This window comes from Sceloporus occidentalis, unplaced genomic scaffold, assembly GCF_023333645.1.
Source record: "Sceloporus occidentalis isolate IW3139 unplaced genomic scaffold, rSceOcc1.0.p SCAF_78, whole genome shotgun sequence".
Lineage (NCBI taxonomy): Eukaryota > Metazoa > Chordata > Lepidosauria > Squamata > Phrynosomatidae > Sceloporus > Sceloporus occidentalis.
In genome coordinates, this window is record NW_028317058.1 from 433,819 (window position 1) to 577,997 (window position 144,179).

At 40.7% G+C, this 144,179-nt stretch overlaps 3 protein-coding genes across 3 annotated transcripts; 1 reads left to right on the forward strand and 2 right to left on the reverse strand.

The window, feature by feature from the left end:
- Nucleotides 1–24,794: 24,794 nt before the first annotated feature.
- LOC149285485 (arylsulfatase B-like) lies at nucleotides 24,795–89,647 on the reverse strand. Its single transcript, XM_089495261.1, has 9 exons — nucleotides 89,360–89,647; nucleotides 86,358–86,544; nucleotides 84,799–84,989; nucleotides 84,072–84,279; nucleotides 52,515–52,758; nucleotides 47,749–47,823; nucleotides 32,320–32,343; nucleotides 26,787–26,881; nucleotides 24,795–25,054 (listed from the first exon to the last, which is right to left on the reverse strand). The coding sequence occupies exons 1-9, from the start codon at nucleotides 89,645–89,647 to the stop codon at nucleotides 24,795–24,797; spliced, it is 1,572 nt and encodes a 523-aa protein (XP_089351387.1).
- A 10,237-nt stretch (nucleotides 89,648–99,884) lies between these two features.
- On the reverse strand, nucleotides 99,885–127,831 carry LOC149285486 (dimethylglycine dehydrogenase, mitochondrial-like). The gene is made up of 17 exons (XM_089495262.1): nucleotides 127,686–127,831; nucleotides 127,307–127,313; nucleotides 125,566–125,784; nucleotides 125,052–125,150; nucleotides 123,135–123,299; nucleotides 122,263–122,467; nucleotides 112,463–112,711; nucleotides 111,390–111,588; nucleotides 110,323–110,492; nucleotides 109,384–109,537; nucleotides 108,936–109,101; nucleotides 108,401–108,531; nucleotides 107,796–108,013; nucleotides 106,382–106,539; nucleotides 105,711–105,770; nucleotides 103,718–103,852; nucleotides 99,885–100,100 (listed from the first exon to the last, which is right to left on the reverse strand). The coding sequence occupies exons 1-17, from the start codon at nucleotides 127,829–127,831 to the stop codon at nucleotides 99,885–99,887; spliced, it is 2,697 nt and encodes an 898-aa protein (XP_089351388.1).
- A 718-nt stretch (nucleotides 127,832–128,549) lies between these two features.
- On the forward strand, nucleotides 128,550–138,437 carry LOC149285487 (betaine--homocysteine S-methyltransferase 1). Its single transcript, XM_089495263.1, has 8 exons — nucleotides 128,550–128,573; nucleotides 130,610–130,742; nucleotides 133,332–133,450; nucleotides 134,824–135,015; nucleotides 135,688–135,835; nucleotides 136,936–137,118; nucleotides 137,823–138,051; nucleotides 138,254–138,437. The coding sequence occupies exons 1-8, from the start codon at nucleotides 128,550–128,552 to the stop codon at nucleotides 138,435–138,437; spliced, it is 1,212 nt and encodes a 403-aa protein (XP_089351389.1).
- The last annotated feature ends 5,742 nt before the right edge of the window (nucleotides 138,438–144,179 follow it).

The following is a 144,179-nucleotide window of genomic DNA, read 5'->3' on the forward strand; positions in this document are numbered from 1 at the left end:
TGCAACGTATTCCTTCTGCTCTGGTTTTTGGTATATGATATACAGTATCATATCCATACAGGAACCTATCTCTCTCTCCCCTGTATGTTCTTCTTCTTTGCATGGCCTTTCTGTATAATGCTTAGTATATTATTAATGCCATACAGAAAGAATATAATTCTACTATTAGGTTAAAAAAAAGCTGGACAATGCCCGTAAAGTCTACAGCATTCCTTAATACCGAGCACTCCCTTCCCAGCATTTAAAGGTTCCGTGTCAGAACCACATCAAAGGGATTGATTTACATAGTTTGACAAGAAATATTGCTGCTTAATCCCATCATGTTTTATTGATTGTTTGAGCAGATATATGATAGCTCTGCCCTTTTAGGACTGTCCTCGTAGCATTTCTGACACATAGCAGATACGTTCTCTTTAGAAGTGTTCTTTGGTTGCCCCAGATTTCTTTTTCATCAAAAAATGCAATTGGTTATAAAATGTTCCAGTGTTTCTCTGAAAAATCAAATTGACATGAAACATTGTTTTAACTATACCAGTTCACAAAATATATCCTCAAATTGCTTTGCAATGCGCATATGATTACTGGAAATTCAGAACAATTACCATGTGTCTTCTTAGAACAAAAAGAACCGTTCTTCTTAGAACTGCCACTGGTTACTAACACACACACTAGCACACATACATGTACACACTCACTCTAACACACACCTCTATCACAAGGGGGAACTAACACTTTAAGTCCAGGGGCCGGCTGTTAAAATCGGTTCTGAATATATGCGGCTATTACATTTTTAGTTATTAAAATAATAATAAAACAAACATTTGTCCTGTTCTGGTGTCCCATACAGGATACTGTGGTGTATCTAGAAAAATCAAAATGCGTGTTAAAAATATCTGGATAACATCTTTAATACACCATGACTGTGAGTTCAAAATAGTCTAGAGCGCTCCCATCATTTGTTTTATTGCGGTTTAAATCTTGTGTGCAGGAACCACAAGGGTGTTTGTTTAGTAGCTTTTATTTAAGGGCTTTGTCATTTACTTTTACTAAATATTTTGCATCAAAATAACTCTTGTTGTGTTGGTGGACAGAGAATTCCAGAACAGGATATTGGGACGAACAAACGTCATAAAACAAAACATTGAAACATGCGTTAACAAGATAAGGAATGGAAACTCTTTGTATTTAGCCATAACACACTACTAAAGCAATACAGTTCTCTATATCAACAGAATGTGTGAAATGTTAATAAATCCATTCCTGTTTAGTAAACCTCAGGAATTATAGAAAAGATATGGCCAACAGAAAAGATCCTATTGTACAGCTCTGTGGAATATAATGGTGCTATATTAACCAATACAAAATATGAACTAGCATCCTAGTTTTAGAGTAGGAAGAACTGCTTATATTCTTAGTCTTTTTGAAATACCGTTGTCACGGGCAGGGCTATCGGCCGAGCCGCGACGTGGGAGTATGGGTGTACCAAGGGTTAAACGCCAACCAGACTTCCGGCGCGTTTGGTCACTTTCCCCGCAGGGCACCAAGCAACCACCACCAACCCCAACCAGTCACCCCAAAACTCCCAGTGTAAACCACGCTGCCACCACCAAGAACTTTAAAACCGGGCGTCTTAGGTTACCCAAAAACAATCAGACCGTGATAACTACGCAATCCCCAAACTGATATCTATATAGTTAACCGCTTAGTAACGTGACGTATTTATATGTATACAAAAGGCTATCTCCAGGCTGAATTCGATTAGAGGACAAAGACAGAACTGATTAAAAATGTTTAATCTGAGTATAAAATGGGTCACAGTGCTGTTACATAAAAATGCATATAAAAAGAGACATAGACTTAGATAGTACAAAACAGTGTAAAATAAAAGGGATAAAACAGTATCATACCACACTTCCTTGGAGCCTTGATGTTGTCTCTGTGATGGTAAAAACAGGCTCTCCCCCATTACCAATTGCCCACCTTTTTATCCCCCCCCAAGACCGCCCTTTTCCTGTTACCTGAGCAAGGGGATGGGAGTAGGGGGTTCAGAACTATGACCTTCTGAAGGCGGGGTTATATCTTCTCATCTTTGGTCTGGGATCACAAAATATGTAATACGACGCTGGCTGAGTTTGGCATAATTATGACACCAGGATCATCATAATTCTCTGGTCCTAGCGATCATTTTCATACCAAACTCCACACCTGTATCAGTTGGCACAAGGACACGTTTGCATAACACTTGTTATGGTCATGCCTGCATGGCGTGTTTGGTCTCCCTGAAACCAGCACGTCGCAGGCATAAGGATGCAATGTACGATGGGGCCCAAAAGTTATGTACCCATCATATTTTGGACATTATACATTTAATAATTTATCCCTGTGTCTATTGATACCCTGTCTCCACACCCCAGGGAGATGTTGCCAGGATGTCTGGCCTTCCACTCTTCCACAGGAATCCTTTCCTGTCCAAGGTGACAATACCCAGCATGGGGTAATCAAGTTTTATTTTGGGTTCTGGCTCCAAAAGGAAAGGTGTGAACAAATGTCACTGGACTTAGCATCAGTCAAATGCCTTAACCCATTCAGTGCCAAGCTCCAGTTACTCATGCCGTGGCATGACAACCGTATTGGCTCGGATATAGACCGCCCCCGTATATAGGCCGCACCCTAAAAGTTTGGTGCTTTTTTAAAGAAAAAGTTTTTTCTTTAAAAAAGCACCAAAAAAACATGCTGCCACTCTGTCTCCCCCCCCCCCCCCGAGATATGCTGCCACTGTCCTCCCCCCCGAGATATGCTGCCACTGTCCTCCTCCCCCCCCGAGATATGCTGCCACTGTCCTCCTCCCCCCCGAGATATGCTGCCACTGTCCTCCTCCTCCTCCCCCCCCGAGATATGCTGCCACTGTCCTCCTCCTCCTCCCCCCCCGAGATATGCTGCCACTGGCACTCAGCGGATGTGCCGGCACCGGAAGTTGTCTACACGTATTGTGTAGATGTCCCAGCCGGCCCCGCAAGACACCCGGGAGTCTGCTCTGGTAAGTCTTGGGGGCCGGACTGGGACTGAAAAGCAGCCCTGGAAACATTTGGAGAGCAGCCCCATATAGTTTATCTCGCGATTGAGCTCTTATACCCACACGCACCCCTTATACATACCCGAGTCACACTATTTGCCGTACAAATAACTATAAAACATTCTTTTTATCATATTATTTGTATTAAAATACCAGAAAGCAAAACTGTTAAAAGGCCCTAATAAATGAAATATATTACACATAATGGAATCAAAACATTTACTACTGCAAACATTTTTAGATTGAGACATTTTTTGTTTTTGTTTTTATTTCCTTTTATTTGCCAACCTGCCAACAGCCCCTTCTACCCCCTTTGTATTTTCTTTTGCACAGAGCCCCATGCCAAGGAGCTTTCAATCACTTAAGTTAATAGAACCTGATTAAGTTAGTAGAATCTGATGTCTTTTCGTATAGCAGGGTACATCCAGAAAACAAACACAGATCAATTCTGGTGGAGTGCCAGACATCTGCCCCAGGCTTGCCACTCTGCCCCCTTTTAACTCCCTATATGCCCCTCTGCTTCCAGAAATGCCTTATACCCCCTATATGCCACTCTGCCATATAGGGGGTTAAAAGGCATTTATAGAGGCAGATTGGCATATAGGGGGTTAAAAGGCATACCATGGGGCACTCCAGAAGAGCCTTATACCCTCCTATATGCCACTCTGCCCCATGATATGCATTTTAACCTCCTATATGCCACTTTGACTCCAGAAATGCCTTGTAGCCCCTATATGCCACTCTGGCATTTAGGGGGTTAAAAGGCATATCATGGAACAGAGTGGCATATAGGGGTATAAGGCATATCAGGGAGGCAGAGTGGCATATGGGGGGCATAAGGCTTTTATATAAAAAAATATTATACAGTTTGTTAAAAAAAAAAAAAAATTTACCTTCTACTTCTTCCACTTTTTCATCCTGGCCTCCGTCCTCTGGTAGCTGCAGGCCGCCGTTTTCTATGTTGACAGGATGTCAGTGACAGGACATCCGGTGCTCCAGCAGTCTGAGTGTGAGGGGGCGGAGCTTTCACCCCTCACGCTCCTCCCATCACTATGCGGCCATCAGATTAATGGAAATTTAATCGAAACGGCCGATGCGTGCTGACACTGCAGGCCGGCACACGGCCGCTGAGTGCTGATGCCGCCGGCCGGTGCTGCTTTAATACTTTAATAAAAAAAGATTGAAGTAGCGCCGGCCGTTTAGATTATATTTCGGGCAGCCGCCCGGCCTACGAATCTGCCGGCCCACCGGGAAATTTCCCGGTATCCCGGTGGGCCAGTCCGGCCCTGGGCAGAGGTAAAACGCATCGTGCGGACAGTCACCGGCTGCGGCGATGCGGGTAAACAACCTCCGCAGCTGGTGACCGTCCGCACGATGCGCTTAGACAACCTCCCATGCCGGCACCCCCCCCCTCCGTGGAAAGTGCTGGCAGGGGAGGCTGTCTGAGCGTATCAGAGAGTAGGATGCAGGTCCCCTGCACCACTGCGGGGGATCTGTATCCTAACCCCGCTGCCTGCTAGACCCCGAATATAAGCCGCACCCGCACTTTAAAGATTAAAAGTGGGGGAAAAAAGTGCGGCCTATATTCGAGGCAATACGGTATATTGTTTTACACGATAGGTGCGTATTTGTTACCAGTAATCCTTTTCATTATCAAATCAACATTCTATTATGCTACTATTTCAATTTATTTTTATAAATATGTTACTGCAGCTTGTCTCTGGGGACTTGATGCTGTACACATTGTGGTGTCTACTAATTTCGGTTCAAAATGCTAAATAATGTTATTGATTGGCCACGAGCAGCTGTGCTAACACATTGCAGTAGTAAAAACAACATGATTTCTCACAAAGAGCACAAAGAGTCGAACATCCAGTGAAATCATTAAACATGGGTGTGAATTTGCACATTTGGAATGTAGAACAAATTACTTTGTCTAAACGCCTTTCTTAATTCTCATATTCCATATACATGTCACACAGTCTAAAGCGGACTCCTTTCTGCACTACTCTGATTGTATATAAGACTCCCAGCTGGTGCTTTAGCTACCATAATCTTATGGTTCATATCCTTGCTTGAACTCAGGTGGCTCAATTAATTGTAACTTTAAATAATGGCAATTCATGGTTTCCACAGGACCACCACTGGAGCCATTTGGTTAACACATTTGGCGAATCATTACATAGAATTTTCACAATAGGCTATTAACCCCTTGACGTCAATTGATGTGCCAGACACGTCATGGAAAAACATCCTATTGGCGACAATTAAAGTGACCGGCATGTCATGAATTTAAACGTGTGTATGATGGCTTTCTTCTCCCAAACGGCGTTGCTGAAATGTCTCGATGTCGAGGCATTCGGCAATACCAACATCCGAAGCATGGCCCGGCTGCCTATTTAAAAGAAGTTCAACATATACCTATTAGGGTGTTGTTTGGCAATGACACATACCAGGAGCTGTAAATTTATGCCTAAAGTAGAATGTGTATTGAAAAAATACACATAAAATAATACTGCAAATTTCATAAAGGCTGATGGTAAAATATGTGCATGGAAAGAGTTAAACTACCAGCACTTGAAATACCCTGGGGTGTCTAGTTATCAAAAATATATGATTTGATTGAATTGGCTGACTTCAAAGATCTCCCAAATAAGACATGGGGGCTGAATTTTCAACATGTCAAAATTCCAATTGAAAAAATGCGCACTTCCCAAATGTGGCCCTTTAGCCCCCCCCCAAAAACTGATAAACTCATGTATGAGTGCTGTCACTGTTGCTCAACACATATTTGGTTGTTGTTTGACAGTAACATATACCAGGAGCTGTAAATTCATACCTGAAGTACAATGTGTGTTAAAAATGATTACAACAAACTTTGACAAGGCTGGTGGTAGAATTAGTCAGTGGAAGGGGTTAAAATACCAACATTTGAAATTCTGTGGGGTGTCTAGTTTCAAAACAAATAGGGTTTAATGGGATAGATTGAACTGATCGGCTTCAAAGGTGTCCCAAGTATGACCAGATTTGAAAAAAACAATGTTTTAAAAGAGCTATATGCTATATTGACCTTTAACTTACAAAAAAGCAAAAACAATGGGTATTTCTAAACTCAGGATAAATATTATCAACTATTTAACATGATTTTTGATTAGTTTTTGTAGACGAGCAATGGATACAAGTCAGAAAAGTAATTTGTCTCTAAATGAAAATGGTATTTAAAGAAAGCCCTTCTTGTCCTGAAGAAAAAAAACAAAAAACCAATATATAACTCGTGCGGGTACAGTAAAAAGAAGAAAATTACAGCTAAACATAAGCACAGCAGAAATGTTAAAACAGCCATTGTTAGAAGGGTACAAAAAATAAAAAAAACCCAGCTCTGTGCTTAAAGGGTTAAAAGGTTGATATTTTAAGAGTCTCAGGGCCAAGTATTGACTCCAGAAGGGATATTGCTGCCTCTACTAAAGCAATAAAGATTTTGAAGCTGTTAAAGACTTTCCTCTTCATTAATCTGATATGTTGTATATTAGAGCTTGTTTTGTTAGTTCTTAATGTACTGTATATCCTAAGTTGAAGACTTTTAAATAACTAAGATGTTGATGCTCTTGTTAGTTTTGTATTAGCCTAGCATGGAGCTTGCCTTTATAACGACAATCGAAGAGCTGTCAACAAATGGATTAGCTATACTCTTTGTTACAGACTGTCTTTATCATATTAATGAAAGAGTACATTGACAAGCAGGAATATCCCTACAGGCTATTAAGCAATTTAGAGGATAGCAGGTGCAGACAGAATGAATGGGTACCAGTGACAATTAATTATAACTCTTTGTAATTATTTTATCAGCATCTTTTGTCTGCTATACTAAACCGTACTAGTGCCACATCAATTATATCTGACATCTATTATATGCTGTATTTTTTGTGCATGTTTGGTAAAATGTTAGCCAATCCCTCCCCCATCATTTAGGTTTGACATAAATAGAACAAAGTTACAAAAGCAAGGGCAGCACCAGTAATTCAGACTACAGACTTCTGTAGCCCAACTGGGTAGGTTTTAAGGGAGATCTTGCGGAGAGTTGTGGTACAATAATTAAGTAGCCCAGGACTGGCTTCCCCTTGGATCTACCACCTTGACCTAGCTCAGAATAGGGCACTGACCATACCACTAACACATAGTTAATACTAACATATAGTGAGGTTATTAAAAGTTTTTTGCTTCTATTGTTTTTTGGTCATCTTTTCCATTTATGTAAAAATTACAAATTAAAAGTACAGCTATCGTATATGATAGCTGTGAAGGAGACCCGTACTCTGACCGAGTAGCTCCCCCTTAGAGATCTTCCTTGCCGTTTACACCCCGTTTCTTAAGGGGTTAACCCTTTGTGTTCACCCAAGCACTAGTCGAGACTTAGTGTAGGGTGCAAACAGAACTAGGTTTATTGGGACCATTGTGCTACTAGTGTGATTCTGTACCATTGGAGTTCTGTTATTATTACAGATTTTAAGGAAGATATTAAATATTTTTTTCTCCATACTTCTTGATGAGCTTTCGTCAAACCTCGTTTGTGAGTGATATTAATCTATATTTTTTTTTATATTTGTCTATACAACATTTCACTATTATTTTTTCTATTTCCCATGTATATGTGCCCCATGCTGTGTCTATATAACAGCACAGATATTTATACACATAACATAATTTATATGAGAAGTATAATCCACCTCTGATTGTGGCCCACCACGCACAGTATAAGTCCAAAAGAGTGACGCGGTGGGACAACGGATGTCTGTAGTGACTCAGATCCAAATGTCGGCAGGCATCGCCATGATTCCTAGCCACCGTACAGTTCCATGGATTCGTGGCTTGGTCCCGGGCAGGTGCCAGGCAGGGTAGAAGGGGAGTCTGACCAGCACCAGGGGAAAAAAAACAGGGTCCATGAGCCCTTAGTCCCTGGGAAAGTCAATGAATATACTCATAAGGAGGGTTAGACATAGGGATAGGGTTCAATGAAAACAGTAATGACTATTGGTCCCAATTCTTGTCAGATCCTTCCAGTCAAACGCTATTGGTCTAATTGGTATTGTTGTGCTGATTATTGGCGCTATGCCTCTTCCTTGGCGGGGCTGTTTCCATGCTTGCTAATGCTATAATGTGGACTACCCTGCTGCGTCAGGGGTTTGCAACGTACTTTTATATCCATTGGCTGTCCTCTTTTTGTTTTTCCCTTCCCTGTTTTCCCACTGTTTTATGTGTTTATTATTATTATTATTATTATTATCCTTTATTTATATAGCGCCAACAGTTTACGCAGCGCTTAATACAATACATAAATTCAAGGGATATGACAAGACAAGAATTGACAGACTAAGACAAACCGATACATTTGGTGGAGAGAGCCCTGCTCGCAAGCTTACAATCTAGAGGGAAATGGGGTGACAAACATAAGGCATAGAGAAAGGGTGAGAGGTATTGTGGGGGTTGTATCGATGACAAGGAAGTTCTAGCAGCTAAGATGGTATGCTTCTCTGAAGAAGTGGGTTTTTAGATGTTTCTTGAAAGTTGGGAGGGAGGGAGAATGCTGAAGGTTCCTTGGGAGTAGATTCCAGAGATATGGGGCAGCTCGAGTGAAATCTTGTAGACTGGAAAAGGAAGAGGTGATGAGTGAGGAGGAGAGCCTTAGCCCATGGGAGGAACGTGTTTACAAAAAAAAAAGAAAACAGGAATGAGCTGTCACAATTGCTTTTTAATAAGCAATTTTAATACATACCCCATCCCCATTATCCATGTGCAGTTCTTTAACATGGGACTACATTTACTCACAGTAACCAGAAACACACACCTGCACTCACTTATCCGTCCACTATCATCTCGACTGCCGTAAGCACGAGATAACTATGCCCTTCCTAATTTCCTCCATTCCCCATCTTCATATTAACTTTTTAGTAACTCTGAGATGCATTTTGCCTGAAAATCATGTCCAGCGGTGAGGATCAGGTTAAGTCCAGGGCAGTGTTCTCCGTACTGATAGTAATGAATGTCTGTTCTATAGTGTTTGTACAGATGATTTGGATAACAGGAAAAATAAAACAGATGGAATTCATTTTGACTACCGGGGAAAATAAAGAAAAGTTACCGTATAATCTCTGCAAAGGATATGAAAGCACAAATATCATTAGAATACCTGACCTGATTAATAGCTAAAAAGAATAGAAAAAAACGAGGATGAAAAGGCCAGGGCTGAGAAAACAAAAGCAGAAACACATGCTAATGGTGAATATACTAAAAAGGGCTTTATGGTACATAAATTAGCCATAGTCCACTGGCAAGCTGCAGCTATATTAAAACCGTAAACAGGATACAACAATGTATTAAAGAGATAAAACACAAAATTGGAGGAAGTTTGCATATTTCCCAATATGACTTTACTTACAGGGTAATATCCGTTTCCAATACATTTTTCTTTTGTGAAAACAAAGCATTTTACGAGCAGTAATGAATATCATATCTCCATAGTGATATCTTGCATAATTTATATATATTTTTGACAACGTTACATAGAAACATAGAATTTGACGGCAAATAAGAACCATTTGGCCCATCCACTCTGCCTGTTTTTCCTATCGTAAAGATACAAACCTTAATCAGTCCTCGGTCTCATCTTCAGAATAGCTAAATGCCTCTACTGGGGATGTTACCATCAAAGTATTAACATCTACCACTTCTGCTAGGAGGATGTTCCACTTCTACCAACCTCTAGGTAAAGTAACTTCCTATATTACATCTAAGCCTATATGGATTAAAGTATTGAGAAACCGACCATGACACCAATATCGGATTCTAAATACATAGGCAGTAATATGTAGTTGGTCCCCCCTTCCCAGCTATAACAGCTTCCACTTTTTCTAGGAATACTTTCCAAAAGATTTTGGAGAGTTTCTGTGGGAATTTCTGCCCATTCATCCAGTAGAGCATTTGTGAGGTCAGGCACTGATGTCGGATGAGAAGGTCTGGCTGGCAATCTCTGTTCCAGTTCATCCCAAAGGTGTTCGATGGGGTTGAGGTCAGGGCTCTGCGTGAGTCAGCCAAGTTCTTCCACACCAAACTCATCGAATCATGGACTTTGCCTTGTGCACTGGGACACAGTCATGCTGTAATAGAAAATGACCTTCCCCAAACTGTCGCCACAAAGTTGGAAGCATAGCATTGTCAAAAATGTGTTGTTATATGGAAGGGGTGTTTTTAGATATGCATTATTCAGGGTCAGCCGAGACCTCCTGCCAGTAAAACTAGGATAGCCCCTTTTAAATAGTCTGTATGTTGAAATGTGTCAAGTAAAGTTAGTGAATAATCCATTTATTTTCCAAGTCTTGATGTATAGTTGCATCTCGGAGAAACATTGGCATAAAAAACTATACCTTTAAAAGGTATCTCTGTATTTTATGGGGCTTATTATTATTCCATATCTGCTCAATTCACAGCATAATCTATGAAACGTCCTCATCATTTTACTTAGTCACTGCGGTAGACAAAGTGTGTAGACAAGGAGTCTGGGAAGTAACAGAGCACAGGGCGATGGCGAAACCAATTGCAGCTGCCATATTAGAGCAGGGTCTGACCATGATATAAAGACAAGCCAAGACAGACTCCACCTAACACCTACTCATATAACATACGGGAAGTTTATTTAAAGCATTGTGGAGGTTTCACCTCCTATTCATCAAGTAATACCAAGAAAAGGTGTGCGGAGTAAAGAAATAATTGTATGGCATTATGAGCTTGTTTTGTCAATATATCCCCCGGACTCCTTGGAGTAACTATTACCCAACATGTTCAACACAGCTAAAAGCAGTCAGTTAACGTACAAAATTATATTTTTTTTATAATATGTTTCAAACTGCTTTAGTAAGTGATAGTTTTGCTTCATGGACAAAATTGCCAAATGCCACTAAGAGTTTTTCAAGATATGTTCAAAAGCAGCATTTCCAAAAAAACCAAAACAAAACATTTTAAAAAAAAACAAAATACTGTCTGCGCTTCTCACCCTAATAAAGTTGGCAACAAATATATAAACATAATATAAATGAGAGGTTTTGGTTATATGAATTGGCCAAAGCATAATTAAGCTCACCCACCACGTCAAGCACAGACAGTATTTTGTTTTTTGTATACATTGTACAGCCAATACACTGTATTTGCAGCATCCTCACACTGTTTGGTAGGCCTCATATTATACATTTGTATTATTTGAGCCTGAGACTAGCTTAGCGCACCAACATTTTTTCTTTTCCCTGTTTGCACATATTTGAGGTTGTTGGCTCCTCATCAGTCTGGTTGCAGCTTGCTGTCCAGGGGTTAAATGGGAGGAGGTTTAATTGCACCTCCCCCAACACATTAATAAGGTTTTGGTAGCAGTATAAACTGCTTTGTGTGCCCACTATGTAGGAGGTGAGAGTAGGTTCTCACCCTTTTGAGAGTGTGCCTTGACGTGGCGGGTGAGCTTAATTATGCTTTGGCCAATTCATATAACCAAAACCTCTCATTTATATTATGTTTATATATTTGTTGCCAACTTTATTAGGGTAAGAAGCGCAGACAGTATTTTGTTTTTTGTATACATTGTACAGCCAACACACTGTATTTGCAGCATGCTCACACTGTTTGGTAGGCCTCATATTATACATTTGTATTATTTGAGCCTGAGACTAGCTTAGCGCACCGACATTTTTTCTTTTCCCTGTTTAAAAAAACCCATTTACGTGCAGATATATTAGACACATCTGTCTTATCGTGCACCTTGATGTTAAAATGTTCTAATTTCACAATATACTAATCAATTAACCTTTATTAAGTAAATGTATGTAGATGCGACTAAATATATTAGAGACTTGTATGCAACTAAAAAAAAAATTCCAAATATTTATTCTATCACTTTTTCTTTGCTCTTGCTTTAACCCTTTGTGTACAGGCAGTCGGGGCACATTTTCCCCTACCAAGAGCTGTACTAATTTTGAGAGTTTTGTTATAACTTTATTTAATTGATAATAAGTTCAGCTATTTATATCCAAACGGTGAATCTTGTCAAGTGATACTTGGGTATATTATGAGAAAAACCCCAATTATCCCCCATAAATTCCAAACCAAACAGTGAAAGTTAAGGTATTATTTTCTTACCTCCAACCCCCTTAGTAAATATATCCATTAGATGTAGATTGCCCACACAGACCATGAAGGTGACATTTATGCCTGTGAGTATTCCAACTTCTTGACACTTTTGGCACGGCTGCCTTTGAGGAATCCAACTCCAATCACTTTTTCATTTTTATTTTGATAAAGTGGCTTGTGATTTTCCTTCTTTTTCTATTACTGTGAATGTTTTTATTGTGAGAGAGAGGGGATTGTGACCTCACTATCCCTGATCCTAGCATGTTATCTAGGATCAGGCTTTTTTATGAGCATACCAGCCAGCTTATCTCACAATAATTCAATTGTCAGCATTCTGGAACATTAAACCCCCCCACAGTGACTGTTACCAAGATAGCAACCAGCCATATAGGGCTGCCTGCTCCATGGGCCAATCGATGCCAGTGATGGGACTTCTATTTCGTTTTTTTTTATTGTTTGAGAAGCTACTTATTGGTCCTTTTCCTCGTTAACGGAAAAGTTGGTTCTCAATCAGTTCTGCAGCCTCCCCTTTCATATGCATAGATAGTTTAAGGGGTTGCCCAGGACACTGGATTATCCCTTTAAGTGAAGATCTGAGCATACTTTTTTGACACAGGTGATTCCTGCAGTCAGTGAATACCAAGACAGCAGGTGGACATTGTCATCGTTCTGGGATTTTTTTCTTCTCAACTCTTAAGGAAATAATTCTGTAAAATGTACTCTAAATGCATCATTGCTCAATTGTTTCACGTTAGGAGTAAGATATAACATTTTGTGCCACTTCAATATTTGAAAAACTATAGAATGAAAATACAAAAATGTCTCTATTTTATTTAGTATTTTTGTAAAAAAAACACTAAATCAAAGTCCCCTTGCTATGCAAAAACAGAACTTAATTAAATGCTACATTTAGTATCTGGCATCAGAGGAGTTAATATATGAACACACAATAAGTTAATTCATAGAAACTTTCCAGTTTAAATAAATACTTTCTGACAATGGGTATTTGTCTTTGGAACTTTACACCTGAGCCCTAAAGTACATAACAGCTATTGTTACTGGCCACATTTTGAGATCTAGGTTTTAGTTTATAATTTACAGAATTACACAAAGCCAGCATATTCAATGATTATGAAAGGGGTAAATTAATCAAGTATGAAAATGTCACGACCTTCAACAGTGCAAGAATAAGACATATAATTTAGCATTTCCCAATGCCCCAGGTAATCCTGGAAACCTGGCACCGACAACTATTCTAGAACATGAAATATGTTTGTTTTAAAAACTGTGTTAAATATACTGAAAACCAAGTACATAATACACAAACTATTGCGATTAAAGAATTAATTTAGACAGACCATTTAAGGGAATGCATACAGCCCCAAGTGGCAAGACAACCATCACAAGTTTTGTGACCCACATCAATTTAGGGCCCAGGCCCCCTCCCTATCACAACTCATCACGCTAATCTCCAAAGGTGATATAAGATGAGCCCATCCCCCCCATGTTAAAGATGTACTGCTTTTGTTGTAGGGTCCCATGCCGTCATACTGTTGGTACCCTCCTGATGGCAGCCCTGCCAAGGGGTCAACCAATCTGTAGACTTGTTGCACTGCTCTCTGATAAAGAGCAATGTAGAAAAATTGGATAGATAAATAAAGAATTAAGAGTACCCCCCTTAGTACACATAAACTATATAAAAAAGTGTTAAAGTGGTATAATGCAAAGGAGCATTTTGACCCTGTAGTCTTCTAATCATTTGATATTTTTGCAGAACTCAGGTGTGTTTCTTAACTGGGTTGTTGGGTGGTTTAGCAGCTGCAATTATCATGTGATTGAAAAGATTGCAAAAACGAGATTTATTTTTGCTACATGCTCTATAAGACATTGGTGGTAAAGTGGCTGTGTGAAAAGTAGAACGACCCTAGTGAAATAGTCTAAGTTGACTGTTTTTTTAAATCATGTATTTTGTGGGATAGTTTTAACTTGTGAATGTAAATGCCACGGATAGATAAAAATTTGAGGAATACAACAAATGTTTTTTTTCAGTCTTGTTTTCAGGTGCATTACCAGTGTGCAATTTATAATAGATGAAACCATCAAAATATTTCATTAAGGGATTTTACAGTTAAACAAACCCATAGCAAAAGTGGAAAAAATGACTCAAAATGTTAAAAAAGTCTTTTTTAAAGGTAGTCTGTACTCTACATCCAATTCTGTAGTGTAGTAGGGCTACCCTTCAGGACTTAGAAGATGTCAACCTTCCCCCCCAAACTTAAATGCACAGACATTATCTATACTGAGAAAAAATATAAAATGAAAATCACTCTCTTTAGGTACGTATCAATAGCTCTCTCTCTTTTATAAGCAATTCCTACAATTAGCGCTGTATCTTCCAAAAAAAATCCCACAATCCTGGCATAGAACATGTTAATACATTGGTTTGATGGGGTAAATTGAATTGGCCAGGTTCAAAGGTGTCCCAGATAGGACATGGGGGCAGGATGACCGGATGTCAATGTCCCAAAATGTGGCCTTTTAGCCCCCAAACAACCCTACAAACTTAATCATGGGTAGTATCACTGTTCTCATGAAATGTTGCTGAAAACATATCGGCGTGTTTTGTATGCCAGTAACACATACCAGAAGTTTTAAATTGATACCTAAATTACAATGTTTAAAAGCAAAAAAGAAACTATAAAAACATTGGCAGATAAGTAAAAAAATGTTCAAATAAAAGTGAGAACCGTGTAAAAAAATGTTTTGTTAAACACTATAATTCATAAGGATATTATTATGAAAGGGGATCCAATCTCAAATACAATCATGTTAGTGCATATCTCAGATGAAAAAAAGGAATATTCATAATGGCCATTAGGTATAAAAGAACAATAAAGGATAGAATTTCCATAGCTCATAGCATAGAATATTGTTAACAAAAACCAACAGAATTAGGATAAAGACTGGGTACTATTTGTAATGATAATAATAAAGATTGGCCTTAAGGTGTATATTGGGTTTCAGAGCAGTATGATTAGTCTCCTCATGAAAAGTCAGACTACGCACTCGCTGATCACAGATATGATTTGTAAATGAAAGACACTTATGCCGCATAGTCTCTTAACCCTTTGACTTGCAGAAAGGGTATCAATGCCTACCATTGTCATTTGGTACCTGCCTGTCTACGGAACTAAAAAGATTAAGGCAGAGTTTGAGAGTATATGTGCCCTACTGTTTCACTTCACCTGAAGATTAAATGCTTCCCTAGAGGCATAGTAATCAGCTGTGATAGATGGAGAATTCCCAGGTATCGTCATGTTATCCTTATAGTAACTTCCTGCACAATGGCAGCCATTACTCCTACAGCCAGACTCAGACAAAGCCTTAAAATGTGTCAGTCCTTTAATATGCTACCAGACCACAGTTGATTTATGCAATTACATGCCTAGTGAATGTAAAAGAGGCATAGGCCTAGTAATCTTCCAGGCTTTTGCTTAACTGAAAAAAAAAGTTCATGATGCACACAACTAGTGGCAATCCGTGACAAAAGCAGCACAATCTACCCGCTAGTGTATCACTACTAGCCGATATAAATCAACAAAAGAAGCAATAAGCTGAAAGTGCGCTAATGTATACACACCAACATACAGTATAATCGGAGTGGAAAATACTTAGATTACTACAGTATATGATCCATAGAAACATAGAAATCAAAAAACAAAAAAAAAATATAGAGTAGCATATCCAATCAAAATGAATGTATATCCACAATAGACCAATAGTGTTCACACTATTTTCTTACATACGGCTCTCTAGATTCACATGCTTTAAACACCTGTGGTAAAGCAGGACCCATGTCACATGGATGTGCCAATGATATACTCATGGAACAAGCAAGTAGGAGAGTAGGCAGAGCACCAATAAAATGTAAAACATTTAATAAAAACTAGCAAAAATGTCTTACATTAAAATAAGGAATAATCAGCCTCCAAAGTCCTCAGTATGATACAGAAGTATCCTGTCTTTGTAGAAGAGCTGCCAAGTATAATATGTGTTTATTAAGCCTTATCAACCATCCGGGAAGTATTACAGTGGGTTTCATTCTTAACTTTAGTGATTCACCAAGTCTTTCCAAACCCTACTACTGCTCTTACTTTATGCCTGCATCCTCTTCCTTATAATAGCAGATAGGTCGGACTGGGTAGTTAAATTGATGAGTGAAACAATCAGCCTAAGAGTGTTTTATATATTATTTTAGATGTAAATTGCCCTTTAACTGCAAGAGTGAAACATGGTCCTGCTCAGATGCTGATTATTTCTACAGAATAGCCCTAAAATGTCATTGCATATGGGGAAACTTCTCAGGAACCCTTTCTCTACCATATCAATCTGAAAATTGTATATAATAATTGTATATATATTTATAATCCCCTTGGAACTGCCAAACTTCACCTGCTCACATTCATGCCATACCTTTTGGCTGTTCAATGTTGTTCAATGAACTGTAAACATAGAAAATATGCAATATGAGAAAACATTTTAGCATAGTAGTTGGTCTTTAAACAAAATTAATTCTAGTGGGCCCCCAAAAATAGCAGTAGATCATATTTGGAGACATATATCTACGAGGGACGTTCAAAAAGTTTCTGCTCTTTTATATATATATATTTTATATAAAAAAATTGTGAATGTCCCTCATGTATGTATATATAGATATATATATATATATATATATATACACAGCATGATGGGAGATATTGCTTTGTATTTCCACAGCATACAGGAAGCATTATACCCTTACATCTGGTGATGAGAAGTATAAACATTAGGTCATTGACCAACGTTTCAAAAGGTAACGTAAAACCGATTGAATGTTAAGAACAGGGGACCTGCTTTGCATTAGCAACGAAAAATGATTAGACGTCATAACAAAGACTTTGCAGAGAAGCACTTGGCTAGCTTCCAGACCTTACATCATGTTCACCTCCTGATTCTAAAATGTTTTTTGTGCCTTGATTGGACAAATCTGCCTTCAAGATTCACAATGCTGTCTATTCTGTGTATGTCAAAACATTTGTACTCATTGTAGGTGTTAGAGACAATTATTGGTTTAACTTGAAATGAAGCTGTGTGGCAATTCTTCATTTTTATATAACATATTAGGATATGATACAGTGTAACTGAGTTTGGCTGAGTAAGAGACAAGACAAGTCTTTTCCTCTTAATCCACGATGGTCAACTTTATATACTGAATGGTGTCCACATTTTGCACAGAATCCCAGAGCTTTCCCCCTAGTGACAAGATCTAGGGTTGAACCTTGGCTACCAACAAGGCTAGTATGCCATAAAGGGCAAAGCCAATGAAGAACATTCCGCAGAGAATAGGGAGCCTAATTGTGCCCTGAAGTTCACCTAAAGCAGTGTTCTTCAAACTTGGAATCAGGACCCAGTACTGGGTCTCGATATGCCCATCACTGGGTCATGCCCTGTCTTACTCTTGCCCTCACTGTACTAAGCACTGGACTGTCCAAAAGCAGTTAACTGTAGTTGCTGTCACAAAGAATTTTAAGAGGTAACAAAAGACAGACAAGAATCAGATTCCTCGAATTGACAACTTTTTTCCAAATGTGTTTTAGGTACCTCTATTGGGTGGACCAAAAGTTACCCACTTCCCCCTATAACACATGAATAGGATTGTGAGTGTATGTGATATTACTACGCTGGTTTACAGAAACAAAATGTTTGAAGAACACTAACCTAAAGGAACACGATATGAGTATTCCTTATATTGACAAATCCGTTTAAAGTATAGTACGATATTGATGATTCTGCCTTGGAGCAGACATCTAATGGGTTCACTGTATGCATCTATAGTGGAGCCATACCTCAAAGAGTCCCACTCAAATCCTGTTTCCATCTCCTGATGGAATCAGGATTTTTTTCTAGGAGCCCAGAATATGTGGTGGATATTAACAATGCAAATAAAACACAAAAGTGTTGTTCTAAAAATACTCTGCTCTTGTGGATAGGAAACAATTGCAAACAAATAAAAATGTTAAATATATGTGTGACACAATTATTGGCACCCCTATGAATTTATATGAGAAAAATATATTTAAAGTATATTCCCATTGATATTTTAATTTTTTTGTACACTTGGGTGACTATGAACAGGAAATTGTATAGATATCAGGTAACACATAGGCCAAATTCCCTTAGCCATTCATCACAATGGGTAAGAACAAGGAAAATAGCTATAATGTGTGCCAAACGGTTGTTGAGCTTCACAAAATGGGAATAGAAAAAGCATTGAAAAAGCCAATTTCCAATATCAGAGTAATAATTAAGAAGTTCCAGTCAACTGCAACTTTTATAAATTAACCTGGAAGAGGACATGTGTGTGTCTATATTGTCTCCACGCACTGTGAAGAGGATGGCTTCAGTGGCCAAAAAAATCTCCAGGGATCACAGCTGGAGAATTGCAGAAGTTAGTTGTGTCTTAAGGACAGAAAGTCTCCAAAACTCGAATCTGATGTTGCTTATATCACCACAAGTTGCTTGGAACGGTTTCAATAAAAAAGCCTTTACTCTCATACTGTCAGGATATAAATATCAGGAACAATACGGAAAGGATCAGTCTTTAGGGAAACGGAGCTCAATATGCAGGCAGAGGCACTTAGTAGACAAGGCCCAGGCGGAGTCAGGATAAGCCACGGTACGGTACACGAGCGGGCAGCAAGGTACAGAAGTTCAGGCAGAATCAAAATCAGGACACGAGCCGAGGTATGGTACACGAGCAGGCAACGAGGTACAAAAGGGTCAGGCAGAATCGAAGTCAAAGGAGAGCCAGGTAATATGCACAGAAAAATCACGAGCCGTTTAGTAGATAAGGGTCAGGCAGGAGCGTGGTCAGAGGAAAGCCAGGTAGGTACACGATAAATCACAGGGAAGACGCACTCAGGATGTAGCAGGAAAGCACAATAACTGAGCAAAGCTCAGTGCTTGGTTTTAAACTTGCCGCTCGGGGGAAGCTCCGCCCCGAGTGGGAAGCTACAGCAGCGAGTTCCCGCAAACAGTGTTCGGGGAACAATAAAGTTAGAACAGGGTAGCGGGCATCCAGGTAAGTTGCCGCGTCGGGTCGCCAGACCCTGACACATACAAAAACAAACTCAACCGTCTTCAGTTTGCCAGACACTACTGGAGCTTCAAATACGGTCAGGTTCTATGGTCAGATGAAACCAAAATAGAGTTCTTTGGCAATAAACACCAGAAAGGCCGATGATTCTAGCTGCTAAATTGTGTATTGGTCACGGCTGAGAGTTCCAGAAAAAGTACGCAAAATATGGATTTCATTAATCAAATGGACCAATTGGCAGTTCAAGTGGTATACTCAGGAAGCTTTACTCAATGTGAACTCTTTGGTGACAAAGTGTTAGGCCAGGGCCATTGAGGTCGGACAGAGGTGAGGCTCCCTTTCTCTCTGAGGATTGTGGGTTTCTCTCCCTCCCTTATTTTTCTTTTCTGCTCTTCCCTCTGGAAGCTGGGGTCACAAAGAAGTAGCAGAGTTCATGGAGGGCATCCAAGTTGGTGACAATTTACCACTGATTAGCTGGGCCTTTCTTATTTACCAACAGGTAAGAGGACAAAAAAGGAAAACTTATTTTTATTAGCTTTTATGGAGAGAAGTTGGTTTATTTTATTTTTTTTACAATGGATGGTCTGTTGATCAGGGTTTTCTACAGGTTCCTGAGAGAAGTTCTAGGGAGTTTTATTTCCCGCCCTTTTGTTGTATTTTTCTTCTTCATTTTGATATGGTGACCAGGGAGACAATGTTTAATTCTAGCATAACTACCACTGTATATGGGTGCTTTGCCTCCAGGTAAAGGCGTTGATATTATTGGCTAGCCATTCGGCCATCAATGTATAGAACAGAAACTATATGCCAACTAAAAAAAACAATCTTCCAGATTCTATATATATTAGTGAGATTTTGTTTTAGGAGCAGATGGGCAGAATTATATTGTAACATATGGTTTCATATAATAAAGTAATAAAAATGGTTCAAATCCTCATAATCCACCGTTTTCAAGGGTTTGAATAGTTGAAATCCTCATGAGAGCCCAACACTTAACTTTGATGTTAAAATCCTAGTTAAAATATTACCCATCGAGCTTGGTATTTTTATGCCAAAAAGAAAGTTAGCTGGATCATGTAGGATTGAATTCTTACTGATAAGCCACATATAATGTCAAAAGAATGACTAATCTAACACGTATGTGAAACACTTCATATATCCCAATCATGTTATTTTTAGTAATGGTAAATGGAGTGGAACATCTCTGATATTCACAGAATTTTTGCTTACGGTCTAATGTAATATGGACTAAAGTAATATAAGTATAAATTCATGTACAAAATATATTTTTTTCATCTTAAGAAGGGAAACTTGCACTTTCTAAATACATGTATTAAAGTAATTATGAAAAACACACTCAAGCAGTCCAGAACTGGTGCTATAATCCAAATTTCAATGAATGTAAAGAGAAAGCACCACTAAACACTAAAGCCTGAAGTGCAGTGCTTCCATTGGAAACATTGTGTATGACCCTGTGCCAAAATCTTGAGCCACAGCAAATCACTGTCTTCATATTCTGCCCCCACTGAGAGGAGGTAAGACTCCTTTCCTTCTTGCCCCAGTGAAAAGACCAGCTAGCAGGAGGGCCAGATATTTTGGTCCTCTCCAAAGAGTGGAGCCACTGACATCTTCAATGTGGTCAAAAGACCAGTGCATCTTCCTCACTAAAAAAGTAGAGTCTTTGAGAACTTACCTCCATTGTGGCATTTTCAGGGAGTCCATACAATGGAGACCTTTTTTTTTTTGTAATGAAACACTCATCACACTCACTACGCTGAGTGGATTAGTGTCAAAATAAATAGGCATACTCCCTGCTTCCAGAACACTGGAATGTTATCAACAAGACAATGGGGAAGTGTACGCGCCACCGGAAAGGCACATGTACTCATCTCCTGGGCAACTGGATCACGTGTAGCTTAAATTTGACAAGGTTTACTCCTCTTGTATACCTAGATGCTTCATATAGCTTAACTTAAAGCACACACCTGTATGTAGGAAATGGATTATACTGTAAAGTTTCAGTGGCTAATGAAAGCATCATTGTATATCTAATAAATCATTATAAATCAAACCAAAAGGCTAACATGAACTCTAGAGACCTAGGCTATATGCTACTTGTGATAAAGGAAGGTACGGTGCTGTAAAGTTTTAGGCAGATGTGAAAAAAGTGCTGTAAAGTTAGAATGCTGTGAAAAAAGACATGTTAATAGTTTATTTTTATAATTTAAAAAAATGCAAAGTGAACGAACAGAAGAAAAATCTAAATCAAATAATTATTTGCCGTGACCACCCTTACACAAAGTTATGTATTTTTTAGGCAAACAGGTGTATGATTAAACAATTATCCCAAACAGGTTCTCATGATCTTCAAGAAAGTTAGCTGGATCATGTAGGATTGAATTCTTACTGATAAGCCGCATATAATGTCAATAGAATGACTAATATAACACGTATGTCAAACACTTCATATATCCCAATCATGTTATTTTTAGTAATGGTAAATGGAGTCGAACATCTCTGATATTCACAGAATTTTTGCTTATGGTCTAATATAATAAGGACTAAATTAATATAAGTATAAATTCATGTACACAAAGTTATGTATTTTTTTAGGCAAACAGGTGTATGATTAAACAATTATCCCAAACAGGTTCTCATGATCTTCAATTTTATATGTTGGTGGAAACACAGTGATAAACTGAAACAAAACAGCTGTGTAGTAGAAACAAAACTCTGTGGGCCAAACGCACTAACAAGGTGAGGTTGCTGAAAGAGTTTAATGTCAAAAGTCATTGCAAGACAGAGCACAGTAACAAGAAATTTCAATGCAGACAGGGGCTTCCAGATGTTCTGTCCAAGCTCTGTTGAAGCAGCACAAAAACGGGCAATGTTAAGGACCATAGACGCAGTGAGGAAACTTAGTCTTTGATCTGCTGCACATGATGTTTACCACCCTTCACAATCGGAAGATGTCCAGCAGTGCCATCAGCTCAGCATTGGCAGCAAACAGTAGTACCCTGGTACACTCATCTACTGTCCGGAGAAGTCTGGTCAGAAGGGGTCTTCATGGAAGAATTGCGGCCAGAAAGCTATTATGTTGGATGTGGAAAAAGGCCAAGTGACTCAACTGTTCATGAAAACATAGGAACTGGGGTGCAAAAAAATGGCAGTAGGTGCTCTAGACTGATGAGTCAAAATCAGACATATTTGGCTGTAGCAGCAGGCAGTTTTCTGGCCAAAGGACTGGAAAGCAGTACAAGAATGAGTGAAGCATGATGGGTGTTCCATGCAAGTTTGAGGCTGCATTTCTGCAAATGTTGTGGATTTGGTCAGAATTAATGGTCCCCTATATGCTGAAAAGTACAGGCAGATACTTTTCCATCATACAATACCATCAGGGAGGCATCTGATTGTCAAATTTATTCTGCATCATGCCAACCACCTCAAACATACTGCCAAAGTCATTAAAAATGATCCTCAGTGTAAAGAATAACAAGGGGTCCTGGAAGTGATGGTATGGCCCCCACAGAGCCCTGTCTGGGATTACATGGAGAGCGAAGCAACTGAGGCTGCCTAAACCCACAGAACTGTGGTTAGTTCTGCAAGATATTTGGAACAACATGCCTGCCCTGTTCCTTAAACTGTGTGGAGGATGGAGGATGCTATGTGTGTGTGTGTGGAAGGGGGTGGGCATTGGTCTACATTTAGTAGAAAATAAAGTTAAAGTTTCTAGCCTCCTAACCTTTTGTTTCGGTAAGGGAAAATTGTTCAATGTACTATTATGTCCTGTTTGCCCACTGTAGAGCACTGCAGAATATGATGGCACTTTATAAATCAATAATAATAACCTGGAATGGTTATAGGATACCGTATTTGCTCGATTAGAAGACCCTCGTCTTATAATCAGGGTCGTCTTATAATCAGACCTCAAATAGGTCTGACTATGAGACTAAGATCCAGATCCCCCGCAGCATATCATGGGGCACAGTGGCATATAGGGGGTATAAGGCATTTCTGGGGCAGATGTGCATAACTGGGGGGCAGGTTGGAAAATAGAAGGAAATAAAACCAAAATATTTTTCTCAGTCATAGCTTTTATTAAAAAATTACATTGAATTACATGAATTAACATTTACTGGTAAAACTTTTTTCCTATAGGGTCGTCTTATATTCAGGCTTTCTTTTTTCCTAAATTAATATTCAGATTTGGGGGGTCGTCTTATTATCAGGGTCGTCTTATAATCGAGCAGATACGGTACTCAGGGAGAAGCCTGATGAGCCATTTGTTCTGGGGCTATGCTCTATGCATAATTGCAATAAAAAATAAAAAAAACCTTCATGTAAGAGCAATTCAGAAAAAAAATTACCCACTTCCAGTCTTCCTTTGGTGTAAATAGCCCAAAAACCCTCAGGATCAAATCACAAGAGTTCCTGAGAAAATCACAAAGCCGCCCATGCAGATAAGAGCCCTACTTTGAAGGCCATAAACACATTATAATAACAAAAAGCAGACTTTGAGAGAGTGTTTTATTGCGCTGTTTCACCAATAATTTACTTGTTGGTATATAGCAAAAAAGTAACAAAGTATAGATTATACTTAATAATTACCCATAAATAAATATTGTTATGATTTGGCTGAGTAATAATGTAGAGATAAATCCCTCACCAAATGATCCTGACATATAACCCAGATTTTCTAGGAATGAAGGGTACCTGTTCAGTCCCATCAAACCTCTGTCAGATGCATCAGAGTGTCAAAGGAATATATCTGAATACATGAGGGACAAAACTTGGCTGGAACGTGCTTCCTCACATTTGTACAGCTTTAGCCGAGTTATATTGGAGAACTCCAGTAACAAAAAACCCTGCATGACAATTGAGTTGTGGATTTTTTCTCATTCCTATCAATATTCACTGAAAAGCCCCACACACTAATGTTCCATATAATATTCTGGTGTAATTACCTCTAATATCCCATGTTACCACCCCCTTGATACTTTGAGTACTTTGATACGATAACTCTGAAAGTTGCTTTTTTTATGTCTGGGATGCCAATCTTATTTGGTTCAAATTGCAACGTTGTAAAAAAAAAATAAATAAGCCTAAGGCACCTAGCCACAAAAACAAATTGCCACGTGTGTCATATGCATTAACGGGGACTTTTCTCACTTCATTGCTAAATTAAAGCAAAATGAGATAGTGTGTTGGCTGGTGAAACCCCGTAATATCTGTGACAGATGAATAGTTGTCCCCCAAACCTCTAGGTACCATTGGAGCTGCCTAGCCCTAAGAATACTGCATAACCCCTTCTTTTAGAAATCACCCATAGCCCTAATGAATGGAAATTATATCTAATCAAATGTAATAAAAAAAATTAAAAATATCAAATCTTAACCTTAAACATCAACTTGTAATGTAATTTTACTCCCAGGGACCCCATACTCCGGATGGCCCTGGATCACATCTTGGGTCATCAGCTGGGTAATAGATTGGCACAGAACCATTGTTATAGTATTCAAGACGGCAGAGGAGCTTCTTCACTATGTGAGGGTACTTTTCTGACAAATCGTTCCTCTCTTCAGGATCATGGGCAATATTAAACAGCCAAAAGGTTTTGTTTGCAGAGTCAGGAGCTGCGATATCAGAGCCGATCGTGGGTGGAGGAAACCAATGACTACAACCTGCGTACAGAAAGATTAAATGTAAAATGGTAATCCTTAGAACAGAGGGTAGCAAATTTGAAGCTTTCATTAGGTTGTTAAGCTACAATGCCCATGATTTCCAGCTGTGTTGACTATGGGTCATATGAGCTGTAGCCCAACAGCAGCTACAGTGTCAAATGGTATCTAAGCTCCTAGAAACATCATGGAAGGAAAGCAGGACTAAGGGACTTGGGACTGTCCTATAGGAAAACACTTGGAGCTATGCAAAAGGTCTTCAAGGATAAATAGGTGTTTTATGATTCACCCTTTTTCTTCCATATTCCAAGACTAATGGAAATTAGTAGCAAAAAGTTGAGAATGGGGAAATATTAAGAGAATGCGGGTGACACAAGGCTGAAAATGTTTTAGACTATAGTCTAATTTAAAAAAATCTTGTAATATTGGATAGGATTATACCTGTCGCACAGCAAACATATGCACTTGTTAAACAAGCTTTTCATAGGGCTCTATAATACGAGGTTCTAAGGACCCCTGGTGATGCTCCATGCTGTGATGTTCACAATGGCCCGAGTTTCTTAACAAATTGGTAGTTATGTACCACCACAGAGTAATACCACAGAACAATTTGTGATTTTCTATTTCTGCTAGGCAGCCTCGTCTGTTACATGAACGCAGACTTCACATTTTCCTTTGGAACAGATGACTTCAGTGGCATGGAATGCAAATCCACCCAAATCATGAAGGACAAAATAGAACGTCTGCAAAAATATGAATCTGCCTGCCCAGGTTTCCCTGGTGTGTATTCTATGTTTTCAAAAATGCCTTAGCATATCGTAAAATATGTATTTTTGGCACAATAAAGCTGATTCAGCTGAATCATTGATACCACAATGTTTTTTGAATACTGCTTTATGGTGAGCAAAAAGAAACAAAGTTAAAGGCGGCAAAAAAGTGTAAAGGTAGTGCATACCTGGGAGCTTCCCAGCACAGGCCACCTGGAGCTCTCCACCTGGGGGAGGGGTTTTGCGAGGGGCAGGGCTAACCAGAGACTCGCAGGCAAATCATGAGAGTTTCCAGGTTTGGAGGAAATTACAGGCAACCTAAACAGAACTACAATTCCCATGATGCCTATTGACTACAGCTAACCCTAGCTTTCAGAAAGGATAATAATGACCCTTTAGGTTTTCTATAAAACAAGGGTATTTAAAAATAAATTTTCATCTGCTTTTATAACCTTTGCAACTAATATTTATTTGCATTACTAATGAGACAATCTATATCATGAAAGATATTCTATACACTTTTTCACAGTATGCTGTAACTGGATCTGCAATCATTATAGTCACAGCAGGACACAGCAGTGACTTTTTTTATTTTGTTATTTTTTCAGAAATGTCAAACATTCCTGGATTTGCTAAATTGTTTAACTTTAATAAAGAGAAGCTAGGCTCTATTTTTTATGAATGGAGAATAATGGGGGCAAACTGTAATACATTGTGAAAATAAGCTTCTAGAATACAATTTCATGAGATAAAAATCTCAGCAGAACTGTTACCCAGTGGTTTCTATAGAGCAGGGCAGCTACCTAGTGTTCTTTCCTATATTAGCAAGCAAGTACATGCAGAAGGGCACACCAGAGACATAGTTTGTCAAGGAACAAGAAAATTCAATATAGATTTGCTAAAATTAGCAATTAATGGGTTAATGCTCCAGAGGTATACTGTCTATATATAATACAAATAAATGGTACCAGGAAAGCCAGTCAGTAGTTTCCACTCGCCGTGTCGTATTGCAGCATGGACAGACACATTAAATACTCTATCTCCCCATCGAAGAGGCGCTCCACTGGATAATGAATTTCTTGTTTCATTACTTGTACTGCCTGTAAAAGAATATGTTTTTGTTACACAAAGTATAATATTGCATTGTGACATTTGAGAATATATGTCCCAAATATATTCTTTTACATGTTTCTCCATATATTGCCTGCAACAGGGCCGGCCCAAGACTTAATGCTTCCTGGGGCGAAGTTTAAAATAACGCTCCCCCCCCTGCCAACGCCGGGGGGGGGGGGCGGCATTTTAAACTTCGCCAACGCCATTATCTACCCTCCCCCCTTTGTACTTACCGTTAAACAGTCCTGCGGTGAGTCTCCCTGCTCTGCAACGGTGCCGGTTTGTAATGCTGAGCGCCGGAAATTGACGTCACTTCCGGCTCTCAGCATTACAAGCCGGCACCGAGACCGAGCTAGAGGGCTCGCAGAGGAGAGAGAGGGGCCCCTCTCTCTCCTCCGCTTAAAAAAAATTAAAAAAAAAAAAAATTGCCCCACTCGGCTCCATTGTAGGGCCGGCCCTGGCCTGCAAAGGTGTAAACCATCCTAGGAAGTTTTAATCTGTCTCTGTTTTATACACATAAAAGGGTTATTCAAAAAGGTGGGTCAAATTACATAAAGCTTTTCTTAGAGGTGCTAATGTTATTAATACTAATAATATAACAGGAGATAGGTATCTTTGTTTTTAGATAATTTTCAATCAGCCTTTAGCTAATCATATTGTAACCAGGTGTGTCTCCCTTCCCAGCTTCATAAGCATATCTCAGCTTCTCAGTCTCTTATTCAGCATGTCCTCAACTTACAGAAACGTTTTCCTTTTCTAGCTCACGCGTCTTCAGTCAATGTCTCCACCTCAAATATAAAACTCACCCCACCTTTAAATTCCTCCTTCTATGTCCCCAATTACTGAACCCACTCCTCTTCTTAACTTCCACGTCTTCTTTCTATGTTGCCAACTCAAATGTGTTTTCCTTCTACTTCTCCAGCTCAAGACTACCTTCTACTTCCCAGCTTCCATGTCTTCTGTCCCCAACTGAATACTCACTTCTCCCTCTATGTGAATGAAATAGAATACTACCCTCCACTCCAACATCACTATTAAAAATCCTCATAGCATAAAATCCTAATATCATATTGAGACCGAAATTCATGAAAACTATTAGTTAAGGTACTGCTAGCTCATAATATTCATGAGATCACAAAATTTGTGAAATTAGTGGTATAAATCCAAGTGATGGCTCCACATGCTCAAACATATAAATAAAGAAGTTCATTTCAAGTAAGAGCCACTTGGCTGATTTAATATCCTATTTTTGTAGGAACTTAAACTTTAATTGGTTCTTGGCATTGTGTTGTGTTCAGCATGGCTGAGGAGAGTGAACACCAAAGGCTGGAATTCTCAACAGCGATAGAGTTATCAGCAGGGATAGAGGAGACGGGAAATAGCTCAGTCTTTGACATGTTGAGCATCCATCTAGCTTATAAACACAGAGCATCAGGCCTTTTTGATCCCAGATCTCTATCACATACAAGAAATGGGGGATATATCAAAATGAAGGCATAGGATGGGACATAAAATTCCCTTGAACCCTCCCCATTCTTGCAGGCCTGCATTACCCTCCTCTGTCCTAGAATTTTGCACCTCTTGTTTCCCCCCTGTGTCTTCCTTTCATCTCTTGAAAGACAAAAGCTTTCTTCTAGTTTAAACATGGGCATTTTGTAAAAACAAAAACAAAAAAAACCAACATTATAAAGAATGCTTGTTTTTAGAGAGAACGTCTGGCAGACAGGTATACAAATTGTGAATATTGGAATTTCCCCTTTCACATGCTCCAGCTCCGTGTCTCCCTTAGCCTATACCCATGCCAGTGTCTTAGCTCACACAGTCTGCTGCTGAATGTTCAAGAGCCCCAACAGATGCCTTTAATCGAACTGGAATAAAAAAAATAGAAAAAAACCCACATTTTAAATTGATTGTTGTTCTAAATGCCATAAAACATATGGCTTATCTTCCACCAACTCAAGCCTTAAACATAAATACAGTAAACAAAGAGATAGGAACGCACACGTAAAAATGACAACTAGATATACAAAAGAGAAAGAAACAGGGCTGCATAAAGAGAACAGACACAAAACCGACATTAGCACAAAAATAACAGGAATGAAAACTCCAACAGACATCACAGGAATTTAGTGTGATGTATGAGCCTCTGTAACACTTCAACATGTTGCTGAATAGAGTAAAGAAGCCTGATGGTAATTTCTAGACTTGTGCATTCAGAATTGCACAAATTGCAAATTCTCAGAATTTTGGCAAGTTCAGCCACGAAAACGAGGCCAGACCCCCGACGAAGCAGACAAAATGAAGCAAAAAAGCTCCAAATTTTTGTCTGAAATTCATGGGCCCGTTCACTCACACTCATTCACTCACTCTCTTAAACCATTTCCCTACCTTCTCTGCCTACCACTTTTACATCTTCTATTATCTCTCTTTCATCTTTTCTCTTCTACCTTCATCCGCATCTCCGTGGACATAACATGGCACAAATTTCCTCCAAAATAGCTGTGCTTCTGTTGACGTCCTCTACTAAGAACTCTACCAAAAGGGCTGCAATTTTGCCCTAAGGTGAACTTCCACCAAAATGGTGATGCTTTTGCTGACAGCCTCTTCCTCTATACTCCAATCAGAGGAGAGGATATCAGTGAAAGCGTGATTTGGGAGGTATTTGGGTATGACTATATAAAAGTCTTCTAAATCACTTGAAAAGTGATTTTATCATCATATAAAATACCTAAAAGCCCAGTAATACTACACCCTACCCATGCCCCAAACCACAAAGTCCTTCTTTTGCCATATAAAAATGTTGAGAGGTGGGCAATCACTCCAATCAAAATGGTTAAAAAAATGAATCAATCACCAGTGATCATCCAAGATTATAAAAGGATGCTTGGTCTTTTTTTGCCCCTTGTGTTCTAGAGTTTGACATTCTTGTCCTACAGGGTGCGCCTGGAAGCTCCTCCTGTAAATGTCTGCAAAAATGTCAGAGCTTCTTGTGAAATCCTCTCCCTGATTGGAGAATGTCACTGGAAGTGCCGACAGTTTCAAAAGTTCATCGGGAGGTCATGTCCGCCGAGATGCAGACAAAGAAAGAAGACAGAAGATGAGGAACAAGAAGATGAAAAGGATGCTAGAGAGGAAATGGAGCTGTGACACACTGAAGGGGAAGCAGACGGCAGAGAAAGTAGGAAGATACTCAGATAGCGTGAGAAAGAGAGAGTGAATGAGGGTTTGAGAGACTAAGTGAGTGAATGTGGGCCGTATAGCGTGACAGAATCCAAAATACTTTAGATAGCTGCTTTTAAATAGTATTTGCTGGGTACGCACTGATTTCATGCTTTGTTGGGCTCTCACAGCAAGCGAAAAGCTGTATGTTGCCTGTCACCTGACAGACAAAATAATTTTCATTTTTAATATATCTAAAATGACCGCAGCAGTTGTTACCTCTGTTTTAACAAATACCAAGGATATTCATCCACCAGCCACTTATTACCAACATGAAAACGGCTCAGGAGATGAAACAGCCTAGTTTTCCCTGAATGAACATGCTATTTAAAGACCACAAAGATCAGATATGAGGAAGTGAAGTGTTTCGGGCATGCTCCATGTCTTTTCTTTGTGGTTGAAACTGATTGCTAGTTTTAAAAAGTATACTGGGGTTTGGGTTAAAATGTATAGTTCATTTTAAATAAAAGCCACATGGGTGCTGACTTCAATGGAACAGCTTCTTACTAATATTAGCAACATATGGTTATTTACATTAAAATCTGAATATGCAATTCTCCATAATTAGAGTATCCGACCACTATGTAAATATATACAGCGTATGGAAGATTTATAAGGGCATATGATCAGCGATGGAACTATGCAATAATACATTATAGGCCTCCATACTTGAAGAGAGGTGTCTGGTGCCAGCTGGAAAAAGTGGTTCAATAAGTGATGTATTTATGGTTGCTACCTTATACCTCTCCCATGCCCGATGGTCCTTTGTCATGTGTCTACTGATGTATATGGGTCATGTTCAAGGGAGATCTCGGATCTTCCCAACCAGCCCACTGAGACTTGGGCTGCCACCTCCTGATCCTGCTGCCTCAGAATACGTCAATCGGGAATACATAAGAGCTTCCATTGAATCAATGGAAGTTTAAGTCTCAGTTTACAGTGAAGCTCATATCATACCTGGTTGATTAGTATGTTACTAATTAAATGTAACTATTGTTTTAAATTGGTGAACAAGGGCACCAAATGGAAGATGCACTGGTACCTAAATAGTTAAATGTAGAATAATGTAGAACTTAAATTCTGTGATTGTCGTTGGACTTTTCAGATATGTATGTGAAATAATGGATCGCATCGAACAACGCCATTTATTTTTTCCAGATTTTTGCTTATTTGCCATTTTTTAGGACAATTTGTAGTCAAGAGATTATCTACCGCTAACCATCAACATCTCACAGAGGTAATGAATTATTGAACAAGTGAGAGATTTCTTTCGCCATCTAACTGGAGAGACATTTTGTGACCTTTTGAAACTTTATGGATATAATGAATTTTATGCACAGCTCTGTGACTGTCTGTAACTTTATTGAAATAAATAAAAAATGAGCGATTACGATGACCTTCAATTTTTAAGAGGCAATTGGATATAGTATTTGAGGGATTGATGAGGCTTTAGCCATTAATCTGGACTGACCAGATTAAAAAAAGATTTCCATTATAAATATATATGAAAACAGACTATTTTACCTTAAGTAATTATGCAGTAAATTCTTGTGGATTTATACCTTTGCCGTGATCATCGCCGGAGGTATTCAAGACAAGCTTACATGCATGAATTCCCGTAATAATGCTATATAAGAGACTATGCATTTGTGGCTTTAATCCTGGGTGGGACCACTGTGTGGTCACTTTGAAAAGTCATCTGAAGGAGCAACCTCGTGGTCAGGCAAAGATGGTAGGTTTGTGGTTCATGCACTTGCTTTTGAAGTTAAAAATTTTGAAATTGTTACAGATATTAAGGAATATAACACGTGTGCACTACCTGCACACAACACAGATGCTGTGAACTGTGTTAGTTTAAGATGTTTTGGGATGAGGAGCACCTTGGCTTCACATAGGGGCAAGGGTAGCTATGTAGGTGTGGGGCTAGCCCTAGTCTTTAGTAGGAGGGATAGTCAGTGGGTTAGGAGGAACAAGGATGTGGACTTGTCCAAATACTGCTCCTCTGTCCAGAGAATAAAGAAACTGACCAAGAGACCAGGGAAGCCCCTAAATAATATATAGCCAGATCTTCACTTCACAGATTCATTCTCCGCTCAGGAGAAACTATTATAGAAATATAGGAATCTATCAAATTAATATGTACCTTGGGCTCAGTACTAGTCCTGGCACAGGGCAGCACCCCCAGCTGCCCCTCTTCTGTCTTCATGGCAGAGTACATCATATGCTGGCGCTTCCTGTCTTTAAGGTCTTCCACAGAATAAATGAGCCAGTTGGGAGGAGCAGAAATCTCCCTTGTAACCAAATCACTGAGCAGCAGCACACCAGGAGTCCTGACTGTCCAAGGGGGTGATTTGCTACCTCCAGTTTTGTGGCAAGAGGACTACTGCCCCCCTAGTCGCTCTAGGTTTACGTCAGAATACGTCGCTAGTCATGCTAGAGACATTGGGGTTACCTAAATGTATGCACTGTTCAGAACTCAACCCTTAGAAGTTGATATACATAATCAAGTAAAAGATAAACTGTTTTGATAGTGAAACACCATAGAGAATGAATCTGCACTTGGTTAAAAAATGGAAATATTTAATTATTTTAAAACAGTAAACAAATAACCCTGATAAATGCTAAAAATATCAAAGTCAAAACTGCTTCACAACTGAAGCATAATCACACAGAAACTTTATAGAAGAATATATAAGATGGGCACTTTTTGAGTAACGAAGAGTCTTGCATGAAGAAGCAATGGTAATATCTACAAAACGTAAAAAGATATTCATCATGACATTTAAAAGCTAAAAAAGAAACTTAAAATAAGGATTATTGCTATGATGGCAACACGTCTTTAATAGATGAAATCATTTCTCTCAGTCACATAAAATGTGACTTTCAGAATAGCAGAGCTCAAAAACACACATGAGAATGCATTAATGAAGTAGCCTTGGACAGCAGATTAATGTAGCGTACTTCTTGCCCTTTCTAACTTTTACCTAAATGTTAAGTTTGCTCAGCTTAACAACATAAAGCTTTTCTACGGGTCTCTTGTGGCGTTTCCAAAACTCATGTATCACTACGTTACAACCATTCACATTTCAGCGGCTCATACTGCTTTCCATTACATATGCAAATATAGCTACATCAGACTCCGAATGGGAATCACATTCTCTACTGGATAACCTGTGTGTGTGTGTGTGTGTGTGTGTATGTATATTATATATATATATATATATACATACACACACACATATATATATATATATATATACCGTATTTGCTCGATTATAAGACGAGGTTTTTTCCAGAGCAAATGCTCTGAAAAATACCCCTCGTCTTATAATCAGGGTCGTCTTATAATCAGACCTCAAATAGGTCTGATTATGAGACTAAGATCCAGATCCCCCGCAGCGATGCAGAGGACCTGGATCCTCCTGTGTTAATCCCCCCCCCCCCCCAACTTACCGGTGCTTCTGAGTCCCCGGTGCTTAGTCCGGGCTGCGTGTAGAGCTCTACGCGATACAATCGCGTAGAGCTCTACACGCTTCCCGGACTAAGCACTGGGGACCCAGATGCAGGGGACCTGGATCCTCCTGTGTTAACCCCCGACCCAACTTACCGGTGCATCTGAGTCCCCGGTGCTTAGTCCGGGCTGCGTGTAGAGCTCTACGCGATTGTATCGTGTAGAGCTCTACGCTCTACACGATACAATCGCGTAGAGCTCTAAACGCTGCCCGGACTAAGCACCGGGGACTCAGAAGCACCGGTAAGTTGGAGGGGGGGGGCATAACACAGGAGGATGCAGGGGACCTGCATCCTCCTGTGTTATGCCCCCTCCAACGTACCGGTGCTTCTGAGTCCCCGGTGCTTAGAGCTCTACGCGATTCGCGTGGAGCTCTACATGCTGCCCGGACTAAGCACCTGGGGCTCAGATGCAGGGGACCTGGACCCTCCTGTGTTATGCGCCCCCCCCAACTCAGAAGCACCGGTAAGTTTGGAGGAGGGAGGGGGAGTGTTAAATGTGGGTTTGAGGCATTTCTGGAGGCAGAGTGCTCTGTGAAATGCCTTTTAACCCCTTTAATGCCACTCTGCCTCCTGAAATGCCTTAAACCTCCCTATATGCCACTCTTCCCCATAATATGCCTTTTAACCCTCTAAGTGCCAGAGTGGCATATAGGGTTAAAAGGCATATCATGGGGCACAGTGGCATATAGGGTTAAAAGGCATATTATGGGGCACTGTGGCATTTAGAGGGCTAAAAGGCATATCATGGGGCACAGTGGCATATAGGGGGTATAAGGCACTTCTGGGGCAGATGTGCATAACTGGGGGACAGGTTGGAAAATAGAAGGAAATAAAACCAAAATATTTTTCTCAAGCATAGCTTTTATTAAAAAAAGTGTTTAAATGAATTAACATTTACTGGTAAAACTTTTTTCCTATAGGGTCGTCTTATATTCAGGCTTTTTCTTTTTTTCCTAAATTAATATTAAGATTTGGGGGGTCGTCTTATAATCAGGGTCGTCTTATAATCGAGCAAATACGGTATATATATATATATATATATATATATACACAGCACATAGATTGGACTATGTTGCGGTGGTGCCTTTGGTCACACAATTTATATGAACACATATAAAAAGAACTTGTGGGTCCTAAATGCATATAAGTTTTATTTATTTAGCACTTCTTACAATACATAGATTCAAGGAGTCTGACAAAACTAGAATTAAGAAAGATAACCGATACATTAGATAAAAAGGGCCCTGCTTGCAAGTTTACAATCTTGAGGGAATGGGATGAGGAGAACCATATGCAATGTTTGGGGGCAAAGATGCCACATGCAGGATGTTTGGGGGGGGGGGATTGACAAGTTTTGGGGAAACAAAAGAGGGACAATTTGAATACTAAATATGGACTCCTACACAGGCATACTTGGGAAGCATAAAAGTGTATCAATTCCGTTTATTGCAAAGAGAACCACAACGGTACACAGTCACAAAGTGAGTGAACATACGAGGAACACAGGTACAGACATACCCAGATATACAAAACATGATTTGAAACCACAGCAGAAGGCCATAGGCAAATAGGCATGCAATACAAAGTACCCGTAACCTTAGCGATAGAATGACACCAGGTAAGTAGTACAATATGCGGTTCAATTGAGAAAGCAAGAGAAGTGTATGCAAAGGCCTATGAGAATCGAGTAGGTACTGGCAATATTCGAGCGCACACCGCCTCAGTGCGTAAAACCACAGAATGTGAGGCATTGACCAGAACAAACAAACAATAAACGACAAAACGTGAAAACGTGAGCGGCATCGACAATAATGACAAAAATGAAAGGAAAAAAACGAAAACAATAAGGGGTAAGTAATCAAAGGTGCAGGAGAGAGGGCATATGCAGAGTAGGGAGAGCAGAACACTCAGAGAGACGGCGGGGCATCCACACCCACTATGGCAGGGAACCTCGGAGACAGGAGGAAGGTCTTCCAATGAAACCAGCGCAGTTCATGCTTATGCGACAAGCCCTTAGAAGCCATAACCAGGGACTCCATCTGGCAAAGAAAGTTAACCTTCTGCACCCACAGCCTAATCGGAGGTGTGGAATGTGATCTCCAGAGCTGAGGAATCAGGGCCCTGGCTGCGTTCAAAAAGTGTAGGGTCAAGGAACGCTTATAGCGACCAATCGGGATGGGAGGGGCCTGTAAGAGAACCAGCTGAGGCGTCAACTGGTAGTCCGGGTCACAAACCTCTTTAATAATCGCAAACACCACAGACCAGAACGGGCGTACCAGGGGACAGTCCCACCAAATGTGAACATAGGAACCCGCAGACGACTCGCAGCGCCAGCACAGCGCAGAAACCAGAGGCAAGAACTTATGGAGTTCCACAGGGACCCAGTACCACCTGGTGAGTATCTTAAACGCCAGTTCTTGCGTCTTACTAGAAATGGACCCCTTGTGTGTAAGGTAAGCAATGTTGCCCCACTCCTGATCCGAAAACCGAAGCCCCAACTCACTCTCCCAGAAGCTATAGTAATACGGTTTGGTCCTACAAGTGGTGTCCAGCAGGGCAGTATACAAAAGAGACAAAAGATGAGGGGTCTCCGTGCCAACATCACACAGAGATTCAAAGGTCGTGAGAGGACGCAGCACCCGGGGACCGCGGAGCAAGCCTGAAACAAAATGCCTAAGTTGGACATAAAAAAAATTAAAGTGCTTAGGAACAGGACGGAGTTTGCAAAGGTCAAGGAGCGGGCGCAAAGAGGAACCCGCGAGGACATGATGCAGCCGGAGTACAGACGACCCGGCAGGCAACAATGCCCCCAAGTGTGCCAGAGACAAACCCGGGACAAAAGCCGGGTTATGCGAGACAGGCGTGAGGGGACCAGGATGAGTAAGGAGATGACCTCTGGATAGGACTCTCTTAAGAACCCTCAAGGTAGGTGAGACGGTAGGGTGACGCGGGATACGCAGGTGGCGAGACGGCTCAGGAACCCAAGGGACAACTGAGATATGTTGGGCAAAAATCGAATGCTCCATAACAACCCAGAGTTTAGGCGCAAAGATGGACCACTCTACAAGCCGCCGGAGATGGGAGGCCATCCAATAAAGCTCAATGTTAGGGAGCCCCACACCACCTGACAACTTCGGTCTAGTCAAATGAGAATACGAGAGCCTAGGGGCCTTTCCCCTCCAAACATAACCAGTAAAAAGCCTCTGACAGGCCCTAAAGAACGACCTCGGCAAGAAAATGGGGAGGGTCTGGATGGGATAGAGTAACCTAGGGAGGACATTCATTTTAAGGACCCCCATTCGACCAAACCAGGAGAGATGGGGGAACGACCATCTCTTCAAGTCAGAATCAATGGAGCGGAGGAGTCTGATGAAATTAAGAGAGGCGAGGTCGGAAAGGTCAGGGGAAAGAAGAAGACCAAGATATTTAATATGATCGGAACGCCAATGAAAGGGGAAGGAAGCAGAACAGCGGACGCGGAGCGATTCGTCTACATTAAGACCCAGGACGTCTGACTTTTGAAGGTTTATCTTATAATTAGAAAGGGTCTGGAATGCGCGCAATTCAGCAAGCAGGTGAGAAATGGACATAAGTGGATCTTGTAAGAAGCAGAGCACGTCATCTGCATAGGCCAGAACTTTATGATCAACGCCCCCTATCTGCAAGCCCAAGATGTTGGGGTTAAGACGTATAGCAGTAAGCAACGGCTCCATGGACAAAATAAACAATAAAGGGGAGAGGGGGCATCCCTGACGGGTGCCATTCGACAGGGCGACCCGGCCCGAAAGGACACCATTCACTCTAACCTGGGCCGATGGATTGGTGTACAGGGACCCAACGAGGGACAAGTAAACGGGTCCAAGACCCACCTTAGCCAGCACCGCAAATAGGAAGGGCCAGGCCACCCTGTCAAAGGCCTTTTCCGCGTCCATAGATAGCAAAACAGAGGGAGTTTTATGGTATTGAGAGTACGCCATGAGATTAAGTAGACGAATCGTATTATCCCGTGCCTCCCTGCCAGGAACAAAGCCCACCTGGTCAAGGTGGACAAGGGAGGGAATCAGGGGCTGGAGCCGAAGCGCAAGTATCTTGGCCAGCAGCTTCAGATCGGTATTTATGAGCGAAATTGGCCGATAGCTGCCACAACATTCATTATCCCTACCAGGCTTGGGTACCACAGTGATCACAGCAGTGTTGGAAGAAGGGTGTAAAGGGGATCCATCAGACAGAACCCCAAAGAGCTTCAACAAATGTGGGCCTAATACAGGGAAGAATTTGCGGTAATAGACCGGGGAGAAACCATCCGGCCCCGGGCATTTGCCCCGCGGCAGGAGCTTCAGGGCCTGATCCAGCTCCTCCAAGGTAGTAGGGGCGTCCAATGCCGCCCTATCGTCCCCGGAAATACGGAGCCTCTGATATTTGGATAAATATGCATCCATGGCATCCCGAACCGAGCTGTCCGAAGAGGACGGCAGGTTGTACAACTTTTGATAAAAGGATCGAAAACATTGAGCGATTCGCTCAGAATGGTAATGGAGGGTCCCCTGCGCGTCACGGATTTTAGGTATATACGTGGCCGAGCGTTTATGTCGAAGAGCCCTGGCCAGGGACTTACCGGGCTTATCCCCTAGCTCAAAAAAGTGCTTCCTCAGAAGCAGGAAGTTACGCTTAACTTTATCATTTAAAAGGGTAGCCAGGTGATCGCGAAGTGCCTGCAATTGGAGAAGTGCCTGCATCACCAGTGCGCTTATGGCGCAGCTCCAATTGGGCAATGCGTTGGTTAAGACTTAAAATAGAAGCCAATTCCAACCTCTTGTACCGAGAACCCAATTTGATCAGGTGGCCCCGAATGACCGCTTTATGGGCCTCCCACACAGTAGGGAAGGGGGTGTCAGGGGAGATGTTTTCCTGGAAGTAGGCACGAAGATGACCGGACAGGTCCGCAACATCCCGAGGATTCCCCAGGAGGTTGTCATTCAGGCGCCAAGACCAAAGTCTCGTAGGCAGGCTGGGGAGGGAGAGGGAAAGACAGACAGGGGCATGATCACTTAAGGATTGGATACCAATGTCTGTCTTAAAAAGAAGGGACAGGTGATGGTGGGAAAGAAAAAACATATCAATTCTGGTGTAGCGTTTATGTAGAGCAGAAAAGTAAGTATAATCACGATCCCGGGGATGCTGCGCCCTCCACACGTCAACCAACTGGCCAAGGTGCAAATGCCTCTTAACCTTATTAATGCTAGAAAAGGAAATGTGAGAAGTCGAGGCAGAGCAATCCATGGCAGGATTTAGGACCATATTGAAGTCGCCCCCCAGGACGGTGAGGCCCTCCTGAAAGGCAGACAACTTAGTTAAAACTCGCACTATGAACGCAGCTTGTTTCTGGTTTGGGGCATAGAGGTTAGCCAAGGTGACCTTTTGTTGACCAATAAAACATTTAATAAAGAGACAGCGTCCCTCAGGGTCCCGCCATATCTCCAGCTCCTTAAATGGAATGTCTTTGTGAATCAAGATAGCGACTCCTTTAGTTTTGGAGTCCGGACTACTGGCGAAGTAGACCGAGTGGAAATATCTATCAGACAACTTAAACTGTTTGGAGGCCAGAAAATGCGTTTCTTGAATGTAAGCAATCTTAGTTTTCAGGGAGCGTAAGACATATAACAATTTGGAGCGCTGCTGCGGCTTATTGAGCCCCCTAACATTGAGAGAAGTAAAATGGATCAACTCAGGAGACATGGAGAGAATGGCAGGGACCCCTCAGTAAGGACGTCGACACCGCTCAACAAAAAAAGGGTGAGGAGAAAACAGAAACAAAATAACAAATAACCAAACCAAGACGAAGCAATCGTCAAATGCAATCGCATTGAAGAATGAGCCAGTAGATCGAGAAGACGATCCAAGACCAGGACCACCAGGCAAGACGCCCGGGGACGGCAGGCTCCGGCAGGGCAGCAGCGGCCAACAAACAAACCAAGAGTAATCAAAATAAAAAGAAACAACACACATTCAGAGCAGATACCCTCATGAAAATATAATAGGAGGTTAGGAGAACCACCGAACAGGGGAACCGAGGAGAAAAAAAAATTAGGGGGCAGTACATACGTGACGGAAGTGTAAAGGACCAGAAATATGGCCCAAGGGCACTAAAGTGTATAGGGAGACATATGTACGACAGAACACAATCATGTAAACAAAGCAAGAGAAAGGAATAAAATAAAAAGGCAAACAAAACAAATAAAAATCAAATAAAAAGAAGAGGGCACCAATACAGGGAGGACAAAAAGACCTCCACGGCAACATAAGACGCAACATACCCTCACAGGGGTGCAGTATCAAGAGCTAAACGGACGAAACGGACGAGACGGAAAAGCAAAACGTCGGAAAAAGGTAAGTCAATAGAAATAATAAAAAAAAACCCGAAGCGACGCGGAGATAGTCCCAGTCCAGGCAACGCCGACAGCAACGAGGCAGAAAACCAACAGAGAGAACTGGAAGCTCCACCGAAGGAACGATGAAAAAGAGGTCCTTCAAGCCGGTGACGGAGCCTTCTGATGGCGCTGACGCTTACGTCGCTGGGGGCCCGGAGTCCAGGCCCGGGCAGGATCCGACAAGCGCGGTGGAGCTGAAAAGCTGTACTCCCAATCCTCTACCTGCACCTGAGGAAGGTCCAGACGATCAAGAAAGACCGGCACATCGGACGCCTGCCGAATGGAGAAGGTACGGCCATCCCTCCGAACCAGCAGAGCCGCAGGAAAACCCCACTGATACGGAGTCGCCGAGCGACGGAGCAGGTCAGTAACAGGACGTAAATGACGCCGAAACTGCAGCGTTTGCGGTGAGAGGTCAGGAAAGATCAAAATTTTATGGCCTTCCCAGGAGACGGAATTCGTTGGCCGATAGCGTGCCAAGATGGATTCCTTGACAGGGAAGTCATGCAGTCGGCAAATGATGTCACGAGGCGGTTGTGTATCATCCGATCGTGGTCGAAGGGCCCTGTGAGCCCGGTCAAATTTGATATCAGTGTCCAACGGACGTTGCAGTAGGGTGTTAAAAATCTTGCGCAGAGTGGGAATAATGTCAGGTAGCTCCACAGTCTCAGGGACACCCCGTACTCTCAAATTATTCCTGCGGCCTCTATTATCTATGTCGTCGAGGCGTCGAGTAAGACCAACAATAGTACTCGCCTGATCCTGGAGCTGGGCAGACAGAAGATCGACAGTGGAGGAGATCTTGGTTGTGTCCGTTTCAAGCGTGGCCACCCGGTCGCCAATGTGCTTCACATCCGACGATCTCAGTGAGCACATCGTGGATACCACGTGTCGCACGGTCGACGACCTCCATGAGATCTGCTTTTGACGGCAGGTGTTTAAGAGCCTCTTGCCAAGGTGAGTCCGGAGGAGGGGTAGAACGGTCCCCGGGTGGAAGAGCCGGACCGATGTCCTCAGATACGCCACTCTGCGGGCTACCGGGAGCGGAGAGAGGCCTAGGGAACGAGTCCCGCGAGTCATGGTCGACGGCTCCGTGAAAATAGGAGCGCACCGAGGTGAGTGGCTGCTTGTCCTTAGCCCCCTGCCACCTCGGCGTTGCCGCGGACCTGTTAGGCTTGCCCATCCTCGATTAAATGACCTGAACGGTGGGATTATAAAGTGAGGGTACACGGAGCTCACAACTCACGCGTCCATCTTGGAGCTTAGTTGGCCACGCCCCCCGGGAAGCATAAAAGTGAAATCTATGACATTACAGTTAGGACAGATTACATGAGGATATCTTTGCCTTATGCTTTAGTATTGGTTTACACACAATGTTTTAATTCACAGCACAAAATGCAGACACAAGGAAGTTGAGGTAAGGTTGACACCTGTTTTTAAACTCTGTGCTTCTCTGCTAATAAGCAGCTATTCCTGTTAATCATCACTAACAGCTGGGCTATAATAACAAAAATTCACTAAACAGAGCAGCGGAGAACGAGGACTTGTCTGATCAGGCAGAACACCTGCTATATGATTCTTCTCCGCAATATGATGACCAGGTTTCCTTCCCAAATTTACGGATGCTTTCTTATCTATATAGTGTAGCAGTGGTGCATGCTGTCAATTTTCAGCCCTGAGGCAAGCCAGATCTAGTAGCCCAGTAGTATAGTGGCCCACAACCACACATGCCTGTTATCAAGCTGCAGCCAAGGCACGCTAAGTCTTACTTAAGGTGTATTTGATCAATTTGCAAACAGAAATATCAGAAAGTGGCCCACTTTCCTCATAACAAATTATCTGGGGGCCAATTTCTCTCGTCCTTCACCCTTGCCAGAATTAACTGTACTAGCCACTAAATTTGAGCATTTTGCACTTATTAATACAAGTTTAAAAGCTGAAAAGAGTGCCGGTCAGATTTAGTCTAAAACTATAGCGTCAAAGACTTATTTATAGCCGATGGCACTGTAGATAAATGCACCAGCTCTCAAATAGAAGTGGTAAGAGTTAATACAAAGAGGGAATTAACCCATACATGGTATAGGCATATGGTTATCCTGAACATAAGATCAAGGACTGATTATAAGGTCTGAGCCTTTACAGCAAGAAAAATGGCCAGACTAGATGGGCTGAATGGCCTGAATCTGCCATAAAAATCTATATTTCTATGTTTTTATTTACCGCTGAGTATTCTTAGGTATAAAAACTGCAAAAAAAAGAAAGAAAACCATTAAAACTGGGACTGCTTTACTTCTTTTTCAATTATGTTTAAAATGAAACCTTCACTTAAATTATTCACATTAAATGATTATTTAAAAGTATTATTATTATTTTTTTTTAGAACTGAACACTAGAAACCTATAAAATAAGCATTTAATGTACACTGGATTACTGAACAGCAGAAGTCTGCACCCCCGGGATCCTCGATTTGCACATATTCTCTCCCGGTATATGATAAGTCAAGGTTACTATGGCCGGCCAACAGATTGAAGGAAAAAGCAGTAGAGTCAAACCTCTGGGAGTAATTATCATTCATTCCCTTAGGGGTATGTGGGGGTGCGTGAAAGGGGCTATTAATAATATAGATAGTTTATGGTTTAGGTTTATATGTGGGAATGTTAGAACATAGCCAATTGTCATGGATTTGTTTTCATCGCCTTTCAGACCGGCCTGGAAAGACCTTTTAAAAAACCAATCCAGCAGGGCTGGACTGGGGTAAAAATGGGCTCTGGCTACACTCTTACACTGTTGCAATGTATGGCCATGTAAATGGAACCAATGGCTGCTGCACGGAAAAGGACGGGTCTACCTCACAAGCGGCAAGCAAGGTATGAAGAAGGCACAATCAGGCAATGGGCCACTGGGCATTTGCCCGGTATATCCAGTCCGAGCCTGCATCACATCCTCTTAAAGCATGGGGAAGAGACTGCCACAGGTTTTATACCAAAGCCATTCACCAGCATTCTGTCCAACGGCAGAGCGCAAGCCGGTCATTGACTTAATAGAAAGACATGCAGACACCCTCTAAATATCGCAATTTGGAGCATCAATAATAAAATAGTTTACTCTGTATCCTGTGAAAGCACACAAAGTATTTTTACTTGAGCTTTGGGTGTGACTGGGACAGACATTATAAAACAACCTGGCCAAAGACATTTTATTTTTAATAGCACTGGCTGCAACAAACTAATCGAAGGTTTTTGCTAAATCAAATACAGTAGGTTATTTTATATTTTTATAAATTATATCCCCCACTAATCACCACCACCACAGAACCGTTCAATTTCACCGTTCAAAAAAAACAAATTTAAAATAATTGAACAAATATTTAGTACAGCATGTATTCGTTTAAAATTATTTGCATCAGAGTCTTTGGTCAAAATCTATACCAACACAGAAAAAGATGGAAAGCTTAATAAAATAAGCCTTTAGGACCTCAGACATATCCTCTCCATATGTAAACCGCAGAAGAGACCTCTGAGGCCCCTAAAGTGTCTATCTGAATTAGAGACCTCTGACATACCGTAAGCTTCATTGTGAAGGAGAAACCTCTGAACGCTTATATAAAACTTTAAACCTTTTTCTATGTTGAACCAATAAAAGGCATCGAGTTCCAAATTCACGGTGGGTTTGTATTCAGTTCCGGTTTACACCTCCGCTAATGATTTTGTTGTCTGATACACCGAGCCATCGAAGCCTAAGCAAAATAAAAACCACGGCTATGTAGGCGAGAAGCTTCCATTAGCTGAGGTCATCATTCAGAGGCATTGATCCAACTTCCAGAAGTGCAGAGGAGTAGAAAGAAAGAAAGAAAAATTTTTTCCATCCTAATGTTTCCCAGATGGACAAAGTTGATTTAAAAGTGGATATCTTTAAATGGAAAAAAAAAAGAAATAAGGATTATCTGCCACATGGTGAAATCAAACAATGAGATGTGAGGAATGGGGGTAGTGATTATCTTTGAAGATGGAGCGCTACCGTGCTATCAATGCCCCCTAATGTGTAGCCTAGGGTCATTCTATTCAATATTATTCAAAGTAAAAAAAACAAAAAAACATTAATTGAGATCCCCTGTACATCCCGTAGGAGTATATTGTTGTTATGACATCATGTTATTTTATTTTTTATGCTCTTAACAGTATTCTTGCTGAACATTTCTAAGAGTATGTTTTCAGGAGACCGCCTATGACACTTACACCTTCCAAAGGGCCTTTTTTACCAGTTTAGCCCCTTTTGCTGGTTTGTTAATGCAATTCTTAGGAAAAGAGCTTTTTTAAAAATAAAAAAAGACTCATTATGACAGCTTTGATGTGTTGGAAGCCTTTAGCGACAGCTGATGAGTACCGTTTAGCGAATAATGCACGACTAGCTCCCTGCTCTCTACATAAGCAGCTCCCCAGAAGAGGGAGCGATACATGTAGTCTACTCTGGGGACTTCCTAGGCATGCTTATCAGCGCCTGCTTTTTAGTCTTCTCTGATATGAATAAGGAAATATCGCACATGTTGCGATGTTAAATTCAGCAGAGTAGGACAGTGACATTTTTATAAATATCTACTTAAAGAAAATGTTGTAGGTTGCGCCTTTTGTATTATTTTAACTCTAAAAATATACCTTGAGCGCTGATGCATTTTATTGTTGTCAATAATAATCATTTTGGGTTTTTTTTAGAGATTTACAGAAATGTCTTGCTCTAACTATAAGTGAGCATGGTTCTTCCTTTCCCTTATTTTCTACGTTCTCTCTTTTGTCAGGTTTAGGTGGGGTAGGGGTTCCCCATTGGGTTGCAGGTGGAACGGGGTCTCCGGTAGATTTGACCCAAGTTTTAACGCAGTTGCTTACGTGTTTTGGGGAGCTGTTGGATAAGTGTAGGTGGCAGGTTGGAGGCTTTCCCCAGCAGGTGTTTGGGGCAATATGGTGTATATGAGTTGTCGAGGGCTGTCCCCCCAGGGGTGAGTGGCGTGTCATGGTATGAAGCTGCAAAGTGAAAGCACCATGGAAATTTTTATCCATAACTGACTTTAATAAATGTTTAAACTGATTTATTGTGTGGTTTCTTATTTGGGTGGGGAGAGACCTAGGCTCTACCTCAGTCAAGCAACAGAGGCTGCCTACATCTACAGAAGAACTGGTAAGTTCTCCAACATGTTTAGAACAACCTGCCTGCAAACTATTAACATGTCTTTTTTCTTCTTCAAAGCATTCTTACTTTACCACAATTTTTTTCACACCTTTTGCACAGTACTGCCTGTGTGTGTGTATATATATATACACATATACACACATATACACACACACACACGCTATGTTCCTAAGCAAAAGGCAGCGTTTGGATCCTGAATAGGGACTGTCCCCCACCCCAGTAGGGAAACGTTGTAGTAAGATAATCTTTTTTAACTTAAATATAATAAGCTTTTCAGGATGATTTGGCAAGACAAAACTAGCAGGTTCCTTTATAATTCATAAAATTTTCATTGAGGGCAACGTCCAGCCTGAACTAACATTGTTTTAATCAAATGGGGAAAATAATGCTCCGTTAGACGTTAGCCAATAATAGAAATCTTGCCTGTGTGTGGGCCCGGGTGGCTGCATCCTGCAAACAGAGCTCCATCCCCATCCAATAAATCTCTCAAAACAGTCAACTGTACTTTGTTTCATCCAACCAACTGCAGAGATAAAAGATTGCTTTCTTCTTTGGGAGATAAGTGCTTAGCAATCCGTGGTTACAATGGTGAAATTAGCTGCTGGGAATAAACTAAACCTTTATTTAATTCTTGTCACATGTGTTTATGTTCATTATAGGGACACTCCAGCTTTCTTATGCATGTCATTACAGAGTGGCCCCTTTATGCGTTTGTTTGGTCTCGCTTGTAAATGCATAGAAGGATTCTGCAAAATCCCCCTTATGAGTTGGCGTTTTTTCCAAGCCCCCACACGCTCCTAGACTTGAGGGAGATACATTCTGCCCAAAACATATAATGCTGTCTGTGCTCACTGCCAGTCAGCTCCAACACGGGCTTGGTGTGGGTTCTTTTGCACGTGGAGAAAGTGTTCCCCCCACATTTCAATGGGAGAACTTTCCTGCCACCGATTGGCTTATATAAACATCCAATCATTGGCTTGAAAACACGACTATGGAGAGAGCATTTAATTGTATCTCGAAAGTTGCAAACTTCTCCTAAGAAAGTGATTTTTCCCCCCTGGCAGATTTAATGAATGCATATTAAAATACTTACAAAGTACCTTGTTATGCATTATTTGTTGGTGAGGCTATACAGAGCATATGAAACATTTATATCTGTCTTTCTATTAAGAACCAGAGCGCAGAACACATGTACATGTCTACATCAGATAAGGGTGTATCTTAAGTGTGATCTTTTTTCCGGTCTTGTGTCTGTACTCTTGTCTATTATTAATTACATTATGATTGGGTTCAATTACACTCATTGCCTTTGTTTATACAATGCAAATTATTGTAGAATTTTGTTTTAATAATTAAACTTTAGGTAACTAGCTAATGAAGTCAAAAATGTTATCAAATTATTTTGTAAGGAGGTGAGCAACAAAAATAGATGGGCTGGATTTATTGCAGTATCTGCTGTCAAATTGTATGTTTCTATCTTATTGTAGCAGGGTCCTTTTTACCTTATGTATAGGATTGGCTTGATCTGTCAATTCTCGTCTTGTCATACCCACTGAATATATGTATTGTATTAAGCGCTGCGTAAATTGTTGGCGCTATATAAATAAAATATAATAATAATAAAAACTTATGCTACACATGTTACGATTCTTAAACAGGGGAGCTACCATTTGGAAAGAATAGAGGATAATACAAAAAAATAACTACATAAAATAAATGAACATATTAAAATCCTGCCAGTAGCCATTTACTGCATCCCCTAGAGCTGTTAAGATAATATAAACAGCATATTTTACAGACGACCCCCAAGAAACTTCAATAAAGTGTAAGATTAAAGAAAAACACAAATGTAAACATTATAGGGAATTTCCGATATGTAATCACTTTAAAAGATGACCCTGAAGTAGGACAGAAGCCAGTTTGATGAGTCACAGAGCCTCCGTGTGACTCACATAAACCCGGCTGTTTATCCACTGTACTTAGAAATGTTTATCAGAAACAATGAGGGATGACGTATTCTCGGAGGAATATCCCGCAGGAAACAGGAGCACCTGGGTTTGTTCTGAGCTTTCTAGGCTGATGAGAAACACAAATCCCATGAAAATATAAACCACGCACCATTATGCTAAATTAAAACTTCAGGTGGTGGCCAAAACATAACTCTACAGCTGTTTGTGAGCTGTTAGTGTCCAAAACGTCATCTTCTCCTGGAAGAGATGCTGAGCACTGAAGACAGACCTTCACCACTTCTTCCCATTTGGAGTAAAAACTCTCCAGTTTATCACTCAAGACAACTAGAGAGATAACAAAGTTGGTGGTAATGATGAAACATCACTTGGATGACAATAGTTGGTAGTAATGACTGTAGCATTGCCCTCACTCATTTATTTCAGCGGCAGAATGAATGGTTTACCAGTACATAACAAAATACAAATCAGCATTGGAATGTAGAATACACGTACAACATAGGCTTTACTTACATGGAAAAGCATCTTCATACAGAGGATCTATGTTATGAAGCAGTTCAACTCTGGGGGACGGGCTTCCTTCACTAGAACAGAATAAAGAAATGGAAAACATTACACTATATCTAACATCTGTTAATTGCACATTCTATTTAAAAACTTCCTCTGTTGAGGAAATCACTAATTTGAAAGTTCAACATTTGACATTTTTCATTCAACAAAAACATAGAAGATAGTCTAAAGCCTTGGCAGACATTGCAGGACCATAGTAATTCAGTGTAAAGATAATTGGAGACTCACACCCTTTTGTCAATGAGCTGAAAGAAAAAACTATTCACACAGAACAAGGGTTGGACACAGCTTCCAAAACAAAAACAAAAAAAAGGAATCAAATAAATTCTGTTTTATAAGAAAAAATATATATATATTTACTCCAGCTTGCAATTTAGATACTTCATTTTATTAAGTGTGCATAAACATTTTGAGGTTGGGCAATGTTTTTCCCCTTAACTACATGATAATCATTCTACATGTTAACTTAAGAGTTTGATCTTGTGGCTGTCAAGATCAGGCCACAGCTGCATTTTTGATATTGGCAGGGCTTTATTAACCCCTTAATGACAAAGCCCGTACATGTACGGGCTCAAAATGCATTGTTTTCAATGGGTTTAGGGATCGCCCATTGTCCTTAAGGGATTAATTAATTGATCGATACATTGGACTCATGCCAAGGAATGAGACATTTCAGCCAAAAGCAATTGGGTCCTCATGATCGTCCTTCTAGATGTACCCAAAGGACAAGGAGGAAGGGTTGTAGCTGGTTCCGCTGTGGCTCCCCATAATAAGATTTGACACACACAGTTCTCGTGGTCCTTGGGACCATGTATGAATTAATGTTGCAGTCTGTCACTTTCTCAAATTCTACATTTTACAGTTGACACAGGTGGCACAAGACGTTTTTTCCGGGCACATCAATGGAGAAAGAAGTGTTTCCAGGCCTCTTCTATGTCCATTAATCTGGCCTCTTGTGAACTTACCCAAAAAAGGTGGAGCCACGAGGACAGCATCTCCCCCGTTCCCCCAAGCAGGGAAGCCAGTGTTCCTTGAAGCTTCACCTTTTTTGCGGACGTGCACCAGGGAGGCACAAATGTAGAGTTAAATGCGAAGCTGTCTGAGCATGGATGTGTATGTATGTGCATGAGTATGGATGTGTAAGTGTGTATGTGAGTTACTGGGGTGGCCAGATGGAGGAGATGCTAAGTATAGGTTTTGGGAGGTCAGGTTTAAGAAAAAGCGGACCATGAAAGAAAACAAAAGAACAAGAAGGGGCAAGAGAACAAGCGGAGCTGTGGGAAAGGCGACAGGGACGCAGAAACAGTTGGCAGAGAAGGTAGAAAGACATTGTGAAACAGCATAAGTGAGAGAGTATAATGCGTATGTGAATGAAAGTGTGAGAGCATGAATGAGAGTTTGAGAGAGGAGAGGGTGAATTTGTTTATCATGATGTATAACAGTCCCTTACTTAAATACCATATATTTCCAAACCAATTACACCAATTGAAAAACAAAAACTAAAATTAATCAATGATCCTGAGTGACTCTTTAGTAAACTCGGGCGCCGGCCAACCCTTCGTGTTCGTCTTTGTGGGGGGAAAAATCTTCATATTCCATGAATATTCGCCAGTTCCTGTGTTGGTGCCGCAACTTGGCCTGGGGAGACCAACCCCGCTCCAGGAGTTAAAGGTCCGTTCGAGCAACCAATAGAATTTCTCGTACGGACCTTTAACTCATGACGGAGAAACTCTGCCTGGGGAGACCTTTAACTCCCTGCTCCAGGAGTTAAAGGTCTGCACGAGCGACCATGACTAACTATCAACTCGCCGCTAAAACAAAAGGTCACCTCTCAATAATTATACTTTTGGACCTCTTTGACCAGACCCTTTTTCTACAGATTCTCAATAAAATGTACCGTATTTGCTCGATTATAAGAGGAGGTTTTTTACCCCTCGTCTTATAATCGAGGTCATCTTCTAATCAGACCTCAAAATGTCCGCTGGGGCCATGCTGCTTACCGGGCTTTGGTTGCAAGCAGCAGGAGAACAGGAAGCTAGAAGAGCGTCACATAACTCTGCCTCCCCCTCCTTCCTCTGGGGGCGGGGCCAGAGAAGTTGCTCGCACAGCCGGGCCCCTGCAGGAGTCTTCGAGTGGGAGATCTGCAGTTCAGGTAAGGGGGTGGGGGAGGGTTTTTGAGCAAGTATGTGTGATTAATGGAATGAATGAGTATTTAAATGTTTGTGAATGAGTGTGTGTTAGTATGGATGGGTAAGGGGGGTGGTGGTGGTAGCATGGCATAGGGAGGCTGTACTCAGACTCCTATCATCCCCAGGTTCCAGCATTTACTGGCTGCCTTGGCTTGATAGGAGTGTGATTGCTGTTAGCAGATATATATATATATATATATATATATATATATATATTATATATATATATATATATATATATACACACACACACACACACCTCCAAAAATGCCTTTTAACCCCCTATATGCCACTCTGCCCCATGATATGCCTTTTAACCCCCTATATGCCACTCTGGCATATAGGGGATTAAAAGGCACATCATGGGGCAGAGTGGCAAATAGGGGGTATAAGGCATTTCTGGGGGCAGAGTGGCAACCCTGGGAGCAGATGTGCATAACTGGGGGGCAGGTTGGCAAATAAAAGGAAATAAAAAATATATATTTTTCTCAATCATAGCTTTTATTAAATATGAAAATATTGTTTACATGAATTAATATTTACTAGTAAAACTTTTTTTCCTATAGGGTAGTCTTATATTCAGGCTTTTTGTTTTTTTCCTAATATTTAGATTTTGGGGGGTCGTCTTATAATCAGGGTCGTCCTATAATCGAGCAAATACGGTATTAGTGTTCACAATATTTAGCGTTTACTGCTATTTTCAGATCTTTTTTTATTGTTTTGTTGCTTATGTTTTTGCCAAATTCAATGTACAATTTATATTTTACATAATATTTATTTAAAACAAATATCTATGTTAAAACATCATCAATTACAATGTGAAATTTTCCATGATACCAGCTGTTTGTCATTTCTCCAGTATCATAATGAAAGGCTTTTACATGTTTGTTCTGTTTAAAGATTTAAGACGCTGAACACTTTGGGGATAATCTTAGACAATGACTTGTTTGGAGGAAAAACAACAATTAGTAAGACATTGATGGAAAAAACCTTATTGGGAAATGTTCACTTATTCTTAATAAAGATACAAAACGGGGCCGGGAAATGAAACATTCTTTAACATTAAACAATAAAATGTGGCAATTTAAGTAACTTCCCAAAGCTAGTATGCAATGCCTGACATCGGTACTCGCAAACCTTGCTTAGTAAGTTTGGCAATGGGGTAAACAGAAAACCCAATGCATGAGTGGGTTCGTCTCTGGATCTTCTACAAACATGTTCTACTTTTCATGAAAGTCAGAGCAGAATAAACTTCACACTTAAACACACATGGACAGGTAACCTTCTTCCTAGTAGGAAATCAGCAGCTTTCATTAATCTTCCTCTTAAATTCGCAAACTTGATAAGCTATTTGTATGGAACATTAATGCTTTGTTCTGTAACTAAAATATGTAGTTAAAGATCTGAAGGAGAACCTAAGAGACTAGATGTTTCCATCTGAAGAAGAGACCTCTAAGGTCCTAAAAGCTTATGCAAGTTTACTTTTTTGTGCTGCCCAAAAAAGGTATCAAATAAAGACTCAATTTTCTCTTGGGCCAATATAGCTACATTCATTTTTCTTGTCTGTGTACAATTAGTTATGAGCTTTCGGTTTAATGATAAAGCCAAACATACCAAGTTAAAAATATTTTAAAAGTACACCATTGACTGTAGATGTATGTGACTCTGGGGCAAGAGGGATCGAGCATTTTACCTTATATTCCTTTGGGCGTCTTTCATTATATCACTGGCTGATAATTTAGCATTAGATTTAAATGGCAAATAATGTCAGAGGTTAGAGATAACACGCACTTCTGCCTTTTCATTTTTTTATGATTATTCATGTTTTAATTGTAGCCAGTATTTCTACATTGGTAGAGAAATAGAGGCAAGTCAAGTTAATAAAGGGAATTTAAACATGCATGGGATAGTTATGTTAAATCCAAGACAAGACAAAGGGCTGAGTAGGGTTTGAGTCTTTGAAGCAGGAAAAAACAAGTAGGCATGTTTGAGATTAAATAGTTTGTCATTTTTGAATTAAAACGTTTGGATGACGTGTCTCAATCTATTCTTAGGTTTAATTTGAGTTGGTTACATATGCACATAAAAATAGTATTGTTTTGGATTACTATTATAATGGAATTTAGGGCTTTTAAAATGAAGTTTATTTTTGTAACAGATAACTGTCAATGTATTTACTTAATGCCTCTATTTGGTAATGTTAAAAAGTAGATTCTGAGTCATATATAAACGTGTTGACGATTTAATGGATTTAGTTTAAATATTCTGCTAAATAGAGACTATATTGCACCCTATTGTTAACATAAATATTTGAGAAACTCTTAGAAGGCTAACGTATGTAACGATACACAAACTTTTATGATCTGAGATTCAGATGTATTTTCTTCTTTTTACACTCGCAGTTAAAGTGTCCAAAGTGTGAATGTCAGATTTTAGAACATTGTAAAAAAAACACTCAATGTTACAGGTTGTATTGATGCTATAAACCAATGAAATAATAATAATAGTAAATTTACCTGATAGTTTTCCATACATCAAAGCCATCTAATGGCTTGGTACTATTGGTAGAGCCTCCAGCAAGATGCACCAAGGTAGGGAGCCAGTCTGAAATATGGATGAGTTCTTGACTAGTGATCCCCTTCTGTTTTAACAAAGGACTTGTAACAAAGCCCACTCCTCGTATACCTCCTTCCCAAAGAGTCCACTTTCTTCCTCTTAAAGGCCAATTATTTCCTCCCGCCAATGTCTGTCCGCCATTATCTGCCAAACATCAAGATTTTGTAAGTTCCACTGTAGCCCAAAATGTCTTATAATATGCAAAGACTCACAACATTGCAGGAAATGTGTTTGTAAAAAAATAATGTATAAACATAGGGAGGTCACTTTTAGGTTAGTAGAGCCCAAAGATAAAACACACACACTGTCACGCAAGCTTGCTCTGGCAACATAAATATACATACATACACTATCTGCCTCTTGTCCCTCACATCACAAATCCTAGGCTCACCCTTGACACAACACTCATGCTTAAACCATACACTACCACTCACACACATGGTGGCACCAAGTACTAGAACACATTTTCATGAGAATACCATATACTAACACACACTAGTACCATATACTGATACACACACTCATGCTAACATCATATACTAACACACACATTCTAACACCATACAGTAACATGCACATACATGCATACTCACGCCATAAGCTCACATACACACGCTAACAGCATACACAAACACACTTAAACACCAGTTACACTGACAATATACATACAGTAACCTATATACCGTACATACATACTCTCTCTCCCCCTCCCTCAGGCTTCTCTTCACTGCAGCTCATGCTGCTGTTGATTTAGTACAGTGGGTCCTGTTACGCCCATTATGTGACCCCGCTGGATGTCTCAGCTCCTAAGTTACCTTACCGTGCCCTGGCAACTACGTACAGAGAAAGGGTAGATAGATGCCATCTAGATGAGGACTAGAGAACAGGTACCTGGTTAATAGGAGAGAGCTGGAGTTTATATGGAAGTGATTTTCAGAAATATTTGTCAGCTTGGAAAAAGTCCCCAAGAGAGAGGGAGAAGAATGTAATAAGTGTTGATGTGCCTTTTCAAGTATCTCTAAATTGTTTTACTCTTGTTAAGATGTCTCCAGTATTTATTACCTTACTGTGAAAAGGACTTCCTCACATTACTCAAGCCTGCCAACCCATAAATTTAGACTCCATGTTCCTCCATGTATTGCTCACTCTGCACCAGCTGTAGCAATTTGTACACTGAGAAAATAAGTAAAATCCTCAAAGATCAAAATCCTGTAGATCCTCAAACTGGACTGACAAAAGCAGCAGAAAATATGCATTAAATACAGACAGATGGATCTACTCTCAACTGCACAACATTATCGCTTTTAGGGGACCTAGCTTCACTATGGCAAGAAAACGCAGAAGAAGGGTTAGTGCAATCCATGGTAAGCTTACCAGCCCAACCAGAATGCGTGTGTTAAAGTACAACACATGGTAACCTGTGGGATCCATAGAGATTCCCCACGTTCTCAGCCTTATTCCCTCTCTTCTCGAGATGCAGACAAAGTTAGAGGGGATGTGGGTGATGAGTGGGGCGCTCCCACGACCCAGATTTTCTTGTTGAAGACCTGGAGACTCCCCAGGTATGGCCTTAAGGCCAGAGGATCAAGTCTTCCCTTGCCCACAGGTACTCACTTGATCTGAGACCAAGCAATGATTGGTGTTTTATTGGTCTCCACTGATCAGCTTTGATCTTTCTCATTAGTGCAGGATAGGGAATGGTCTCTAGCCACAGATTCTGAATGAGTATGGTGAGCACAAAAGGGACAAAATCCCTCCGTTGTATAAAGCAAAATCAAATACATGCATGACAATATGAACATAACAAAAAAAAAACCCAACAACCTTGCTTTTAATTCAAATAGTGCCAAATAGTAACAAACCGTTATTAAAACGCTCATCTGTATTTCACAGGTGACAAATCGGTGCAAAGGGCTTGTGACCGAACGTGCCCCCTCATGACTTTTTACCCAAGAAGTTGACTGGGACAATCACTACTACTCATTTAAAGTGTTATACACACAGAGATGTGCAATGTTATTTATTTCTATTATAAATAAGTAAGTATAAAAGGGTCCTTTTCTACACATAATTCTTATTTGGTGTATACAATGCATTTCCTTTTTGCAGGAATGTATTTTCCCTCTAAGGCATTCATGTGTTGAACATTTTTCCTGTTCCATTTCCTGGTTAAAATATTTCAGAAAATGTCTGCAACACGTGCCGGCCTTAACACTGTGTGTAATTTTACAACAAAACCAAAGGATGAACATTAATAAAATATGTTGACAAATGAGTTCATTAATTGATATCTGAAATGCTTGTTCTTTTGTGTACTAATAATTACTAAATGTTTCTCTTTTTTTTCAGAGAATGTTAGGTTTTCCCATCTATTCTCTTGATGATAAAAGCCTGAATTCACAAACATTTTTTGTCCCATGGATCACCTACCTATGGGCCTCTATATGGACACATTCATTGCAATTTGGAGCGTTTGCAAGAGAAAAAAGTCAGCAAGGTACCCCCTAATTACAGAGGTTTTACTCTACTGTTCAAAAATTTTGGGTTCCATTAATATAACACAAAAAGGATCAGAAATACAGTGTAGTTGTTAATGTTGTAAATGACTATTGTAGCTGGGAACAGATGATTTTTAATGAAATATCTTCATAGGCGTACAGAGGCTATTTATCACTCCCATCTGTCATGATTAACTCATATAACGTAGTGGATGCATGGAAGGGTAACCCAGCAGAGGTGGTTAGTTTCTTTGTTTAAGCATTCAATGAGTTAATCTGAGGTTGATTTAATGTGTTTCTTTGTGAATGCCCTCTGTATCTGTTCTGGCTAGAGGTGTCATCTTCCCAAAGGACCCCTGTGGTGATTCATGGCCTAACAGATAAGGACCCTGAGTTATAGGAATTCCATTCCTATCTTAAGTGGGGGGTTTCCATCACCTTTACCCCACCATAACTTATTGGCACATCAAAGATGGGACCCGATTCTTGGGGATGGTGTCATATAATCAGTCATGTGGTCAGAGGGGCGTTTGCTTGCAAAAGTCTGATTTAGGGACAAAGCAGCGACCTCAAAGCAGAACTCCATGATATACTCTGATCGGAACAACATCACAAGAAACCATCTGGACTTAAGGAGTTCCCACAGGCCTACTTATTGGAGAAACTCGTGAGTGAGGGTCCTGTGTTTAAGTCCCTTTGTTTTTAAGAACTGTTTGCTGTTTTACTTTTATTTTGTATGTCTTGTTTTTGTAATTCTGGCACTGTGTAATCTTTGTCTTTTTGTTATTAAAATATTCATAATCCAAGTCTGTTTTTGGGCTCTAGTATCGATATCCACAAACCCTAAGAGACGATAACACGTTACCATATTGTTATTAAGTTTTACAGGATATATATATATATATATATGTTAGTTGCCCGGGGTGGGTTGATATATATATAGAGATAAAGGTTCTAATTCGGATTTCTCACGAATCCGGTATCAAAATCGTGAGTGGTGGCAGACTACCTGGGGGGATACAGGCAGGATTTGGGGGTTAATTTGGTGTAACTTATGCCTTGTTAAGGGGTGAAGTTTGTAAATCCAGAGGCCTGGTGCTATTAACCCCTTCATGCCCACGCCCTCCACACAGTCACGGCTTGGCAAGTAGTCCTGACCGTGACACCATCACTCCGGTTTTCCAATTGGCCCTTTATCACTTCCATCACTCCTGTGTTCCAATGGCCCTGTATCACTCCCATCACTCCTGTGTTCCAATGGCACGTTGTGTTAGCTAACCTAAGTTAACGCTTAAAAGGCTAATTGATCATTAGAAAACTATTTTACAATCATGTTACAGCTAGAAAAGTCATTGCGACCCCAAACCTTTGAACTGTAACGTGTGTAAACAAGGCAAAAAGAAAAAATCCTATATGCTTTGCACATGTCCAACTTGGCTTCCAAAAAAAAAATAAACATAAGAACATTAAATCTATTCACAAACTATCAGACACCAGCAAGTGTCTGTGTTAGCAGGGTAGAAGGAGCCCAGAATGCAGGACTACTGGAGGTAACCGGAATAGTCCAGAGTAGTAGAGATAGGACGCAGTAGAAAACTCAGGTAGAGGCAGTACTCAAAATAGCATAGACAGGTAACAGGCCAGGGTCAGGTCCAGGCAGCAAAGTAGCGAAAACAGGTCACAGGCAAGGGTCAGGTCCAGGCGGCAAAGTAGCGTAAACAGGTCACACGCAAGGGTCAGGTCCAGGCGGCAAGGTAGCATAAACGGGTCACAGGCAAGGGTCAGGTAACAGATCAAATCAGGAGACAAATGGGTAAAGGAGCACACAGGGCCGGACTGGCCCACCGGGATACCGGGAAATTTCCCGGTGGGCCGGAAGGTCCGTGGGCTGGGCGGCCGGCAGACTTACCATGAAGACAGCCGCTGAGCGGCTGCAAATGGCAATGAACGCCTCCCTCGGTGCCAGGGGCAATTGCCCCCCAGGCTTCCCGAAATCTAACCAAAGCGGCCGCTGGGTGCGGATGCGGCCGGCCGGCATCAGCACCCAGCAGCCGTGTGCGATGGCCGTCTAGTGATGGGAGCAGTGTGAGGGGTGAAAGCTCCGCCCCCTCGCACTGACCTTTCACCCCTCACGCTGCTCCCATCACTATGCGGCCATCAGATTGCTGGGAATGTAATCTGAACGGCCGGTGCGTGCTGATGCCCCCGGCCGGCTCTGCTTTAATACTTTTTTTTTACTTTATATGGCAAGCCGATCCAGCTTACCATATAAATAAAAAAAAAAGTGTTAAAGTAGCTCCGGCCGGCGGCATCAGCACGCACCGGCCGTTTAGATTACATTCCCAGCAGTCTGATGGCCGCATAGTGATGGGAGCAGCGTGAGGTGGAAGCTCCGCCCCCTCGCACTCAGACTGCTGCAGCACCGGATGTCAGGTCAGTGACATCCTGTCAGCATAGAGGAGAACAGTGTGCAGCTACCAGGAAGTCAAGAGAAGTAGAAGGTCAGTAAAATAATGTATTTTTTGTACTGTATAATGTTTTTTTGTGTGTGTATGTAAGTGTGTCCCCCTATATGCCACTCTGCCTCCAGAAATGCCTTATACCCCCCTATATGCCACTCTGTCCCATGATATGCCTTTTAACCCCCTATATGCCAGAGTTGCATATAGGGGTATAAGGCATTTCTGGATGCAGAGTGACATATAGGGGGTCAAAAGGCATATCTGGAGGCAGAGTGGGATAAAGGGGGTTAAAAGGTATATCATGGGGCAGAGGAGCATATAGGAGGGTATAAAGCATATCGGGGAGGCAGAGTGGCATATAGGGGGCATAAGGCTTTTCTGGAGGCAGAGTGCCCCATGATATGCCTTTTAACCCCCTTCATGCCACTCTGCCTCCAGAAAGGCCTTATACCCCCTATATGCCACTCTGTCCCATGATATGCCTTTTAACCCCCTATATGGCAGAGTGGCATATAGGGGGTTAGAAGGCATATCATGGGACAGAGTGGCATATATTATTTTTTATTTAATATGGCAAGCTGGATCGGCTTGCCATATAAAGTAAACAAAAATGTCCCATGATATGCCTTTTAACCTCCTATATGGCAGAGTGGCATATAGGGGGTTAGAAGGCATATCATGGGACAGAGTGGCATATAGGAGGGTTGAGGCATATCAGGGAGGCAGAGTGGCATATAGGGGGGTATAAGGCTTTTCTGGAGGCAGAGTGCCCCATGATATACCTTTTAACCCCCTTTATGCAACTCTGCCTCCAGAAATGCCTTATACCCCCCTATATGCCACTCTGTCCCATGATATGCCTTTTAACCCCCTATATGCCAGAGTGGCATATAGGGGTATAAGGCATTTTTGGATGCAGAGTGACATATAGGGGGTCAACGGCATATCTGGAGGCAGAGTGGCATAAAGGGAGTTAAAAGGGATGTCATGGGGCAGAGGGGCATATAGGAGGGTATAAAGCATATTGGGGAGGCAGAGTGGCATATAGGGGGCATAAGGCTTTTCTGTAGGCAGAGTGCCCCATGATATGCCTTTTAACCCCCTTTATGCCACTCTGCCTCCAGAAATGCCTTATACCCCCCTATATGCCACTCTGTCCCATGATATGCCTTTTAACCCCCTATATGGCAGAGTGGCATATAGGGGGTTAGAAGGCATATCATGGGACAGAGTGGCATATAGGGGTATAAGGCATTTCTGGATGCAGAGTGAGGGTATAAAGCAGACCTGGGCAAAGCACGGCCCGCGGGCCACATCCGGCCCGCTGAATAGCTCGGACCGGCCCGCAAAGAGTGTCCTGGTGACTCACCAATGAGTCCGGTGTCCCCCCCCGCCCCGGTCACTTACCTTAAACTCCTGTGTTGGAAGCGTTTGTCTCGGGTGCCGGCGCTTTACGCTGGGCGCCGGCATATGACGTCAGACGCCGGCGATCAGCAGTGAAGCGCCGGCACCCGAGACAAACGCCTCACGCTTCCAACACAGGAGTTTAAGGTAAGTGACCGGGGCGGGGGGGGGAGATCCTGAGAAGGGGGGGTTAGGGAGTTAGAGGGGAGATACTGAGAAGGGGGGTTAGGGAGGGAGGTCTTACTGTGTGTGTGTGTCTTACTGTGTTTGTGTGTGTGTGTCTTACTGTGTGTGTGTGTATCTTACTGTGTCTGTGTGTGTCTCACTGTGTCTGTGTGTGTCTCACTGTGTCTGTGTGTGTCTTACTGTGTCTGTGTGTGTCTCACTGTGTCTGTGTGTGTCTCACTGTGTCTGTGTGTGTCTTACTGTGTCTGTGTGTGTCTCACTGTGTCTGTGTGTGTCTTACTGTGTCTGTGTGTGTCTTACTGTGTCTGTGTGTGTCTCACTGTGTCTGTGTGTGTCTTACTGTGTCTGTGTGTGTCTTACTGCGTGTGTCTTACTGTGTTCATAGCTTATTCAGTTATTGTAATAAATATTTTAGCCCATTTTTTAGCTCAAAATATTTTTTCCTTTTTTTTCTCCTCTAAAATCTAGGTGCGTCTTATCAGCAGGTGCGTCTTATAGAGCGAAAAATACGGTATGCACTCCGAAGCCTTGTTCATTTTGTTCACTTCTGTGCTGTGCTAATAGTTATTCAGGCCTTACTTATTCAAGCACCTCTACCAATGATGTAGGCTTGAATAACTTTATTAAACAGCACATAAGTTAACAAAATGGACAAGGCTTCGGAGTTTGTAGTTTGTAGAGGTCTGGCCCTCTAAAACCATTCCAATTTCTCATGTGGCCCCATGGGAAAATTAATTGCCCACCCCTGGTATAAAGAGAGGGTATAAAGCATATCAGGGAGGCAGAGTGGCATATAGTGGGGCATAAGGCTTTTCTGGAGGCAGAGTGCCCCATGATATGCCTTTTAACCCCCTATATGGCAGAGTGGCATATAGGGGGTTAGAAGGCATATCATGGGACAGAGTGGCATATAGGGGGTATAAGGCATTTCTGGAGGCAGAGTGGCATATAGGGGGTTAGAAGGCATATCAGGGGGGCAGAGTGGCAAGCCTGGGGGCAGAGGTGCATAACTCGGGGGTAGGTTGTCAAATGAAAGGAAATAAAAACCAAATATGTCTCAATCATAGCTTTTATTAAATATGGAAAAAAATAGTCTACATGAATTAATAAAGAAATAAAAGTTTCTTACCAGAATATCGTGAAGAATAATGTGATCAGTGTTCCCCAGCTCCCCGCGTGGACGCGGGGAGTGAAGAACAGACTGCCCGAGCCGGCGACAGGGACCGGGAGCCTGTCACGAGCAGACGCGGTCTGCCACGGGAGGTAAGTCCCGGACCTTGAATGGCACGTACCGTACGCCGGGCGGTACGTGCCTTACACAAACACAAATTCATGTTAGTAGGCAAGTTACAAAAGTCTATGAGCCTAATATGTATTGCCAGATATGTGTTACTTAGTTTTTCTTTACATTTAACTAACATTAATCGTACATTCCTATGTTTGTACAGAAGCAATTACAGAAATGTATTATTTTGGTAGCAGACACAAAACACACTGCTATTTGTTTAGGTTATTGAAAACACAACTAATGTCCCCAAATACATTTAGAACGTGCTGAATGCATAGCTTATTTATATCTCAACGTACCTTCCGTTATACAGAACGGTGAACTGATCTTATTGTTGCAACTCTACTAACTGGGAACGACTGGCAAATTACAGTCCAAGGTGGGGAACCCAAACCCATATATCACATTCAGGGGCTTCATACAAAAACAGCCACATATAGAGAACAAAATAATATCCAACCTATGCCTAATACGTCTAATAATATTCCGTATATACTACAAACGGTAATATACTATCCCAGAATGCAACTGATCATCCCTTCTTGATTGGCTGCTCATTTAACAGGGTACAGAAAACGAGAGACAGGTGGAGGCTTAAAGGGACAGTTTAATGTTCCTAAAAACCTTCCCAAAGAAGAATACACATGAATAGCTGGGGGTGAGGGGCAAAGGCATTTGAGGCGGATTCTGCAGATGCCCCTCTTGCAAATGCAAGGGGGATAGCACATAAGTTTAAAGGGACTACTCAGCTATTGTATGCATTTAAGTACATTAAAATATGATGGCTGAAGTGTCCCTTTAAATGAGGTTAAGATCATTTATTAAAAAAATCATAAAAATTACCCACACAGGTACTTTAGTTTTCTTATAGGCAGTTGATTAATGTCAAAAGAATTAAAGCTTAGAAACAAAAGCAAATAAAAGTGCATGTAATTTATGTCTATACAGCTACATGATCTTCTTAATTTCTTTCTTTACTATAACAACATTTAATTTCTTCAGTATATTAAAGAAAAAAAACATACCGTAAATCACATAAAAGCTACTGCGGGTTACATTTTTGTGTATGTTTGTATTCACCTTTAACCCCAACAAAGACATTCTGCACACAAGATGAGTAATGAACAGGAAACATCACTGTATGCAAACTAGATCAAAATAATCATATTTTACGTATTTTTATATTCTCAGACTGAAAATTTCATGCAAATTAAAAACAACATGATTTACGTGTTTATTCAAGGGATACGGTAAATACAAGTAATGCAACTGCTGTGTTTTCTCTTAGTTTTCCTGTAATTGTCTGCCAGTTGCCAAGTGTTTTGGCTAAAAGGAGACTCTGTGTGTAATTTGCACAAAAGCACCAGATATTCTGATTCCAGAATTAGCCTCTTCAAGGAGAATCTACTCCAAAGACATAATCAGTGTAACAAAACAGTATGCAAGGTCATTGGACGTAATTAGCAGTGCCTCGAATATTTACATTTAATAAAACACGTTTGGGGGTCTCTGAGTCGCTTTTTTTTTCTTTTTTCTTAGGAGTGGCATTTGGCCAAACTCACTCCCCATCTACTTTCCCTTTCGACTCCCTGTCCACCCTAATCCCACCTCTAAGTGTAGCTAGCCCTGACCCACACACAGTTAGCCTTGACACTCATGAAGGTACTTCCCCAGAAGAGTGAAAGCTTTGGGTAGCCTACACTGGGGCGTTCCCAGGCATGGTTATGGTTATATACCTTATTCCTATGATATGTGTGATGGCAGACTTGACCATTTGTTTCTACTTGAAACTGTAAATGCTTAAATAAACCATACTTCCCAAGTGTCTCCCTTTAGAGTGGATAGTCCCACTTTGAGATCCCTGTGTCACCCTTTTCCTATTGGCTCAGAATGTTTGCTGGATATGAGTGTATAACAGTGTACTACAGCCCTTACCATCACAATAAGGTGTATAGGTAACAGGTGAGAGCTGGCAAGGAGGTCAGAGAGGACATTTTCCTAAAAGGCTGTTCAGATTTCAGGATTTGGGCCTAATACCTAAAAGCTGAGAGTTTTACTTGACTTTCTACATATAGGCACTTCAGGTCTAACATTTCATGGATTATGATGAGTATTTACAAAACTACAGGAATCTTTCTGTGCTACTTTCACAAACTGTCTGTTCAGTGTCATTCTGTTCATATCTAGTGATCAAAGACTGCCCAGGAGCCTTCAGAGCAAACTATGGGTATTCCCAGGTATGTTATGATGCACTGCCAGCTAGGAATCCCTTCGCTAACTGGTGTCACTGGTATCACGTGCCTTTAACTCGCTCTCATACTGTATATCTGTACTCAACAAGCAAAAGAGGAACCTTTTAGCATTTTGATGGGTATCACACACTAAATAAACAGAACCGTCTGGAGCTAATTTAAGTGGCCTTTGCTGGTTGCCATATCAGGATACAGCTGGGAAACATTTTAAAAGGGGGGAAAAGCTAAATGTGAACAATAGCACAGTGAGACTTAGTAGCAGAGAGCACAGGAAGGCTGTGCAGACAGCTTGGCAGACAGCTGTCAGCCGTTCCAATAACAATTCCAACAGCCAATCAAAACGGCCTGTGTATGGGTTCTCGACTAGCTTCTAGAACCAATAACAGAGAGGAAACCAAAAGACACCCATGGGATCCAAATCTCTGACAGGCACATGCCATCCCTTTTTGCATTTTTGTGATGCTATTGCATTAGCAAAGATTCCATTCAGTATTCGTATTGTATTTTTAAAAATGTTATTTTTTCTTTTAATATAGATTATATGTTAGCGCCAAGTACAAAGATCAATTCCATATACTGTATATGTACACACAGGACAACCACACTAGTATACATCAGTCACAGCTTTGATTCCCTAAGATTTTACCAAATTACAGTCACCTATGCTATACATGTACACTTGATATAGACCACAGTGGCACATGAGGCCGGGATAGCTGTAGACATTAAATGGGCAGAAGTAGGAGGAGAAGCAAGCAAGGCCAAAGTCCATTCCCCTTCCTGGAGAAAGTAACCCTGAAGACCCAGGGAAGCAGTGCCTCACCTGGAGATTTCAGGTCAAACACAGATGTGTACAGCTTCTGAATGCTGTGGCCCATCTATTTATTATTATCTTTTATTTATATAGCGCCAACAGTTTACACAGCGCTTAATACAATACATAAATTCAAGGGCTATGACAAGACAAGAATTAAGACAGACCTTAGTCACCTACATTAGGTGGAGAGAGACCGGCTCGCAAGCTTACAATCTGGAGGGAAATGGGGTGACAAACATAAGGCACAGAGACGGGTGAGAGGTAGTGTGGTGGTTGTATCAACGACAGGGAAGTTCTAGCAGCTAAGATGATGCGGCTTCTCTGAAGAAGTGGGTTTTTAGATGTTTCTTGAAAGTTGGGAGGGAGAATGCTGAAGGTTCCTTGGGAGTAGATTCCAGAGATATGGGGCAGCTCGAGTGAAATCTTGTAGACGGGAAAAGGAAGAGGTGATGAGTGAGGAGGAGAGCCTTAGCCCATGGGAGGAACGTAGGGATCGAGTAGGAGAGTATTTGCTAATGAGGTCAGAAATGTACGGAGGAGCAGTATTATGGATGGCCTTATATGTCAGTACCAGGATCTTAAATTTAATTCTAAAAGGTAATTGGGAGCCAGTGGAGGGTTTCACAGAGGGGGGAAGCAAAAGAGGAGCGACGTGCAAGGAAGAAAAGCCTAGCAGCGGCATTTAGGATAGACTATAGAGGAGAGAGTCGAGACAGTGGAGTGCCAACCAGAAGAGTGTTGCAGTAGTCAAGATGGTAAATGATAAGCGAATGAACCAGAGTTTTTGTGGATTCTCGGGTGAGGAATGGGCGGATACGAGAGATGTTTTTTTAGGTGCAAGCAGGATCTGGTGAGGGACTGAATGTGAGGGATGAAGGAGAGGTTTGAGTCAAGGATGACCCCAAGGCATCGAGCCTGGTTAATTGGAGAGATGGTCGTGTTGTTAATGGTGATAGAGAATTCAGGTAGTGGAGTGGAGATGGAGGGAGGGAAGATAATGAGTTCAGTTTTAGAAAGATTAAGTTTCAGGTAGCAATTTTGACATCCATGAAGAAATAGCAGACAAGCAGTTGGTAATACGGGACAGGAGAGATGGAGAGAGATCAGGAGAAGACAGGTAGATTTTGGTATCATCTGCATATAGATGATACTGGAGGCCAAATGAGTTGATTAGTTTGCCAAGAGAGGAAGTATAAAGAGAGAACAGCAGAGGGCCAAGGACTGAACCTTGGGGGACACCAACCGAAAGTGGAAGGGGTGATGATGTCTTGACAGAGAAGTTGACAGAGAAGGAACGGTTAGAGAGATATGAGGAGATCCAGGAGAGAGCTCTATCTCGAATGCCTATAGAAGTGAGTCTAGAAGAAGGTGGTGATCAACAGTATCAAAAGCAGCAGAGATTTTGCATAGATAATATCGTCACAAAATAAAATTGATTTATATGGCAAATAACACTTTTGTAACAAGTGCAGCATTAGAAACAGCATCTGTCCAATGTTCAGACCGTTCCCAGAGATGCTACAGCAAGCTCATTCCATTAAATTTCCTTCATACTGAAGTATCTAACTTTTAACTTATCGTATGCCTTAAAACACATTTGTAGAACTTCCCTGTGCTGAAAATTAAATTATTCTGAAGGGCTATCCCTGTGCATTTGCAGGCTAAAAGAAAGGCATATTGTCAAGATGTTAAATAATCTGGGCCGATATAACAATCTGTGGATGCTCATTGAAACCACCACTATAAATTATTTACAGATTAACCCACTGACAGCCAGAGAGACGAGCAATGAAATTCATTGTTCTATGATCAGACTACTGATTTTAACAATTTTTCAGAGGAATATAAAACATTTTATTTGTTGGGATGTGAATCTTTTTCCAAAGGCGTGATACCCGATCACTGACTTGGGAAGAAACCAGCACCATCTGTTCTGTTAATAAGAGCACAGAGGTGGAGATCCAAATTCTGCACACTGTCTTTAAAGGTTTATTGGAAAAAGACCAGGTTTAAATAGACCCTAAAATAAGAAAACAGATGTCTGCATTATAGTTTTTTTCATTTTTTTTTTACAGTTTAGTCACTTTGCACAATGTAGAAAACCTTATAGCAGCATACATTTCCACACACATTTCATTTTTTTCTAACTACAAGTACTTTATTTTTGTAGAAACTTGTCAACTGTTGTTAAAACTAAGGTTAATGAGTTTGCACAACCCCACGATCATTCTAAAAAAATTTTTTTTTGTTTTTTTTTGGAACAAAATATATATATAAGTCCAATTTTTAACCCCAAGCCTTACACTTTCTCTTTGCTGCTATGGGTTCATTATTTGTTTTAGTTACGGTAGGCTTACACACATTTGTGTGCATGGGTACCTCTCACAATTTCGAATCCATGTGAACAATTGTTACTGGATGCTGACAGTAGATAAGATGCCAGAATGCAGGCACTTTTGTTTATTTAGGAAGGAATCAGATTTATTATTTTTTGTGTTTTAAGCCAGTCATTCCACTGAGTAGCACTGTTTTTAACAGTCCCTAAACTTTTGATCTGAAATGCAAAGTTGTAAAAAAAGAATTCTCACATGGGAGATAAACAACGCAAGATAGTCATGAGACACCGAGGGCTGCTGATCGGTTGAACTTACACAGATGGAAAAGTTTGCCACCACTTGAGATACGTGGTTGGCATCATAGGTCTACTTTGTCAACCACAAATTTCACACATGGTTATCACTCAAAAGGGTTAAACATTTTATTTCTGGGGTTTGTTGCAGAATAAATACCAACCTCTGCTCCAAACATGGTGATTGATGGCTGTGGCAGAGCTTAGGGAAGGAAGGGCTGTAAAATTAACTATTACTTATTGATAATTTCTGCAGCGATGTTACCGATAATTGTTACTTAAGTCTCTTTTAAGGCAGCCAATCAAAATATGTGTTCTCATTGAGCTCCTAGGGACAAAACACTAAGGTATTTATAACAGATGCATCCTTGAGTGTTCAATGTAAGGTTAATTTCAGATGATATTAACCCACAAAAGTGAATTTTCCTTATACTGCAAAACCCCCCAAAAAATTATTCATGAAGAATGCGAAAAAAAATAATTCAAAATACGCTTTCCTGCTACACCAAACAGGCCCCAGCTTCGCTTTGAGACTTTGCAGGCATGTATAATGTAATTGCTAGAATTTATGACCCAAATTACATAGTTTTACCGAACGGCCAAAACATAAAAAGAGAAAATATAACGTGGGCAGCTAACAGGCAAAGTATAGAGACGAGAGAATAAACCTGTAATTATGAAGTTGTTAGACCAATACCAAAGAATGGAGTTGTCAAAAGAGTACAGATTGACTCGACAAAAGTATTTATGGCCTTGATTAACCCTTTGAATGACAGAGGAATGTTACTTGCAACGCAAAATAGTCATCAGAAAAAAAGGAATTTAAAAGCCCATTTACTCTGCCCATTCCCTAAATGATGCGAGGTCTAAAAGTGTACATGGTCCTTGCTTTTATTCTATGTTCATAATAGCCATATTTGTGTGCCCTCTCGGCTCTAACCACTACTATTATACATTTCTTTACAGTATACTTACATTCACTACATTGTTTATTTGATTATTGTGATCAGGTCCTTCAACCAAGTTTAGTTATTCAAAAATATGGGGCTGTCATAAAATTATTCTGGTCCTATGTGATATATTCTTCATAAGCATCCCCAGATAAGCCAATTGTTTACAATATTACCATTTATTAAAACTAGCTTATATTGTTTTTTTACATATAGGAAGATGTTATATTTTTGGTTTGTCAGTCAGATAATTGTTTTGGTGATATTTAGTTTAAAAGGTCCTCTAATGGAAGATGGGGAAAATGGGGTACCGTAGAGAGAACATCAGCTGTCCCTTGGGCCACGTCAACAGCCACTGGGGATGTGCCAAGGCTGCAATGGAGGACTGGGCAGGCGCTGGCTTAAGAATTGGGTAATAATTTAACAATAATAGCTGCTCCACTTGTAACAATAAAATGCAACATTTTTGAAAAGTGACAGATTTAATAATGAAGCTATAATTTCATATAGTATAACTGAGCCATTCAAATAAAGTTGACGTGTCCCAGGCCTTTTGTGATGACAAACTTCAGCAACAATGTCCTTTTGTGCTATTTATTACTTATCTACAATCTAAATCATGGTGGAACAAATCCCAGCAAAATATTCCAAATGACATCCTGTTATCTATTCCTTATCAATTGAAACCAGCCTCACAAAATAAAACGAACCTTTTTAAATAATGACTGCCCAGTGACCTGGAGAGTAATTTTGAGGGGTAGAGTGGTAGAGAGCTATTTTAATGAAATAATTATAATACGAAGTCGCTGTGACCACTCAGGCAGCAAATAAGTGAGACATTCTTGAAATGAGTGATACTTGATAGGCCTGAAAGGTAGAGATTAGTTATCCGAGGACTTCAGACAGCAGCTCATTCAAAAATTTAGCATGGGAAAAAGAAATATTACACAATGACGTCTTAAAGGCACAGTACAACTTTTCCATTTTATAGAAGGAGGAGGGTAAGGCATTAAGCTACGCCCGATTCCTTCTGCTTTGGTTCGGCTGTCTCCGGCATGAATATTACGGATAACATGCGAATCTATTTCATAGTACCCTTGCTGTAATGAAACATCATTTTGCTATTCTGCCATTGCAAGTGATAAGCTGCTTTTTAGGGAGTAATCAATTGGTGTACAATCGACGAAGTTAAGCGGCACTCCATAACCATAAAAATAAAGCTAGCTGATTTGGGCAAAAATAGTGTAAATCTCTATTTCAGGTCAAACATGAAAAGAAATGCGTCTGAAATGAAACGCACCTGGCTTCTTGTGCGAAACGCGTTAAGCGAGTCTGGCTCAGCATCCTTTTAATGTTTATCCTGGAATAACGAGATTTAGAGACATTTTTTTTAGTAAGAACTTGAAGATATGTCTAGGCCTGCAGGGGAGACCTCATGGAGAAGGTTGCATAGGTGTTCCAGAAAGAAACACGCAGAGAAAGCATGCTCAACAAATTAAAGTGTCTCCTGTCAGTGATTGGCTGCTTGTAACCAATCAGCTGAGACAATGTATGGAAATAACACCTCAGCAGATAATCCCAAAAGCAGTTCATCCCCAAAACATCTCTTGAGATTTTATGTATTAATTATTAATTTGTTAATTTAAATGTTAGCAGCTGCCATTCTAAGGATTATACTGCAGAGTAACCTCCAGGTCATTTGTAAAGAAACAATGATGTCTATTAAAAGATATCATTACATAAGTTATGGTGGGTAAAAGGTGATGGAAAGCCAGTATCACAACATCATGCTGACGAGTCCCATGAAGGACGGAACAGCTGTCCATGAGTGGTGATCTGGCTATTGTACCTCTAAAGGCTGTCTTGTACAGCGGGCAATTACTTTCAAGGGATCCATGTATAAAGTGGATATAGAGGTAAAGGATAATAATAAAGGTGATCATTGTTAACCTTATTTGCATGCGCCTACCCAGAATCCCTTGTAGTTGTGGCAGCACCATGAGATTTCTGAGGGACAATCAAGCCTTCTGGCTTGTCTGGTGTCTGTAGAGGAGTGTTTAATAATACTTCTATTAAAAGATATCGGCACCGAAGGCAATAAAAGCATTTCTAAAGAACTCTGATGGATTGGTGTTCCGAGATCATAGCTGATGTATATCTGCTCCCGGGGCACCAGTCTAGACAGGAGTAGATAAGATTAATAAAGACAACATCAAGGGCAAAGATCTTCCTAGAGTTTTATTTCCCCTGGAAGGCCAGCTAACACAAATGATCAGGCCTAATTAAGAGTCTCATGAATCAATGACATGCTGCAAACGACAGAATAAGTATTGCAAAAGAAAATTAAAGCAGCAGTGTTACTGAAACAAGACTAGTTTAAGTGGAAGGGTTTTCCATCACCTTTACCCACCATAACTTTGGTTATTCAAAATAAGACTAGGCAGTGATGTATCCTGGCCTAAGCCCAGGCCTTGCATGGCAGGTCCAGAGAGCAGAAGTCCCCTGCTGCAAAACCGGGGCCCAATCAGTCCCCCCCCGGTGTCCCGCTGCTCACCAGGCCATTACGGGGCAGATCTCTGATCTCCCTCAACCAGCTTATTTACACCATGGAGCGTGTGCCGACACAACCCGGCCTCCAAGGACGCTTTACGCCGGTATACGGGGTCATGTCCTGGTGCTATGTGTCTTAATGGCACGGCGTGCCTTTTAATGAAAGAAAGACGCTGACTGCGGAGGGGCAGCTGGGCCTAGGACTGCGCAGAAGGAAAATACATTTCTGAGACTAGGTGCACATTAAATATCCTAAATTTATATATGAATGATATTATTTCTAAGACAATAACCTCTAAAAGGATTAATACCCGCATTAAGTAAATAAACACCGTCTTAGAAATGCTGCTTTACTTTAAGTTACTTTAGAAATGGTCGAGTACCTGTATTCCTTTTTTATATCAATATAGATTTAAAAGTATAGTTTAATATCCCTGACAGCCCCACTAAAGAAGAAGGCATCTCAAAGTACTCTGACAGTACGCTAAAATGAACTCTTCCAAAAGCACTTACCTGACACAGATGTTTCCCCCCCCTCCATTGTGGTCCAACTATTGTTGCCGCTGATTGGCTACTTGAAGCAGTAAAGCGTTCCCCACTGAAATCAATCTGAATAGCCCCACGGTATTTAGCTCTGGGTTGGGGAATGGGGCAAATGCATATGGGGGGGGGGGAATTCAGCAGAATCCCATCATACATTTGCAAAATGGACGACAAGAAAATTTAAAGGGACCATACGGCTATAATATAAAATTGTTATTGATGGGTTTTTTCCCCAGGGCTCAGACTATTTTTTTTACAGCAAAAAAGAGCTGAATGATGTTTTCTTTTTTTAGTCTGGTAAACCATAGAAAGCCGAGGACTAAACTTTAATGATACCGTACGTATCAAAGTCAAACCCAAATTCCAGACCTCTTTCTAAAACATCTGCCGACACAAAACAGGTCATCATTTACCAACAAACCTTTTTTTAAGGGCTGTTCTCCTTTAATGTAAAGTGACATGACTTTATGAAACCGGAATCTCTAGACATTCATCCAGCTATTATCACATCTGCTCACATTATGTGTATCTTAAGGTAAAAATTTGGCATCTCCAATCATTATTCTACAAATGACATCATTCTTTACTTCTTCCTAATGTAAAAAGTAGGTTCTAAGGAAAAAAGGTGAACTAAAGAACTATAGAATATCCTTTATAGTTATATCTATCATTATAGTTATTATATTATAGTTATAACTAGTATCACTTAAAACATTCTTAAAAATATTGTTTTCTATGTGGAGAATTATAGTTTTTCACATAATACAATTTTTTTGACAGCACCATTTGCTCCATGTATCAGATCTAGAATCTGGCAGATAAGCTCTTATCATACTGGCTATTGGCAACAAGTGATATTACTACAGAGTTGACCCACTCGTCGCAACCACTTACAAGGCCAAGGAAAAGATCTTGGGTCAGCGGCAGAATTTCAAGACAATGGGGATCGTGCATAAAAATTGTAACCGGTACAACGTTTTAAAAGAGGACTTCTTAGCAAAGCAAGAAATGGAATGGTCCAATCAGTAGGGACATTTGTTTTTTTGCCACAGTGCTACTGTTCAAAACTTTACACCAGAATAACGTTTTACTCAAAACTCTCAATGAATTCTGCAATCATGACCTGTTTCTAGTCCACAAAACTTCAGACCTGTCAGGAGCCATAGTGTACTGCATTACATATCGGGTGCAGATTACTCCCTAGCAGTGAGAGGAACACACAAGGTAGTCTTGTACCAGGCGCCATCCATCAAACACATTTCTGTATGATAATGCGTGTTCCCAGGTGAGTAACAGTGCAGCAAAAAGACTCCAATGCCCATTAAAGGCCTAATTGATCATTAGAAAACAATTTTGTAATTATGCTAGAAAACAGCTAACCCCAAAACTTTTGAACGGTATATCTGCATACATATAAATATTTCTAGAAGTGCTCACTGTTTTTTTTAAACAAATATCATTAGACATTAATAACTTTTTTACATAGCGCCAACAATTTACGCAGTGGCTCTTACATACATTCACAGGGCATGACACAACTAGAATAAGAAAGAAGCAATCCATTACTTAAAGACGGTCCTGCTCACAAGCTTACAATCTAATGGGGATCAAACTGGATACTTGAACCGAAATCCTAATTATTTAACTGCACGATGAGAACAAAAATAAGTTGACAATAACCCTCAACATTTCCGGTGTCCAGACGAGAAAAATAAATGGGACGGCACTGCAGAATCTGCTACACTTGGGAGGCACGTGTTGAGACTAAGAGGGACTTGGCAGTCAAGAGGACTAAAGTGGGATTCCTAAACAGACACCATCCAACCGCTGTGAGGCTGCATCATGTTCAAGTCTTGCCTAGGATGGCAGGTTAGGTGGAGGCAGCCCCTCTCTCACATTTCTCTTTTTGCCAGACTGGGCTCCCAGTGCACTGCAGCTCAATGGGGTAGTTTGGGAGATCAGGTACTTCCGGTGTTACTGTTCCACTCACACAATGGAAATCTGTACCCAGCAGACACAGGTCACCAAAGTATTTCTTATCCAGCACAACCTTATGACGCAGAACACTGGGATATTGTACCACATTTCAACATTCTGAGGTTCCATAGCAAGTATTTTTAACCGGTAATCAAACTGGATACCTGAACTGAAATACTGATTAATAAAATCCAACAACATTTCATGTGTCCAAACCAAAGAAATTGAAACTGTCCAGCAGAAACCTGTATAGTTGGGAGAGACTGAGTGAATTAGCTGTCAAGAGGGGTATAGTATGTCCTGTAATCCGCTGGGGGCCGTAATACATAACTACATTACTGACTTTGGGACCGCTATTGTTTGAAACTTAACTTTCGTATTGTTGGCTACACTATTGTTGTTTTTGGAAACTCCTTTTGCTACTGGTTGCCCAGGGAAAACCAAATCAGGACAGTTTTTTAATCCACAATGTGGATTATATATAAAAAATGATTCAGGTGCAGAGTATTATAAATTGTTTTACTTTTATACATAAACCCCAATGTATTAAAAACTGAAGACACAGGAATGATCCACTTTACATGATTTCTTAATTATTGCATTAAAAACTTTGCATCCTTCTACGGGGATAATATTTGAATCAGGATACATCATATTCTGCACAAAAAAGTGGAACCAAGGCTAGAATTGTTTTGGTATTAAGAGGACAGGAATAGTAAAATACCACAACTAAAGCGGTCATACGGAAAAGGAAATACACACCACAAGAAGATAGCAAATTTACATCAAATGCAAGAAGTCTCTCAAAAACTAAAATAAACTTTTTTTTTCTGTCCACTCAAGACAGGCTATATTTTTATGGCTTTTTTTTTGGATCATTACTCCTGACAGATTGAAACCATTAGTAGAATATCACTAAATACCGACGCTGTACTTGACTGGTTTTATTATGTTGAGGTAGCACATTCACTAAGATGCTAACCTACCTAGCAATTTCACCTTACACTACGAGGCTAGCATTTGAATGATGGATTCTCCTTTCTGTTTCTAAGTAAAGATAACGCTACTTAAGTAGCACTGTACACCCACACATCCAGCTGCAGACTGATGAATGCCAAAAAGGAACACACATGAACTCAACATACTCCCACCATCTGTTATTACAGACAATAAGGATAACCCATTATGTACTGGAGCGGCAGCCAGATCACCAAATAGTTAAATACTCTGAATAACAAATACTTATAATTTAAATATATTATTACGAAAGATTAATATTTTCCTTGTATTATATATATTTAACTCTAGATTTAAAGTACACAGATTATCCACAAACGTGTCCATGACAGAGTCTGTTAAATGCATGACGGCTTATATACAAAGTTTTATACAGCGCATTACATGCATTCGAATGGTATGACATAACTAGAATTGGCAGACTAAGACAAATATACATTAGGTAAAGTGTGTAATAAACCAATTAAAAGCCGATTTATTCTTCTACAAGGAAATTAAAACTAGAGATATTTCATTGTATACGTGTGTGGCTGCCCAATATTTCTGTGTGCCAACATTTCTCTGTACCCTTAATGATCCTAGAGGGGGAACCTTATGTACTGTAAGGAAGTCATGTCATTTCCTAGGAATTTGGCCATAACAACCTATAGAAAAAGCTGCATTTTCTAAGTTACACATTAATTTGTGTATTAGTCTACATTAAACGTATATCTATATATATATACACACACACACACACACACACACACACACACACACAGAGTAGACTAATACACAGATTAATGTGCAATTTAGGAAATTGCATAACACAATGTGTGTGTGTGGGGGGGGGTATGTGTATTATGCAAATTGGTTTTAGAGAGAATTATTGGAAAATAATAACACAAACAGGCAGTATGGTTGGCGTGTGACCTCTAGTGGCAGTAATTGATCATTACAACTTACACTTGCCAGCTTCACTTTAATTAATAAAATGACAGATTTTAAAACGTAGGGATGTTTTTAATTAGTTCTTCCAATTTTTATTCTGCAGCTAATGTGATGATGTGCATGTACCACTTATGAGGTTGGATAAAACTATTTTCTTTAGTACGTGCACAAATAAATAACATATTGGCTTGACCGCAAAAATGCACTTAATACAAAAATAAACATTAAGCATGGAAACTTGACCAAATGAATGCATATGGTAAGAATTTTAACTCTTAGCAGTACTTAGCGCTGCAGTATATTCTGTGGTGTGTTACCCAGAACCTGAGGGGTGCTTATAAAATAAATGTACTGTAAAGTAGTGAAAAATATCCATATTAAAGCTGAATGATAAAAATAAAGATATATTTACTCAGCTGTATCTGAGATAATGTTTTAATAAAAGGAACAAAACACGCAAGTAGTAAGTATAGTGAATGAGTGAAGTGATCTAGCAGAATTATAAGCAAAACAAAAAAAAAACAAGTGAGAATAGGTTCTGAATTTGTACTATCCATTATTTATGACATCGCCACGAGACACCATATTCAAAATTAACTGCGCCCATCAAGAATGATTTGCATATTAAGGTTTAGGAAGACAATAGCAAATTGTAATACAGTTAAAGCAGTGGCGTCTCCAGCTTTCATATTTAGGGGGGCCACGGACCAAAGTAGGGGAGACAATTATGAAACGGTACATATACACTATATATATATATATATGCGTTAGACGTGCATTTTTAACTACATGATATGTACTTATCTCTTTGAAGTAAAGACCGTGATTGAAATATGATTTCAAAATAACAGCTGAACTGGCAGTTATTTTTCATTCTTTAATATTAGACCCTGCTCCGATATATATTAATATTAGCCCCTGCTGCGGATATATATTAATATTAGCCCCTGCAGCCAATATATATATAAATATTAGCCCCTGCTGCCAATATATATAAATATTAGTCCCTGCTTCCGATATATATTAATGTTAGCCCCTGCAGCCAATATATAATATTAGACCCTGCTGCCGATATATATAAATATTAAACCCTGCTGACAATATATAAATAAATATTAGCACCTGCTGCCAAAACATATATAAATATTTGCCCCTACTGTCTATATATATATATATATATATATATATATATAAAAATATTAGACCCTGTTGCCAATATATATTATAGTGAAAAAATTGGACCCTACCCAAGCATTTCCTTGGGCCCTGCTCAACGCTCCCTTGCATGCAATCACTCCCTCCGCTACCATACCAAAAAAAAAAATATTTGCCACACTGACTGCAGATCAGGGGAAGACAGTGAGAGTCAGTGCAGTGTTCCCTCCTTCTGACTGCACCGTGACATTGAGAAGTCCTCTCCCCTGTAATCATCCCCAGAGTCCCTTTGTCCCCTCATTCACTAAACCATACCGCTCTGTAGTTCAGGTATAGATCAAATAAACAACACATGGAAACAGCACATGCAACTGAATAAGACAAAAAAAAAAAAACCTTGTATTGCAGGTATACATAAATAATGTATGGAAACATAGCATTGCAGGTATAAACCTACAGAACGCACAAACCCAGCATTGCAGGTATAGATCAACTGGAAATCACATGTAAACTCAGCACTGAAGGTGTGACCCTGAGAATCGGCCCGATCACCCCGAAAATGGGGTTAAAACCCGGAGAATCTGGGTCAAACCCCGACGGTTTCCAGTCATTTACAACAGAAACAAGAGGGTGAAAATACAAATGATTACAATGTAACACACGGAAGCCAATATAACAAACTCTGTGCACTTAAACTCAGCAGCGAGCCTTCCCGCAGTAACAGCACAGCGAGTGACATCATAGCCCAGTGATGCAACAAAGGCACAGCTGGGAGAGAGCACAGAGCGTAGGCTCAGACATTCACTTGTTGGCCTTCACTGGAGAAGAAGCATGTTGCCTGTGATTTTCCTCTCATTCCTGCTGATGTGCGAACTATTCGCTGCTCCACTCCCAGCTACACGGGGTAAAGGAGACGGCGACGTGACCCGGGAGAAGACAGCGTCTTCCGAACCCGGACAGACCCCCGCGGCAGCCGCTGTGTGGGGCATTACTGTAGTAGCACCGATGATCGCTTGCTTCGGTCTGTTCTGCTGCTGTTTTGCTGTCCTCTTCGTTATATATAAAAAGAAACATGCGACGGAGAACACAGGAGCTGCCGACAGCAAGCCCGACGGCCCATAATACGAAGAGACCCAATATTTCTGCAGGTACTGCTTTTATTATCCTAATTGAAAATCAACCTGTTCTCAGGCGGGGAAATGAAAGTATCCGATGCTGGCCCTGTTAAGAGGTACGCACCAGTTTGTGTTTATAAGGATACACTCAATTTTAAATTAATGGATACTTTTATTACACATTTGGCCTGTAAATGTTATTTTTTATACCAATTCTTTGGACATTTGGATTGTAAGACATCATTTCTAAGGTAAGCGATGTGGGAGAGAGGAGTGAGAGCAAGAGAGATAGTGAAAGAACAGCAGAGGGAGAATGAGAGGGAAAGTATAGGGAGTAAACAGTAGCTAACTGACTATTTCCTACATGTGACATTATTGCTTTTCTGTGGCTCTGCATACGTGTCACAGTCAGAATATTAGAACATAAATGCAGCATAAAGTTAACGTTGATAAAAAAAAACTTATAATTAAACAATATATTATATTACTGTGTATTTTGTGTGATTGAACTCTGCAGCAAGCATTCCCGCCGTGACAGTAGTGTGACATCACAGGTGATTTTCTTCACCAATGTTTATTTGCTTTTGAGAAGAGCTGCCGACAGCAAGCCCAACCGCGCATAATACGAAGACCGGACGCCCCGCCAGAAATGTTGTTATTCCGAGTTCTTAATTATATAATAAATCATTTTCAAGTGAAATCTTTACGAATCTTTGTTTTAATCCTTTGTTCATATTTTAATAAAATGAGAGGGAACGCGTTTAGAAGAACGGCTCAATAGTACCTTATTTGCTCGATTATAAGACGAGGTTTCTTTCAGAGCAAATGCTCTGAAAAATACCCCTCGTCTTCTAATCGGTGTCATCTTATAATCAGACCTCAAATAGGTCTGACTATGAGACAGATCCAGATCCCCTGGAGCGCTGCTGGGCACCTGGATCCTCCTGCCTTATGCCCCCCATTTAACACCCCCACAAACTTACCGGTGCGTCTGACTTGCAGGTGTGCAGTTGGGGGCAGCGGGTAAACATCTACGCGATTCGCGTAGGCAACTTCCGCTGCAGCCGGAAGGAGGTGCAGTTAGCAGCGGGGGTTGTCTGCGTCCATCGCACAGACCTTCCCCGGCTGTCAGAGAGAAGTTCCCCATGATATGCATTTTAACCATCTAAATGCCACCATTCCTCCAGAAATGCCTTTTAACCCTCTATACACCACTCTGCCTCCTGAAATGCCTTATACCTCCCTATATGCCACTCTGCCCCATAATATGCCTTTTAACCCCCTAAATGCCAGAGTGGCATATAGAAGTTGTAGGTCCTTCTTTTAAAATCATAGAAATACATAAAAAAATTAGTGATAACAGATAAAACAAAAACCTATACTTAAATAGTTTTAAGGGAAAGTATAGGGAGTAAACAGCAGCTAACTGACTATTTCCTACGTGTCACAGTTAGAACAATATTATAACATAAATGCAGCATAAAGTTAACGCTGATAAATTAAATATATTATATTACTGGAAATAAAACTGTATTTTGTGTGATTGAACTCCGCAGCAAGCATTCCCGCCATGACAGAAGTGTGACATCACAGTGCAATGCGTGACATCATAGGCGATTTTCTTCACCGATGTTTATTTGCTGCTTTTTTTGCTGTCCTCTTCCGCAATTATAAAATGTGCGATGGAGAAGACGGGAGCTCCCGACAGCGAGCCCGACGGAGCATAATACGAAGACCTGACGGCTTTTTTTTTTAATATGCCTTTTAACCCCCTAAATGCCAGAGTGGCATATAGAAGTTGTAGGTCCTTCTTTTAAAATCATAGAAATACATAAAAAATTAGTGATAACAGATAAAACAAAAACCTATACTTAAATAGTAGCCGTATTAGTCCAGTGGTGTCAATATCAAATAACAGATGGAATAAGTATCTTGTGATAATACCTTTTTTATTGGACTAACAGAATTTTGGAATGACAAGCTTTCGGGAGCTCTTCTCCCTTTCTCAAGTCTAAAACATTTCTCAGACTTGAGAAAGGGAGAAGAGCTCCCGAAAGCTTGTCATTAAAACAATTTTAGTTTTCACATGATTTAATGTTTTTAGTTTTGTGCTCGTCATGGTAGCTCTGCTATCCATGAATCTACTACACAAACACACCGACTCCCACACATACTCCCAAGTGGTATAGAATACAATACCTCAGTCTTAACAACCCAGATGAACCCTGCAACTCATTAAAGTGTGTGGATAAACAGGACTTTATTAACATTATCATAAAGAATCAGCTCAGGGCGGTGTTTGAGCAGAGATGGTCACCCAAAATGACACAACTGCCTCAGGGCCATCTCTAATGTCCTAGGGCAAGATTCACCCCATAGGTGCAAGTTGGTGGTCTGTGCAGAATCCAGCACAGACCTTTGCACAGAAATGCTTCCTCTTCCTCTTCTGCATGCCTCCTGATGTTGGGCGTCAGGATATCACGTCTTATCCCGGAGCCTCACGTCAGCAGGTGATGCAGGCATGATGGAGAAAGAACGTGTCTCCACCTACAGGCCATGGTGGCTGTTAAGATGCCAAGAGACAGCTGCCATAAGCTTGGGCCGATGCTGGACTACCTATAATGGCAGCCTACAGATCTGCAGGGGAAGGATGTTTATCGGATCAAAATTAACTGAGTTAAAAGGAGCGATAAAAAGTATAACCAGATCTACAGTGAACAATTAGCTTCATTGTAAAGTTGTTATGAAGTTCTAAGCAGCCATAGGAGAATACTGTTAGAAGACACACCCCGACCACACCATGATATCATTATTTCGGTGAATAAACCTGATTTGTAAGGAGTAATATCCTATAGGGGACATTATTTATTTTTTTTTAACTGTTTTATTCTACAAAATACTGAGTTGGTTAGAAACCTAAAATTTGATGGCAGCCCATCAAGTCTGCTGGTTTTTCATGCTTTAAAAAGACTCAAATCTTAATCAGTCCTTGGTGTTGCTCATATGCCATGGGTGTTTAAATTTCCCTACTGTATTAGTCTATACTACTTCTGTTGAGAGGCTATTTCACCAAGTTAGGACAGAGCTAAGGTAACTGCAGGCATAGGTGGCATTGCTGGACCATCTTAGGAGTTAACAATAAGAGTTTGTTGCTAAGGGGAATTCCAAAGAAGAAGTCAGATTGACTTTTTCCAGCATTAGTCATTACCATTTGAGAACGGTGATATGGACCGGGAAATTATGGAGTACACAGTAAAGTATTTCCATAAGCCAGTCAGTAATGGAAAAATAGTTAGAAACCTCTTTAAAAGCAGATATCGTCAACTGCCAGGGGCATCCAGGCCTGCTTCCTGCTGAGATATAATTAATGGATTCTAGCCTGGTTGATAGTGAAGATTTTTTCCGTTCTGTGTGATGTACACGGTGTGAGCCAGGGAAACGTCCACTGGAAAGTACCATCACGCGAGACACATTTAGATGGTTTAATTTTAGCAAATACATATAGAGCATGGATAATGGATAATGCTATGAATTAAACCAAGGGCTGGGTCCACACATAGAGAGCACCTATACACTGAAATCAAAGCAAGAGGTGGAAGACTGAACATGGCAGCCGATGGTCAGGCCTTTCATTATCATCAGTATGTTTTACTAATAGAGCCCCAGTAGATTCTGTATCTCTGTCTCAATGAGGAAGAATACAAAAGACTATTTAAATATTTAAAATGAACAATAATTAACATACATTAAGACATGCTGATACAGAAGATGTAGGTAGCCCTGCTCTTGGAAGCTTACAGTCTATGAGGAAAGCAATAAAAATGTCCTCTAGATTGCAGGTTTTTTTCAGGGATCCTCAAAACTACCCTCTTCAAGGGCAAAAAAACAGCTTAGGTTCAAGTGGAATTTTTTTGCTTAACGGTTCACCAGCAGGTAAAACAGAACAAAAAACCTTGCTCCATCTGAGAACTAAAGGTATAAGTTGCTCTATATAGTTAGAAGGCTTTCCTACCTACCAGCTAAATACAATGGCATTTGTTCACTAAAGGAAGAGATTGCAGGAACCTGGTATTCGCCGCTCCTTGACTCCACTATACATTATGAAGGGTTCAACCGCAATGAGTTAAATTGGTGAGAGTTCTCTGAAGTCTCCTGACCCATTGAATTATTCATCATACAGTCAGCTAACCCCTTAACACTGGAGGGACTTATCATTGTTGGCCTTTGTAATGAATAGTTAAGTCAGGGAGTTAAAACTGAGTGTGCAGCAGTCCAGATCTCATGACCAGGGCCATAGGAAGGGTAAGGCGAGAGAGGCCTTTGTCTTGGGCGCAGCTGCGAGGGGGCGCACAGCCACCCGATATGACGTCATCCCCACACTCTACATCAATAGCCGGCGCATAGTGATGTGGGAGCACGGAAGCCGGGATCTGAAGTGACAGACTTCGCACTTCCACGAAAGGATATAGGATAGAGCAGACCTGGGCAAAGCACGGCCCGCGGGCCACATCCGGCCCGCTGAATAGCTCGGACCGGCCCGCAAGGAGTGTCCTGGTGACTCACCAATGAGTCCGGTGTCCCCCCCCCCGCCCCGGTCACTTACCTTAAACTCCTGTGTTGGAAGCGTTTGTCTCGGGTGCCGGCGCTTTACGCTGGGCGCCGGCATATGACGTCAGACGCCGGCGATCAGCAGTGAAGCGCCGGCACCCGAGACAAACGCCTCACGCTTCCAACACAGGAGTTTAAGGTAAGTGACCGGGGCGGGGGGGGAGATCCTGAGAAGGGGGGGTTAGGGAGTTAGAGGGGAGATACTGAGAAGGGGGGGTTAGGGAGTTAGAGGGGAGATACTGAGAAGGGGGGTTAGGGAGGGAGGTCTTACTGTGTGTGTGTGTCTTACTGTGTTTGTGTGTGTGTGTATCTTACTGTGTCTGTGTGTGTCTCACTGTGTCTGTGTGTGTCTCACTGTGTCTGTGTGTGTCTCACTGTGTCTGTGTGTGTCTTACTGTGTCTGTGTGTGTCTCACTGTGTCTGTGTGTGTCTCACTGTGTGTGTGTGTATCTTACTGTGTCTGTGTGTGTCTCACTGTGTCTGTGTGTGTCTTACTGTGTCTGTGTGTGTCTTACTGTGTCTGTGTGTGTCTCACTGTGTCTGTGTGTGTCTTACTGTGTCTGTGTGTGTCTCACTGTGTCTGTGTGTGTCTCACTGTGTCTGTGTGTGTCTCACTGTGTCTGTGTGTGTCTCACTGTGTCTGTGTGTGTCTCACTGTGTCTGTGTGTGTCTCACTGTGTCTGTGTGTGTCTTACTGTGTCTGTGTGTGTCTTACTGTGTCTGTGTGTGTCTCACTGTGTCTGTGTGTGTCTCACTGTGTCTGTGTGTGTCTTACTGTGTCTGTGTGTGTCTTACTGCGTGTGTCTTACTGTGTTCATAGCTTATTCAGTTATTGTAATAAATATTTTAGCCCATTTTTTAGCTCAAAATATTTTTTCCTTTTTTTTCTCCTCTAAAATCTAGGTGCGTCTTATCAGCAGGTGCGTCTTATAGAGCGAAAAATACGGTATGCACTCCGAAGCCTTGTTCATTTTGTTCACTTCTGTGCTGTGCTAATAGTTATTCAGGCCTTACTTATTCAAGCACCTCTACCAATGACGTAGGCTTGAATAACTTTATTAAACAGCACATAAGTTAACAAAATGGACAAGGCTTCGGAGTTTCTAGTTTGTAGAGGTCTGGCCCTCTAAAACCATTCCAATTTCTCATGTGGCCCCATGGGAAAATTAATTGCCCACCCCTGGGATAGAGGGTCGAAGATGAGGAAGGTACGAGATGGGGAGAAAGGGGTGTAAGGGAAGTGTATGTATATATATATACTGTATATGTGAATGTTTGTGAACTTGTGTGCATGTATGGGCAGGTGTGTGTAAGAGCAGAACTTTGAGCACATTTATATTATGTTAACACTTCAGAGCTGCAGCATGGTTCCCTGTGTTATTTCCTTTCCAGCTTTGCAGGACAAAGATGCACATGTAGCCAGACCCCACACAGTTCCATTCCACATCTCAGACCTTCTTTACAATAAGTGTTTTTGTAAGCTGGTGTGTGTATGTATGTGTATATGCCTATTAATGGGCATTTATGTCTAAAGGCAGTGTGTAGGGTCAGGTGTGTGTAAGGGCAGCGTATGCGTACATGCGTGTTAATGGTCAGGTGTGTGTAAGAGCAGTGTATGTATATGTGTGTGTGTAAGCTGGTGTGTGCATCTGTATGTGCATATGCGTGTGTGAGGGCAGTGTATGTGTATGTGTGTTTATGGGCAGGTGTGTGTAAATGCAGTGTAAATAAAATAAACTCTGTAAAAAAAAAATAAAAAATAAAAAAAAGGTGGGGAGATAACGACAACTCTGTTCCTGACTGGGATAGGAGGAGAGCGTGAACTGTACCAGCATTGTCATTTTTAAAAGGACACACCAGCATCATATACTGGTATATGATGATAGCCAAGTGTCACTTTTAAGTTAATATTGTAAGTTCACATCAGGGTGGAAATGCACACAAACTAAAGCCAGGTTCTGTAAATGCTGCCTCTAAAAAACATTAGCCTATACATTCACTTGCAGTTTGGTTCATATTATAAACCTGCCTTAACTAAAATACAGCATAATACAGCAATACATGTTTCAACATAAAGGTGTAACCAGAATATTGTACATAAGCTAAAAGCTGTTGATTGAAACTAGACTTCTGCATTCGGATGTGCATGTACAGGTTGCAGATTTGGCAATTCATACGAAGCCGCAAAAACAAGGTCAGACCCCCCCCCCCATGAAGCAGACAAAAATCAAGAAAAAAAAAAAAAAGTTCACTCTCACAGTCTCATTAACGCATTCACGCTCTCTCACACACTCTCTAAAAGTTTCCCTACCTTCTCTGCTGACCCCTTCAGCACCTTCTTGTTCTTCTGCCTTTCATCTTTTTTCTCCTATCCTTGTCTAGACATAATCCAAAGCAAACTTCTGCCGAAATGGTGGCGCTTTTGGTGACGTCCTATCGCCCGATCCTCTGACATTTCGGGGGAAGTTAACGTTAGGTCACCGCCATTTAAGTTATGTCCAAGTCTCCAATCGGGTGAGAGGTCGTCACCAAAAGCACCACAAAAGTGCGATTGGAGGCTTGGCCAAGAGGATGTCTGCATTTGGCGGAGATTTGCACCAGGTTATGTCCGGATTGATGCGGACAAAGATAGAAGATGAAGAACAAGAAGATGCGGAAGGGGTCAGCAGAGAAGGTAGGGAAACGTTTAGAGAGAATGAGAGTAAATGTGGGCACCAGGGACCAAATTTAGTTTTCAAATAAAAAAAATGTCTACCTCGCTGATTTTTGTCCGAAACCGATTGGGCAGGGAACATAATTCCTTGCCACAAAACAAATAGGCCAATTGGCCCATTTGCACATGTCGGATTGCAACATCCCTGTTGAATCTACAGCCTGGTATGGATTTAGCCTCTCTTTTGTAAGTATGGATAAGTCAGTGAAATTGGGATGCTAGAAATTTGAGGATTTCCCAAGTGGGTCCCCATTATCACGTGGATTGTAAGTAAAACTCCACCCTGTTCCTTGTGAGAAAAATACTTAAAGGAGAATTAAATGAATGAATGATCAATAGCAGTTACTGCACATTCTCACTTACCTGTCGAAAATATAAAAACTGTGTTGTTCCACATTCCTTTCTTTTTCAGAGCTTCTGTGACATTTCCCACAGCTTCATCCAGAGCAGACACCATCCCGGCGTACAGGCGCCTGTTTTTGTCTTTGATGAAGCTGTAGGGTTCCACATAACTTTCGGGAACTTGCAGGGGTGAATGAACTGACTGGTATGCCAGGTACAGAAAGAAGGGCTGCAAAATACATGTATAGGAAAGGTATTTCAACTGACAGCATTTGTTCTGGCTTTGTTTAATAAATCCATAGCAAAGTAGTTATTAGTGAATTTAGTTCATTGTATATAATATACAATTATATGTTTTTGTGGCTAGTATATTTGTGTATTAACACAGTATATATACACATGTGCCTGCAACATACATCCCTGGCTTACACTATGGTGATATGTTCCTCATTCTTATACGTACATGTTGAAACCAAGAATTCAATGTAACATAACCCATCTAGTCTACGCATTTTATGTGATGTCCAGCTGCACATCTTATTAGGTCAGTAATCCTGTTACAGGACAGCCATATCCTATGGATAGCGACACACACACACATACTCACACGCTAGACTGTAGTGATATGCCTCAAATTCAAATGTATTTCCTTAAATACATGCTTGCTGGCCCTATGCAGTATGGCTTCATTGACCACTTTTGCTAAAGACACACCGATTCTTGCACTTGCACTTTTTTAATAGCTTACCTTTTCAGCATTATGATTGGCTATAAGAGCTTGAGCTCTTTCGGTAAATACGTGCGTTGAATACTTATTTAAATATTCAGTAGCTGGGGCTTCTCCATCTCGGAAGTCAAGAGCACAAATCGATATATTCATTGCTTTGTTTTCATAACATCTTTCATGAGTATAGTAGTCTTCACCACCCAACCAATATCCTAAAAGAGAAACATGAAAAAGGTTAAGAAAAACAGAGGAACCCTGTGCACCTTGTATACCACGTCTAGTGTCTGTGAGCCAATCATATACTGCAGGAACTACCAGCGGGTTTTAGATGAGCAGGTCTGGAGAGGAAGGGGTAGAGTGGTTGTCATTGTATTCACTAAAATCGTATCTCCGAGGGATTTGGGGTTCAATTAAATGTTAACACCAAGGAGTGAACAGTTTTGCTTTGTGTTGTGACAAGCCATATATTTTGGGATATTCTGCCTGTGGAAAAGTTTTGCTTTTTTGTATTTTTATCGAACAATACTATTTCACAGTTGATATTCAGAGATTAAATGAGTAATGAAACACAATTTTGGTAAAAAAATATGGAATTTAACATATTTAGTTTTTCTATAATATAACATTTTAGGCAGCTGCAAATTAGCCATTTTTAAGTGTTTTAGTTCTGTTACCTTGGCCCAATCTACTAGACAAAGATAGAATGGCAACAATAGAATAGCTCCCAATCCAGACACTCTTACTAATAATGGTCTAAAGGGGGACAGACTACACCGACACCGCCGTAAAGCATCAGCTCAGTGTGGTGTCACACATGACTGACAACAATGGCCGCCTCCAGGTCTGCAGATAAAGGGAGTTCCTTTGAGTAAATTGAAGTAAAACCAATTTTTTGTTAATGCTAACCTATATTACTGTATGCAGCTGTGTATTTTATGCTCAATGAAATGCTTCTCCTGCAGGACTTCCACTTTACACCCAACACTCAACACAAAAGCCGATTTAATCTTACTTAGATCTGCCATGCCTACTGTACTACAATCTACCCAGATGCCTCTGCCAGACTCATGACACTTTATTGACTCTTCGCTTAAAATTAAGGAGGTAGCAGAGGCATTATTAAACACTAATCCACCAGACAAGCCAGAAGGTTTGTTTTTTCTCCTCGGAGATCTTGTAGTGCTGCCACAACCACACGGGATTCTGGGTAGGCGTATGCAAATAGGGTTAATAACATTCACCTTACGCCTCTATATCCACATCTCCAGGCCTCGAGTATTAAACCAGTATCACAACCTCATGCTGACGAGTCCCGTTAAAGACAAAACAGCTGTCCATGAGTGTGATCTGCCTACTGCACCTCTTACCTGAGTTTGTAGAGCAGGGAATATTTGCTCTCAAGGGATCCATGTATAAAATGGATATAGAGGTGAAAGGTGATCATTGTTGACATTATTTGCATACTCTAACCCGAAATCCCTTTGTGGTTGTGGCACCATCACAAGATTTGCTTGTACAAGGCAATGTTTACAAACTACCAGCATCAAAAGAGGAGTGGTGTGCAGAAATCATCATATTACCAAAATATGTGTCAAATCCCCTGCGTGTTGGTAAACATTCCTTTTTATATATGCCCAGGTGCCATTTTCCCACCATGTGTGTCATATACCCCGTCTCTTTCAACAATTCGGGTAGCAGTTTCTCATCAAGGGGTAAACAGTGAGGTTGACACGGCCATATGATCTGATGCTGTAGTCCAGTGTGAATCTAAGAGAAATATATATAAAAAATAATGTCAGTAAAGCAATGTACGTAGAACACTGGGAATTATTCACCAATAAATTCAAGGTTCCATTTCAATGTATTAACTCTGCATTATGGGAGGCCAGTATGTCACTTCTTGTAAGAAATCCTTGCCAGATTCATACATTAATGCCCTCTGTAGAAGATGTCTGCTATAACACACCTTTCTAACAAATAAACCTTTTGATGTGGCCCAATTAACAGGATCACTCAGTTGGTTGCTATGGTGATAAGACCAATTCTCAAACGTTGCACCATCATAACCTTTAATACATAAGCCCAACAGCCTGGAATTTCAATCAAATCATTAAAAAACAAAACACAAATCAGTAAATCTCAAAGTCACAGGTATATAGTATCTAGAGAAGCCAGCAATTCATAACTGGGAATATACTTTCAGGAGAGGCTGAAACCCACCGATATGGCATTGCGATTTCATACTAGGTTTAAAAACATATAGATATTACACAATAACACACTATTTCCATTAATTACAGGAGCACGATGGAAAAGTAGCCTCATTGCAATTCACGGGCATAAAGCAGGTCTTAGAAACACACACCTCTGTGTCCTTAAAGTACACGTATAAACAGCAAAGGATGATGGGACTCGGTAATAAAGCATGTCCCATGATGCACAGCAAATGTTCCAATTTGCTCACAAAATCCATTATGCACTATTTTAGTAAATATTAAACTGGTCTTTCTGCCCGGTTCTCCCGGATGTGGAATTCAATCAGTTCTATCGCTGCAGAGTAGCACTCATATTCTGTACAATAGCCATCGACTTCAAAATGCCATATTTTTATATATGCAAAAAATTGTTTGCTTGCACCTCCGCAATATATTCTACAATAACAATCATATATTGTGTTATTAGCGAGCCAATAAATTGGGCGCAATCACTAGGCTCTCTATCACTGTGATAGATCGCTGGGGCCCTGGCACTGCACTTTCTATGCTCTCTTTCTATAAAAGAAGATAAAAGGATTATTTGGTCCAGCAGGGCATTTGATCTACAGATCACAAAGTGCCGCAAAATGTCATGCATAATATCTTAGTGATTCAAAATGTTATATGCAAACAGTAAAGGAAATGAAAGCAAGTTTTATAGTGTGAGAAAACAAATAGAATTTGACGGCAGATAAGAACCTTTCGCCATCTAGTCCACGCAGTTTTCCTAATGTCTTTATAAAACTATAAGAATCCCACTTGTGCTATAATAACATGTATAACGTGTACTGACATTTCATCCATGTCTGTTGAAGATGTTGGGACATCGTATATGAGATGTGCCCCCATTTATGGGAAGTGTTTTCCGGCAAAGATTTATTTTAGTGACTTGAATTCTGCAAAATATTGTCACATTAATACATTGGTGCAATTAGTTTTTTGGGTTTTTTTGTATATAAATGTGTTCTTTTTCACAACTTTTGTCACCTTTCTGAATCCATCGCTCCGGGGCTGCTCCATCCCACCATCCAAAAAAAGAGTTCAATAAAGGGCTATTACATTAGTGTAAAGAATACTATTATGTAGACTTATTATGTAAAAGTAATTAACAGACAGGAGCAACATGGGAGGTACCCATAGCTTAGTAAATATGTCTCAGGCCATTTTGTATGTTTATTATTATTATCTTTTATTTATATAGTGCCAACAAATTACACAGGGCTGACCCTAGGGTCACTGAGTGCAAAAAACTTTTTGTAACCCTCCGGGCATGGGCGTAGGAACCCCTAAAAATCTGGAGGGGGGGGCTAGCATTTTTCCCCATCAGATACCCCCTTCTTTCTCCCCATCAGATACCTCTTTCCTCACTATCCCCTACCCCACATCTGTTGGGTTTTTTTTGCAAACAAGTACAATAATATATAACTTGAAACACTGGTAAAAATAATGTACTTTTAATACATTAAATATAGGGAAAAAACAGCTAATCTTTGTAACAAAAACAGTTTTTTTAAATATTGAAAACTTGGACCCCCTTTTGTCACTATCTACCCACTTTTCTAATTCACTTACCCTGCGGAAGTCCTTCTGCAGGAGTGCATTTCTGTCTCGCTGCTCTGTTGCGGTGCGCACGGCTTCATTGCCAATAGCCGGGATATGACTTTATATGCCGCCGCTCAGCATAAACCGCCGGTACCGTGACTGAGACAGAGGCCTCACGCTCCCACCACCACAGTCATGGCAGCGTCGAGGCGAGTGGCGGCACGGAGCAGGGGGGAGAGGCACCGAGCGTTTGCTGAAAACTTTTTCATGAACTACCGCTCGGCCCCTTCCCTGCCGCCTGGGTGCCGTACGTCCGCCTCGGCATGGCCCTTAATCTAACATATATTTTAGGGGTACGACAGAGTAAGAAAAACCGATACATTAGGTGGAGAGGCTTGGCTTGCAAGCTTACAATCTTGAGGGAATGGAGGGAGGAGAAACATTATGAACAGAGACGGGTGAGAGGGAGTAGCGTGTTTTTGTTAAATCTGTGTTCCACGGAAGCACTAGAACTTGTTTCCGTCGTACTTTCAAATAACTAATATGTTGCACAACAGAACACCAATGTATCCTCCATTTACAAAGTATGATTTTGCAATCTATGTAACACGTACTATAGACACGGTCTGCTCTGTCATGTGATCAGCCGGTCATGTGACATCTTTCTTTCTTGTACAGCCCAAAGTAAGCCAGTGCGATAGAACTGTATGGATACAAAGTATTAACATCCCCTAATACTACCGTTACCCCGTACCAGAGGGTCATTTTCACTAACCGGCTCTCACCTGGTATCTGCCGCTCATCAGCTGGCTGCGGGATGGCGTACAGAGGGGCTGCGTGTAATACCCGTCCAGCCGCACCCCCTGCGCCGACAGAGAGTCCAGATAGGGGGTCCGGATCTCGGAACCGTGGAATCCGACATCATTCCAGCCCAAGTCATCGGCCAGGACAAACACGATGTTAGGGGGGACACGGCTGCCGGAGCTGGTCCCGGGGAGGCAGAGCATTAGCCAGACCCAGCGGAGCAGCGCGACCCGTGCCCCTGCCATGTGCAGATCTCGCCCCTTCGCCATATCAGCCCGGGATGATCACCCTGATAACGTCTGAAGCAGTACGCTCAGGAACTGCATGCTGCTGATCTCGGCACCGTCCCTCCCCTCCCGCTTCCCGCCCGTATACCTATGTGCGGAGAGGCGTGGGAGTCACTGCAGCTTTCTGAGCTCATACAAACATACATACATAATTCAGCTAAGGTGGAATTTACAACAACATTTGGCTGGTTGGACGTGATGGGAGTTGTAGCAAGCAACAGATGGAGTACCAGCATTTACCGTATCTAGAGTATCACGTGTTCGGATTGTGTTCATTGTAAAAATAAGAGGAAGTAACGCGTTTTATTTCTTGAGAAGAATGCTTGTGTAATTCTACAGCTTGTGTCTGTCTTGGTCCAATGAAAGGTATAAACTTCACTAAATCATTAATCTGCAAATAATTCAATGCAAAGCCCTGAGTGTGGCGCAGACACCGGAGAAACCTGCTCCCTCTGCACAGCCACTTCCAATGATATTCACTTCCTCGCCTTGACTTCATTTTAATGCATAGTTAAGCTGGCTTCTGCATTATACAGGTCAGCTCAGCTGGACAGACTTGGCAGGGTTGACAATTTCTGATGAATTGATAGAGCGAGAGTTAAAACCACATCTCTCCTGACAACTCTCCGTTTGGTGAATAAAACCCCAGATGAGAACACACTAAGGACCCAGTAACTCAGGCACCTGGCCTGGTCACACCATTGGAGTAGTAGGGAGAGAGTGGTACTTCAGGTCTCTGCCTGGTAAGAGTCTGACTCTTACCTGAGGCACCACTGTCTTCCAGGGGTGTAACTAGAAACCACAGGGCCCTGGTTCGAATTTGGCCCTGGGTCCCCCAACCTTACCAAGCAATATGTCCCACAGTACCACCAGACAGCTTGTGAGTACTTTCTTGTCCCCCAAAAGCCTATTTTGCCTCTTAACAGCTTGTATCACCTTTGCCCCAAGCAGTTTAGCAGTGCCTCCAAACAATCTGCCTGTGCCATCTTTGCTCCAGTTTTTCAGTTCCCCCAGATTATGTGTGCCATATTTGTCCACAAAAAGCTTGCCTGTGCCATCCTTGCACCTTGCTCCCCCTCCAGCATACACTATGACATATGTAAATATACTTACCATGCTATCACACGCACTCATTTTAACACATCCACTCCATCTCACACCACTCATGCAAACACACTCCACCACTTGCTCATCCATGCAGCATGATCACATAACTTATACATACACATCTATGCTCACATACACTTAATACCACTACAAAAGTTTTGGTGGGTAAAGGTGATGGAAAACCCTTCCACTTAAATTTAAGGGGTAGTAGAAGCATTATTAAACACTCCTCTACAGACACCAGACAAGCCAGAAGGCTTATTTGTTCCCTAAGAAATCTCATGGTGCTGCCACAAAAACAAGGGATTCTGGGTAGGCGCATGCAAATAAGGTCAACAATGATCACCTTCTGCCTCTATATCCACTTAAAACCCCTTCGTGACAAAAGGCTGATTTTACTTTTTGTACCCTTCGTGACAATGGCCGTTTTAACATTTCTGCGCTGCTCGTGTTTAGCTGTAATTTTCTTCTTTCCCATTTACTGAACCCACACACATTAGATATTGTTTTTTTCAGGACAAGAAGGGCTTTCTTTAGATGACATTGTTTTGATTGTATCATATTATTTACTATTAAAAAAAGTATAAAATATGGTGAAACATTTAGAAAAAAATGACTGTTTCTAACTTTTAGTTGAAAAATCTTTTACTCATCTATAAAAGGTAATAAAAAAACCTGCTAAATAGATTCTACTATTTGTCCTGAGTTTAGAAATACCCAATGTTTTTATGTTTTTTTGCTTTTTTCTACACGTTATGGGGCAATAAGTACAGGTAGCGTTTTGCTATTTCAAAGCCATTTTTTCCAAATCTGGTAATTCTTCCCCCCATGTGCCATTTCGGGTATCTTTGAAGCCGGCCAATGCAATTTACCCCACAAAGTCATATATTTTTGAAAACTAGACAGCCCAGGATATTCCAAATGCTAGTATTTTAACCCTTTCCAAGCACTTATTCTACCATCAGCCTTTGTCAAACTTTATGGTAGTAATTTTTTTTGCATTTGTTTTTTCACACACATTTTACTTCAGGTATGAATTAAAAAGTTCTCGTATATGTCACTATCATAAAACACCCCAATATGTGTTCAGCAACATCTCCTGAGCGCAGTGATACCCCACATGAATGATTTTGCCTGGCTGTTTGGGGGCAAAAGGGCCACATTTGGGGCATGCACATTTTTCAATGTTGAACTTTGGCATTTGGGGAACCACTGCCCATGCCCTATTTGGTACATCTTTGAGCCGGGCCATTTCAGTGTGCCCAACAAAACCATATATTTGTGAAAACTAGATACCACAGGGTATTTTAAATGCTGGTATTTTAACTCTTTGCATGCACACATTTTACCACCAGCATTTTTTCAAAGTTTGCAGTAGTATTTTTGTGTGTGTATTTTTCCCCATACTTTATGTATGAATTTACAGCTCCTGGTATATGCCGCTGTCACATGACACCCCAATATGTGTTCAGCAACATCTCCCGAGTACAGTGATACCCCACATGCATGGGTTTGTCATTTTTTGGGGGAACTAAAAGGCCACATTTGGTATGTGTGCATTTTTCTAATTGGAAATTAGATGTGTGGCCATCCTTCCCCCCGTGTTAATTGGGACCTTGTTGAACCTGGCCAATTCAATTTACCCCATCAAGTAGACACCCCATGGGCATTTAATATGCCAGTATTTTCACTCTTTCCATGCGAGAATTGTTTTAAGCTAATATGCTAATTTTAGGACTTGCTCACAAAAATATATTTTTTTATATATATTTTATTTTTTTTGCCTTTTTTTTAAATTTTAACATTTTTTTTCAACTTGAAGGTTCCCCTGATAGTGACATCAGTGGGAAATTATTTTTACATTTTACTGTTTTTTTACTATTTTTTTCTAATTATTATTAATTTTATTTTATTTTTAATTTATTTTTACTAATCACACTGTGATTAGAAAGCTGAGCTCCATTGACTTGCATGGTTGAATGCAGTACCTGTATTCAACCTGCAAGTGGAGTCAGAGTTCTCTAGAGGGTCTGGAGACCATCTAGCGAACTTTTTCGTCTTTATTGTTTTTTTCCCGGGCCGCCGCCGTCTTGCTGATGGCGAAGATCACAGGCAGCTGCGGCTGTGACCGCTCTCCGGAGCGTTCACAGTCCATCCCAAGGTAAGTGTTTGGTGTCGCTGGATGCCTCCTGATCGAGGCATTCCAGCGACACCATTTAAGTTTAGGTTTAAATGCTTTTAAAACGCCCCGTGTTGACTCCCAGAGATGGCCCCTTTGTGCCGATCATGACGTTGCTGAATGCCTCGAGGTCGTGGCATTACAGCAACGCCGTTTCGGTGCAGAAAGCGAAAATAGATCGCTTTCTGCACCCGTTTAAAGACGTGCCGGTCCTGGCATGTCAATTGTCGTTAACGACTTGATTTTCGGTGACGTGCCCGGACCGGCAATTGTCATCAAGGGGTTATACATGGATCCCTTGAAAGTAATTGCCCGCTGTACATGACAGCCTTTAGACAAAACTCGGGTAAGAGGTGCAGTAGCCAGATCACCACTGGCTACTGCACCTCTTACCCGAGTTTTGTCTAAAGGCTGTCTGAGCGTGTCTGTAGATGAGTGTTTAATAATGCTTCTACTGCCCACATACACTTATACATAGACATGCATGATCACATGTATACAAACATGCATACCCTCTCCCTTCCACCAGTACCATCTTATCTCTCCTGCAGATTTTGGTCTGCTGCTCACACAGTGTTGGTTCAAAATTCTTTAGAAAGGTCCCTTCCGACCAGCACAGTCCAGGTTAGAATGGCCCTTTCTGAACAATATTGAAGCCATATGGAGAGACAGGCACGAAGACACAGGAACAAGAGGGCCCTGTCGCAGTTGCAACCGCTGTAGTTATGTCACTGCTGTCTCCCTACTACTCCCATCGTGAGGGCGAGGGAACTTCAGCATTGTGGCTTCACAGATAATGGGGGAAGGAATGGGAAGTAGTGTGTGTATTTAATGTTAGATTTAGTGTCTGTGTGTAGTGTTAGAGTCAGCCATGTGTGTTATTGTATGTTGTTGGATATGATGTGTTTAGCCCCTTAATGAAAGCCCATACATGTACGGGCTCAAAATGCATTGTTTTCAACGGGTTTAGGGACCGGCCATTGTCCTTAAGGGGTTAAATGTGTGTGCAGAGCATATGTGTGTGTGTGTGGTACTGTATGGTATTAGCTTAAATTTGCTGTAAGAGTTTGTGTATTAGTGTAGGTGTATGTAAACGCGTGCATGAGAATGTTGTGCTAACATATGTCACTGTCAGGACCCGGGCAAGCAGGTTGGGATACGGGGGACTCTGTCTGTACCCCTTTATGCATGGTGACAAAGAGATAGGTACAGACAGAGTAGCAGAACTGGAAAGGCAGAGAGACGGGAGCTGAGGCAGGTACAGGCTCGGGAGCTGAGGCGGAGAGACAGGAGCTGAGGCAGGTACAGGTGCAGGTACAGGCTCGGGTGCAGGTACAGGTACAGGCTCGGGTGTGGGCCCACTGGCAGGTTCAGGTACAGGTTCAGGCACAGACGAGGCCCACTGGCAGGGCGGACGGGAACCGAGGCCCACTGGCAGGGTAGACGGGAACGGAGTACTACCGGGCCAGGCACGTGTACAGGTTCATGCACAGGTACGGGCTTATGCTCCGGTACTGGATCATGCACGAGTACCGGCTCAGGCACGAGTACGGGAACGGGTACAGGCTCAGGCACAGGCAGGAACGGGTTCAGGCACAGGCAGGAACGGGTTCAGGCACAGGCAGGAACGGGTTCAGGCACAGGCAGGAACGGGCTCAGGCACAGGCAGGAACGGGCTCAGGCACAGGCAGGAACGGGCTCAGGCACAGGCAGGAACGGGCTCAGGCACAGGCAGGAACGGGCTCAGGCACAGGCACAGGCAGGAACGGGCTCAGGCACAGGCAGGAACGGGCTCAGGCACAGGCACAGGCAGGAAGCTGCTCAGAGCAAAGCAGTCCTACAACTTCAATGCCAAGGCCCTGACTGATGGGCAAGGCAGGTCTTGTAAAGGCAGGGCTTTGCTCAGATCATGAGGCGCAGCTGTACCTGATAATGAGCTCCAGAGCACTCCAGAGGGAAGAGGGTGGCCACTAGAGGTAGCAGATGGATTAGCCTGAAGTATAATTCAGCCATGGTTCAGACAGCAGAGTGGACCCTGACAGTCACTGTAGAGTATTAGTGTTTATGGGCATATGGTGTCACTTTAAGGGTGTATGCATATATGTGTAGGTGAGTAAGTGGGTGAGTTTGCATGTTAGTATGTATGCATGTGAGTTACAGGGGCAGGCGGCAAAAAATACTGCGCCCAGGCACCACTAATCCCAAAGTCAGTGAGTGCATAATTTATCACAGGTCATTGCATAAAATGCAATAGATTAGAGTTGTCTAGCCAGTCCTGCACTGACTCTGCATTCTAGCAGAAGTTATAATTTACTAAAAATGCACAAGACTCCTCTGCACGCTGCACAGATTGATATTATAGTTTCTAAATGGAAGCAATTATTTTAATTTTTACTGACTTTTTCAACCAAACACTGTTTATGGTAAAAACTGTCGCTGTGCTTCTTCAATTACACTAAGCTTTAGTTTGACCTGAGAAGACTCCACCAGGTCCAAAACTGGCAGGATGACATGTAAACTGGATTATCATGGTAGAATATCCGCAGTGGTGTAAATCATTTATCTCCAAAGTAGTCTCCAAGGTGTTCCTGGCAGGGTAGCACGGGCTGGTCTGACCTTAAGAGACAAACTATTACGCTGATGAACACCAATCTTCTTATCTGAGTAGATATTTTAATGAATTGAGTTAGGTGGTGATCTATGACTACAACTCTGCACTTCAACTGAAATAAATGACATGCAGGTATTATTGTAGCAGCGCCGGATAGCCAACGTCTGTTGCCAAAGGCTTTTTCCCACTGAGTGCAGCACAAAGTGGTATCTTCTTCCGCTATAATGAGAATTTCACAGAAGAAATAAGCAAATTCTTGGGCGCCTCGTAGGGAACTGATAAGTCATGAAATAGTACCTGCACCATCCAAACAAAAATTCAACCTTTAGTGTCATATCATAAAACCATCGCGGCATGAGAACACAGTCTCACGCGTTTCACCTGAGGCATAGACAAACCAAAACGTGGAGTGAAGATTCTTCTACACATAGTACTGGATAGGTTTACATGTAAAAATGAAATGCTCTTATAATCAAAATTCATTGTAAATTTATAATTATGATAATTTTTATTTTTATTGAGATTAGTAACAGGTCATCTATACAACAACGAAACCAAGCAATAGATGACCTGAAGGAATTATAATCACCACAAATGTGGGAGCACTCCCACCAACCCAAGAATAGGTCTCCATAAGAAGAGGCAAAACAAGTGCCCATCGCAATCCCACATATTTGGAGAAAATAATATAAAAAGAACTTGACCAGGTGTCAAAGTAGGCCAGCACATGAGAGCAATCATGCAGTGTCAACCCCACGATCGTCAAAGGCAGCTTCAGGGACAGGCCTGAGCGTTTCTTTAGCTCCAACCCTTCTTTGCTGCCCAAACTCTCCATTAAGAGCAATCGTGCAGCGTTAACCTCTTCAATGCCGTGATTGTGTCAGATGTAACTGCAGCATTGTAGAGGTTGTGGGGACTAAATCAAAGTCAATGCTTTATTCCTATAGAGCACCAGCATTGATGGAGTTAAAAAAAGTTGGTTTTTTTAGGTCACTGATTATTGATCAGTTTCATTGATCAATGTCCTAAACTTGTCACTTAAAAATGATCTGATAGCTATATATTTTTTTTTACAATATATATATACTGTATATACCTTAATAAAATACAATGTGACCACTGATTAATGACTTTTTTGGTCACTACCCATTGATCAGTCTCAGTCTTTCAATAGCCAGTGACCTAATCTGATCATCATCCTTATCATTAACACTAATGTATGTTAACTATGTAAACTAACCCTAACAGCTAACCGTACCTATAACTATCCACTAACAGGACCCTGTAGTTACCTCTTATGCCATCCGGTAACCCCTAACCTTAAGGTATTTTCACTAAGTTGTTATGTTAGTTATTTGATAAATTAGACCCCAAACCTAGGAGAAGGAAAGACACCAAAACCAACATTTATAAAATGCCCCCAAACTCAGCAAAGGAGAGAAACAAAAAAGCCATTTAAAAAAAATCCTCCAAACCCAGGAAAGAAACCAAAAAAGTTTGTTTTAAAAATGCCCCAAAGTCAATGTCTTTTGAATCTTTAAGGGGTGTGCTTTTAGTGATTATATAGTTTTATCTATCTGCTTTGTCTCAAATATGACATGGACCTAACAAACTGATATGTGAAAATTCCATGTTTAAGAACTGAAATGGGCATGTTTCAATTTTGAACTCACAGTGCCAAAAATACTTGCCCTACCCATGCGTGTGGGGTATTCCTGTACTCGGGGGTGTTTCTCAATTCAGTAATTTCACATACCAAGGGAAGGAAATGTGATGAAATATTGTGTTTGTATACAGTAGAATTGGTTTGTTAAAAAATGGAAAAAAACAAAATGTTACTGCAATGTTTAGGACAGATTGGTGTTTAAATGGTTAGATAAAAAGTGTTCAAAGGCCCCTAGTAAAATACAATTGGGGCGCAACTCCCAGCATACCACATTTAAAAAAAAAATCTTGTTTTGAAACAGTGGTGCACAGCATTCATATTTAACTAATTAATTAATTGGTGTTCAAATGCCCCTAGTAAAATACTATTGGGGCACAGCATTCATATTTAACTAATTAATTTAATTAAATGAAAATACCAGGCATATGAGGTGTTTCCAAAAACAGGACATATAACTAAATACATTTTTTGTAGGTTTTTTTTTTCATTTGCACTGGTTAGGTATAGTTTTTATATGTGTCTTTTTTCCCTAATTTTCCCCACATTTTTTAGATAATTTTGATACTAAATATAATTATTATTTCAAAAGAAAACCCTACTTGTCCTGGAAAAATATATATATATGTTGTGCACTAAATGAATTAGTAGGCAATCTTAGTTGAATAAAGACATAGCAAAAACACAAAAACTGCTCTGGTCATTTAGCGCAAAAACATGGTTAAAAAAAAAAAGTGGTCCCGAAAGAGGTCAAATACTAATCTACAACCACCAGACAAGCCAGAAGACTTGCTGTTCCCAGATAAATCAGATGGTTGTAGGTAAATCTTTAATAATGCCTCTGCTACCCCTTCATTTTCTACCACTTTTACCCCACCACAACCTATGTTGTAAATGCTCAAAAGAAACTGAAAAGTGATTGAACTATAAGGAGCTGGGTGTGTTTTCCTCTTTGTGTTCTGAACACATTTCTAAGAGTAATAAATGAAAGCACTGACCCAACCTGGTCACAAAGACCTTGGTAAGATCAGGTGACACAGGAAGCCGGTGAAATAAACCCGGGAACTGAAGCTTTAATATCCTTTTAACCTAATCTCTGACACCATGTAACAGTGTAATATTACATATAAAAGAACATTCAGTGAGCACAAGTTAGCCTCATGTCCCTTGTCAACAGTTACCATTAGAGTTATATAACTAAAATGGACTAAAGGTCTGTTAACTTTGATTAAAAATGTACATAACACTTTGGTTACAGCAGTAAACTGGAATTGGGCTGATGCTGGAACAAATAAAAATAATTTATATTATGACTGATTAATAAGCTAAGTAAATATTTTGCTTCTTGCTGCACCTTACTAATGACAATTTTCTCAAACCAGCCATCCTAAAACATTGTGTCCAAGGGTTATCCTCATTTCCACCTTGTTTTCCACCTATCTGGCTCACCTTAAACTTTTTATATGTCATTTAGCATGAGATGTAGGTCTGTGGCTATTCCAGCACACCTGGGTTCCCTTGATGTCCTGGGCATTGCTTGACGCTGATCAAGATACAGTATGATGTAATAAACCGGTGCTCTGCAAAGTAATGCACGTACAAAGGCCCATGCCTGACATTACCACCTGATACCCATCCGGGCAATCTAAAGGTTTTAGTGGTGGCTTTACTACTTTTTAGTAATTGCTTAGTAAATGCACATCCACCCAATATTGTTCTGCACATTTTGAGCAAAACCAAAAAGGAAACCTGGACCTGTACAGAGCACACACATGGCGGCGTCTGCAGTGTGTGTGAATTAATGTGAGCATGTAATCTCTATATCTGTGAATTCATATTCCCAGAGTTTGGTTATTGTATACCCTAAAACAGTTAATTAAATTAACATTTAAAAAAATATTGTCGTCCAATAAAATTGATCTTCAAATTTTGAGCAGTGGTGAAAACAGAATCTGGTAAATAATTCATATTAGATGACATTGAATGCAACTGTTTGAAATACCGTATTATTTTGCTACCCAGGTTTCAAACACTGTATCAATAATTAATATAAATATAAAACCTACATTTTAGATTCCATTTATTTCACGTACATTACCTGTTACATACATATTAAGAGCTAATGCAGATCAGTCCAATATATACTATACAAATATAGTATATACATATATATAGTCAGGTTTGTGGCAGGATATTACCTTTAATTGGACTGCTAATTACGATGAACATTCAGAATGATTTTAGTTAATATGTACAGAGGTTGAGCTATCAAATTTAGTTGGAGCCTTTAAATATGGGCTGCATATTTTTTTAGCAAATAAGAATATACAGGATATAATTAGTTTTAACAACATGATTATTTGACCAACTGAGACATTTTAGACACAATCAGAAATTGGCTCAATGTGGGGATTTTGCTTTCTTCTGGATTAACAGGGGGGTTGAACTTGATAAACATGTATCTTTTTTCCTACTTTCTCTATACACAAGGTATTGGCTCCCACTGTAATTGGAAGATTTAGCCTCTGCTGTGTACATTCATATAAACATGAGTATATCTTGATAAAGAAATTAAGATATCCAAGAACATAAGATTACAATTAAAGATGGATTCACCCTGGTCAATTGGCAGTGATGTGTCTTGGGGGTTTGCATACAGTTATAAGTTGGTGCCTCCATGTTTCTTCTGCATGCGGTTTCTGGTGGGTTCAGTGAGCACTAAGGGCTCTTGTATGACTGTAGCTGGGTAGTTTGTGCCAAGGAGTTCCACCTCCACTTTCTGGCCGGGAATACTAAGTTCTGTGGGCACATAAGCAAAGGCCAGGCTTTGGTTGGTCCTGTAACTGTATGTCCCTGATGTAGTGTTTCCAATGACCTGTAAGAGAAAGAATATCCTTTTACTTATGCATTGATGTATAAGCAATCTTCCAAATCAGAGGATACATTGTGTAGGGTAAAATACAACCCCAATCCAATGCATATATTTAACAGGTGTATGCAACTCCAGTTCTGAAGTAAGAATCCCATAATGCTCAGCCAGCTTCTTGCTCTAGTGGCTGGCTGTGCAACCTGTGGTCCATAACTGCTTATTAACCCTGGTGTATAGCATCAGAATCAAGTGCTAGTTGATAACAGCAAGTTCTGGCACCAATTAAATCTTTAGGAACACTCCCTCTTTTAGATTTAAATGTGGGGGAATTGGCACTTATACATGTGCATGAGCCTACATACCACCCCTTTACCAATCATAAGCATATTTCAATTGGAATACTTTTGTCACAGAATGGTTAATTCACTAAAGAGGGAGTTTGCAGGACTACTGTACCTTATTATACATGACATCAGATCAAACCTGTCCTGAAAGAAGGGCTGAGCTGGGTTACAGTCGTGTGAAAAAGAAAGTACACCCTCTTTGAATTTTATGGTTTTACATAACAATGTCCTTTGGAGAGACCAGACCAAAGTGGGGATGTTATTCCATAATGCAGAGCGCCACGTTTGGCAAAAACCAAACACAGCATATCAGCACAAGCACCAACACACCAACTGTGTCACGTCCTTCCTAGGCTGCGGAGCTGCATATCTCGCTCTTGTTTCAATTTCCCTGTTTTGCTTCAATCCTTTCCTGGATTTCCTTTTGCTCTGTTCTGATCTCCCATTCCTTGCTTCTGCTTCAGCTCTTTGCTTTGTATCCTTTATAAGGTGCGCCCCTCCCATGTGTTCTGTTTGTCTCAGTCTGCAGTCTAAGGTATGTCTCAGTGCTATGTGTTTGGATTTCATGTTTGGTTTGTTTCGTACCACTGTCAGCAGGGATTAGCGTTAGGACCCACCGTCATTGGAGTACTTTGGCGTAGTGGTGGGCTAAGCATACTATGGCCATAAGATGTGACGGAATCTCCAATAGTTATCATACAGTCCTAGGCTAGTTTCTGTATTTATGTGTGTCAGTCTGTCCTGTATCCCCGGCAGCGGGGTGTCCTGTCCTGTATCCCCGGCAGCAGGGTGTACTGTCTTGTTCCCTGTTGTGCCCTGTGTTATGTATATCTTGTCTGGTTATGTTTATTCCTTGTCTTGTTCACTGTTGTGCTCAGTAACATGTATATCTTGTCTGGTTATGTTTCGTGCCTGGTCTCCCTGTCCCTTGCTTGTTATGTGTCTGCTATATTTCTCTGCTTAGCTTCCATACTCCCAGCCTGCAGCATCCTGCATATGAGTCTTGTGTGATGTCTCATGCCTGTTCCAGGGTGCCTGCAGGATTTCACTTTTTTCTGGACTACATCCGCTGCTATATCAGAGCACTGGTGTTTGGCTGCACATCCCTAGATACTCAACACCTGGGTGAGTGTGGTCGCCCTGCAACCAGGCCCTGTTCAACTCCACTACTGCACCGTAACTCCTGCACGCAATCTTCGGGCGCGCTGGGTCCTTTTAGTCTGTTTGGACCCAGTCCGTGACAAACTGTCAAGCACGGTGGTCATGATTTGGGCTTGTTTTGCAGCCACAGGACCTGGGAACCCTGCAGTAATTGAGTATTCTAAAGTCAAGTTTGAGTATCCGTTCAATAGCTAAAGCTTGGCAGAAATGTGGTCATGCAACAGGACAATGTTCCCAAGTACACCAGCAAATCTACAACAGAATGGCTGAAAAAAGAAAAGAATCAAGGTGTTTCAATGGCCCAGTCAAAGTCCAGACCTCGACCCAATAAAATGCTGTGATGGGACCTTATGAGAGCCGTGCATAAACAAAAGCCTGCAAACCTCAATGAATTAAAGCACAGTTATAAAGAAGAGAGGCCAAAATTATTGTACAACGATTTTAAGACACTGATTAAGTCATATAGAAAATGATTAGTTCAAGTTATTGCTGCTAAATGTGGTTCCACAAGCTATTGAATCATAAGGTATACTTAGATTTTCACACATGGCTTCTCCATTTTGGCTTTACTTTTTGTTGAATAAATCATGACACGGTGTAATATGTTTTAGACCTGCTAAGGAACAAATGATTGTTGATATGTAAAACCATAGAATTCAAAGAGGATGTACTTTCTTTTCCACAGGACTGTATATAATGCATAGTAAATTCAATGACAGGGAAAAGAAAGCCTTTTTCATAAAAAAAATACTTGCTAGAATTGGTCCTTTGTAATGCATACTAAATTACATGAACCAAAATTGCAACACTCCTATATTTTTCATTTATATAGCTCCATTATATTCTGCAGCACTGTACAATGGGTAAACAGAACATAACAAGCACTGTATCACATACCAATTTGGAAACAAAAACAAAAGTAATTAGACCTTTGCTCAAATGAGCTTACAGTCTAGAAAGAGGTGAGGGTATATTACACGAGAGGTAAAAGTGCAAATGTTTGAGGTAGACCAGCCAGACCACTGTACCCCAGTGTATGCATTTTATATGCACCCCTATTATGCTTGATTTTGATACTTACAATACTGTTCACACTTGTACCACCAGAAGATATTGAGAAAAAGGAAAAATGTGCAGAAAGGGAAAGGAAATAGTGGGAAGGAGAAGAGATGAGATGAGAGAGATAAAGAGAAAGAAGAGAGTAAGATATAAAGAGGATGTGAGATAGAGAAGAAAGTAAGATTAAGAGGATAGGGAGAGATGAGATAAAGAGAACGGAGTGAGATAATGCGAGATGAGGAGGAAAAAGAGAGATTGGGAGAAACGGGAGATAGTGAGAAAAGGGAGAGGTAGGAACAAAGGGAGTGGTATAGAGAAAAAAGGAGAGACAACCAGAAATAGCAGAAGCAATAAAGAGAAAAGGAAGGATGAGATAAAGAGAAATGGGAGAGATAATGAGAAAGGGCAGAAATAAAGACACGGGTATAGATAAAGAGAAAGGGGACAAATAAAAAGTGGTAACAAGAAAGAGGAGAACAACGACAGTCAGTGTTCCTATTAAATTGTCCACCACAGACCCCAGTAAATATCCACCATAAGCAATACTGGTGACTACCCCTGGGGGAGAGATGGGCAGAAAGGGGAAAGATAATGAGAAATAGGGGCCTAAAGGGTATAGAATGAATAAAGGGTGCGTCTGAGCCAGACTGAGAGAAGCCCGAGATTCGGAGAGGACATGATTTTTCAGTTGGTCTATACTGGCAATGCTATGTTTCCATGCATTATGTATTTAATCTATACCTGCAAATACAGGGTTTGTATGTCTTATTCAGTTGATATATACCTGCAATACTGTGCTTCTATTTGTTGTTTATTTGTTTGTCTACAACAAAAGATTTCAGAGCATATTTTTGCCATTCTGTGTGTATGCACATAATAAACGTACATACGTAGACACAAAGAAATCACGATCATTCCCAATATACCATGCTATACCTAAATCCAATAAGCTATGTTCATCATCTGCTGTGAATCTTATTTATATACACATACTGTATAAGTTAAAATGTTATAATATATATATATATATATATATAAATATATATATAATCTTCTCACCTTTCCATTGTACCAGATGCTCTCATTGCCCTCTGGATCGACATTGTCTGTTTCCAGGGTCAGATAGACCAATTTCCGCTGGAGACCCTTTTCCTTTATTTGCTTCAGAGCTTGTTTGCCAATGAAGGCTGCTGACTAAAAACACATCATAATGATGAATATATATTTCTTATCCTTCTAAACATAGTTTTGTGTATATGGTATGAGAGCACATAGCAGCGAATTCGCCTAACTGAGGGACAACATGTTATGTACCTTAAACTTAAGACTAAAAATCTACTTGTCCCAGGTGCTTTTCTAGGTTACATATTGGCCAAGCAGGTCAATGACATGGAATCTTTAGAATCATCAACTCAGGGAAGGCACAGCTCACATTAGTGGCTAAAGCCATGAGGAAGGCTTAACCTCATCAAACGACATCAATAAACATGGCGTCAGTAGTGATAAAACTGCTACCAATATATCATATCACTTTCATCTTCAGACAATGTGAAGTTCTGTGGTGTGTATAGCTTTGTCAACAAAGAATTTAAATCCCTACGTTTCACTCTGTAAAGCCACTTCTCAAGTACCAGATCTTTATGTGAAGTGCAGCACGCAGAATAAGTTACACTATATTGTAACAGCCTGGTGCTTATTTATTTGGTGTCTTTCTTTTTCTTTGAATACAAATAATGTGCATAACACATTAGAACAACATTTGTGAAAGGTCCCTCAAATATACTCTAGTAAAATGTAGGAACAGTATAGGGTTGTTCACAAGAACAGAAAGCAGCTTGAGACATGCAAAAACACATTTTCAGAAAGCAAGCTTGCATCAATGTATTTGAAGGCTTTTCTGCTTTAGGTCCCCTAAATCATCCGTGTCTTCTTCACGGCAGAACAACTGCTTTTGAAAAATTGTTTTTTTTTGTTGTTTTTAATAGAATACAGGTTATTTAGCGGACTCTCGCCATGGTTTGATTACTGTAATAATTCTGTAATAAAATATTGAAAATAGTAGCAAATTGACCATTTAAACGCAATGGCTATACTTGAGAGGGTAACCCTCTAGTTGCTGAAAAAATACACTGTTGGTAAAGCCATAGTCAAACTAACAATACAACTTAACCTTTAACTAAGAAAAAAAACACAATTTCATTACAGAAATATTAGTTAGTAGGAAAAAATATGAGTATATTAAATCTCATCTGCAGTGGGGCATCACAATGTATTGGGAGGGAGATAAATATAGAACAAAATATCTCTGGTACATACAATACAGGTAGATATCCCCAAATAATTAAATACATGAAAAACCTTGGTAAAATGTAAATTATAATATGTCATTTTAAATAAGGACTTTGTTTTTTATGCTGCAATGGATAACAAAGGAACTACTGAATCCCCTGGTGTATGTAGATGAGCGTGCAAATCGCCTAGCTAGATCTGTACTTGAATGTACAGCAGGATCCCTAGGTTGGAGCTCAAAAAGTTAATTGTTGGCAGCACTATACTATACGATTAGTTCTGTTCCACAAAGGCGAATATGTATCTTGTACAATGCTTATCCACATGGTGTCAGGCTTCTACAGGCAATCTAGTTACTTATTTACAGAAATGCAGATCCATTGTCTATGTTTTACTATGTATGTTAGTTATTGGGGAGGGAGTAAGGGCCAATTGGGCCACTTGGCTTTATCTGCCCCGTGGGCAAGATGGTGCAAATTATCCCGTTACCATAGAGACTATGAAGGGTTCTTAGAAGTTTCTGTATTGTTTTTATGGGATCAAACCTTTATGGCAAAAAACAACACAAGAGGTCTACTAAGATGTTTTTGCTTAACAGACCAAATAATGCTGGGTCTTTCAGTGTTTGATAAAATGCACCTTCCATAATCCTTTCCAGATCCTTAAATTATTTTTTCCTGGCTAAAGATGGGAAAAAAATTATTTAAGGATCTGGAAAGGAATATGTTCCCTGAGATGATTTTACGATTTTTGTACCACCCACCTTGTTTAACTTTATGAAGTATTGAAGACCTGCTTCCAATGGGTTTGTGTCACAATTCATCTGCCAACAAAAATAAAAGCGAAAACACATGCTTACAAACTTAACACTCTTATAATTCGTTTACATTTAATTTAAATGTGTAGGTCATTAAAGGACAGAATAATGTTTGCTGCCTTATAGTTCCTACATCATTTACATTGTGTTTCATTCACAACCACAAAGCATTAGGGAGCTTCAACTATGGGTATTGCTAATGGGTGAACCTTCTACAAGAGTAGCATATGGAGGCATAAAAATTATACCGGACCGCTGTTGGAGCACAATGGGGAAAACATGGACGGTGTTCATACTGGTAAGAAAAACATTGGGAGGTTGGGATAAACATAAAGTTCTATAAAATGAATCTACTTTGGCCCTCTCCTTCATCACGTTTTGTCGCTGGAAGATGCACTGGTGTCAATAGACTACCAGAAGGAACACATTTTAGTTATTGATCAATGTAACCATTACTTCATGACATGTGTGGAAACGGTTTGTGGTTTATCACAAATCTGTCAAAGTTCTCCTGAAAGACCAATAGTTGAAGGGTGTGAGAATAACTTTGACCATTTTAATGTAAAAAAGGATTTGTGGGGTTTCAGATACAAATTTACAGGAATGATCTAATTCACCTCAGCTCCCCAGGCACGGAAAGCTTTCTCCAGTCTCAATGCATTCATGGCGTAAGTTCCAAAGTTGTCAATTCCTTGTTCTTGACCAGCGTGCATGATATTATTGTATAAGGCAGATGTGTCCTCTCTCCTGTGGTAGAGCTCCCAGCCAAGTTCACCTGGTACCACAAAATGTGTGAGTATGATTATTAGCTTCACATCTACAGCATCAGTAATTGGACATATAATATGCAATCACAGATATTCATTGTTCTATCTCAGCTGATTCTAAAAGCATCCTAATATGGAACTCCTACCATTTTATTTTATTACTAGCATCAGATTAAAAATATGTTTTTACAAATATTGTGCTGTTTTCTTTTTTAAAACATTAAAATAGCAAAAAAAAGTTATGCGATGAGGGCTGAAGTGATAATAACCTGTGATTTAAAGCAAAAGCCTGGGGTCATGCTACATATCAATGATCCAAGTCTCCCAATTGTCAGGCAGGGGAGATAAGTGCTCTAGCTTGGATTTGTCTTGTGTGCTGACTCTGCATTATAAGTGTGTGTCACATCCAGACGGAGGGGGGGAAGAAACTGTTTTTGGTGCATGTAGAATTCACAAAAAGGTTTGTCCAGTGAGTGTCTTTACTGGGCGAACAAATCCCCCAATACTTAATGGTATGCTTGTTATTTCCTATAAAAATCTGTGGGTCAGTAAAAGCTCATCAGATAAAGAAATGTCATTGAAAACCAAAGAACTCAGCAAAAAAGAACCAAACTTATATAAATGTTACATATTATACTTATCTGAAAATAACTAAACCACAACTAAAACATTGTTTTTCCAAGGCCAACATTCTCAAAGTTAAATACACAATGTGTTTGTAGTGAAAACTGTTTTCAACTACATAACCTGTATGTTTTAAAAATGCTAGCAAATTACTTATTTTTGCGTTTGTTTCCTTAATATAAAAACCTCACTGTCAAACACATACAATTTAGAAAAAAAACAACTTTACCTGCATATTATGGGAAATATTAAAGCAGAAGCCAATATCACTTATAAACCATGCAGATGTGCTTTATTTTCATACAATAGTGCTATTAACGCACCTTTTCCCTATTCTTTCAACGTAGCCAAGTGCACATATCATTTTGAAAATGAGCTTACAGTCTAATTTCTAATGTGATGTTTTCATTTTTGCATAACTTACATCCAGAAATCAATGACCCTATTTATGAAGGCAAACTGGAGTCGTTTTGAGCTGAATAGAAACTGTTGCTTTAAATGTTGCATTTCACCCACAACTTGTTTTTCCTTCTTAAATATTAGCCAATATTTTAGGGTTTATTCACTAAAGAGGGACTCCACTGGTGCATTTTATAAAGGACCGAAGTCTATGAGTTTCAAAATGTACACAGTATGTCACCTGTATAGGATATCCGAATAGCTGTCACAGGGATACCAGAGAGGCTGATTTTTCGGGATTGCAGAAATCTGAAGGCCTCATCGCTGAGATCCTCTGCTGTTAGTTTTTGAAGAACATCCCTGGACAGTGGTCCAGCCACTCCAATAACCCCAGTCTCTTCGGTCACATTAACAAGCTCCACGCTGTATTTGTTTTGTACTGCAGCCTCCTCTAACCACCTACGAAAACATACAAATAACCCTGTGACAAAGACATTTGAGGTTTTTTTTATATTTTCGGGTTCCAGTGTTCCGTTTCAGTCAGAGAGTTGAATGTAATTGGATAACGAGAAAAATGGAAATGTCTATGGTACATTCTCTTCTCGGGACTCTCAATGTGACTTGCTCGCCATTTTTAAGGGAGCCACGGCACACTGGGTGGCATAACTGTGTCCCTCTTCATTACCCCATGCAAGTCATGCATTTTCCACTGTAATGTAGGAGATGCTGAGATCTTAACAAATAAAAACCAGGTCCTAACTATGACTATAGATGTTAAAATAAGTGACGTTAAATATATTCACCAGGATTTGGGAGTACGATGCATCTTAACCAAAGATTACAAACCTTAGATCGTGAAGTTCTGACCCAGAGCCAGTGATGAGCAAAAATTCTCCAGGGGACAAGTGAGACACGGTGAACTCTGCATATACATGGCCTTTTGGTGTTAACATATGGCTAATGTTTGTGAAACCCACCTGTGTGTAAGAAAACACTCTTACTGTCATTGACATTGAGATTATGAATTAACTATACTGAGCTATGTTCATTTTCAGTTTGGGGTGAGGTCATTGTGATTAATACCATAAACAATATATACATTTAGTGTCTCTCGGAATGAATATTTATTGAGAGGAACAACAGCTGTCAAAAAGTATAAAAAACAATAAAAAGTTGGCGGGCTAAGTGTTTTTTCCCCATCATCAATTACCGTGTTAAATGTGCAAGACATTGTGAGGTTTGATGAAGATTAAACCAGCTGGAACAGCTATGCGTAACCAAGTGGGAATATCGGCCCTGCTGGTTGATTATGACAAGTTCTAATTTAGAATTATGACTGTGTACGTACAGGCCCTACATTTAATACATATTTATCATGCACCTTTGGGATGGTATTTGCAAACACATGGTCCAGCAGTTTGGTCGCATCTATTCCTTTGACAGTAAACTTGCCAAATGGCGTAAGATCGATCACTCCAACTTTTTCCATAACCTGCTTATATTCACGTCTAACCGGTTCAAACCAGTTTGTTCTTCTGAAACTTGGTCTGGAAGGAAATATGTGCAAACCGGATTTTATTCAGACTTCAACAATGTTATTCGATGCATTGAATCATTTTGCTATATTTTTATGTATGCACCAACGCTTAAAACTAATAATTGCTGTATTAGTATTTTACGAACATGTCTTTATAAATTTAACCAAGGATAAAAATAAACCACAACACCACAGCCGGTAGTTTCTTCTGGCAGAAAAAGCTGAAACCCTACAACCTCAACTGTGTCGTTCATCAAGCATAAACATAGAGAGAACGTCAATCGAGACTTACTTGTATCCCACGTCGTCCCCAGGTTTGTAGAACCAGTGAGGCTGCTCCCATCCGGCATGGAATCCCATTGAGCATTTTGTCTTGAGAATATTATATAAGCCACTTACTCTTTCTGTTGGTCTCCCAGCAAACCTCTCTTCTTTAGGATAACCAACTACAAAAGAAGCCTTGCATCAAACTGACTACCAGCAATATATATTTGGACACTACTTAAATATCACATTGAATTAATACTTATTCTTCACAACAGTACAGTAGAGCCATTCAAATTAGACATTATGTATAATATATGTGTTTATGTGTATTTAGAAAACTCTTTGATACCATAAAACATTACATCAGGGGAAGCAAATGAGATAGTTACTCATCCTCAGTGAAACTACAACCCCATGATTTAGCTTCTGGAGGCATAAAAGCAAATTGAGAATGGAAACCATAGGTGCAGTACTTAAGAAACATCTACCTGGCTACATGTTTGCACTCACTGCTTTACATTTTTAACCACTGAAGCAAACCCCTAGTTTTAATGTACAGAACACAAATATGCGGGATACATTCACTAAGATCTGATTGGTACATAAGCCACAGTTGAGTTTAAGTGCCACTCAGGTCGATGCAGGATAAATGTGGCTGTGAGCATCTGGTTACAGTGGGGACTCATCTAAGAGATAAACTCATGGAAGACATCCCATACCCCACCTGAGATCAACATTTTTTGGGTTTAGTAACCTTGGAAAATGTCAGGCTGCACGGAGACAGACCATGTTCCTTTTACAAGTTGGACCAAGCCTAGTCCTTTAGTCTTATAATGATAGCTCACAACTCGGATAGGTTTGAGTTTTATAATGTCTAAAGCATACATACGTGTACTAACAAGCATAAAGGTCTTTTAGCCTATGCAACTGGTAAGTAGAGACCTTTTATTAGTCAAGAGCTCACCAATGTTGTTGAATCCATACGATTCTCTTGCTTTTAAGGCAGTATAATGTGTTGTGGTCCATTTTCCAAATCGGTTTGGATCTAATTCAATGAGGTCAAATGGAGGCTCACCACATATGATCCAGTCACTTAGAAATTTGCCAATGCCTCCAGCATGAACTATTCCGTATCTTTAAGACATACAGTGTAGAATTACTTTGAGGCAGATCAATTACAAAGTAATCAAGGATGCAATGACAAATCCTATAAGAGAAAATATCCCATGCACCAGTTTCAAACAATACGTACGTATATAATAATGATATGAGTATGGTTCATTATGATATGAATAAATACAGTGTGACTGATCAGCCGGATTTCTCTTCTCTGCAGAGGAAGCCTCTGCTTTTAACTATAAACATGAGGCTTTCCTCTTCAACTGAAGTAAATGCTATTCACTGAAACAGAAGCAGTAGTTTTTTTTTATTTGACAGCTTCAAGGGAACTGTTCAATGACCGCAGAAGCAAGAAGGTCCATTGGTTAATCTAAAAAACCTTTCAATCAAGGAGGTTCATTGCTTAATCTATGAGCCTTTCAATCAAGGAGGTTCATTGCTTAATCTATGAGCCTTTCAATCAAGGAGGTTCATTGGTTAATCTATGAGCCTTTCAATCAAGGAGGTTCATTGGTTAATCTAAGAGTCTCTCAAAGCAGGAGGCCTGTTAATCTAAGAGTCTTTAAAGGAAGGAGGCCCATTGGTTAATCTTAAAGACACTCAAGCAAGGAGGCCCATTGGTTAATCTAAAAGCATCTCTGCCACCCACTCTCTTTTTAAAATTGGTCAGCTGTGAAACCAGGAGTGTTACAGGTATGCCCTTTCAATGTCCCTTGCTTTGTATTTGAGGACCCTCTTTAATCATGGGAAAATACCCACAGTGTCCATTTTAAAATGAACAGACCCATGGCCATATTACTTATATAGTGACCTGTTCTGCTGTCAACAAAAAACCCTTTCACACCTCAAAGCCTTTAGTAGTAGACTAAATTTAGAAATATGAACTAAACCTATATTATTGTGTTTACTTACCCAAAACCAATGGCTACCCAGTAATTCTGTATACCTTGATGGGGGCCAACCATTGGAAGAATATCTGGAGTGTATGTTATTGGTCCTGAAACTATATTAACAATGTCGGCATTTCTGAGGACAGGAACCATCTCCATAGCTGCTTCTACGTGGTCCATAATCCTATCTAGATCTGACTCAAACAATTCTTTACCAAATCCTTAAAAAAAAAGAGATTAAAAAAAAATGTACAAAATCATTGAATCACAAATTTGAATTGCATAGAAACATCTCAAACCCCACTTCTTCAGAGAAGCCGCACCATCTTAGCTGCTAGAACGTCCTTGTCATTGATACAACCACCACACTACCTCTCACCCTTTCTCTGTGCCTTATGTTTGTCACCCCATTCCCTCAAGATTGTAAGCTTGCGAGTCGGGCTCTCTCCACCTAATGTATCGGTTTGTCTTAGTCCGTCAATTCTCGTCTTGTCAGACCCCTTGAATATATGTATTGTATTAAGCGCTGTAAATTGTTGGCGCTATATATATAAAAGATAATAATAATCCCTAATTAGAAATTCCAAGTGTTACAGGGTATTTTGTCACACCTTAGCTAAAGCAATGTCTCAACAGAAAATATGGGGAGAAAAAGAGTATCGAACTTCTGCTTCCACCAAACTACCATAGTGTCTGCTACGCTATGTTTTTGACAGGGGCTGAATATACTGTTTACCTAGTTCCTACTCTTGGCAGAACCTAAAGCTTTTTTTAATAGACAATCCTCATGATTTGGGTCAAACCCCCCAATTAATTATTAAGGCTGTATACTGTATAAAATACATCGGTCACATTAATGACAAACCTCTCCATCTTCCAGCCTATAAGGAAATGATTACTATATAAGACAAGTTCCTTCCTCATCCTTTACTGCTTTCTTCACTTGTATTTCTGTGCTGTGCTACATCACATGTCTATTTATCGTGCTGGTCTATCCTACGTCCTACATAAAATATTTTAGGTAACAAATTCTACAGTTTTATTGAAATGGAAAAAATGCAACAATGTTCTTTTCTTCGTTCGTATCCTTCTTACCTGGTGGGACTCCGTCAGTAACCCAGGAGTCTTGTAGCTTCATCTTTTCTTGGCTTTCATATGGACCAAATAAAAGCCCATCTCTCTCTTGTCGTAAATAGTATGATCCTTCCAGGTCGCGAAGAACAGGAAGTTCCTTTTTTAAGGCTTTCACTTCAGGAACTGTAGCTGTCACAACATACTGATGGTGAACAGGAATAAGTGGGTGCTGCAATCCAATAATCTTTCCAACCTCTCGAGCCCAGAATCCTAAAATGGAGAAATAGTGTCAAATTGAAATAATAATGTTATTGCTCTACCTGAAAGAACTAATTAAACACCTCATCAATAGAGTGGTGGCCTCTTCAAGTGAAATATATAATTGTATTCATTCTAAAAACACTCTTTTGCCTATTGTTAGCAGCCCTGGCAACTTTTGCCCAGTGGGTAAATCACCAAATAATCCAGCGGTCCATAAGATATTTAGCAATCGATACCCCACGAGTAGACAATCCATTAAACAAGCAAAAAAGGGATCCTTTCATAACGTAAATGCTGCCAAAAGTCCTTGTTACTCTAATCTGGTGGCTATATGTGGAACTGCATGTAAAACACATAAAGAAATAAAGTAGTGACACATTTTTTCAGAGTACACCTCCCTGTCCCCTTCCTGCACCTATTTAACTTCTCATAACCTCTACTATTTAACAAATTTGATAGTGTGATATGCAATGGATGCCAGGTCTATTTTAATGTACCAGGACTCATTCATTTCGAGAGTGGATGCTCCACCTAATCGTATGTCCCAATATACCATTTTTTATTCCACCGATGGCCAGAGCTTCATCAAGCTTTTGCAAGTTGCAGGCGAGGGTACACGTGAGAGTTTTTGACCGAAAAATGCCTTGATCATATATTTAGTCCTTGGTAAATGTATTTTTGCAAAAGATCTTAAAAGTTCTGCCTTTATTATTTTGTCTGTCTTATGTCTGTTGTTCGGTTGATATATTAATCTGTGTAAACTAACTGCGTTAAATACTTCTGTTAGGTTCAATCTATATAGAGCAAAAAAAGGCTAAACGCCATTGCCGCACTATTTTTGTAACAGGTTGTATTCTACGAACTCTTGGCTTCAGCAAAAAGTACTCGAATTTCCACATTTATAACACTGGTGATTTCACAACATTGCTGGAAAAGAGAAAGGACTCTCCTTAATATATGTTCTCCTTGTTTTACAGGAAACATACGTGTAGCGTGTAGAAGCACGTTACAGCTGTCAGATTAAGTTTTGTAGTAAACAGAGCCGAAAATATTAAATTTGTCATGAAGCAGCAGAACGAACTGCTTTTTTAACTCCGTTTCATTCAAATTCCGTTTGCGTAAAGTGTAAATATTGTTTATGTTCCCAAATAAAATTTGACCTTAGTCAGTGTTATTTGGACACGCAGTGACTTGTTTGATAAAAATGTCACGGATTCCCCGAAAGCAAATGTCATTGCGTGCTGGCAAGCTCAACGCACATTGGGTTAGGAGACACCTTTTCAGTTGAAATCTCTTTTCAGAGTACGAAATCATACATACTGACTGCAAGTTAAATAAACACAGCAGCACATATGAGATAAAAACTAACTAACTAAACTAACTAAACTAGTTTTAGTTCCATAAAGTCATCCTTATTTAATATAAGACATATAAAAAGAACAGTATACAATGTGCCCTGCAGAGCATAATGACATTAAACCCCTTTCTGCTCTTTCCTCTCCCGTGATATAGCATGAGCGCGTTTAAATAAATTCTACTAAAATTAATGTGGAAAAATGTAGCTGACTGCTGTTTTTATTTCCAATAGAATTCCACTTTTCCTGGCTTAAAAGGGCCACAGTTAAAGAATATGGAGGGCTCTACTATTTTTTAGTTAGTTTTACCGTATTGGCTCGGATATAGTCCGCCCCGTATATAGGCCGCACCCTAAAAGTTTGGTGCTTTTTTAAAGAAAAAGTTTTTTTCTTTAAAAAAGCACCAAAAAAACATGCTGCCACTGTCCTCCCCCCCGAGATATGCTGCCACTGCCCCCCCGAGATATGCTACCACTGTCCTCCTCCCCCCCGAGATATGCTACCACTGTCCTCCCCCCGAGATATGCTACCACTGTCCTCCTCCCCCCCCGAGATATGCTACCACTGTCCTCCCCCCGAGATATGCTGCCACTGTCCTCTCCCCCCCCGAAATATGCTGCCACTGTCCTCCCCCCCCCCCGGAATATGCTGCCACTGTCCTCCTCTGCCCCCCCCCCCGACTTACCGGAGCAGACTCCCGGGTGTCTTGCGGGGCCGGCGGGGGACATCTACGCAATACGCGTATACAACTTCCGGTGCCGGCACATCTGCTGAGTGCCGGCACCGGAAGTTGTATACACGTATTGTGTAGATGTCCCCCGCCGGCCCCGCAAGACACCCGGGAGTCTGCTCTGGTAAGTCGGGGAGGGCAGAGGTAAAACGCATCGTGCGGACCGTCCCCGTGGGAAGTGCTGGCAGGGGAGGCTGTCTGAGCGTATCGGGGAGTAGGATGCAGGTCCCCTGCACCGCTGCGGGGGATCTGTATCCTAACCCCGCTGCCTGCCCGGGCGCTAGACCCCGAATATAGGCCGCACCCCCACTTTAAAGACTTAAAGTGGGGGAAAAAAGTGCGGCCTATATTCGAGCCAATACGGTATATATTATATATATTTTATATATATTCAATTTGAGGTGACACTGAAAATAGGGTGAGCGAGACATTACTGTCGCAAATAGGAAAATAAGCTCATCAGCTGTAGGTTCCATCCATCTAAAACGGACTCTCCTACCCTGGATCTTATAGAAAATAAAGCCCCTTCAAAAAACAAAGGTCTTTTCTAAAACTTCAAAACTTTGCATGTGAAATTATTTAAAGGTCGTCGGCAGCAATGGCCGTCATCTACAGCCCCTGGCTTAAACTAATATGTGTCCTGGGAGATAGTGCAGGTAGATCTGAAAGGACACTCAGCTAAAGCCAAAAAGGTCATATAAAGAATACAAGTTTGTAGGTGAAGTCAATCGATGTAGCCAGGGCCGGCCCTACCATGGAGCAGACTAGGGCAATTGCCCCTGGCGGCACTTTTGAAGAGGCAGCACTTTGCCGCCCCAAGCGCCATTTTTTTTCCGCATTCGATGCTGCTACCGGTTTTAAAACTACTGTACAACCGCCTACGTTTCATTATTTGAAAGCGGTCGGCTTGCCTGCATGCCGATCAGTTCGGCTCTTCGTCCCTCCCCCTTGAAGATGCGCCGTGACGCTCAAGGGGGCGGGCTCACGCAAAACAGTTGCTCGTCACCGCGATCTCGAGGATCTCGAGGGAGAAGAGCACGTCAGTGGAAGAAAGCCAGCAGAAAAAGTAAGTATTTAAAAAAATTTGAGGGATGGAGTCATGGAGTCATGGAGAGACATATTCATGCCCCTAGAGGGTGGCTGGGGACATAAGTACACAACAGGGTGATTAGGACAATCTATACACAAAGGGTAGGGGGGGTAATACACATGGGTATGGGGGGCATTACAATTAACCAGTACAAAAGGGGGGTCAAAACACAAGGGAGGGGGGCTGGCTGGGGGCATCAAATAAATCAATAGACAGGGGTGTGTTGGGGCAAAATGCACAAAGGGGCCTGGCTGGGGGCACAGATACACAAAGGTGGCAAACACACAACAAGCAGCAATGTGGAAAGCAATTTTTCATGCTCTTAGTAGCTTATCCCGTCCTGATGTGGCTAAGCCTGTCCTGGTGTGTGTGTTTGGGGGTCGGTGTGGCAGAGCCTGTCCTGGTGTGTGTGTCTGGGTGTCAGTATGGCAGAGCCTGTCCTGGTGTGTTTGTCTGGGTGTCAGTGTGGCAGAGCCTGTCCTGGTGTGTGTGTGTTTGGCTGTTGGTGAGGCAGAGCCTGTCCTGGTGTGTGTGTTTGGGTGTCGGTGAGGCAGAGCCTGTCCTGGTGTGTGTGTTTGGGTGTCGGTGGCAGAGCCTGTCCTGGTGCGTTTGTCTGGGTGTCAGTGTGGCAGAGCATGTCCTGGTTTGTGTGTCGATGTGGCAGAGCCTGTCCTGGTGTGTGTGTTTGGGTGTCGGTGGCAGAGCATGTCCTGGTTTTTGGTGTCGGTGTGGCAGAGCCTGTCCTGGTGTGTATTTGGTTATCTGTTTCCTGGCAGTTTACTTACTGTACGGATAAATAGAACTAGTCACTTCAAAGGACAAAACTCCAGAAATCAGTGTGAGGAAAAGCGAAGGTATCGTGTTATTTACTCTATTTCAATCTGAATATATTATGAAAAAGGAAACTTAAATTGGTTCTTCGGTGTTTGTGAAACACAATTGCTGATTTCATTATAGAGGGGGCTGTACACCACACATACGGGGGGGGGGACTATAGAGGGGACTATACACCACACATACGGGGGGGGGCAGCATTTCACACTTCGCCCCAGGCAGCACAATGTCTTGGGCCGGCCCTGGATGTAGCTCAGGCTTACACTCCAATCATCAAACACAACAAGGTACATTATAGAACTACAAATGGCAGATTAACTTATGCACAGAACAGGCAAACATAGGCACTGAAAGATGTATAGAATGTACACATAATCTTGTAAATAAAATGTATGAAAATGGCTTATAGATATAAATCAGGTGTATAGAAAATATTACTGGGTTCTTCACACTAACTTGCACCAAGCAACGAAAGGATGAGAAACCACAGGGGTGTTATCTGTGATTGGAACGACTGTGCCAAAACTGTAATTGTTGGAGAGAGAAGATTTACATTTTGGCAGCAACTGTAAATTCTAGTGTGACAAATTGGAAACACAAGTGAAGCTCTGTTATTTACCACTGTCGCAGAAATCAGAAAGAAAAACAATGGTCACATGTACTAGAAACCTTTGCTCCAAACAGTTGTGAGTGCCACCTTAACACACAAATACTCACACATTAATGCTCACACACACACAAACACCTACACAAGTACACATACACATTCATATATACTACACATATACATTAATGTTAACATACACACTTGTAGATACATGTGCCCGCTTACCTCACCCTCAGTTTTCTCTCTGGCAGCCTCGCTTTTACTGTGGGGTCACGTAACGTCACCCCACTGTGTTCCTGCCTCCCTTTGCCAGTCCAAAATGGTTCCCTGGAACAGGGAGGCAGCAACCCAGTGGTAAAAGTGAGGCTGCTAGCACACTTGTGCAAGGACCAGAGTGGTAAGCTGCAGGCCCTTGGCGTGCAAGGAGAGCAGCTTTAGAGGGGGCATGTGGTTGGGAGCTGCAGTTGAGGTTGGTGCAGCAATCGTACAGACCTTATCAATCTTAACGTTCCTAGGGTTGTCAGGGGAGATCAGAGGATCTTCTTAACCAGCCAGCAAACCTTAGACAGTGGGGCAGCCTGGTGGGACAGCAGAACAGTGCCCCAAAATCATGAGGAGGAACAGAGGAGAGTTGGGAGGTATGAGGTAAAAGGTTATACACCCCCTATACTGGCATCTTACTTGTGCTGATCAGCAACATGTGGAAATTATATGTGTCCTGGAAAACCATGCAACATGAGGCCTAATGGCTATGTCTTTGTGAGCCAAAAACTGACTGAGAATCACAAATCTTATATTCCAAACAGTACGTATAAAACACCCAATTTCATTTTCCAACACATTTTCCACAAAAGGTTTATTTTTTTATTTAAGAATTTTTTTGTGTTTTCCTCAAACCCTGTAGCTACTTGTAGAATCACATGTAATCCACGCACACTTCTCACTCTCTCTGCAGTCCCAACACAAAGGTAGTTGAGTTTATAAGTTGTTTATAACGACATGACTTGGCCAGGGATCCAATTAAATATTTGGATTCCTGTTAAAGTTACTACAGGCGTAGAAGCCGCACCGAAGCGGTCTGATCTAGTTCATTCTAGTTTTGTAGCTAAATCTTGGCACTGAGGACAGTTTGGCCAACATCCCAATGGCTTTGCCGTTCCAAGTGAGGAAATATGAATCCCGCACAACATGGCACAGAGTCAAAACATGAGCAACTGAACAGCTAGTAAAATAACCAGAACAACTAATAACTGGCACTTGAAGGGGTTAATAAAATGAATTTTCATCACAGCCAAAATATCAGATTGACATCTAGTAATACTGTGTTATGCACACTGTCTATCTGATATTTCACATCATAGCTAATATTTTTCACATCATTGTGGGAATGGTTTTGTTAAGCCTTAAAGATGTAGTTTTTTGACAGTTTTTTTTTCCAAAATGTACCCAAAATAAAAAAGGCTATATATATAAAATGCTGACTATGCCACAGGTTGCTTCCCAGGGCCGGACTGGCGATGACGAGAAGGTCCTGGCACTTTAAGGCTGGCAGCCCCCTGATGACGTAGGTACAGCAGACGGCTGGATATGCACGGCCGGTTACGTTTTATGTTCACATAGCGAACGGCCGGCCATATCCAGCTGGCAGCCCCACACTTCTGCACATGATTTGGCTCTAGAGTGGCAGATCGGGTGAGCGTGTCGCACTGTGGCCAGCAACCCACTGGGCATTTTTGCCCGGTGTGTCAGATGCCCAGTCCAAGCCTACTGCTGCCAATCTCAGCTTCCTTGGGGTAATTAAATATATCTAAAACAATAGCACTGCTTACCCAACAAATATCTCAAATTATTGGTACAGTACCATCAACTAATATTGACACCCTTGGTAAAAGTGAGCAAAGAAGGCTGTGAAAAAGTGTCTTCTTTTCTTCAAAATAATCCACAAAAATATTCTGCTTTCATGGATATAAAAAAACAGCAAACACAACACTGGTTTATAAAAAAATAAAAAAAAATGTTAAGTATATGTGTGGCATAATTATTGGCACCCCTATTCATATGAAATAAGAAAATATATTTGATGTATATTGCCATTCATATTTTACATTTTTAGTACACCTGGTTGACTGGTTGACATGGCTTCCTGTTTCACAGGGGTATAAATATCAGGTAACACATAGGCCAAATTCCTTTAGCCATTCATCACAGGGGGTAAGACCAAGGAATATAGTTATAATGTGTGGCAAAAGGTTGTTGAGCTTCACAAAATGGGAAGTGGCTATAAGAAAATAGACAGAGCATTGAAAAGGCCAATTTCCACCATCAGGGCAACAATTAAGAAGTTCCAGTCAACTTGAAATGTTATGAATAACCCGGAAGAGGACATGTGTCTATATTGTCTAAATGATGCGGCATTTGTTTATGCACCTCTATCTTAAGGTCTTGCCACAGCATCTCATTAGGGTTGAGGTCTGGAGTTTGACCGGGCCATTGCAACAACTTTATTCTTTTCTTTTTCAGCCATTCTGTTGGTGTGTTTGTGATCATTGTCCTGTGGCGTGACACAATTTTGGCCAAGCCTTAGCTGTCGGACAGATGGCCTCAGATCTGACACTAGAATACTTTGATATACAGAGGAGTTCAGGGCCGACTCAGTGACTGCAAGTTTTTGTTGAATAAATCATGACATGGTGTAATATGTCATGTGTTGTTCGTCTGAGGTTGTATTTACCTATTTTTTACAAAAATTTTTACAAAAAATAAAGCAGAGATCCCTGAATAACACAGTAAGAGCCAAAATAATCCTTGAGGAATCTTCATTTAATAAGTAATAATGGCAAATAAAATCGCAGAGCTAGTCAGCAGTACAATGTGGTCTGACATTCTGGGTTAATCTTAGAACAAACACCAAGAAAACATATGCAAGTCTACTTCCTAGAACAGTCACAGATCTGAAAACGAAGCACATTTTTGGAAACTAGCCATCTGTTAAAAATAAACATTTACTTGGCAGACAGCATAGGATGGTCCTCTTAAGATGAAACTATATTATAGATATAGAGATTGTGTTGAAATGCCTTTTACTTTACCGCTGCTGTCTATTTATTTGATTAATATTTTTTTGGAGTATGAGTGGGTAATCAGATCTGTGCCTTAATTAGCTGGTGATGTATGAGTAAAGGTTTTTGTAAAACGCTAAGTACATCTGCTAATGCTAAGTAAATACAAATACACATACGTACATGTATTATTGTTATTATTACTTATCAATTTATATGGCACCATCATAATGGGTAGACAGGACATAACAAGTAGTTCAGAACAATTTGACTTACAGAAACAAAAGGTGAGGAGGACCCTGCTCAAACGAGCTTACAATCTAGAAGGAGTCAGCGTGTATTACACAGGAGGCAGAAGTATCACTCTTTGCTCTGTAAACATATAAGAATAGTACTGCTGGATGTAAGTACAATCCTAACGTAGGAGGACTAGGAAAGGTGAGCTACGTGTAGGGGGGAGGTAAGGGAGTTTAAGATATCTGCTGACAGCCGTCCCTAAAAAAGTGTAAGGCTTTTAAGAAGAACTCAAGGCAGAGGGATAGTCAGACAAACTGGGGAAGGACATTTCAGACAATGGGGGAAGCCCTTGATGAACATTGTAAAGTGTGCATGAGAAGTAGAATCAGAGCAGAGGATGGGTGAATGTCATGGTAGGAGTGTATTTGAAGATAAGTGAGGATATGTAAGAAGGGGAACTGCTATCAAAGTGACAGTCAGGATTTTGAATGGAAGCCTGGATAGTATATGCACTATGGCTATTGGAGATGACTTCATTGGAGATATTGGAGATGACTTCATTGGAGATATTGGAGATGTCTTATTGGAGATAAAACAAGAAACATAAAGGAGTCTACTGATGGATTTTATTTTGGAAGATGTATATTTCTTGTTCAATGCATGAAGTGAAGATGCAGAGACTGATTTTAATAACTTCTATTATGTCAAGTTATGGGTATCTCCAGGCAATAGAAAAAAGGAGTACATCCAGTTGCCAGTGATTTTGTTAACAGTAAGAACTCCAGTCATAGGCACAAAAAGACAGATGTGTTCTGCCCCGGGCAGTGAGATGAAGGTCCCCCAAGGTGTACTTCAAGGTCAGCCTACCTGTCGTTGAAGAGTGCCATAGCCCAGCATCACAAACCACAAACAGTATTAGGAACGACTGGTAATAAGGTCTGTGCAGACATCCATTTGAGATGGGCCACCTAGGATGACACCCCTTCCTGGTCCATTAATGGTAGGAAAACGGAAGGGGCATTAAAATAATAGTCTGCTGTAGAGGATAGAGAGAGGGATGGGACATCTGTATATGTATCGGTGTGCGTACAAGGTGGGACAAATGTACAATTCTGTACTGATGTGTCAACAGCTCTTGGCTCCCCTGACGGCAGTACATGTGTGAGGAAAGTGAGTAGGTGTGCAAGGAAAACAATTGACTAGGAGGAAACAAATTAGTTATCTCTTGTTTTTTTTTTTTCAAAAGTTTAGATAAATTAGATACAACTTTAATACAAATATTTCAGATACTGAAACATCATTACAAGCTCTATACACCCTACATTCAGCATTTCTACACAAAATAGCACGCCTATAAAAATGAAACAAAGCGTCCCATAAATTACAGAATAGACAACATCAATACTTTACACAAGAAATGTGCAATAAGGAGAGACAACAGATATGGTTTCTGGAATATCATGTCGGCGGAAGCAGTATCAACCAGATTAACATGTAATAAGACTGTAGCAATTAAAAGATCAAGCCTAGTGCTCTCTTGCTATAACACCTGTATGGCTGTTTGACCCTTCTACATCCACAGAAATGCAATACTTTTTCTTTTTCTGTAACGCCATTAATAGATAAGCAAGATGTTTAATTGTCCTACCTGTAGCATTCACAATTCTCTTTGCATGAATTGTTCCATGTGGGGTTTCCACGTTCCATGTTCCATCGGATCTAGGTGTGAGATTAATCACCTGGGCAGGGAAGTATAACTGGGCACCATATTTCCTGGCCCCTGCAGCCAGGGCCATCGTCAAAGAATAGGGGTCTATATGACCATCTCCAGGATTATACAGGCCGGCTAGAACCTATACAAAGCAGAATTTTCATCATTAGACCCAAGACTGAGTAATGCAGGAATGTCTGCTGTAAAAACAGGTAACACACAAGGATTGGAAGAGTTACACTGACATAGATCAATGGGATGGAATCTTACGAGAACGCATTTTAGGTATAATCAGTTAAAATGATTAATCCAAAGTATATAAATGTATAGTTCTATACCTGACAATGTGCTTTTGTGAGTGTACTAATACACAGAGCATAGCAAGGGTCCTTAGGGGCCCAATTTAGACACATGGCCCTGGACACTTACACTCATTTAAAAGGTGTGGGCATTCATACTAGACTGTAGTCTGTTTGCCAAGGTTTATGGTACTACGGCCAAGAACAATTACAGTAAGGCAGGGGTGCACCCCATGAAAAAAAATCCAAAAAATAGAAAGCAAAATATATGTATTATAGTAATGTATTAAGCACAATAGTGCTAGAGAAAGCATACAGTCCTTAAATCAAATACATACATGACAGACGAGCGGAGAATGCAGAGGAGATGCCCAATGTTTTGACCTAAGGTACTATGACCATGCTTCCTTACTTGCTCCCTAAGATTTTGGGTCCAAACCATAACATAACCTTAACTTATGTTCACAAACCAACTAGGTCTGTTCTCATACCTAGACAATGATCATATACCTTGTCTATGTTCAGCAATGGAAACAGCTCCTGGACTTTTTCAGGCCCAACCAGGTACTGTGGATTTGGGTGCCAGCGGGAACGTGTCATTTGGTACTTGAGCTCATCCACTCTTGTTGGTGTTGAAGCAACTCTGATACTCCCAGGTTGGTGAAACCCAACAGCCTATAAGCATGACATAGAAAATAATTTGATGGTAAATATCCAATAAAATAGGTGCTTGTACTTGTATTTATATTTTTGCATCAAGTCAAATAAGGAAAATATAAAATTCACTTTATTTCACTTTAAGAAATGTATTTCCATCTGTAACCCATATATCAAAGAAAAATTTCAACTGAATATTTTATAAATTTTTTCTGAGACATACAGCACCAAGGTCTGCCTATAGTTACCCCATCCAGTTACATAGACATCGATGCAATCAGCATCAATGAGGTGCTGCTGGTTCCCTCCTCCAGAAAATTAGGCTATGTCAATATACTGTTATGCGAGGAGTGAGAAATCAGATTGCCTTTTCTGGCCAAACGGGGGGTTTAACTCAATACACCAGTCCTTTTCTAACCTCTGTTACTATATGACTACGTGACTACGCAACTGATGACATCCTCTTCTGCATGAACTTGGATTCCATTTGTACAAAACAAAGAACAAAATGCCTACGTTGGATAAAAACATAACCTTTTAGGGTCCCGGGACCCGCTAACGGTAGAATTGGCGCAAAAATGAATAGGGTGCCACTGGGTTCCTCACTGAAGCAGACAGTCAGCAGACAGACCAGACCAATGCGGTGGGCTGTAGGAACTGTTTAGGGGACACAGTGTGGAGCCAGGATTCATGTTGGGGGGTATGGGGTCCCATTCCCTCTTGGACACAGCACTTCTAACATACTGTATATTGACAATGCCTTGTTATTTACATTAAAGAATCATTTACTTTTCTTTGCAGTTTTGGTCATAACACAGACTGCAGGCTGTTTGGTTGACATGAAGAGGTCAATGGCGATGTTTTTTTGTGAATGTATACAGTAGAGATTGTCTGGTCAATGTTTTAGCTGCAAGGACATTTACTTTGCAATAAGTGACTATTATAGCGAGACAAACATAGGTTAATATTTACCGCAGTACTTACATACTTTGTTGTGTGATTATTAATAAATATAAGGCATGTTTTGTAAGCACCGTGATTTATCATGCGGAAAGACCAAAGGAAAAGGTGGATGATGGCTCAGTTATAACGGTGGCTAGAAATAGTTGGGGAATATGGACAATAATCACCATTACAATCACGTATAGAAACTCTCCAGGTTTGACCCAGGCCATCAATGAAAGGCTACCATCAGGGACACTTCGGTTCCATTTGCCCGACCTCTGAGTCCCAGAATTGTCTTTGTCAATACACCCTATTGCTTCATATATTTCTGGCTTAAGCACTTTTGGTATACAGTCCAAGATCTGGACTAATCAACATGGAAACCGGTGGGATGTTTCTGTTGATTGTTCTAAATTTTGCACCAGAATGGACCCTGTTTACCCTTGATAAACATGTTTCAAACATTTCTGTGTGTTTTTGATGAATGCCTATATTTACGTATTCCATAGCTGCGTGTAACCTTTTTTTTTTTGTCGTTTTTATCATTTGATACAAGTGTTACAAGGTCAGTGTGGTCAAAGTGCTATGTTACAGATTCCACAACCAAAACAGAACAAAAAACGTCACCCTTCCCAGAAAGCAGATAACAAAGAAGGAAACAGAACAAAACAGATCCGAGCAAATCCTTCCGGGTGCCTATCTATAAATCAGAAGTGGGGATCAGCATGTACATACATCATACTATACATTTCTACGCAATTGCCAAAGTTAATCTGAAATATTAATAAACTACTTGTCAGTCACATCAAAGACAAGTCTTAGTACCTGTCCAGTCTCCTCTTCCAAATCTTCGTACAGTTTGATGCTGTAATAATGAATTTTCTTAAGGTTTATTCCAGGATGGAAGTAGGTAGTTAATCCAGCCTAAAAAAATACATTATTTTTCTGTAAATAACTTGAACAATTATAAATCCATTTATAGCCACAGCCATTGCTCTTAATTAAACTATTTTACGAAGCACCTGAAACCATAAATTGAATTATGTATTTTGAATTATTATTATCATCATCATCGTCATTATCACTATTTTCTTGAAGCTGATTGGTTCTGATAGCTTTGTGAGGGTAATGAAACTGAAGAAAACTTTTGTTACATTTGTGAAGAAACTCAGTACTGAAGGTACTATTTAAACCCAATGTCTCCAAAATAATTAGCAATAATTAATAATTCATTAATAATTAAACCATTGCAAATCCTTGGCTGAGGCACTTAGTTTACGGTCATGCCAGACACCGAAGATGGTACCCAAAAACCATGACTGAGCTCCACTGAGCTTACTGCGTGCCAGGTGGATCCAGCTGTGAGTTCTGATTTCTCCAGGAGCACAACGTCCTTCATACCGCTCTTGGCAAGATGATATGCCAAACTCACACCAACGCACCCTCCTCCGATGATCACTGTCTCTGCAGTGTCCTTCCATCTCTTTCCCAAAACGAGGGACTGGGTTTCTTTCTCACTAGAGGTAACGGCATTACTAGCGTTAGGTAATATCAGGCACTACGAAGTAATACAAACATATGAGAAAAACGTCAAACATAATGTGTCCCCATGTTCAGGATCGCCTGGTGTCTATCATATGAAAGCCTAAACTCTCTCTCTGTATTAACCTCTACCAATTCTTCTGGAAAGTCATTCCACTCTCCCACCAACCACCACAGTGCCCTGTTACCACGTTGTTTAAATACAGTCTTCTTTCATCATACATTACAGTATTATATGCTGATCACATATCTGTATACTTATAAGTATTGGATATTCTTAGGAGTGCAAATTCCACTTATATCTTATCTTCGTTTCTTATTTTTCTTCGGTTACCCTTTATTTAATTTTTTATATTTTTCTGGAATTGTTTGACACATTCTCCACGATGTAAACAACTCTACCTATGTACCATGTATACCTTACTTCTGCATTGCCTATGTTCATGTATAACAATATGTAAAAAAAAATGTTTCTTTTCTTAAATGAAAAATGTAATAAAAAATATGTTATAAAAAAAAAAATACAGTCTTCTGCAGACTTAACCAGTTACGACATAAGTCAGGGCAACGCTTAATGTGGAGCCTTCATAACAAAGAGAAATATTATGTGTGACTTCAAAAGTGGCCATATGCAGACAACAACCAATAAAATATCCCTACTGGTTGTATGGTAATATTCTTTCAGTTGCTATGGTGATTAGACCACTTTTTAAACTTTACCCCAGAATGATTTTTTTATAAAGAACACACATTGTGATATAACCAGGCCTCTGCTGGGATTTGAAGAGTACGGAGAAGGCTACAGGTAGAGGTAGAAGATGTTTGAGGACCAAACCAGAAGACATCTCTGGTTTGGGTTCTATGAAGGCAAAGCTTCCTCCCTGAGCAGAAAGTGTTTGACACAAAGTGAGTTATGTGTAAGAAAAAAGATTCTGGTGCAGTTGATAAAAAAGTCTTATCTCCTTAGCAACAAATGCATTTCTTTCACTGGTTGTTATAGTGATAAGACTACTTTTTAAGTAGCTGTCAGAGCTCTAAACCTTTGGATTCCACTCTTAACTAAAACACAAATAAAGAGGGATGTGAAATTCTATGTGACGGAGCAAAACGTGACATTCCCTCCATTCCGGGCCTATTGGCCAAAAACACAAAAGGATTAATTAGGCCTAGTCCACCTACTCAGAGACTCGGCTTTCCTCAAAGGGTAACGATGAGGCTGATAACTTGGTCTAAGCCTCACGAGCCCATAGGCCCGCTGAAGAATGACACCGGCATCTTATTTCACTTCCGCTATAGCCCAAAAATGGGATTTTGAAATTAGGATTAGATCAAACCCACATTTTTTTAGCCCAAAAGTTCCCTCTCATGTATTTAATGTAAGGTACATAAATGCCACAGTGTCAAAAAATGACACAATGAAAATGCCCCGTTCCACTGAAAAAAGATGAAATTGACCTTTTTAAATAAATAATGATATTAAAAGAAAAGAAAAAAAGCCATTTATGTGTTGCACTGAAAAGGTATTTTATCAGACTAACCTTGGATCTGTGGAATGAACTTTGGAGAGTAAACATTAAATGGATCCTGGCATGCCAAAAAGTTTTAGGAATCAAAAAAATATCACTGCAGATTTATAGGAAAAAGTAGAAAAAAACGACATAAAACAATATATAGACAATTAGGAAAAACTAGTGACCGGAACAGTATATTCCATGAAAATGTATATAGATAAAGAATTATTTTATTACTCAATTAAGAGCCAAAAGAAAACCTTTTATGAATCATATGGTGGCTGCTTAGTGAAAGGGTTAATGTTTCATGCCCTGGTTCCTTCAGGTAAAAAATATTCCATTTAACCCAATGGGTGCCAAAGCAAGTGCTCTTCAGACTGGCATTCTCTGATCACGTGTCACTCACCCGCCGGCGGTGGGTTCTCCGGTAAATGCCCTGCTTGGGGGCAGCAGGCAGGAGGAGGCAGCAGCTGGAGCCTTGTCCCAAGGGGGCAGAAGCAGGTCTTTGCCCCTCAGCCTGGGCAGAAGCCTAAGGCTGCTCCTCATCATCATGGCGTATGGCTAGCTAATGGCCGAACGGACCGGGGCACAGCGTGCACTAGGACCCCAGCCAAAAATAAAAAGCAAAGCAAATAAGGGAGAGACGGACAGTCAGGATCCGCCCTCCCGTCTCACAAATCAGGGCCGGGGAGCTCACCTTCCCTTACAATCCTGCAAGAACTTCGGTTTTTTTTCTTGTTATGTTGGTTAAAGATTTAATTTCACTTAACTGCACCATACAGTGCCCTATCTACCGGGGGAGGAGGTATCAGACAGAAGAACACAACCCTGTACCACCCGCAGCCCTATAGGAGTCTGCATCCTCCTGTGCCCTACCTATATAAAGTCTCTCTGTGACCGATCCGTTACAGTTTGTATAGTTTGTGATATATGTGGATGTGTTACGGATAGCAATACTTATTTCCCCCATTGGTTCTATTGTCAATAAACAGGGGTGTATGTTTTACGGTGAAACGTTCTTCTGCGCACGAGTGGTTTATTGTGAATACGATATATCTGGCGTGTTCCGGTCACCGCGCGGTAATCGGGGATACACGGTGCCAATATCTGCGCGGGTGGGATACAGGGTGCATAGGGGGCGTGTTCTAAAGCCACCAATCAGGAGCAGAAAAACAATGTTCTCCTGCCACACCCTTATAGCCAGATGTATATATAAGGCAGAGCGCTGCGCTGTCAGTTACCCTCCTGTCATACTTACTACCTCACTGCCATGGCACCGGCTGCAGCGAAGAAAGTGAGTACCCTTCCGATGGGCAGCATGTACTGCTCACCTATAACCATTTGCATCATTTTATATGCACACTACTTAATTCTTTTTAAATGGAAGAGAACTGATGTTTATTGGCAGGATGGTAGATAAGTGGAACAGAGTAGCAGCAGAGGAGATAGATGCTAATACAGTAATGGGAATTTAAATAATGCATGGGGTATGTATAAAGATATCCTGAATCTAAGACAAGACCAACGACTGATTAGAATAGAATAGAATAGAATAGATGCAATAAATGGTTCTTATCTGCTGCCCCTTTATGGTGTGTTATGAGCCAGGGCCGGCCTTTGGGGTGTGCGACCTGTGCGACTGCTTGAAGGGGCAGAGGGGGGTAGTTTGAAGGGACAGGGGGGGTAGTTTGAAGGGGCAGAGGGGGGTAGTTTGAAGGGGCAGAGGGGGGTAGTTTGAAGGGGCGGGGGGGTAGTTTGAAGGGGCACAGGGGGGTAGTTTGAGGGGGCGAGGGGGTAGTTTGAAGGCACAGGGGGGTAGTTTGAAGGGGTGGGGGGGGGGTAGTTTGAAGGGGCAGAGGGGGGGTAGTGAGGGGGGGCGCCAGAGGAGTAGTTCGCACAGGGTGCTGGAACACCTAAGGCCGGCTCTGTTATGAGCCAATGGCTGTTCACCTGACAGAGGCAAATTCTTGTATCCTACACATTCTATAAGTTTATGATTGCTTTATTCGTGTAGATCTCATATACCAGTGGTAGGTTAGGTGATGATGGAAGCTGGTCTTGCAAGGACTTTCTTCCTAATACTCTGGACCAAACGAGCTGCTAGGCGGCATCACCTTATAACACATCTTAAACGGTCCTTTTTATGCCCAGGCTGACAGAGGTAGCCATACTAGTAATGTAAAATCACTCTAAACAAACTAAAACATGTAAACCACCCAAAACTCATCACAAAAGTACTTTTACCTAACAAAAGGAACCCCAGCTCATAATACTGCCACACATTGTTAACGTACTCCGCTGCACACAATTGGCCGTCCCCTTTAATGTCCTACTTCTATTATTGTTTCAGTAAATAGCAGAAATGTGACTGTCCTGCTTTAATGGGTATTGTAGGATCTGATGGGGTCATCACTCTGGGCTCTGTAGTATGTAGTATGTTTTGACAGGGACCATCATATCGGCTGTTCAGGTACATCTCTGTTTATGGCACCTTCTAAACACTGATCTAACCAAACTTGGGGCTTTTCCTAAAATATTCACAGATTCAGCCCCCTTAGCCCATCCCTAGCAATCTCATGGTTGTCCTAGTATTCCCAGTAAGTTTAGTGCCACATTCTGCTCATATAGACCATGCCACTATATGTTATATCTGTATATCTAACAGATATCGAACATATATATGCCCCGTGCCATGGAGTTACTTTTATTGGCTATACATCGTATTTGCTTGGCACAAGCTCATGAATATATTATGGTTATTGCTAGACTGGGATCAATAGCAGTGACATGGAAACCATTGGCGAATGTATATCCATAATGCTGGTATCCTGTCCCCCAGGAGGTCGTCAGATGTTCCTTTTATTAAAGAATTCTGAGAAGTGCCACAGAGGTTCCATAACATGTCCATCCCGCTACCAGAAATACAGCGTATTATTGCATTAATGTACTGTATTAAAAATAACAAGTCTCGCAAACAAAAAAGTGTACCACTACGAATACCGTGCAAGTGGGCTTCACCGCGTCGCAGTCAGGTTCCCGGCGTGTTTCATGCTTGTCAGGCTCTGATATCATGTGTTATCCCGCCAGTCTATTAGCACGCTCCCAAACTAGCGGGGAGATACCTGGAGGCGGTAACAGCCAAGTGCCAAATATTCATTAGTTTTAAGCAATGGGAGTGTTAGTAATTAACACAAAATCTGTTCTCCACGTACAGTTGGTCACTAGGCACCCCTTGGTGACTGGGTTTTTGGGGCAGGTGTAACTTGCCATATTGTATATTTGATCCTTTGAATATTTTAGCTTACTTGCATGTCAATCTAAAATTGTAAGGGACTTCTGGAGCGCTTGGATGCTGGAGAAATTATCATTGGAGATGGAGGATTTGTATTTGCTTTAGAAAAAAGGGGTTATGTGAAAGCTGGACCTTGGACTCCAGAAGCTACCGTGGAACATCCAGAAGCAGGTAATAGTTCAATTATTAAAATCTTATAAAATATGACAGATTATTATAATATTTCATAGATTTGCACTATATAAGTACGTTGAGAGGAGATATTTAGATCGTGCTACTTGTCGTAGCAAAAGTAGATTAAGTAGATCTGCACAAGTCACAGCAGGTCCACTTCTGATGGCCCCATTGTGCACACATGAGGGTCCTAATTATATACCTTGTGTAGGGCCCAACAAAAGCCAAGTGTTTTGTAATTTGCGGTTATTACAGGGACTTAGGGTGTTCAGACCACTTCCACTGGTTTCCAAGTGTCCCCTTTGCCACTACTGTTGCATTGGGGTCTATGGGTGCTTCAGTTTTGTAAGCAATGGCACAACCTTGTTGAACAGTATTTTAAATGTCAATTATTATGATTTAGAACAAACAGGTTCATTTCAATTCACAGAGCATGGGTCTGTCAATTAGAACATCAGCAAACTCTTGAGGGAACACAGTATCTGTTGTAGAGGTTGTGGGTGCTTGGGCTTCTTAGAGGGCAGAGGGGGACATGCAGGACAAGAACGGTCCACATCCACACAACTCTAAAAAGAATGCTGATTATATAGCGCCATCGTATTCCGCCATCATATTATATGTACAAAAGTATTGAGAGACCTGACCATTACACCAAGACTTTTATGACGTTGCATTCTAAATACATAGACATTAATATGTAGTTGGTCCCCCTTTGCAGCTATAACAGCTTCCACTCTTCCGGGAAGGTTTTTCCAAAAGATTTTGGGGTGTTTCTGTGGAAATTTTGCCCATTCACCCAGTAGAGCGTTTTTTAAGAGGTCAGGCACTGATGTCGGATGAGAAGCTCTGGCTTGCAATTTCCATTCCAGTTCATCCCAAAAGTGTTCGATGGGGTTGGTTGAGGTCAGGGCACTGTGCGGTCGGTCAAGTTCTTTCACACCAAACTCATACACCCGTGTCTTTATGGACCTTGCTTTGTGCACTGGGGCAAAGTCATACTGGAATAGAAAAGGACCTTCCCCAAAACTGTTCCCACAATTTTCCAAGCATAGCATTGTCTAAAATATCTTGCTATGTCCCATTCAGCATCTGCTAAATGAATGGACAAGAAGTCCCACAGAAACACTCCAAAATATCACAGAAAAGGGGTACCGACTATATATTAATATCTATGTATTTAGAATGCAACGTCATAAAAGTCTTGGTGTAATGGTCAGGTCTCTCAATACTTTTGTACATATAATATGATGGCGGAATACGATGGCGCTATATAATCAGCATTCTTTTTAGAGTTGTGTGGATGTGGACCGTTCTTGTCCTGCATGTCCCCCTCTGCCCTCTAAGAAGCCCAAGCACCCACAACCTCTACAACAGATACTGTGTTCCCTCAAGAGTTTGCTGATGTTCTAATTGACAGACCCATGCTCTGTGAATTGAAATGAACCTGTTTGTTCTAAATCATAATAATTGACATTTAAAATACTGTTCAACAAGGTTGTGCCATTGCTTACAAAACTGAAGCACCCGTAGACCCCAATGCAACAGTAGTGGCAAAGGGGACACTTGGAAACCAGTGGAAGTGGTCTGAACACCCTAAGTCCCTGTAATAACCCCAAATTACAAAACACTTGGCTTTTGTTGGGCCCTACACAAGGTATATAATTAGGACCCTCATGTGTGCACAATGGGGCCATCAGAAGTGGACCTGCTGTGACTTGTGCAGATATACTTAATCTACTTTTGCTACGACAAGTAGCACGATCTATGAAATATTATAATAATAATCTGTCATAAGCTCCCTGTTGGTGTAATGGTCAGTTGTCCCAATACTTGTGTCCATATAGTGTGTGTATGTATGTGTATGTATATATAGATACAGTGTATGATAATGGTTCATATGTGTTAAGCATGGCATGACCTGTGTTTTATGTAAGATTTTAATTTTTTGTAGAGCGCCACAGAATATGTTGGTGTTATATAAAACAATAAACAAGATTATAAAAAATATTGTGGCTGCTCACAAGATGGTATGTTAAAAAACCCACACACATCATGTGATCAGTGTATTTTTGGCCCTGATATTATTTCACTGCCTCTCACATTTGCGTGGCAGGGTGGGCTCAAGATGCTTCCATCTGTTCTTAGATATGACAAGTCAGCAAGTTCTCACTTGTTCCCTGCGTAACTACATTGGTGTCATTACCAGAGAATACTACGTTCCAATTAAAGATGTGATCAGATAGTGGTTGCCAGCATCCACCACCCATATACAAACATTAACCCCGTCCGTGGCACATCACTCACCAGCACCATCTAGTTAAAAGCTCCAAAACAAATGTCTCGTCCGTACGCTTTTAAGAAACGTATCTAATTGTTCTTGGGAATCAGGAACTCCTATTAGAAAACTAATTTTAATTAGTAGTTTATTTTTTTATAGTCTGCTTAATACCATGGGTATCACACCTCCTTACCGTGTTCTATTAGACTATGTAAAAATTAATATATCAATATATTATTGTTGATAATAAGGTGTATGTTGTGTATGTATTGTGTATACATGTTGTATCTTGTTTGATTCACCCGCAGTACGGCAGCTTCACAGGGAGTTCCTTAGAGCCGGGGCCAATGTCATGCAAACCTTTACTTTCTACGCCAGTGAAGATAAACTGGAGAACAGAGGGAACTATGTTGCTGAGAAGATCAGTGTAAGTATCACTTGATATCTTGCAAACTACCACGGCACTCGGTTGATATCACTATGACATATATCCCAACATTAACATGGCCATTCGTATTAATGGGACACTTTTATATAGCTTGCGATGTAACTTTTTAAAGAATTCTTATGCGCCACTGTGACCTTTTTAATGGATGTTTCTACGCGTAATGCATTATGGTGAATTTCTGAGCTCATAGAAAGGAGGGACATCAATGGGAGTAAAAATGGCCAGACGGATTTGGGTCCAAAAGAAGGACTGTTAACAATAAACTTGGTGTTTCAGCCTGGTGTGGGCTAGCTCGGGAGACAGGAGGTGCGATTGGCCCTGGGCTGATCCAAATATTTTAAACAGTGTTATGGGTCATGTTAGGCTGGCCTGCCCTGGGAGGTTTGGGCTCAGTGGGGTCATGTGTGGGACTAGGTAAGACAAGCTGAGTGCAGTGAAGAGCTGGCAAGAAGAGAGGATAGAAATTTTGAATGAATGTCTTACTTGCAATCCATATGCAAACACCAGTATATATTAAACATGGCTTCCCTTTATGTCTTTTTTATGCATTGCCTTCCTGTTAGTGTGTGGATAGTAAGCATTTTGCATGCTGTCTTCCAAATGTGCATTTGGCTACTTTATTACTGGGCCACCTAGCTGGCATTACCCCTTGGGCTGAATGTTTCCAGACTTCCCTCAATGGAGCGTGTGAGTGAGGGAGAGTGTGTATAAACTAAAAAAGCCAATTAGATTGGGGGTTTGATATAGCATGATGGGGGGGCAATTTACTGTACTTAACCCCAGGCCAAAAGGTGTTCTTCTCTATCACAAACAATATAGCATATTTGTTGTAAAAGGTAAGAACATTGCTAAAAAGGAAAGACAACAGCTATTAGTTGGGGGTATAATATTGGTATTGGTAATATTGGCTGGGGGCTCGTAAAGCTTCTTGGTATGAAGATTGGTCCTTTTATGCTGACTGTAATGGCATCTGCTGAATTAGTGCTGAATAATGAATTAGGTAACAATTTATTACCAAGTTTTCACCCTGTGCACCAGAGGCACATGCAAAACCCCAAGCTATTTAAATCAAAAATAAGATACGTCCATCAACACTTAACTCTACACATCACATACTGATTTGTGGTCTTATTTTACTAACATAATTCAGAATACTTTTACTTTAATCCAAATATTATAAAAAATAGTCAATGAACAGGTTTTACCGACACATGGGGCACAATGGACCTTACCCCATTTAACACAATGTTCCTGAAGCCTGACTTGTTAATGTTCTTGTATGTAAAACGTAAAATGTTTTATGGCGTCCGTGTTTTTTTATAACAATGTATAATGCCCTGTTTCTGTTCTAGGGCCAGAAAGTCAATGAAGCTGCCTGTGACATTGCCAGGCAAGTGGCTAATGAGGGCGATGCCTTGGTTGCTGGAGGTGTGAGCCAAACGCCATCATACCTCAGTTGTAAAAGTGAGTCGGAGGTGAAGGCCATTTTCAGGAAACAGCTGGACATCTTTATAAACAAAGACGTGGACTTTCTCATTGCTGAGGTAATATCTGTGTGTAGGGAATGACATTATCGAATGTATATTTATTACACAAACAATTTACAGCAAGCAAGACCAGGAACCTGCCTGACTTTTCAATCAGTTCTAGATACCTTTATATGATTGAAGAATAATTGGTGTGAAGGTTTGAGCATTCAATGGTACTAGGAATAATGATCCAACTTGTGTAATAGAATGTCTCAGTCTTAATCATCCAGCCTGACTAATGAAAGTCTATGGAGGAACAGACTGCATTAGCACTGCCATAAAATGGTCTGTGTGTTGTTTAATCAGGGAAAGACCCCCAACCAGATGAGAATCACAACCTCCAGGTCTGTAGCTTAAGGAAGTTTATTGGAATAACATGCCTAATTTATTGTCATTTTTGTGAATGATCCGCTATATTACTGTACACCGTACTGGATTTTTACTCTTGAGAAATTTTTTTTTTCAATGGGACTTCCCTTTTAAACAAGGATAGTGAAGAAAACCAATGAAGGAAATATTTCCTTATGCGGAATAATTACAGTTCCCACTTTTTTTGGTACTTTACATTAAAGATCACATATAGATGGGGGGCCGCACCAAAAATGATTACAAAAGATGACATTTAACACTGAACAATGCGGGGAAAGAAACCGTGAGTGTAACGTGAAAGTCATGTCTGCCTTTCAGTACTTTGAACATGTTGAGGAGGCCATCTGGGCTGTTGAGGTTCTGAAAGAGTCTGGAAAACCAGTTGCCGCTTCACTGTGTATTGGGCCAGAAGGAGATCTGAATGGCGTTTCACCTGGAGAATGTGCTGTCAGGTTGGCAAAAGCTGGTAAGTTTTGTAATTTTCGGAGTTTGAATATACCTAATTTAAGTGTAAATAGGGTTGCCCCCCCCAATATATTTGTGTTTGTGTGTGAAAACCAAGTAGTAAGCAGGACATGTCAAGAAAACCCTCTGTGCCCAGAGAGCAGTTCTAAAACGTTCTCAGGAGTGTTCAGAGTGTTCCATGTAGTCAGGGCCGGCCCTACAATGGAGCCGAGTGGGGCAATTGCCGCAGGCGGCACTTTTGAAGGGGCGGCACTTTGCCGCCCCAAGCGCTTTTTTTTTTTGAAGCGGAGGAGAGAGAGGGGCGCCGAGTGGTTTTCACTTACTCGCTCGGCGCCCCTCTCTCTCCTCTGGGAGCCCTCTAGCTCGGTCTGGGTGCCGGCTTGTAATGCTGAGCGCCGGAAGTGACGTCAATTTCTGGCACTCAGCATTACAATCTGACACCGTGGCAGAGCAGGGAGACTCGCCGCAGGACTGTTTAACGGTAAGTACAAAGGGGGAGGGTAGATAATGTCGTCGGCAAAGTTTAAAATGCCGCCCCCCCCGGTGTCACCGGGGGGGGGGGGCGGCATTTTAAACTTCGCCCCAGGCGGCATTAAGTCTTGGGCCAGCCCTGCATGTAGTCCTGATTGACCCCATCTACCTCTAGAAGCTTCCTTAATGGAGCTCTCTATGGTACATGCACAAGACATGCAGGACAGAACTTGCTTTAAACCAGGAGCAGCCAGTGAGAAGGATGCCCCAATGTCCCGGTGTAAGAAGCTGCACCTTTGCCAAGCAGACGGTTAAAATCCTTACAATGTATTTTTGAACGGGAATGTCACAAATATTTCTATATCTTTTTTAACAGGCTTTCTAAGCATACTTTAATATAAAGAGCTTTATCAGGAGGAAGGTGTTATCCTAGAGAAGAAGATTCCAGTACTCTATATTAAAACAGTCCACTTAGGTATTCCGTACGCCCCATCCAACTTTTAAAAATATGAGTTCTCATATAGAATATCATGCATTGAGCTCCTGAAACGTAAGCTTTTGAGTTTCGTAGAGCCCTCACAGCGGGACTAAGCTGAAGGCATATCCTTACGTGACCTGCTCTTCACCTAGGGGCTGATGTTGTCGGCGTAAACTGCCACTTTGACCCAATGATCAGCATCGAGACCGTGAAACTCATGAAAGAAGGTTTGGAAGCCGCTAATGTGAAAGCTTATTTGATGACACAGCCGCTTGCTTATCACACGCCTGACTGTGGCAAACAAGGTTTTATTGACCTGCCAGAGTTTCCTTTTGGTGAGTTTAAAATGTAAACATTAGTAGTTTAAATTAAGAAAAGTGATTTCTAAGAGATTTATATGTTTTTTTTTGTTTTTTTATTTGGTGGGGTTTGTTTTTTTTAAAGAGGAAGTCCCAGTGGGGAAAAAAAATTCTTCAACATAAAATACAATACTGTATTACAGTAACGTAGGTTAAAATAAAACAAAAACCTGGGCAGTCGTGATATCTATCCGTGGCAATGTTGGTGAAGTCCCTTTCTACATGGACTTTCATTAGTCAGAATATCCGACTGAGTGATTAACAGTGAGCCATTGCACTGTTTAGTGTTTACTGCAGGCAATATAATAAGGAGTCAGGGTGTTTGTCTAATAGATCAGGCTGGGAGAACAGAGATAGAACACATACAAGTGGCTAATATGCAGCTCCATAACATGGTGAGAAAATAACTTTCTCAGTTCTCGGGCAACATTATTAACCCTACTGATTACAAAAAAAAAAAAAGTTCAGAGTTTATTCCAAAACCTTGTGCAATAGGCAAATAGTCAAGAACTCGGTCCTTAAATAACCCAACGGCAAATAGGCCATGTATGTACACTACATTGAGATAGATAGGGCTGCCATCTATAGCTGTCTCTGTGGGTTATATATGAACAGTAGTTTATGAAAGTGGAGGAAAAGCAAATATTGTTATGTATAATGTTTTCTTAAATATTTTTCAGCCTTGGAACCAAGAGTCGTTACCAGATGGGACATCCATAGATATGCCAGAGATGCCTACAACCTTGGTGTGCAATACATTGGAGGCTGCTGTGGGTTTGAGCCCTACCACATCCGGGCAATAGCAGAGGAGCTGGCACCAGAAAGAGGCTTCTTGCCAGAGGGTTCTGAGAAGCATGGGAGCTGGGGTAGCGGCTTGGAGATGCACACAAAACCATGGGTTCGCGCCAGGTACATCCCAAAATATATTGAATCAACTAAAACTTCTTGTAGTGGGAGAACGAGTGAAATTTGGTAGTTCTCAACAGCTGGGGAACCAAATGTTTGTCATTATTGTTCCAGGCTTTAGTGCACCTTGAATTCCTGCTGAACATTTATTAGAGATGAATAAAGCGAGCCTTGTGATACATTTCCCTCTCCATTTGTTCTGCAGAGCTAGACGAGAGTACTGGAAGGAGCTCCATCCTGCCTCCGGAAGACCGTATTGTTCTTCCATGTCCAAGCCAGATGCCTGGGGAGTGACCAAAGGAGATGCAACCTTAATGCAGCAAAAAGATGCAACAACTGAAGCACAGCTCAATGTTCTGTTTGCAAAAAAGAGCTTGAAATCCTTCTAGGATTCTTTATATTAATTGCTTTTGTGCATTCATCATCATTTCTTACCTTGATTTTGCAATTAATACATGCTAGTGATTTTTTTTTCTTCATTTAACAAACGGTAATTCCATCTCAAAATCAACATTTATGGACAATACATGTGCCCTCAAAAAATAAAATATTTTTTTTTAAAAAGAAACCTTTTGTTGATTTTATAAAAGCAGAGGCTCCTTGGACGAAGGCATCTCAGTATGTGCAGAATTATTTGTACACTGTAATGCAGGAAAGCCAACTTCATTGATTTCCATTTTCCGCGTCCTAGGGATCCCAGCCAGCGTATGACAAGTACATTTTTGATCCCCAGCTTCCTGCTGGGTCAAAGCTCAATGGGACAGTTAGAAACCCCTATTGTAACAAGGCCATTTACACTCTGGCGGTATGTATTTAGCTAGCACAAACCTTCATAGTATGTCTTCCTATTTACAATGCAAACACAGGCACAGCACGGTGATATCAAATCATGTCCAGGCAATGAAGAAAGGTGAGACGGGAAGAATACTCGCTGTACAAGGTAGGTCCTGGAGGAGCAAGGCTGGGAGCCTGTCCTAGGGGTAATTGGTGTGACATCAATGACGAAGGCTCCTGTGCTGCCAGTCACTGCTGGATGTGCTGCAACAATGGGACCTCTTACCAGCCTTAACGAGGTCACAGGCGAGGGGCTGCCACCTGCCTATAAGGCTGGCACTGGGTGCCTTGCTGCCATTCAGAACCACCACCAAGAAGTTTTCATTCAGTCCCGTGCCTGGTATAAGAAATATTTATATATGGAGTGGAATAAACTCCAACTATAGCATAACTAAACCAGTGCCTGTCTTGAGTCATCCATTGCCTATAATGAACAATTATGGTGTAAAGTGTTAAAAGATGTCAAATTACCATAACAACCTGGAGAATATCATTGCTAATTGCTCCTCTTTCACCCTTCATAATTTCTGTTTGTACGTAATCCTATTATCCTATTATTATTTTTGGCATTGGCATTTTTTCACTAACATTGTAAAACCAACTGTTTTGAGGATTTGTTGCTCATTTAAATGTAATTTAAATTAGATGTTTATAATCCCGCAACATCTTCTAGATGTTTCTTTTTCAGCAATGACTCCTGGTTTCTTTTAAACTCACCCTTCTGTCTCATCAGACTAATTACAATATGGTAGACTTGTTATTAGTGGGGGTACAATTTTAGGTTGCAAATTTTCCTAATTTTTGCAATTCATGCGAGGCCAGGCCCTCCACAAAGCGGACAAAAAAAAAGCAAAAATCTTTGAATTTTCATCTGAAATTTGTGTGCCCTTTCACTTTCTCTCACTCTCTCTGCCAACCGCCGACCACTTCCGCATCTTCTTGTTCTTCATCTTCTATCTCTTCTCTCATTCACCTTATTTCTTTTATCTTCTCCCTTCTATCGTCTTTCTTCTATCTTTGTCTGCATCTCCACAGACATAACTTGGTGCATACTTCCATTAAAATGGTAGTGCTTCCGGTTACTTCCTCTCCACTTATCCTCATAGGAAACATTTAGAGAGTGAACAAGAATGAGCGTGTGAGTGAGAGAGAGTAGGAGAGAGTGAATTAGAGTGAATGTGGGCACAGAGACACTGAACTGAACGGGCAGGGAACGTAATTTGTTGCCTGAAAACGAATGGACCAAAAAATTACCAAAAAATTTGGTTGTTCTTGACCTATGTCCATTGTCTATCCTTGTTTATGTAATTGCTGCTACGCCTTGGATACTGGTACCCTCCAAATTGCGCAGTTGAAGCTGGCACAGATTAGGTAATTTACATCAATTTACATAATTTAGAGAATAACCCTAGTATGTGAGAGAACATGTGAGTTAAAATGAGATAAAATGTAACCTCTACTTAACACTTAAAAGCTCATCATCCTACCGGATTAAAAATGTAAACTGTGCCACCGAGAAAAAAATAAGTTCTTCAAGTATTTGAGTTTTAGTATTTTACACATGTAGTAAATGTAAGGGACATTTTTTATTCACAGTATTTTATCCTGAGGATTATGATGACAAATTACTGATCAGGACTAATAAAATTGTTACTTTAATGAACTAATTATAAATTACTTCATTATTGCAGATTTGTTTGTTTACAAGTACTGTAGATGTCCCCTTGTCAATTTAATCACTATTGCCCCCCAGTGGCTGAATATAATATTACAATTTGTAAAATAAGTCTTGACTTGGTGATACCCTTTATGGGACAAACAGAACAAAAGACAGGCCTGGACTGGCCACCGGCCATCATTGTTCCATAATCACCCTATCTGCAGATTACGTGCAACCGTAAATAGCCAGCCAACAGCCTTAAAGTGTCATGGCTGCCTTGTTCTGCCCAGTCTGGCCCTAGAAAAAGATGTAGTTGTGTAAAACTTCATCAAAGGTCTCTTCTTAGAATGCTTAGATTAAGTGATTGGATTGATTATTCTCTGGTGTTATCAGATGGCTACCTATTGAGGACAACAGCTGCATGGGTGTGGGAGAAAAAAGATAGTAAAAGAGATGGAGGGTCTACAGATTTGGCATCTGACGTTATGTCAGTATTTAGTAATGGCATAGATCTAAAAATAGGACGTGATTTTGGATTTTCCTGCGTTTGGTGATGGAACAATCGTTTTGTCTTGGCCTGACTCCCTAGTAATGAAATACTTCACTAAGTATGGCACAATCTGGGGTTTAAATACTTTGTGGTAAGCATCTGAAAAGCCACCAGAACTGGAGGCTTTGTGAAGCACATAGGTCAACTGGTAGGTTGGTATAGATTTGAGGAGTGTTTTTGGATCTAGCTTTGCATGGTACCTACTTCCCCAGTGATCTATACCAGCATGAGCCATCCATATGGGTTTAGGCTGTAAGCTGACTGGAGTCACACTTCCCAAATGTCCCTTGTGGCACAGGCTTTCCATCTTTGAGTCTCAGATCCCTCTGAACCTCCTTCCTCGTCTGACATCACTTTTTTTCTAGAAGCTCACAATGTTTGCTGTGTATATGAGTATCAGTGTTTCTAGTGCCCTAAAAGTCATAGTAACACGTGTAATAACAGCGGAAAATGTGTTTATACATTAAATTGTTATATATATATATATTTCCCTTGGTAAGTATATTTCAATATAGTAAACATCAGGAAAAAGCATATTTCCCTTCAGCACCACACTATGCTAAATAGCCTACAATGCTCAAAGGAGTAGGAGGTGCCAACCCCATGACAGCATCAAGATGAGGTCATTATTAACGAATGACATTAGCTATTGGTGCAGCACTTGCATGGCAGTAATTATACATCTTACAATGAGTCAGGTACTCCCTATTGCTATAATCTGTGAACAGTCATAAGCAGAGAAGCATATTAATTATTATTATTATTATTATTATATTTCTTAGAAGAAAATAAAAACACAAACACATTACAAATTATTTCCTCATTCTGAATTTAAATCGTCTGGTTGCTTGCAAGACCGTGGTTTAATTAAAAATGAAAGTACAAGGTTCATTCCATACATGTATCACATGCTAACCTCTAATTAATCGATAATTCTTTACATGTATTGATATAGCGCCAGCAGATTCCATAGCGCTTTACAATCAGAGGCGGTAGGATAAATTCACAAAGAATAACAAACTGGTACAAAAGAAGTAGAGGGCGCTGCACTTGGGAGCTTACAATCTAGTCAATTGAGAATTCCATTCATTCCAATGATATGACATAAATGTTTCCATAATTGAAGTGTACATGAGTGCATACGAGCAGAACCTCGGTATACAGGAAATTGTTTCCCGTTTTATTGATGATTTCCTGTAAATCATCATTAGGTGAAATTATAAAGTGGAGAGCTCTCGAGTGATGATTCATTTACTGGGACTGACACTCGATTTCCTGTAGGCTACAGTTACCATCATGCAAATATTAAAGCACAAGTGCCAATGAGTATTATGGGAGGTGTTTTTCAGTAACAGCTTGACTAGTCCCGCATACCTCTCACAGTAATGTGCATATAAAAAGTGGGAAATAAGTTTAATTGTATAAATAAAATAAATTATTCTCATTCTAGCTGGATACATAAATATCAATCTAAACATTGATTGATATCAATCAACAAGATTGACAATATTGCACCCTAGTCCTGCTATTAATTATACTCCAACGGCCATTTGAAATGCTGCAAGGTATGGCCAATTATATAAATTACAGCCAACATTAAATTCAGGCAAACTTGGATTGTAGTGTACAAAAGCTGGAATGCTCCATATATATCCACAGGCCAGGGGCATAACTAGAAACCACAATGCCCTGGTATGAAAATTGCCCTGGGGTCCCCAACTTTACAACAGTTCTCCAACAGTGCTTTGCCCCAAGCAGCTTGTGAGAGCCACATTTGCACCCAAACAGCTTATAAGTGCCATCTTTGGCCCAAACCGCTTGTCCGTGCCACCTTTGCCCCTAAACAGATTGTCAGTGCCCCCAAACAGCCTGCCTGTGCCATCTTTGCCTCAAACAGCCTGCCTCTGTGCTGTGTGCAGACTGAACTAGCATGCACCTAGCGGTTTTAAAGGTGAGGACAAGTGATCGCAGGTGTTGCCCAGGCCCCCTGGAGCAGTTGTGACCCCTGCAACCATGCTTGCTGCGCCCCTGCCACAGGCCCTAAATGGTCATTGGCCAGCCGGTGCACGACAGTGCCTCCCACTTACCTTTATTGTTGCTCATGTGGCAGATCCTAGTATAGTGTGCGGCTGCCAGCTTGATACACAAGCCACGCACTGCAAAAGTGTAGAGTGCAGCCATATGTGGCCTTAAAGTGTCAGGGACCATTTTTTACCCTTCTCTGTATAGCCAATAGTATAGATTAACACAAATGAGAGAGCGAGAGAGTAGTGGTTAATAATAACCATTTCCTAGAGGTCTATAGCCTTGATGATGAACAGTGTTGCAAATTCCATTACATATTCTAAAAGTATAGACTTATGTGTAATTATTGTGTTGCCAGTTTTGGTGAATGATGGCAAATCTACCGAATGACAGCTTAGAGCAAAAGTGTATCCTTCAGATTCACCCCAGTGCATATAGGGAAGTAATGGAGGCTGGTGCAACCAAGGCCACTATCAGAAAACGCAGGGCCCAGTACAGGCTTAAATCCTGGGCATTTATGCCCCTATGCCCCTCCTATAAATCCACCCCATGTCCATCCCATTATGCCACCCTTTGTTTCACCTTATGTTCCTCCCATAAGCATACCTTATGGGAGGAAGAGTGAGACTAGGGTTAGTGGCATCTGGAAGTTGCATTTCTTCAGCACCCCCCATAAATAACATGCATACATACCAACAGGCAAACTCACTCTAACACCAACTCACTCCAACTCCACACATTGTTTCTCCTGTCTCCCAGGCGCTGCTAACCCTACGTTCAACCATGATACTCCAACACGATACGCTGACACACACTCACAATAACACCATATGATGACTTATACACACATGCTAACACCAAATACTAACAGGCACGTGCACTCATGCTTACATCATACACAAACATCTGTACACTCTGACACACTACAGTAACAAACACACACTTGCTAACATCATATGCTTACAAAATTAAAACAAACAGGCTAACGCTAAGAGCATGCACACAAATGCTAAAACCATACATGTATCCACACTTTCTATCACTATATGCTGACATATGCAC

Bases quoted from the DNA above. Each gene is read 5' to 3' on its own strand.
- LOC149285487 (XM_089495263.1), top strand. From the start codon at position 128,550: ATGGCACCGGCTGCAGCGAAGAAA. The intron at 128,574-130,609 runs GTGAGTACCCTT...TAAAATTGTAAG, and splicing joins CACCGGCTGCAGCGAAGAAA to GGACTTCTGGAGCGCTTGGA. The intron at 137,119-137,822 runs GTGAGTTTAAAA...AATATTTTTCAG, and splicing joins CCTGCCAGAGTTTCCTTTTG to CCTTGGAACCAAGAGTCGTT.
- LOC149285485 (XM_089495261.1), bottom strand. From the start codon at position 89,647: ATGGCGAAGGGGCGAGATCTGCACATGGCAGGGGCACGGGTCGCGCTG. The intron at 86,545-89,359 runs GTGAGAGCCGGT...TATTTCTCTTAG, and splicing joins TGATGAGCGGCAGATACCAG to ATTCACACTGGACTACAGCA. The intron at 26,882-32,319 runs GTGCCAGGACTA...TTCATTATCCAG, and splicing joins GCAGCTGGGGGTGCTGCCCT to TGGAGCGCCTCTTCGATGGG.
- LOC149285486 (XM_089495262.1), bottom strand. From the start codon at position 127,831: ATGATGATGAGGAGCAGCCTTAGGCTTCTGCCCAGGCTGAGGGGCAAA. The intron at 109,102-109,383 runs GTAAGTCTCGAT...ATTTCCTTCCAG, and splicing joins GGGGACGACGTGGGATACAA to ACCAAGTTTCAGAAGAACAA. The intron at 106,540-107,795 runs GTGACATACTGT...TTGTGGTACCAG, and splicing joins TATTCGGATATCCTATACAG to GTGAACTTGGCTGGGAGCTC.